At 37.9% G+C, this 144,179-nt stretch overlaps 3 protein-coding genes, 2 long non-coding RNA genes and 2 pseudogenes across 5 annotated transcripts in view; 5 read left to right on the top strand and 2 right to left on the bottom strand.

The window, feature by feature from the left end:
* The first annotated feature begins 35,534 nt into the window (after window positions 1-35,534).
* LOC141607087 (putative LRR receptor-like serine/threonine-protein kinase At3g47570) lies at window positions 35,535-37,133 on the top strand (annotated as a pseudogene).
* Window positions 37,134-44,222: 7,089 nt separating this feature from the next.
* LOC141605074 (uncharacterized) lies at window positions 44,223-47,958 on the top strand (annotated as a pseudogene).
* On the bottom strand, window positions 45,700-56,934 carry LOC141605076 (uncharacterized). Its single transcript, XR_012526290.1, has 6 exons — window positions 56,799-56,934; window positions 55,626-55,865; window positions 50,982-51,202; window positions 48,617-48,734; window positions 47,340-47,585; window positions 45,700-46,253 (listed from the first exon to the last, which is right to left on the bottom strand). It is a non-coding gene; the product is annotated as an uncharacterized LOC141605076 (long non-coding RNA).
* A 19,767-nt stretch (window positions 56,935-76,701) lies between these two features.
* LOC141607086 (uncharacterized) lies at window positions 76,702-84,712 on the top strand. The gene is made up of 3 exons (XM_074426447.1): window positions 76,702-79,363; window positions 79,626-80,027; window positions 84,582-84,712. Exons 1-3 carry the CDS (start codon window positions 76,702-76,704, stop codon window positions 84,710-84,712), a joined length of 3,195 nt encoding a protein of 1,064 aa, XP_074282548.1.
* A 16,836-nt stretch (window positions 84,713-101,548) lies between these two features.
* On the top strand, window positions 101,549-102,877 carry LOC141605069 (putative LRR receptor-like serine/threonine-protein kinase At3g47570). The gene is made up of 3 exons (XM_074423699.1): window positions 101,549-102,171; window positions 102,334-102,735; window positions 102,827-102,877. Exons 1-3 carry the CDS (start codon window positions 101,601-101,603, stop codon window positions 102,847-102,849), a joined length of 996 nt encoding a protein of 331 aa, XP_074279800.1. The 5' UTR covers window positions 101,549-101,600; the 3' UTR covers window positions 102,850-102,877.
* A 10,451-nt stretch (window positions 102,878-113,328) lies between these two features.
* LOC141605077 (uncharacterized) lies at window positions 113,329-115,967 on the bottom strand. Its single transcript, XR_012526291.1, has 4 exons — window positions 115,857-115,967; window positions 115,101-115,260; window positions 114,469-114,495; window positions 113,329-113,915 (listed from the first exon to the last, which is right to left on the bottom strand). It is a non-coding gene; the product is annotated as an uncharacterized LOC141605077 (long non-coding RNA).
* Window positions 115,968-140,825: 24,858 nt separating this feature from the next.
* The window catches only part of LOC141607085 (uncharacterized), a 3,561-nt gene continuing 207 nt past the window's right edge, over window positions 140,826-144,179 (top strand). The window contains exons 1-2 of the mRNA XM_074426445.1: window positions 140,826-143,713; window positions 143,974-144,179. The exon at window positions 143,974-144,179 is cut by the window's right edge and continues 207 nt beyond it. Of these exons, the coding sequence (XP_074282546.1) occupies window positions 141,049-143,713; window positions 143,974-144,179 (2,871 nt within the window). The 5' untranslated portion in view covers window positions 140,826-141,048. The remainder of the gene's footprint in view (window positions 143,714-143,973) is intronic.

The following is a 144,179-nucleotide window of genomic DNA, read 5'->3' as shown; positions in this document are numbered from 1 at the left end:
GGATCAATCCGACAACCTTTCGATTTATTGTATTCCACGCATCTTCCGTTTTATCAACGGGTTTCGTCGAAGATGCGACGACATGGTACATGTCTTTACAATAAAGAATATCCTCCATTCTTGGCTTCCATATTGGATAATTGGTCGCCGTTAATTTTATCATGCCACCAATTGTGACGGTATCCTCCATTTTTATAAATTACACAAAGTATACCGAGAGCTACCAGAGCTCTGATACCACTCTGTTGGGTAACAGGCGTAAATATTGAGCGGAAGCGTGGACCTATTACCCTCTTACGGGAGTGTAATTATAAAATGGACAAGACGATAATAAATACGTCAACAAAATAGAGAATATGAACACCGATTTTCTACGTGGAAAACCCCTTTGAATAAGGGTAAAAACCACGGGACCCTTAGGCCGCTTAATATCTCCACTATAAGCAAAATAATGGGAACACAATGCCTTTCCTAGTACCCACTAGGAGATTACAAATATTATTCTGACTACCCGGATAAACACTCGGACTCTCAGAAATAATATTCTAAATGTGTGGGACTCAGTCGGAGATTTTACGCCTTTCCGACTGGATACCGTACTGACAGGATTATTTGAGCAGTACCACACTAACTCTCAAACTCTCTGTATTTTCCTCAGTAAGTAGATTAATACTTACTTACTGGCTTTTGTGGGATGTTGTGAATGTGGGGATGAATGAAGTGCTCCCGCATGCTTGCTATTTATATTACTCAACACTCCACCTACTATGAGCACTACACCTACTATGAGCACTACACCTAGCACCTACTACGTGCACTACTCCAACAATCCCATTTTTCTTTCTTTTATTTAATGAGTGTGGCTCCCACTTGGAGGGACCTTATTTTTCCAACACATATTGTCACGGCCTAATGGGGTTCTGCTTTGGACGGGAAAATGGGGCTGTCTCGACTTCGCTTTTGGACAAGAATAGCTGGTTGATACACGTTATTCTGGGCAGGCACTCGTCCTGTATTTGCAGGTATTCCCAGTCTGTTTTGGGAATGAAATTATAGTGTTGTGGGAACTGTTTTGGGTCGGGAATGGAGCGTGAGTTAGTGCCGTATTGGGACTGTTTTAAGACAGAAAACGTGCTGTTCTTAGACGTTACACACGGGTTGTTTTAGTGGGTAATTGACGGTTAAGATAAATGGTAAAATCAATGCGTGTCTCCGCCTCAAGCATGCTCAAGAACTCGTCTTGTGGTTTACATATTTATTTATTTGGGCTTGTCATGTTTTAATTGTTGGGCTTGTCAATTTTTATTTATTGGGCCAATTGTCTTGCTTATCCACCTTATTTTCCCTCTTTCTTGTTTTTCCTCTTTTTCTTTCCTTATTGGTTACTTGGTTAGTTATTTGTTAGGCTAAATGCATTATATTTGTTGGGCTTGTTGTGTTGAGATTGTTGGATTTGATATGAGTAAATTGTTGGACCTCACATGACTAATTCTTTGGGCCTCACATAGTTTGCTTGTTGGTCTCATAAATGAGTCTTTGAGTTGGTCACATTTTATCTCGTAAATTTCACCTAACGTAAATTACTCATAACCACTTGTTATATTTTATTTAACCAACATGTTAAATTATGAAATGGAATATTTATTAGTATAATAATACAAGTATGAGATATTTATTATAAGTAGTTACTTGTAGTGAGTCGTCTTCTAGATAATGTCTAGTATTGTTCGGTTGTAAGAGTCTTGGTTCTACCGGAATACTAGGGGTGAGCCAGAGGCCCTCTAGTTGCGGTATGAACGTCGGGAGTGATGTTCCCATCCGTACTTATGGTGATGCAGACCATAAGTATGAATGTGACATTTATAATCCCGACCCTGAGTCTTGGTCCTATCGGATACTAGGGGTGAGCCAGAGGCCCTCTAGTTGCGATATGATTCGGCGGGAGTGATGTTCCCATCCGTACTCATGGTGATGCAGACCATAAGTATGAATGTGACGTTAAGCATCTCGTCCCTGAGTCACGGTCCTATCGGATTCTAGGGGTGAGCCATAGGCCCTCTAGTTGCGGTAAGGTCGTCGGGATTGATGTTCCCATCCGTACCTATGGTGAGATGCAAGCCATAAGTATGAGTGTGACATTAATAATCCCGTTCCATGTGCTTGTTTGTTGTGCTTGTTTGTTGTGCTTGTTTGTTGTATTTGGCCATGTTTTAAAGGTAACCGCTGAGCCAGATACTTGTTTGTTGTGTCTCGAACATGTTTTAAAGGTAACCTCTGAGTCGGACACTTGTTTGTTGTATTTGGCCATGTTTTAAAGGTAACCGCTGAGCCAGATACTTGTTTGTTGTGTCTCGAACATGTTTTAAAGGTAACCTCTGAGTCGGACACTTGTTTGTTGTGTTTGGCCATGTTTTAAAGGTAAACCGCCGAGCGGATACTTGTTTGTTGTGTCTCGGACATGTTTTAAAGGTAACCTCGGAGTCGGACACTTGTTTGTTGTATTTGGCCATGTTTTAAAGGTAACCGTGAGCGGATACTTGTTTGTTGTACCTCGGACATGTTTTAAAGGTAACCTCCGAGTCGGGTACTTGTTTGTAGTATTTGGACATGTTTTAAAGGTAACCGCCGAGCGGATACTTTATGTGTTGTGCTTCGGACATGTTTTAAAGGTAACCTCCGAGTCGGGCACTTGTTTGTAGTATTTGGACATGTTTTAAAGGTAATGAGCCGAGCGATACTTTAGAGGTCGTGCCTTGGACATGTTTTAAAGGTAACCGCTGAGCCAAGGTACTTAAGGATTTGTGTCTCGGACATGCTTTAAAGGTAGCCTCTGAGCCGGATGCTTTGCTTACTATGTGATGTTAGTAGTCCCTTTTCATGTATTGTATGTTGTTTGGTTTTCAAAGTTGGATGTATCATATGCCTTATCTATGATTGACTTAGCCTGTTTTGAATATTAGTCTCATGTCTGAGTGCTTGCATCAAATAGTTTTATTCCTGATGTTCTAATATGTTCTTGTTTATCTGTGTTTCGACATATTGTGGCTGGGAGAACCTTGAGTTACTCCCCACTGACTGTGGCGTTCATGTTTACATGAATGACAGGTTGTGAAGACGCTTACTTGGGGAAGACGTGTGGGCTAGCGAGAACTAAACCCTTGGACCTTAGTTTGCTAGTTTAGAAACCCGTTATATGTTTATTCGTGGGATATCTTTTCCCCGTCTTCTTGACTTGGGTTGTAATAACCTAAGTTCGGCTGTTATTGTATTTGTTTCATTTCATTTTTGGCACCCGCGTATTAATCCTTAACTAGTAATAAAAAGTTTTTAAAATTTCACAAATTTCCGCTTTAATTTATTATTTATATTTTCCGCTTTATCGAGGGGTGTCACAGTTGGTATCAGAGCCTATGTTGCTCCCGACGCACACACGTGTACCCCAAATTTAAATTGGACTTGACCTTGAATAATGAATGAGAGATGGGTAGACTTAAGGACCTAAGTTGGTAGTCTGTAGTGTATTTGCTATTTGTTAGGTTCTAACATGTTTGTTGATTGTCATTTAATAATTGTTGTGCCCTTGGATCAATGACCGTAAACCTACCAACGTGAAGATCAAGATTTGGTGCCTATTGCCAGAAATTGAAGATTTGCTCAACTTTGAAGAATGCTTCTACTTCCTTGAAGATGTTTCTCATTCTTGGTGTACCTTGTCTTATTCCTTATCTCTTGTGTTTATCCTTCTTCTAAACTCTCTTCTATTTTACTTTGGAAGTTACTCTTGTACCCTCTTAACTAGTCCTTTGTTCCTTGCTTATCCTCCTTTAACGCCTGTTGGATAGTACTCCTTCTTTTGAGTAATGTTGACCTTGGTTGGAAAATTTGACTTTTGTGGAGTTTGTTGTGTTTGAGTCTTAGCCCTGGTTGTGAGAGGTTGTGATGTTAGAAATACTTAGGTAGTGGATGAGACATACTTAATGATTCTTATACCTAGACCCTTGATAAAGTGAGTATAATTAATTGGTGGTTTCTGTGTGACAAGTGTGAGTGGCAATTGCTAGTAAGGTTATAGAACTTAGCTTTGTTATTTATGTTTGGGATTTGAAAGGTTTGGGAAGTGTAGTGAGACGTATCTTGGGATTCTAGTGCCTAGTACTTCACTTATAATGGATGAGATTGAATGGTGGATTTAAGGATGTAGGATTGACTAAGTCGAGTTTGTGATTGGCTTTCGTAGTTGCTTTGGATATGAGGGTTTAATGTATATGTCACCATTTATGCTTTAGGTTTCGAGAGTATAACAAGACCTCTTTGGGATGATTGAATGTGCAAAAGAATTTTTGAATTTGTATTTTGATCGAGGGTTGTACCATTTTGAGAAACTCGTAGTTGACACTAGTTGGATATGAGTATAGCTTTGTTGGAACTTTGACCTTGATCTTGTGGAAGTTGTTTGTGGATGTTTGAGGATTTGGAGTGGTGAGATCACACTTATAGTGGAGTACCTTGTTTCATGGAATTGCTTAGGGAGAAGTAACATAAGTAATTTGAGGAAATCCTTGGGAGCGTTGTAGTTATGAGTTTTGGTTGTTAGAAAGTTTTCGGGACCGTTTAGGGTGATGTTGTGGTTTGAGGTTTGAGTGCCTGGCTTTTCCTTGTTGTCTAATTCATCTTCTTCTTTGACCATAAGCGTTACCGTTCACACATCTCTTCCTCGCTTCATCTTGCTCCTCCCTTAAGTTGATGTTACTTTTGAAAAACCTTACCTATTTTAAAGATTTGAAAATGAAAATTTGATTTAACCCCATATTTGTTTCTTGAGTATAGACTTCTTTATCATGATTTTAATTGCTAAACCCGAGATTTCCTTAAGTTTTATCCAATTTCTGTTAACCTTGATCTATTTATGATTTCTTTGTCAAAGTTTGATATTACATTTTCAGGAATTTGACTCCCTTTTGAGTTTAAAGGTGAAACCTTTATCTCTATTTTGGCTTTTGCAAAAGAAAATTTGATTGAATTACCTTTTCTTTTGATTTTAACGTTGATAGGATGTTAGAACTCGTTATTGGAGACGTTTGATAACTTGTTCTACGCTTGTCGGCGAACTGATTTTGTTTTGAATTTGTCTTTGACTTGGAAAGTAAGCGTCCTTGTGTGCACGACAAGAGCAATTTCGTTCCATGAATGAGACTTATACTTTTGAAAACTCTTCGTTAATGTTTGTGAAAGCGTTTTGATTTTGATTTATACAAATGATTTGCCTTTCGACTTGGTTCTGTCGGAAAATTTAGTTGAAACTTTTGAAAGAATTTTAATTCTTACAAGTAACCTTTTTAATGTTTTGGTTACCGATTTTAAAAGTTCAGTTTTATTTTTATAACCTTTCATTTCTACTTTCAAGTTTCGAGGACGAAACTTTTTAAAAGATGGGGTGATTGTAACACCCGCGAATTTTCCATTTTGACATTTTAAATTTATTAAACCGTTTAATTATTTTGTTATATATTTTTGAATTATTTTATTTAATTAATTTTATGTCAAACACGATTTTTATAAACGTATTATATAAAAGCTCATTTTTATAAAAATACGTACGATTAAATTATATTTTTAAGGCACGATTTATATAATAATATATGTATACGTATTTTTGGCCGGATAATAATAATGACTGTAATAGTAATAATTCCCGTCTTAAATCCCGTCTAACATTAGACCGTCACATTTTATTTGAGAATCTTATCTTAACACGGACCAATCGTATGTCGACAACACATATCCTATCCACCCCCACACTCTACTTTTATATTATTATTATTATATATATTATATATATTATTATTATTATTATTATTATTGTATTGTTGTTTTTGGGTGGGCCGTGTCCCTTCCTAAACCATATACTCCTTCCTTCCTTCTTCATTTTTCAAAAAGCTGCAGCAGTCACCAGTAAACAACACTACCAACTGCAAACACCATTTTTTCGATCTTAAAAACTCAGATCCCGTCTCCGTTTCTCAACTAAACTCCATAATTCTGGTACCTATAGCTTCCCCTCTCCTTCCTCCTTCATTCTAGGTGATGGACTCGGCGACCCGTACGGGAATTCCGGACGACTCAATCGAAAATTTGAAAGGCTAAGGTAACGGTGATAGGTTACTCGACAAAGTGTCGAAATTTCGCCCTCTTTAACTCGGTTTTATACTCTTTTATCGTAAAGTTTGGTTCTTTATGCCTTTCTCATATGTGTGGTTGAATATGTTACGAGCATGGAAATGCCGGATTTTGTGCATGATTATTACTATTTGAGCTAGTGTAGCCGATTACTTGCCATATTCCGTGTAGTGTTTTAAGTTGGACACCTCATCATGGATGTACAGAATGTCTAGCATTTGCTATGGATGAATGTCGAATGTTTGTGTCGATGGAGGTTGTTGGTTAAATAAAGTAATTGAATTGCAGGGCAGCCCTTAGATTGGGCGCTTATTTGTGATAGCTTTAGGTTACAGTAGTATTCCATATTGTCACGGCCTAATGGGGTTCTGCTTTGGACGGGAAAATGGGGCTGTCTCGACTTCGCTTTTGGACAAGAATAGCTGGTTGATACACGTTATTCTGGGCAGGCACTCGTCCTGTATTTGCAGGTATTCCCAGTCTGTTTTGGGAATGAAATTATAGTGTTGTGGGAACTGTTTTGGGTCGGGAATGGAGCGTGAGTTAGTGCCGTATTGGGACTGTTTTAAGACAGAAAACGTGCTGTTCTTAGACGTTACACACGGGTTGTTTTAGTGGGTAATTGACGGTTAAGATAAATGGTAAAATCAATGCGTGTCTCCGCCTCAAGCATGCTCAAGAACTCGTCTTGTGGTTTACATATTTATTTATTTGGGCTTGTCATGTTTTAATTGTTGGGCTTGTCAATTTTTATTTATTGGGCCAATTGTCTTGCTTATCCACCTTATTTTCCCTCTTTCTTGTTTTTCCTCTTTTTCTTTCCTTATTGGTTACTTGGTTAGTTATTTGTTAGGCTAAATGCATTATATTTGTTGGGCTTGTTGTGTTGAGATTGTTGGATTTGATATGAGTAAATTGTTGGACCTCACATGACTAATTCTTTGGGCCTCACATAGTTTGCTTGTTGGTCTCATAAATGAGTCTTTGAGTTGGTCACATTTTATCTCGTAAATTTCACCTAACGTAAATTACTCATAACCACTTGTTATATTTTATTTAACCAACATGTTAAATTATGAAATGGAATATTTATTAGTATAATAATACAAGTATGAGATATTTATTATAAGTAGTTACTTGTAGTGAGTCGTCTTCTAGATAATGTCTAGTATTGTTCGGTTGTAAGAGTCTTGGTTCTACCGGAATACTAGGGGTGAGCCAGAGGCCCTCTAGTTGCGGTATGAACGTCGGGAGTGATGTTCCCATCCGTACTTATGGTGATGCAGACCATAAGTATGAATGTGACATTTATAATCCCGACCCTGAGTCTTGGTCCTATCGGATACTAGGGGTGAGCCAGAGGCCCTCTAGTTGCGATATGATTCGGCGGGAGTGATGTTCCCATCCGTACTCATGGTGATGCAGACCATAAGTATGAATGTGACGTTAAGCATCTCGTCCCTGAGTCACGGTCCTATCGGATTCTAGGGGTGAGCCATAGGCCCTCTAGTTGCGGTAAGGTCGTCGGGATTGATGTTCCCATCCGTACCTATGGTGAGATGCAAGCCATAAGTATGAGTGTGACATTAATAATCCCGTTCCATGTGCTTGTTTGTTGTGCTTGTTTGTTGTGCTTGTTTGTTGTATTTGGCCATGTTTTAAAGGTAACCGCCGAGCGGATACTTGTTTGTTGTGTCTCGAACATGTTTTAAAGGTAACCTCTGAGTCGGACACTTGTTTGTTGTATTTGGCCATGTTTTAAAGGTAACCGCCTGAGCGGATACTTGTTTGTTGTGTCTCGAACATGTTTTAAAGGTAACCTCTGAGTCGGACACTTGTTTGTTGTGTTTGGCCATGTTTTAAAGGTAACCGCCTGAGCGGATACTTGTTTGTTGTGTCTCGGACATGTTTTAAAGGTAACCCTCGAGTCGGACACTTGTTTGTTGTATTTGGCCATGTTTTAAAGGTAACCGCCTGAGCGATACTTGTTTGTTGTACCTCGGACATGTTTTAAAGGTAACCCTCGAGTCGGGTACTTGTTTGTAGTATTTGGACATGTTTTAAAGGTAATCCGAGCGGATACTTTATGTGTTGTGCTTCGGACATGTTTTAAAGGTAACATCTGAGTCGGGCACTTGTTTGTAGTATTTGGACATGTTTTAAAGGTAACCGCTGAGCCAGATACTTTAGAGGTCGTGCCTTGGACATGTTTTAAAGGTAACCGCTGAGCCAAGGTACTTAAGGATTTGTGTCTCGGACATGCTTTAAAGGTAGCCTCTGAGCCGGATGCTTTGCTTACTATGTGATGTTAGTAGTCCCTTTTCATGTATTGTATGTTGTTTGGTTTTCAAAGTTGGATGTATCATATGCCTTATCTATGATTGACTTAGCCTGTTTTGAATATTAGTCTCATGTCTGAGTGCTTGCATCAAATAGTTTTATTCCTGATGTTCTAATATGTTCTTGTTTATCTGTGTTTCGACATATTGTGGCCGGGAGAACTTGAGTTACTCCCCACTGACCGTATGCGTTCATGTTTACATGAATGACAGGTTGTGAAGACGCTTACTTGGGGAAGACGTGTGGGCTAGCGAGAACTAAACCCTTGGACCTTAGTTTGCTAGTTTAGAAACCCGTTATATGTTTATTCGTGGGATATCTTTTCCCCGTCTTCTTGACTTGGGTTGTAATAACCTAAGTTCGGCTGTTATTGTATTTGTTTCATTTCATTTTTGGCACCCGCGTATTAATCCTTAACTAGTAATAAAAAGTTTTTAAAATTTCACAAATTTCCGCTTTAATTTATTAGTTATATTTTCCGCTTTATCGAGGGGTGTCACACAAGCCCTCAGTTTGTTCATCGTTTCAGGAGACCGCAAGGAGGATTCAACTAAAGACGTCATTCTACAAGCACGGGTGGTAACATATAACTGCTCTGGAATTACACCCGGAACAATTGGCGCCGTCTGTGGGGAAAGATACTAGAAGCTAGTCACATTCATTCCCAAACAAAACAAAAACCCACCCAAAAAGCTAAGAAGATGTCGAAACAACCAGAGAAGGTGTTGGTGGAAAACAAATTCTACCAAGACGACACATTCCACAACTCAGAAATCGGGCAGTCCCCCACCGGCCGTATCACTGATACGACGAACGGGACGCCAAAGGAACAAGATATGCCGCTGCCCGCCGACCAAGTCACCGTCCTGGGACATGTGGTTGACGCAGCAAAGCTGAAGCTACTCCTGGACATAATTGCTAGTACGCCGGCTCACACTGTCACACCGACAAGAGCGGCGGAACCTGTCCAGGAGACCAGGGCCCAAAATGTGACTCCAAGAGACTTGAATGGAGCACTGGAAGAAGCCGGCCCTGTCAAGACGCCGGGGGAGCCCAGAGCGCTAGTGGTAGACCTTAGTCCTTCCCGCACTCACGGGAGGATGGCGTCGCCGCAGCGCCGACGAGGCACCCCCCAGAGGAGTGAAAGAAGCCCGACTCACCAGAGTCGGAGAAGAAGCCCGACTTACCAGAGTCGGAGAAGAAGCCCTTCCCGCCACGGGGAGAGGAGCCGGACTAGGGATGCGAGGAGCCGATCGCCGCGTGGCATTCGACACGTGGTCGACGGCCCCTCGGCGCCACGTCCTAGATACCCCGGTGCCGACTAAGCTGAAGTTGCCACCTATAGCATACAAAGGAGAAGGCGACCCAACCGACCACGTCGAGGCTTACGAGTCTCACATGTCAGTATGGGAGCAACCCGATGAGGTTTGGTGCCGAATCTTCCCAACGACACTGCATGGGATGGCACAAAGTTGGTACAAGGGGCTACCCGACGGGTCGATATCCGTTACGCCGACCGAAGGACACGTTCCTAGCCCAAAGTATTCCCGCAACAAGAGGAAGGCCGTGGAGACCTCGGACCTCCCGACTATCGACAGAAGGAGGCGAATCTCTCCGAAGTTATGTGAAGAGGTTCGACGCCAAGGTTCAGCAGATTCGTGAGCTGAACAGCGAACTGGCAGCCTTCGCGCTGATGAAAGGCCTCCCGAGGGGAGACCTAAAGAATGAGCTCATCAAGTGCGGCGGCCAAAGATTAGACTCCGCCAGGAAAATGGCCGATCAAGCCATTAAGGTGGAGGACTACCAAAAACCGGGCAGCCCCGCCGAGGCCGAGCACTCGTAAAGAAAAAGCCGCCGGGAGGACAACCCGGATGAAAGACGCCGTGACGATAATAGGTCACGGCCTGACAGGTCCACCAGGAAGCAGAACACGGCGGACGCCGGGTGGAGTTCGGGAACGAACTGCCAGAGGCGGTACAATGATCACACCCCCCTGGCCGTGTCTGCCGCTGAGGTTTTCGCCCTGAGCAAGAACGAGGGTCAGAAGTGGGAGAGGCCACCCAGGCCGAGGAGTGACGGTGACACGAGCCGATCGTGAGTACCACGACCACACCGGTCACCTTACGGACAACTGCCGGCATCTGAAAAATGCCATTGAAGAACTGATCCGGAAGGGGAGCCTCGACAAGTATGTCGCCAAAGGCCAAAAGACTGATGCCGGCGGTTCAGATAAGAAGTCCGTCTTCGAACGGATAGGAGTAATCCATGTTGTCATCGGGGGCAACGAGAACGGTGGGTCCGCTCATGGGCACAAACGACACCTGAACGAGCTGTATCAGGCCATCAACTTTGTGCCCAACACAGCGACTCCCGCTTCCAGCATCCCCGATATAACCATTAGGAAGAGGGACTACGAAGGAGTCATCGCCCCTCACAGCGACCCACTCGTAGTCCACTTGGACATAGCCCACCACCTGGTGAAGAGGTGCCTGGTCGACACAGGCGCCTACACAAACATCATGTACATCGAATGCTTTCTCAACCTCGGTCTGAAGGTTGAAGACTTGAGCCCCTGCACCAACCCGTTGTACAGCTTTTCTGGGGCCGGCCTGGTACCCCTAGGGTCAATCAGGCTGCCGGTGAGGTTCGGCGAGGGAAGTGCGGCCAAGAACGTTATGTCCGAGTTCGTGGTCATTGACGGCTCGTCCGCCTACAACGTTCTCATAGGCCGAGTCACCCCGAGCGAGGCCGATGCGGTGATGTCCGTCCGGCTCGACATTGATGTACGTCTCGGACCGGGGGGAAGCGCATAAGCTCGTTTCAAAGAACGAAAAGGACGAAGTGGTCAATGTCCAAGTATCCGCCAAAGGGTGCAACATGCAATCCTTCAAAGTGGCGAAGAAGTCAGAAAGGGGGAAGAACCCGTCCTTGCAACAGGAGGGCGAGCGCATGGATACCACCGTCGGCATGGTCGAAGGAGCGGAGACCGAAGAGGTAGAGATTGACCCAGGCCGCACCGTAACTATCGGTGTTAACCTGGAGCCAAAATTTGAGCCGCACTCCTAGATCTCGCCGAGAAAGAACAAAGACGTCTTCGCCTACTCAGCGACCGAGATGCCAGGCGTGAGCCGGGAGGTAATTGTTCACAAGCTGAACGTACTCCCCACCGCTCGCTCTGTCAAGCAAAGGATGAGGAACTCCTCAGCCGAGAAGGATGAGGCCATCAAAGCCGAGGTAGATAAAATTGTCGGCGCGGGTTTCATCATGCCTTGTACCTATCCTGAGTGGTTAGCTAATGTTGTAATGGTGAGGAAATCATCGGGGGCATGGAGGATGTGCGTAGATTTTACCAATCTTAATAAAGCGTGCCCCAAAGATTGTTATCCCTTGCCTCGAATAGATAGTTTAATCGACGCGACGGCAGGCTACACTATGCTGAGCCTGCTGGACGCCTTCTCGGGGTACCATCAGGTGTTCATGGCCGAGGAAGACATGCCCAAATGCGCATTCATCACTGCTAACGGCACATACATGTACAAAATGATGTCGTTTGGCTTAAAGAACGCCGGTGCAACATACACAAGACTGGTGGACAAAGTGTTCCAAAATCAAAAAGGGCGAAACATTGAGGCTTACGTCGACGATGCTATTGTAAAAAGCAAGTCCGACAGCGAGCACTTAGCCGATTTGCACGAGACATTTTGTTCACTAAGGAAGTACAAGATGAAGCTCAACCCAATGAAATGCAACTTCGGTGTCCGAGCAGGTAAGTTCCTCGGCGTACTTGTCAGCGCCAGGGGAATTGACGCCAATCCGGACAAAGTCCAGCGATCCTAGACCTGCCGGAGCCGAGGAATCGAAAAGAGGTCATGATGTTGACCGGGAGGATGGCGGCTCTAGCCCGTTTCATCTCTCGGTCGGCCGACAAGAGCACCCCATTCTTCAAGGTGTTGAAGGGAAATAAAGACTTGGTGGGGGGAGGAGAGCGCGGACTTTCAAACAATCGAAAGCTCATCTTCGGACTCTCCCAACCCCGTCCGGCCGATCGGGGGAAACACTATATCGTACATAGCGATTCGTCGGCCACGGTCCGGCCGTGATCGTCGAGAAGAGGACAAGCAACAAGACCCAATCTACTTTGTCACCATACATTGTTGCCCGCCGAGAGAAATTACCCGCCGATTGAAAAAAGCCTTTCTTTGTCGTCGTCGCCGCAAGGAAACCGAAACCCTACTTCGACGCACATCCCGTGACGGTCCTAACCGACCACCGTTGGAGAAAGCATTGGAAAAATTTGAGCAATCCGGCGAGCTCATTAAATGGGCGAGAGCTATCCGCCGGCATTCAAGACAAGCCGAGGCCCTCGATAAAGGGACAGCACCGCGCAGATTTCTGGCCGAATGCACATACCAAGAAGAGCAAAACCCCGGAGTATGGGAGGTATACACCGACGGGTCCTCCACGACGAACAGCTCAGGAGCCGGCATACTTATCATCAGCCCAAACGGGGACGAGTTCGAGTACGCCTTGAAATTTACCTTCTCGGCCTCAAACAACGAATCCGAATACGAGGCGGTGATAACCGGAGTCGAGCTAGCTAGGGCCGCAGGGGCGGAGCACATCATTTTGAAAACAGACTCACTTTTGGTGGCTAATCAAATCAGAGGAGAGTACGAGACTCGAGACGACGGAATGGTAAGATACCTGGAAAGGGTAAAAGCTGACACCTCAAAGTTAAAATCTTTTCGATACAATGCATTCCTGTGTCCGAGAACAACCGAGCCGACGCTCTCTCAAAACTCGCCAGCTCAACCATCAAGAATGTCAGCCGAACCGTGCTGGTGGACATCAGGAATGCCAAGAGCATTGCTGAGGCCGTCGGCATGGTGGGTAACATAGAGACCGAGACAACGTGGATGACTCCGATAATGAAATACAAATTGACAAGTGAACTACTGGGGAGAACCGCAGTCTCTCGCGAGAAAATAAAGAGGATCGCAAAGAAGGTACTTGGTGTTTGAAGGGGAATTGACAGAGGTCCGTGACGAGGCCACTCTTAAAATGCGTCGGTCCAGCCGACGCGGAGCTAATCTCGTGAGAGATCCACGAAGGCATCTGCGGCCATCACATGGGGGCAAGAACACTAGCCCACAAAGCTCTCCGAGCCGGCTACTTCTGGCCCACCATGCTTGCGGATTCCAGAGCTAAGACCAAAAAATGCAACAACTGTCAAATGCATGCTCCGGTGATACATGCGCCTTCCCGAGACTCGCAACGGTACTTAATCCCCTTCCTTTCGCACAGTGGGGGATGGATCTACTAGGGCCATTTCCAACGGCATCCGACGGAAGAAAGTTCTTGATTGTCGCCGTTGACTACTTCACCAAATGGGTTGAAGCTGTAGCAGTACCTGCAAAGACGACGGCAGCCGTAAGAAAGGTAATCTGGGAAAATGTCATAACTCGTTTTGGGCTACCCCAAGTCATGGTATTCGACCACGGCCGAGAGTTTTGGAGTGACACAATAATGAGCTGGCTGGAAGAACTTGGTATCAAATTTGCATACTCCTCCGTCTGCCACCCACAGAGCAACGGACAGGCGGAGGCAGCCAATAAAACAATCCTCAATGGTTTGAAGAAGACAGTTGAAGATCTAAAGGGAAGATGGGCCGATGAACTACCCGACGTCCTATGGTCCCTGCGAACCACGGAGAAGGAAGCAACGGGGTACAGTCCGTTCCACTTAGTCTACGGGTCCGGCGTCCCGCGATTGAAGCAACGGTGCCGACATTCAGAACGGCCACCTTTAACCCGGTTGAAAATGAGGAAGGCTTGAGAACCTCCCTAGACCTAGTTGAAGAAAGCCGAGATACAGCACGCCTCAACTTGGCGGTATACCAAAACCGAATGAGAAGAGCTTACAACCGAAGAGTCCACAAAAGGGACTTGAAAGTAGGGGATCTAGTCCTAAGAAAGTCGGCCGCCACCAACAAGGGAAACGTTCATGGTAAACTAACGGCCAACTGGGAAGGTCCCTACAAAGTGGTTGAAGAGATGAGGCCGGGTACATACCGGCTGACCGACATGGAGGGTATGCCTCTGATGAGCCATTGGAACACTGACAATCTCAGGAAATACTTTGTATAGCGGCGGAGGTGTCCATAATAATTGTTGGCACCCCAACGCATGTTTACATCTAATGAAGAATCACCCAATCTTTCCATCAAAGTGTTTACCCCCCCCCCCCCCCCCCCGCGGTCATATCGAGGTAGACGCCCCGGCCCAAGCCGGGCAGTCACCCCAAGAATGCTGTCGCGTCGTAACCCCTAGTCGCCTCGGTCCGCCGAAGGCCTGGCAGGGGACACAACGATCGATACGCCAACTTACGCTGTCGCGTCGTAACCCCTAGTCACCTCGGTCCGCCGAAGGCCTGGCAGGGGACACAACGATCGATACGCCAACTTACGCTGTCGCGTCGTAACCCCTAGTCACCTCGGTCCGCCGAACGCCTGGCAGGGGACACAACGATCGATACGCCAACTTACGCTGTCGCGTCGTAACCCCTAGTCACCTCGGTCCGCCGAAGGCCTGGCAGGGGACACAACGATCGATACGCCAACTTACGCTGTCGCGTCGTAACCCCTAGTCACCTCGGTCCGCCGAAGGCCTGGCAAGGGACACAATGATCGATACGCCAACTTACGCTATCGCGTCGTAACCCCTAGTCACCTCGGTCCGCCGAAGGCCTGGCAGGGGACACAACGATCGATACGCTAACATGTTCACAACGGCGGTTGGAAAGCACAAATCCGACACCTTGGTCAGACCGAGAGTGAAAGAGGAAGCGGCCAACGCGCTAACATGTTCAAAGAGAAAGACGTTAAACGCAGTTGAGATACGCATTCTAGCCGCTCGGCTAGGTCAAGGTAAAAATGAAAAAGCGCTCAATTAATAACACAAGAAGACAAGAAAAGACCTCGGCCAAGCCAGAGGCAAAACAAGCAAACTTTCATTAATGACAACAGGTTACAAACGAGAAGAATGCAGACGACGGCCGTCCCCATAGGGATAAGCCAAAACGCAACCTACCAAAGTCTTACATAAACAAGGAAAAGAAAAGCAAAAGATTACAGACATGATATTTGAAGCGCCAAAAGATGGCAGGGAGGAAAGGCTCAATAGTTGGCCCCCGAACAGCTAAAGCTATCCGAGATGCCGGGTGAGTCTGGTGACGACCGCCCGTCTCCCTACGCCGGATCCGCCCACCATCGACAAAGAAGCAGCTAGCGTCAACTTCGGTGGCCTGCCCAGAGGAAAGCTTGCCATCTCCACATGCCTTCAGCCTTTCAGCCTCCTCTTCGGCCTCCTTCACCTTTGCATCATAGGCCGCCTTGGCCTCGGCTATCTGAGCCGCCTTCGCCGCCTCCTCTTTTTCCGCAACCGCCTTTTCCGCGGCATCGCCATCTCGTCCCAAAGCTGTTCAAATTTCTCCCACCGGAAAGAAGTCTTCAGGAATGAGCCTCTTGATTGCCTCCCTGGTCGCTTCCTCGGCCTGATCCCGGAATTGAGCGCACGGGTCGGGAGGATCTTATCTTGAAGCACCTCAATGTCCTTCTCCCTTTGGGCAAGAAATGCGACCCTAGTGTCCGCGAGAGCCTCCGATCGAGCCTCATACATCCCCTCCATTCTTCCCTTTTGGCAACAACGGCGTCGTAGCCACCCTTATACCTGTCCCGCTCCTCCAAAGAATCGGGCAGAGGTGGCATCGCGGCCTCAACTTTGGCCTTCTCGGCCGAGGTCGCTTCTCAACTTCCTCCGCACGCTTCCGAGCAGCCAGGAGGTCAAGCTTAGCCTTCCCGGCTTCCCCCTTTGCAGCGGAGAGATCAAGCTTGAGCCGTTGGATCAGTGGCCTAGCCTGGGCCATGGCCTGTTCTTGCTCCATAATGTAGGAGCCGGCCGATTGAGTCCACTTCGCCGACCTCTCGGATATTTTTGTACCCTCCGCCACAAGCTCGTTGGGGGAACCTTCCGGAGTGCGGAGTCAACGGTGACATTCCTATCACCCGCCTTCTCAGTCGCTTCTCTAATTGCCGATCGCAAGAACGGCGGCTGCCGACGGCGGATCTACAAAAAATTTACACAGCGCATCCATGTCAACATTCATCGACACATCAGAGAGTCTGTCATCGGGAATGCATAATGAACCAGCTAAGTCTGGACCACAGGTCATGTCCGTACCAGTCTGGACCCTCTTAGTTGGAGGACCGGGTGAATCGGTCTTTTCCCAGCGGCGGCGAAGCCGTGCAATGGCTCTTTTCTCTTCTTGGGAGAAGGAGGGCCCTTCGCAACGGTCACCATCTCCTCGGAGACATCGATGACCTCCACATGCTCCTTCTGGACCGTTGGGGTTGAAGAGGGAGCTGGGATCGACAACGTCGCAGACCTGGACCTTGCCTTTGATGTTCTCTTCGGCACACCCCCGAGGACCCGTGCTTGAGCCGCCGCCTGATCCAGCGCCTTCAGCTGCTTGTCCATAAGTTCGTTGGGAGCCAATCTACGATCACGCGTGTCGGCCTGAGGGTGCTGCTCAACGACGTTCCCGTCCTTATCAAGCCCCAACCTCTTCAAGGTCTCCTCAGACAGATCCTGGCCAAACCGGTCTGCAAGAAACCAGACAAGAGTTACATAAAAGAAGTAAAACAAAGCTCTAAAAACAGGAGCGTAATAGGCAAAGATGGGCCTCACACCGACCCTACTCACCCTGGTTGAGGGCCGGTATGAGGCCGACGCGGCAAAGCAGCTCATCTGAAGAATAATCCGAGTCGGGGCACCCATCCCTTCTCAAAGCATCAAACAACAGATCGCCCGCTCCTCGTCAAAGCACTAAGAGCAACCTGCCGGCATCCATCTTGTGCTTACTCTGGGAGACCCATTTTTCACGCTCCCTTTTACTCTCGCACCGTAAGTTGACTTGGTGCTGGAAGGACCGGGGCAACGGATAGTCATCCGGCACTTTGACATACACCCACCGCCCCTTCCAGTCCTTGCAAGAAGAAAGCTTATCAACGGAGAGGACGCCCGGCTCCATCTCGCACGCCGTACCACCCCACCTTACCGGGGGTCGATGCCCGAAGATGATGAAGCCGGCGGAATAAATTAACTGTAGGTACCTCCCCCTTGAAAAGACAGAGCCACACGAAGCCAACTATCGTCCTAACAGCCAACGGATGCAGCTGAGCCACGGCAACGTTCATAGCTTTGACGATGGCCGCGACGTATTTATTCAAAGGAAACCGGAGGCCATACTCCAGATGCCTGATATATACGCCGATATGCCCCGGAGGAGGGCAACAGCCGCCCGACCCTTCCGGGGATAACAATTTTGTACCCCTCACCGAAGTAGAAATGACCCTCGAATAGAGTTCCACCGGAACAACTGGCGAATTTATTGGTCCAGCACGGTCGGGACGATCGCGCGCACGCCTCGCCGTGGTCCAGGATATGCGGCCTCTCCTCACCAGAAGGAATCCCTTCCTCACAGCCATCATCAACATCATCATCCTCCCCACCATCCGGAGCTTTTGGATCGACTTCAGGAGACGGAGACCTAGGGCCCCCAAACCTTATCGGGATGGCGTTTAGTATCTCCTCCTCATCAAGACGCGACGGGGAACCCCCCGGCGCAGGCTTACTAGGCCCAGCACCAGCAGAAGACATGTTACAACAAAACTTACGAGTTAAAGAGAGAATTTATTTGTTTACTTTGAAGAAAACTGCCACGCCGGAGTAATGATTCTGAAAGCTAGAAAGAGGTTTCGTCACAAGGGCTAGAAAGAAGAAAATTTTTGAGAAAATGAAATTGGTGGCCAATTTCAGGGACTAAGTACCCTATTTATAGAGGAAAGCCCATGAAGAAGGACCAATCAGGGCACAGCCCATGAAACGTCAGCCAATAAACAATCAGACACGTGTCAGACATGCAGCCACGGAATGTCAATCGTTGCAACAGTTGAATGTCAATCAATGCAACAGTGACCAAGCGTCTTCAACACGCCCCTTCATGTCTCTCTGCCTGTTCATCTTCCTCAACAGATCCCTAAGTACCCGTTTCTCCGCCGGCCACATGATCAACCAAGCCAGAAAGCACCGGCCAGGGGGCAATCAGAAACAACCGGCACTCTCCACCCTGGTCTCAGCCAGCGTCATTGCCTTTTCCACATCGGATGTCCATTACACAACCATGTGGAGGGGGGATATGGTACGGCCTAAGCAGAGTCACGCCGAGGTAGAAGAAGCCGGGGCAGAAAATTTTCACTTACGCAGAATATACGCTTAGCATACATCGGAGCCCATACCACGGCATAGACTACGCTGGGGGCAAATTGATGGGGCATATTCTGCACCCGCTGACCAAGTCAACACATTGAGCAAGGTCAAAGATATCCACAAAGAAGTCAACGGCTTAGACAAACCCTAACCGACGAGGCATGTCGGCCTGTCAGATGGGTCCCGGCCGGGGCAACCAGCCAGCCGGGGCACACATCCGCGAACTCATATCCAAGACCCCTCGGCGGTGGGTCAACAGGGCCCGCCGGCCTGCCATAGGTCCCTCGGCCGAGGGGTAGATCAGTCTTTCCACCTGCTAGCCACTTGGCCACTTGGCCACTACGTGACAAAAGGTGAAAGTCTATAAATACTCCTCAACTATCATTGAGGAAAGGATCCACAATTTAACCTAAGAATCACTATTCATCTGGTAATATCTTCCTTATCTCTCTACAATACGTACTTTGCCAAGTAACAACCACTTACCTCTCTAAGTTACTGACTTGAGCGTCGGAGTGAGTTCGCTCGGTCCAAAGCCGAGCCCTCAGTTTGTTCATCGTTTCAGGAGACCGCAAGGAGGATTCAACTAAAGACGTCATTCTACAAGCACGGGTGGTAACATATAACTGCTCTGGAATTACACCCGGAACAATAACAAAAAAATAATTTCCTATAATCAAGAAAATAATACAAAGGAAAAAAAAAGATACCACTCCTTGACAATTATTATTAGAAAAACTCCTGTATTTTTCAAAATGACCGTACTTCTTACACCTGAGCCTTTATAATGTTTCATTTATTAGATTACCTTTAAAGTATAAGGACGGTTCTCTTGAATAACACAAGAATTTTTCTTATTATTACGCATACTATTCTTTCCAACAAGCAGCTCTTATTTCTGAGTTGGACAACTCACATGCTAGTTACCCACTTAACCCAATTCTTATACCATACACCAGGTGTATGGTACTTCCCACTCCCAATATTAAAAAAAAAAAAAAAAAATTAAATAACAAAAGTCTCCCACTACTTAACAGTTATCACTTTCCATAAACTCTTTCTTTCTCCTGTTTCAAACTACGTCTTCCGTTTCTATCAAAAAAAAATCGTCCATAAAATTTAATTTTTCATCCAACACAGTGGTTTTGTAATCTTGATTCGAGTTTTGATTAATTAAATTCTAACTTATCAGGCATGTGTTAAAATTACTTCGTGTTTTGATTAATTAAATTCTAATTTATCGGGTTTGCGTTGAAATTACATAAACCCTAAAAGTTGTATAATACCGTAAATTAAATTGAGTTTTTATGTTTTGTTTCTCATTATTGATGATTAAATTTGTGGTTTCGAGTGTGATATTCATCATATGACACTATCATATTCACTCAGAATTTAGTGAATATGATAATTTAATTTGATGAATATGTCCTATCAAGTGTGATATTCATCATAAGTCACTATTATATTCATTTTGATTTTAGTGAATATGATAATATAATTTGATGAATATGTAGTATTTAGTGTGATATTCACCTTATGATACAATTATATTCACGTTGAGTTAAATGAATATGATAGTGTAATTTGATGAACGTGTGTTATGTAATGTGATATTCATTTTATGACACTGTTATATTCACTTTGAGTTTAGCGAATATCGGTCTAATTTGATGACTATGAACTGTAAATTTGATAAAACTCGAATACAAATAGATGAAAGAAAACTACGAATTTAATAAATTCAATAGGATTTTAAATTTGATAAATTGAGTAATTTAGAAAACAAAAAAAAAAGGTACTATGAGAGAAGTAGTGGGTAGTTTATTTTTTTTTTAATTTTTTTTTGCCCATAACTACTATGGGTGTATCACTAATTGTTGTATGAGGCGGTCTTATGCTATAAGACCATTCTCTTTAAAGCCCAACCCGTATTATGTAACTGTCCAAAGCCTCTACCCATTTTTTAACAACCAAAAGAATATAACCTCCCATATATCCCCTCTCTCCCTTTTTTTTTCAATCTAATCTACCATGTACGTATCTCATATCTTTTGATTTAAAAATTTCTTCATTTGCTTGCTGCTCCTTCATTTTCTTTCGATCTAGTCTACCTCTCATATCCGTACTCTTTAATTTTCTCTCACCATATTATATCATTGGTGTTCAATTACACGAATCGGTCATATCCGTCTCAAGGTGAGGGTACGTATCATACTATCACATGTACGGAGTAATTTATTATTCAACCATGATTGATGATTATCTATGCGTTTGTGTAAAATTATAACTTTCAAGTTTTGCTTGATTTTTTGGGGTTTCACTCAATGATTTTTGACAATTGATATGTCTTTTCAATATGAAAACTTACTCTTTCAAGTCTAGGTTAAGCAATATTAATTAAGCTTTGAGGTTGATTCATATTTGATGCTTTAAGTTTAGATACGAGAGTTGAGTAGTTGTTTTTTTTTTTTTTTTTTTGTGTGTGTGCAGTATGAGAGTTGAATTGTATGGGTTAGTAAAAATAAATTAAAAGTTCTTTTTTTAAAATTATAGTTTTGAGTTTTTAAGTTTTGGTTTAAAATTAAGAACAAGTAGATTTAACTTCAAGACTATTATGTATATTGTTGTTGGTGCTTATGCCTTTATGAGCGAGATTATAAGAATAGGGAGAATTGGAATTTACTATGTGTATATATCAAAAGCCAATTAGCTTAAATGGAAGAGTATGTGCAGCAATGCATATGGTGTGGGTTCGAGTCCCACATTGGCTATGACAAAACTTGTATATTAACCTTTAAAAAACAAGTATGACTCGAAATCGAAAAATGCTTAAGCCGGTTCGACAATAGCGACGATCCAAATAGCCAATATCGCCATTATGTAACATTCTATTCAAAAGATCGTCTCTCTAAAAACTCGATTATTGTAATGGAAACCTAGATGTTTTAGTTTTCTTTCATAATATTTCGATGTCAAACTTAAAACTTTATTTACTTTGCAAACCTCAAATTTTATGTATAAAACTCAATATCTTATCTCTATAACTCCTTGTTTACAGTGAGTACTACTTAATATAAAATGTTGGGTTAAAATTTGAAAACTTATACTTATATGTTAAATACCTCACTGATTAAGTTAAAAGACTAAAAATTTTAAATTCAAGGTAAAGTATCAATATTCCATTTTTGACTACCTAAATTATCATCCAAGTTGAACAACACGTATTTAGGTTAACAAGCTATCACTTACTAGTATAACATAAAAACAAATTCTCGTAAGTTGAAAACGAAGTCTTTTAAACCCACTTTTACATAGAGGTGTTAATTTTTGTAGGTTAAAAACTAGACGTTTTAGCTTAAAAATTGTTAATTTTAGGGCTGTCATCAAATAAGCAATTCATGGACTATACAACCAGATGTATATGTTGTACGGTGTAGAACTTGAGCTTTGTGTCAAAGTATCCGAGCTTTATATTAAAGAATATGAGCTTTATTATAAAGTATTGAGTTCATTCATTTACACATTAAAAACATGAAATTTAAATTAGCTCAGGAAAAATTACAAGTAAGCTCGAATTCTTATACTTGGATGTACTATGCTTATGGTACAACTGGATGTATAATCCTATTTGTGTCAAATAAGGTGAGGCATCGACCATTAATGAAGTCTATTAATGGTGAGGAATAAAAAACGAAAAACGTGCTAATAATGGAATAACTCTTTGCAAAGAAAGCTGATGGACAACTTAGTAATTGATAGCCTTAAGCCCTTAAGCATGTTTTGGAGGTGTAGTTTTTTCTCTCCCACCTTCTCTGGACAGTTATAAATAATTTTGCTAACTACTGCTTTTTTATCTTAACAAAATTGTTTTGGTTTTTTAAACTATTCACTTTTGCATTGGGCTTCTCTCCTTTTTGGGCCCGTCCTATACTATAGGACGATCTTATAGGAAAGTTGCTGAATTTGCCCACTTACCCTGGCTTACATGCAAGTTCATTCCAAATTAAGTGGTCATTATCCGAATCTCTCAACCTAAGATTATTCCCAAATCCCAATTAATGCATCCTGATTTAGGGACATCGTTAAATTGGGGCACAATTTAGGGATATAACGTGCTGGTGATTTAAGAGTAATTACCGGTTCATTTAGCGTAATTAAGGCCGGTTTATTGATGGGTAATTTCTAAATAAAATAATACGAGTTCGGGAAGTACGGAGTGTACGCTCGTATAATTATTTACGGGATTACGAAATAGTTTTCGTTCGAATAACTATGATGGGGGTCTCGCTGCCCGGTCAGCGAGTCTGGGTCCAGGGGCGCCCTGGTTTAGGGGTTTGGGGGCAACGCCCCCGAAACTTTGGCAGTAATTAAATTCCGCGTAATTTAATTAATTGTATCTGAATTTCTAAAGAGTTGCAACACTTCAGAAATACATCACCATGTTTCCCCTTTTTCCCAAATTCTTCCTATATATATAGATGAAGGATGAGAAGAAAAGATATAACAGAAAACCATAATCTTCTATTTACATCAAAGAACGTATAACATCCTACACAAAATATTTCTATATTACGTCTCTGATTTTTGTTTTTGTGCCAAAAATCAGAGAGCACCGTCTTATCTCAGTAGAAAGTTTGATTATACCCAGACACGGTTAAGGGTCGAATTATTCTATTAGAAAAGCGGAGTCGATTCACTGCGGTGTTATTATTGTCAATTCCTGTTTCATACATACTCAATCTCTAACATAACGTGCATTGACCCAACATAGTCCTTAAATCCTCGAGTCAAGGTATAACACGAACGACGACCGGCAAGCAAGAGATGTACGTAAATATAATACAAACATGAATCTAATCATTTAATCAAGGTCCATATTAGTAAAAAAAGCAGTTATTATAAATATATAGTTTGGATATTATGCATAGCTTAGATATTACACTACGATTATGGTATTGCATTATCTTTGTTATACAGTAGTATTTTTTTTTGGTGCTAATGAGGGGCGAATCCCAATAAAATTAACTACGAGCTATTGCACGGGGAATAGCTACTCCAAAGATGTCCTCCAAAGAATAGGACGCAAACCATTAAAAGGAATATTAAGTGCGTAGGAAATCATAGTATAACTTGAGGCATCATTGAAGCTCTTACAATAATTTGAACGAATAAAGCTTTCTAATTTCCGTGATTAATATCTTAATGTTGTGGGTGATAATAGTTTAGCTAGATATAGAATGCTAGAAGCGTAAACTAAATTCCCCAATACAAAAAAAAAAAAAAAAAAAAAACAATAATCGGGACAATAGCCAATAGGCAGTATTTTAATAGCGCGTGACTAAAACATGTAAAGGAGTATTTATGAATAGTTAAATGATCAAAGCTGAAGAAATGTTGATCAAGAGGTCGGCCAACTATAGGAGAATGAATAACATAGATGGGGCACATTTGGGATGTAAACATGCATTGACCTCAAGTCAACCCCCAACAAACACAACTCATAGGCAAGAAAGTCAAGCTGCCTGCTTCCTATAAAGGCCAAATAAGCTTGTCTTTACTTCCAATAATTTCCGTCGTATGTTAGTGTGTGGCCTAGAAGCTAAGTCGTTAGCGAAATGGTGTCACTTAGGATCGGAATTTATAAGAAGGAAGACACGCCACAAGACATGTTTTCGTAAAACAAACTGCAACCAAAATGGTGTGGTTGCATAGAAAAATAAATAAATAATGATTTCAAAATAAAACTGGAAAATGGCTTACAGAGATCCGAACCTGCGCTGCTGCACTGTGCACAGAATGACGGACCAGTGTGGTATCGAACATTAAAAACAATAGAAAAACAAAAGAATTCAAGGTGCTTGTCAACAGTTGATCAAGTCATTAACACAAGTGCTTTACATAAACACTCTTTCCAGAGTAATTACGGCAGTGATGATGTCTATTCTTCCGGAGAAACAGCAAACACGATCTTTTAAGAGTCACTGGACAAAGTAAAAAAAAACTGGTAAATATTAAACAAAATAGGTAATGCTAGATATTTAAGGTGCGGCACCTTAAAGTGCTGACTACTGACCATCTTCCACAATTTTTCGTGTCATTCAGAATAATGTGTTGACGGTCATCTCCTGCAGACGATGCCTGGCAAGAAGCAGTATCACACCTTAACAATTCAATTCTATTCCACATTGTTGAGCGCTGACTCATTTCTCTTTAGCAAAGCAAAATAGAATCTTTCTTCAACCAATAAATTCCACATTGTTGGGCTGTAATGTGCATTCTATTCAATGCTTTTAACTCATAAATAAATTCACCACAAGCAATAATCATGAATTTGTGTTGAGATTGGAAACTAAAGAAAAGACCAAATTACACATAAAACAACACACAAAATGAAACCAATTTCTCTCAAAATACGAGACGATCATTCAAGTTTCGGGCCTTTCCTGTGTAGCAAACCAATCTTTCTTATCATCTTTGTTCTTATGGTTCAAAGTATTACAGTGACTTTAGCACTGAATAGCATTGACTACCCAGGCAACGAGACCGACCACACTGCATTATTGGCCATCAAGAATCGGCTAGTAGATCATCCTAACAAGGTTGTAAGCTCATGGAATGACTCTATTCACCATTGTTCTTGGGAGGGGGTTACTTGTGGGCGTAAACATAACAGAGTGACTGTATTAGATTTGAGTTCTAGAGGTTTAGCAGGAATCATATCTCCATTCATAGGAAACCTGAGCTTCCTTACAGTTATTGACCTTTACAATAATAGTCTATCTGGCAATATCCCCGCACAATTAAGTTATCTGATCAGGCTTCAAGTATTAGACTTACGTAACAACACACTTGTAGGTGAAATTCCACCCAACATATCTAATTGCGTTAATCTCAGGGTTATTGCTCTTGGCAGGAACAAGCTAGAGGGAAAACTTCCAGCAGGATTAAGGGCATTGACGATGCTAACAATATTTATTGTGAATAATAACAATCTTACTGGCCCTCTTTTTGACATCATTCAAAATCTTACATCCTTAGTAAGCATATCGGCTGCTCAGAACTCATTTACAGGAACTATCCCATACAACATTGGTAAAATGCAGAGCCTAACTAATCTTGAAATTGGAGGTAATGAACTCTCTGGCAAACTTCCCACATCCATTTTCAATCTCTCATATATTCAAACTCTTGATTTGGCAATTAATCAACTACACGGAGAGCTTCCCACGAATATGGGCTTCAATATTCCTCGCCTGAAATGGCTAAACCTTGCAGAAAACAACTTTTCAGGAACAATTCCAATCACCATAAGAAACCTTACAAACCTCGAGTTTATTGGACTGTTGCAGAATGGTTTTACAGGAAGCGTTCCTCGGGATTTTAGCCATTTTCATAATCTAGAACTTTTAGATCTTGGAGAAAACTTCCTGGTGGGTGACATTAGCTTTATAACTACCTTAGTTAACTGTAGCCAATTACAATTTCTATCATTGAAAGATAATGATTTTTCTGGAATATTACCCCAATCCATGGCCAACCTCTCTACCACTTTAACATCGCTGATGATCGGAGAGAATTTGATTAGTGGAACACTTCCTGCTGGGATTACCAATCTCATCAATCTTGAGAGTTTATATATAAATGACAACAAATTGACAGCATCCCTCCCTCATGATCTCGGGAAGCTGCAGATGCTACAAGGTCTTGATTTAAGTTCAAACAGACTAACAGGTACAATTCCCATTTCCATTGGAAATTTATCACTTCTAAATCAGCTTTTTTTATACAACAACATCTTGGAAGGGAGCATACCTGAAAGCATTGGGAACTGTCAAAGCTTACAATACTTGATGCTGCAAGGCAATTACTTCTCAGGAAAAATACCAAGTGAGCTCTTTGCAGGAGATGCTAAATTTATTTTTATATCCTTATCAGAAAATCAGTTGGAAGGGTCACTCCCTCTTGAAATCAGTAAGCAAATAAATTTAGTTGACTTGGAAGTGTCTAGCAATAAGTTGTCAGGAGTATTTCCAGATAGTCTAAGTAAGTGTCTTTCTCTTCAATTGTTATATATGGACGGAAATTCATTTCGTGGTTCAATTCCAGCATCACTCACTTCTTTGGAATCCCTTGAAGAAATTGACATTTCTCATAACAATTTGTCGGGTCAAATACCAGTCTACTGGTCCAAATTACCTTTAAAATATTTAAATTTATCTTACAACAATTTTGAAGGAAGTGTTCCAACAGTAGGAGTTTTTGCAAATGCAACTGGCATCTTTCTTGCTGGTAACAACAGGCTTTGTGGAGGAATACAGGAGCTACATTTGCCCAAATGTGTCAAAAATGAGATAGCTAAGAAAAGACGTTCGTGTAATACCCTTAAGAAGGTGGTAATTATAACTGTGTGCACACTGGTTGGGATGTTGGCCATCTTATTAGCCTTGTATCTGATCAGTAGAAGGAATAAAAGGCAACCCAATGTATCAACTTCAATGATTGGCAAAACATTCACAAAAGTGTCTCACCACATGCTACTCAACGTCACATCTGGGTTTTCTACAGACAACTTGCTTGGCACGGGATCTTTTGGATCAGTATTTAAGGGCGTTTTAGATGGAAAATTTGTTGCTGTCAAAGTTCTAGACATGCAACATCTAGGCGCATCTAAGAGCTTCATTGCAGAGTGTAACGCATTGAGGAATGTCCGTCACCGTAATCTTGTTGGTATTGTAACAGCTTGCTCTAGTATTGATTTTCAGAGAAATGATTTTAAAGCACTAGTGTACGAGTTCATGTCCAATGGAAGTCTAGATAGATGGTTACATGGAGTATATGGAAGTATGAGCCTTGCTCAAAGGGTGGATGTAGCGATTGATGTGGCCCATGCACTCGGCTATCTCCACCATGAGTGTGAAACTCCAATAGTGCATTGTGACTTGAAGCCGAGCAACATATTGCTCGATAATGACATGGTCGCTCATGTTGGGGATTTTGGATTAGCAAGGTTTCTCACTCAACCTTGACATCCGAATCAAAGTAGTACAATTGGAATCAAGGGAACTATAGGCTTTGCTGCTCCAGGTAATAATAGCCTGATTCCTAATTATAATCTGTCTGACAAGCACCATGAAGTACTATTGCCAATATATCTACTACTCGCTAAATATGTAAAGTCAGTGAGATTGCCCAACTTATACATATAGTAAACGAGTGTTTTCAGGCTTTGTCTATTTTTATTAACTACTGAACAATTTTGTGGCTAAGCATTGTAATGGGGTTCACATGGCAGAGTATGGGGTCGGAAGTGAGCCATCCACAGAAGGTGATGTCTACAGCTATGGCATATTACTACTTGAGCTAATGACAGGAAAGAGTCCAACAGACAACATGTTCAAAGAAGGCTACAGCCTTCATCTGCATGCAAGAGGAGCATTACCTGACCAAGTCTTACAAATTGTAGACGCATCACTCGAAGAAGATAATCTCACTGAAGAGGCCAGTGACACGAGGGCAATCCAAGATGAGCTTCAACGAAGACTGGAATGCATTACTACTGTTATCAGTGTTGGGGTGTCGTGTTCCAATCATTTGCCACAAGAGCGAATGAAAATAGTCGACGCAAGAATCAGGCTTCAATCAGCAAAAGACAACCTTCTGAATGCTAGAAACAGGCGTAATCTTCCTGCAAGAGGTATAACATTAGACATATAATGAGTTTACGGTTAACGAATTATTTGTGAAGTTTCAATTTGATTAGAAGTTATGCTAACATAACATTATTTCTTCTTGTAGGGCTGATGGTTACAGGGGATTGACCGCCTAAGGCTGATTTTAATCAGGAATACAAGCATTCGTCAAATGAAGTCTCAGGAATACAAGCATTCGTAGAATGTAAAATGCTACTCCGTATTAAGTTTCAGTCAGTTTACTGTAATTGTATTGTGTTCACAAAATAATACTTCCTCCATTCCGTTCATTTATTTAGCTTCGATAAAATACGCCTCACAAAGATAAGAATAAGAAAAGGTAAACAAATGAATTAGACGGAGGGGGTACTACAGGTCTACAAGTGCTCTGAGAAACTATAACCTCAATTTGTGGTGGTTTCTTGTGTTGAGCATAATAACATCCACATTTTTATTGCTAATTATTCAAATTGCAAATGTAAACCCCAGGAACTTAAAAAAAAAATTGCAGAATTTTTAGTCTTCAAATAAAATTAATATAAAAAGGGAAAAAAAACGCACCTTCAATAATCTTCAATTTCAAACTTCAACGTTGGGTTTGTTTACATATGGTGACACTTGATTCCAATTCCGAGGTTAATCTTGCAATCTTCCATGGTGTTCTTTCTTTCTTTGTTTGTGATCGAGCTTGGATATGTTGGAGATTGGTTCCAAAAATGAACATTTATGATGGGCTTTTCTACCACCTGGCAAACCAAGTTAATGGGTCGGGTTTAGTTCGGGTTGTGTCATTTTTGGGTTTAATATAAATCCGATCGGGTCAGGTCATTTCAGGTTGGGATTATTTCGGGTAGGTTACTAGTTATAACTTATAACCAAGTTATTTAGGGATAACTAGTGAAGATCCCGTGCTAAAGCACGGTATTTTTTAGGTTATTTATTTATATAAATCATTCATCAATCAGAGATGATTTTGTAGTATATAATTTTGTAGTATATTATAGGATATACTTGTTTTTTTTATAGGATATATCGCAATAAAAATATACCAGTATACTTCCTCCATTCAACTCCACTCTACCACTTTCTTTTTTCACGTTTGCCAACGCGTGTTTTACGCGCTAAATATCGTTAGCTACGTATTTGCAAAAATTATAAAAGTTAGATATTTTTAATGTACTCGTAAAGACGAATCAAACAAGACCCTACATGAATATATTGCCACTTACGTATCGAGAGAAAATCGAAATTGAATACACAATCGTGAATAGTGCACAAAAATAAAATAGGTAGAGTGGAGTTGAATGGAGGAAGTATAATTTTGTAACGTAATTTATTTTCGCAGTACACTTTTTACTCATTACAGTACTTTTTATCCTAAATTTTCCATTTGTTTACCCTTGCTAAAAAAACATCAAACCTAATCCTCTAATGTCTTCTCTCTATTGTTGAACAACCTCTTTTAAACTCCTTCAAATTCTTTAATTATGAATGATTATTCGAGTATAGAGAAGTATTAATTCCATTATTACTAATTAATTTGACTTTTTGTTATAATTTTGTACTCCGTATCTTTTAGTTAGGGTTTATGTTAAAATTAATTTATGGTTAATTGGTATGTGATGATGATTGCGAAATCAAAACTGATAACAGAGAAATAAGTAAGAATTCTTTACAATCTTTAGTGATCAATTTGTAATTTGCCTAGAATTAATATGCATACAAATCTTAATTTCGGCAAAATTTAGTAACTGGAACAATCAAGATTGAAAATCCCTTTTATGCTTTTCCAACATGTCCTCTAGTGCTCCCTTCTTCCAAAAAAAAAAAACATGTCCTCTAGTAATGTAGTACAAAAGCACACAGTGAAACCTAGTATTATTAATTTCAACCAATAGTGCGACCATCCCCTTGACTCACCGACTCTACTCCCTGATCCACCAGTTCAACCCACTGCCAGCGACCCACCACTGGCGACATAGTCGTCTACTCGTCTGGCAAACCCCCTCTCTCAATGTCGACTATATAGGGTGACGTGAAATTAGATGAGAATGAGTGGGTAAAATTAGAGAGAAATAAGAGAGAGAAAATGGGAAGGGGGAAATGAGAGGGGTATAATTGTCAACGCTGTACTGCGATAAGTATAATGTGTACTGCGAAAATCAGCACCCTTTTGTAATATATAATCCTTTTTTTTTCTATTTTAAAATATGAAACTATAAGATATTATTGTAAAATAATTTAGGGAGATGCTTAATCTTTTTAACATATCAATCACTATGTTAACTTTTTGATTTTATTTAGTATGACCCACTTTGTGTAAATCAATTGTGTGTGAAAGATTTTATTCACCATTTGACGGAATTGTGTGAATCAATTAAAAGGGGCTACTTTTTTTTATCAATCAACTGAGCGGGAAAAAATTGAGCAATCCTTAATCTTTTAGTTTATTGGGGATGAACTGTGTTGAACAATACCATTCGAGTCAGGTCAAGCTCGGGTCCTTAGTTCGGGTTTTAGGTCAGGTTATTTGAGTCGAGTCATTTTTGTTAAGTATAGGCTTGTATAGAAGCTTGTAGAGCCTAAAAGATTAAAGATGAGATATGACTTCGTAAATATATAGCCCGTGTCAAGAATCTGCAAGGGGCGAGGCCACTATGACCGCTACACCGAAAGCGAAAAATTCGGTTAGAATTTCGTGATTTGCTACACCAATTTTTAACGATTTCACACTAATTATCTATACACTTTACCTTGAGTATATATTTTACTACACCGAAATCAAAATCTTGGACTCGCCTCTGAGAATCTGTGTGTGTAAAAAGCAATATGATGTGCTTCCAATGCCATATGTGCTTCCAATGCCATTGTGGAAGACATTATTGAATTAGGAGGTTGTTTTCATTGTATTAATCTTTGTTATATCTCTAGGAATGGTAATTATGTAGCTCATAAACTAGAGAGAAAGAGGCCTCTTGTATGTCGTATCCTCCAGTCCAATTGTCGAAAAAAAAAAAAAAAAAAAAAAAGTAAATTCGACTAAAAATCACAGTTATTGCTCCATGTTGCAACGCCATTCTTTTAACCGAGTTCTACCGCTTTCGCTTTTGTAATTTCAGGAGACTACTCTTGATTAAACTACTGAACTACTGTTAGTACTGTATTATAACCCGCGCATCCTTCCTCGTCTGTATAACCACCCTGAAACCACCACTCATCCCGCTAAGGGTAGCTACATCCACATTAACCTTCCATTTCCCTGACAGGAGGCTAGCATTTATTGGGGAGATGATTTCGTTGGCAGTAGGACTCTCGAGAATGCTATTAGCCTCACTCGCTGCATGCTTGCCCCTAGCCCCCTGCGCAACACATCAATTCATTCGGTAAACTTGAATTACCACCACCTGTAAAGCTTATTATAATACCCTCACCCATTTCCAGAGCATTATTTCATTGGCATAGCTTAGCCCGAACCACGCTATACCAGTCCTTCACAGTATCAACATTTGCCCATTGATAATAATTACCATAATACAGATGAACCTTATTTAAAAAAAAAAAAAAAAAAAAAATTGCTGCCTTAAACAATCAATCCGACTCAAGTTCGGACTAAAATGGATGGTGTAATTTAAAAGTATATTGTGATTGTCCTGATATTGGTGGGATAAGCGACTCTATTACTGAGACGAGAGTTCACATCACGACTGTCGAAGAAATGCATGATATCGCAAATGCAAGATACGCTGGCAAATCTAAACTCTAAAAGACAGTGAAATAAGTGATGGGTTGATTATCTACAGACATGTAGATATCAAAATTCAGTACGTAAACTTTCACCCAAAGTCGAGGAGAGAATAAATTCCTATGTTATTTCGACCTTTCAGTTGACAACGTCACATGATGTGTTAACAGGATACAACACTGCAACACCAATTTAGGCCACAAGGAGGGAATATATATTCACAATACACACAGGATACATACAACACTGCAACACCATTCCATTGAGTAAAAGGCATCATTGACAATTTGAAGCTCTTAATATAAGTCGAACTAATAAAGCTTTCTAATTTCCGTGATTAATGTCGTGCGTAATATCTATATCATATTGATTTAATATATCCACTAGGATAATATCTACAAAATTGAAGAATTATAATAACCATAACAACAAAAAGATAATAATTCCAATAATAATCAAGATTATTCTGCATACTCTTCTTTCCAACAAGCACCTCTTATTTCTGAGGTAGACAACTCACATACTAGTAGTACCCTGGCTTGCATGCAATTGAACCCATTCCAAAACAGCAAAACCTGTGGTTATTACATATATATAACCAAATTAAGTGGTCATTATCTCTGAACCAACCGAAGATTATTCCAACTTGGGATGTAACGTGCATTGACCCAAGCCCAAGGTAGTCCTTAAATCCTCAAGTCAAGTGATAACAAGAATGACTGGCAGACATAACTTATCCTAAAGACAAGCTCACGGCAGTATAACCTCATACTCCTAAGACGGTTTTACATAAATATATTATAAACATGGATCTAACCATTTAATCAAGGTCCATATTAGTGAAAAAGTAGTTATTATAAATATAGAGTTTGGATATTATTATGCATAGTTCTTACAATACGAATATACGATTATGGTATTGCACTATCATTGTTATATTTTAGCTAGAAGCGTAAACTAAATTCCCCATACAATAAAGGAACAATCAAAGAAACACAATTGATCGGGACTAAAGGAGAACGACTCAAACATGTAAGAAGTATTTATGAAAAGTTGAATGATCAAAGCTGAAGAGATTTTAATCAAGAGGTCGGCTAACGATAGGAGAACGACATAGATGGGGCACATTTGGGATGTAAACATGCATTGACCTCTAAGAGACAGAGACCAGTTAATAAAACATGATGATGTAAGTGCCTATATAAATCAAAGAGTGAACAAGATCAAGAGCATCTCACACAAAAAAACTGCTGACAACTACACACAACTAACAATGAAACCAATCCACCACCAGACCCAAAATGAAAGTCCAAGTAATATTCCTCTACTTTGTCGCAAACCGGCCTTTCTTCTCGTCTTTGTTTTTGTTATGCAAAATATTACAGTAACTTTTTCACTGCGTAGCATTGACTACCCAGGCAACGAGACCGACCACACTGCGTTGCTGGCCATCAAGAGCAAACTACTGGATGCTTCCAACCGGGTTTTAAGCTCATGGAACGATTCTATTCACCACTGTTCTTGGGAGGGGGTTAATTGTGGACGTAAACATAAAAGAGTGACTATATTAGATCTGAGTTCTAGAGGATTGGCAGGAACCATATCTCCTTTCATAGGAAATCTGAGCTTCCTTAAGATCCTTGACCTTTACAATAATAGCCTATATGGCGAAATCCCTAGACAATTAGGTCATCTAGTAAGACTTCACATACTACAGCTATATAACAACACACTTGTAGGTGAAATTCCAAAAAACATATCAGGTTGTGTTAACCTCAGAGTACTTTTCTTAGCCAACAACAAGCTAGAGGGAAAACTCCCAACAGGATTAGGATTATTGTCGAAGCTAAAAGACATTCGTGTACAAACTAACCATCTTATGGGGGCTCTTTTTGACAACATACAAAACCTTACTTCTTTAGTATTTATAGCGGCTACTTACAACTCATTTACAGGAACTATCCCAAACAACATTGGTAAGATGCAAAATCTAACCTTCCTTGGGGTTGGAGAAAATCAACTCTCGGGTACACTTCCCACATCCCTTTTTAATATCTCCTCCCTTCAAATTCTTGATTTTGCTCACAACAAACTACGTGGAGAACTTCCAGCAGATGTTGGCGTCAATGTTCCTCGTCTGACATGGCTAAGCCTCATGGAAAACAACTTTACAAGATTAATTCCAATCACAGTCCAAAACCTCACAGCTCTTGAACTTATTGCAATCGGTTATAATAATTTTATAGGAAATGTTCCTTTTTATTTTGGGAATTTTCATAAGCTAAATTTTTTATTTCTTGGAGGGAATTTCCTAGAGGGTAACATAAATTTTATAGATACACTGGTTAACTGCAGCCAATTACAAATCCTCATTTTGGGACCGAATCATTTTTCAGGAATATTACCCAAATATGTTGCCAATCTCTCCACCTCTTTGCAAATACTCGATATACGAAATACTCTAATAGGTGGAAAAATTCCAGAAGGTATTACCAATTTCAACAATCTTGAGGAGTTGGAGATGAACAACTGTAAATTAACGGGATCTATCCCTCAAGATTTCGGGAAGCTCTACAAATTGGAAAAACTTTATCTGCACTCCAACAATTTAAAAGGTAAAATTCCCAATTCCATGGCCAATTTATCATACTTGAGTTGGCTTTATTTACATGACAACATATTGGAAGGGAGTATACCTCCAAACCTCGGGAATTGCCAAAGCTTGTTGTACCTGCATTTATCAAACAATGAACTTAATGGAACATTGATCCGAGCTATTTGAAGGATCCGCTTCATTTATTGAATTACATTTGTCTCACAATCATTTGGAAGGCACCCTTCCTTTGGAAATGAGTAAACAAAGCAACCTACAAATCTTAGAACTAGCTAACAATAAGTTTTCGGGTTTCATTCCACATAGTCTTGGTGAATGTTCTGACCTTCAATACCTCTTCATGGATGGAAATTCTTTCCAGGGAAATATTCCATCATCTTTTGCTTCTTTGACTAGCTTCAAACATATTGACTTTTCTCGAAACAATTTATCTGGCCCAATTCCAACATTCTTTTCTAAATTTCCTACATTATATTACCTTAACTTATCTTATAACGACTTTGAGGGAAGGGTTCCAACGAACTCAAAGATTTGCAAATGCTAGTGCGGTCTTTTTGTCGGCAATAACAGACTCGTGGAGGAATTAAATGACTTCATTTACCTAAGTGCATTGAGAAGATCAAAAGCCCGGAAAGACGAAAAGAATAATGTCTCATGCCCTTAAATTGATAGTCCCAATTGTTGGCGCACTAATTGGGATGGTGGCCATAGCATCAGGGCTGTATCTGGCATGTATCAAAAAGAAAAAGACACCTCTTTCATCAGGTTCAATGATGGGGATTGTAACCATGAAAGTGTCTTACGACATGTTACTCAAAGCAACGGTGGTTTTTCTTCGAGAGAATCTACTTGGGATGGGATCATTTGGATCCGTGTTTAAGGGGATTTTGGATGGAAATACGGTTGCAGTGAAAGTTCTCAACTTGCAACACCGTTTTGCATCTAAGAGTTTCATGGCAGAGTGCAACACGTTAAGGAATGTCCGTCACCGGAATCTAATAGGCATCATAACAGCTTGTTCTAGTATTGACTTTCAGAGAAATGATTTTAGAGCCCTAGTATACGAGTTCATGCCCAATGGAAGCCTAGACAGATGGTTACATGGAGTCGACAGAAACATGAGCCTTGCACAAAGGGTGGATGTAGCGATTGATGTGGCCCATGCACTCATCTATCTCCACCATGAGTGTGAAACTCCAATTGTGCATTGCGACTTGAAACCAAGCAACATATTGCTTGACAATGACATGGTTGCTCATGTTGGAGATTTTGGATTAGCAAGGTTTCTTACTCAACCTCGACATCCGAATCAAAGTAGTACAATTGGAATTAAGGGAACTATAGGCTATGCTGCTCCAGGTAATAATCGTGTATTCGTGTTATTCCTATTTATATTTAGTCTGACAAAAATCATATAACTATATTATCATCGAAAGACTTAGATGCACAAACTCAAAGAATCTTTGGACTTATTATCTATTTACGACCCATTTATGTGTCTAAGCCTTGTCCTTGGGTTCACATGTCAGAGTATGGGCTCGGAAGTGAGCCATCTACGGAGGGTGATGTTTACTGACTATGGCATATTGCTACTCGAGCTAATGACAGGAAAGAGTCCAACAGACAACATGTTCAAGGAAGGCTACAACCTTCATATGCATGCAGAAGCAGCATTACCTCACCAAGTCTTGGAAATTGTGAAACCATCGCTTGAAGAAGATAACCTCACTGAAGAAGCCGAAGACCCAAGGGCAGTCCAAGGTGAGCTTCAAAGAAGAGTGGAATGCATTACTACTGTGATCACTGTAGGAGTGTCGTGCTCAAATCATTTGCCACAACAGCGAATGAAAATAGTCGACGCGAGAAGCAGGCTTCAATCAGCAAGAGACAACCTTCTTGGTGCTAGAAACAGGCGTAATCTTCCTGCAAGAGGTATATCATTAGACATATTATGACTTTACAGTTAATGAATCATTCGTGAAGTTTCAATTTGATTAGAAGTTATGCTAACATAACATTATTTCTTCTTGTAGCGCTGATGGTTAAAGGGGCCTGACCGCCTAAGGCTGATTTTAATCAGGAATACAAGCATTCGTCAAATGAAGTCTCAGAATAGAATTATTAAGACTACGAATATACCATATTGTTGAATGTAAAATGCTACTCCGTATTAAGTTTCAGACAGTCTGTTGTATACATGACTAATAAATTATTAAATTGTTAAGTATTGTTCGGGTCCGTTGTAATCATGTACTGTAATTGTGTATTGTTCTCCCTCAATGCTAGCTGGTTTCGTGTATTAAGCTGAACATCCTTCACAAAATAATACTCTCTCAGTTCCATTCATTTATTTAGCTTCGATATAAAAAAAAAAAAAAAAACCTCACGAAGATAAGAATAAGAAAAGGTAAACAAATGAATGAGACGGAGGGTCTACCCGCGGGCCCGAGTTTCAGCCACTTTAGTAACAAGATTAATAGTTATGGGGTCTATAATATTAAAAAAAAAATTCATACTACTTTAACATTATGAGTTTATTAATCTGCCGTTAATGGTGGTTGTCGGTCGCCGCCTATTAGAGAGGTGGTTGCCACTCGCGTATAAGTGTTGTGGTGGTGGTTTTCTTGTGTCAGTGGTGGAGTGGTGGTATTGTCAGAAGGGTTTGGTTGAGTTTTATCACTTTTATGGGATGAGGGAAAAGAAAGAGACTTTAGTTGGATTTCTACAGTCTGCCAGTATGAATTCAGAAAAGTTGTGATTTTGATTTTTTTTTTTCTTTAATAAAGGGTCTAAGGGTCGGGTATGGGTCTCATAACTTAGACCCGGACCCGAAATATTTTCTTAAGATCCATACCCGACCCATACCCATTGGGTCTGAAAAAATGAGACCCATACCCGACCCATTAGGGTCCGACCCTCAGGGTCTGGGTCGGGTCCCCGACCCACTGCCATCCCTACCTACGAGTGCTCTGAGAAGCTATAACCTCAATTTTAGGAGGTTTCTTGTGTTGAGCATAATAACAAAATAACACACTTGTAGGTGAATTTCCACCAAACATATCTAATTGTGTTCACCTCAAAGTTACATCGTTAAACCACAACAGACTCGAGGAAAACCTCTCAAAGGGGTTATAAGAGCATTGTCAAATTAACATTACCTATCTGTGAAACATAACAATATTAGGGGTCCTTCTGTTAATAGATCATGATTACTATCAAAACACTGAGTAAGTGTCACGGTCCGCTACTTTTGCCGGACCGTGGCGCGCACCCTTGCCCGTCTCAAGGCAAGATGCAAGCGACAAGGATCTTCGTACTAGTGAGGGATCGCCCACTAGCACGATACTCGGGTCTCGGGTCGGTGTGTGTCGGGAATCCTAGTCACGATTATCAAGTCCGACACACGAAAGCAATAAAAGTAAGCAATACGATTATTGAAAGCAAGCAACAAGCAACAACAAGCTTTTGGATGAGAAGCGGTTTTTCATTGACTAGCACCTCTCATAGAGGCAAATTTGATTATTTGGTCCTGGTAGCAGGATACATTGAATTTACAAGTTTAGTTCAGAATAGCGATATACCTATTTATGGAAACCTATTCTAAAACTACTAAGAAAATACTTACTACAAATGTACAATGGAAATGAAAATACATAAGCATAAATAAATCTAAGGGCTCAAGTGTGCGGATCGTCACACTCTCCCCCACCTAATCTGTTGCCGCCCTCGGCAACACAAAAATCTTGAATGGTGCTTCAGTGAGACATCCTCGGTGAGCTCTGACTGTCCATGCAGTGTTGGGGATGGTCTTGTACAACTCGGCTTGAATCTGCGCTTCGTCCCAAACAATGACTGGCATCTTCGTCCCTTCAAGGATAGGCTGGAGGTCCTTGACATAGAAGTTGCCGAACATCATGTTCTTCAAGTCCACCTCGTGCTCCTTGCCTCTCGGGAAAGTCCACTTTGCCGCTGCTTGGAAAGACCTCTCTCCGGCTTCCTGCAAGTACTGGCCCCAACGGACTTTCATCTTGTCTCTCGTCACTTCAGCACCTGCATTCAAGGGAACGTGAGATCTCCAGGACGCCGAATCAGCATTTCGGCGCGGCCCCCTGATGGTACGAGGCCTTATCTCTTGGGTCGACCGACCCGAAACCACCAGACGTCGATTCAAGCACATCGACGCGGCCCCCGATGGTATGAGGCCTACTTCTTTGGGCATCTCGGCCCTCATTGTCTACTCCTCGGTGAGGGGGTAGACTCTTCTTTCGTCCCCCAGGCCACTTAGCATCGTAGTTAGCCTGGGTCTTGTTCGCCCTCGGCTCCACCGAACCTTTAGGCATTCTCCAAGGTTGCATCCCTTGTTTCGGCGTCGGTATCACCCTCATAGCCGAAATTCGATGCTGCCCCTTGTATTCGTCGCCGTCTACCGTATTCACTACGATAGACCCCATTAGTAGCATCGATCCGTCACTTGGTTTCAATACTACCAATGCTTTTTCGAAAGAACCGCATCCCGAGTACTAACTTGAAGTCATCCAATGAACGGTGGTGAAGTCGAGCTCCCCTGCCCACTCACCCACTTGGACCGCGACCTTCTTAGCCACTCCTTGGACGCGTCTCATTTTCCCATTGACCGGCTTCAGGCAGCTGTTAGCATCCCGCAGAACTAGCCCCAACCGATCCGCTTCCTCTTTCGTAACAAAGTTATGGGAGGCGCCCGAGTCGATCAAGGCCCGTGCTTGCTTCCCATTCACCATCAAGTCCACGTACATGAGCCCGTTGGATTTCTTGGCGGAGGAATCTTCGTATTTCCCCATCGCGCTGATCCGTTGGAGTGAGCCCATCCGTGGTTGGTCTTCACCATCACTCGAGTCTTCGTTACACTCTTGGTGATAGTCGGCCAACGCCCCATCAAGACGTTCTTGAGCCCCTTTCGGCATCTCCTTGAACATGGCATTGAACTCCGCTTTGTTCGGACAATCGGCCATCTTGTGAGGACCCTTGCACACAAAACACGCGAACGGTCTCTTCGTTGTGGAAGCAAAGAGAGTTTCCCGCCTTAGAAGACGAGCTTGAGGGCGAGTTTGTAGTGCTCGCCGATTGGGCTTGACTTCCTTGTGAGCGGAACCGACTGTTCCCAATCGAAATGCGCTGTTTTGTGGCCTTTGTCCATTGTACCCACTTTGTGATGCACCCATATTCCCCGTTGGTGCCACAACTCTTGGTGCCTCTCGCTCTCCGTGAAAGTCGAGTAGGCGCTCCGCAGCCGATATGGCCGAAGACAGAGTTTTGGGATTCTGCCTCATGACCTCTTGTTGTGCCCACCTCTTCAACCCGTCAATGAACTCGAATGTCCTATCCGTCTCGGACATTTCGCTAATCTCGAGCATGCACGCTGAGAATTCCCTCACATATTCCCGGATTGATTTGGTGTGCTTGATTTCCTTCAACTTCTTCCGAGCAACAAACTCCGTGTTCTCGGGGTAGAAGTGATCCTTCAAGATCCTCTTGAAGTCGGCCCACGATGTCACCGTAATCGTGCCCGCATCAATTTCCTTGTACCTAGCCCTCCACCACATCTTGGCATCGTCGACTAGATACATGCTTGCCGTGACAACTTCCGCGTCTTCGTCGAGCCCACTTACTCGGAAGTATTGCTCCATATCGAAGATAAAGTTATCGACCGCTTTCGAATCCCTCGCCCCATCGTAGGCACGAGGTGGGGGTGCCTTCACCTTATGGCTCCCCATAGATTTCCCGTCATTGCCCACCGCTTTCACGAGCGTGGCACAAGTGTTCTCTAACATCTCGACCTTTCGGTGCAGATGATTGATCTCTTCCTCCCGATCGTCGGGGATCGCACCACTGATCGCTTGGATGCGAATGTCCATCCCGTCTACCTTCGTCTCAAGGTCACAAACCGTCTTTTGCAACTCCTCGAGGCTCGCGGCCATCCGCATCACGATGTCCTCGAGTTTGGGAAGCTTAACGTCGATTGTGTCCTCTAAGGCATCCACTCGGTCCTCGATTGTTTCGCCCATTTTCTCGATCACGATGAACAAATGCGGCTTGCAGACGCCCGTCCGAAGACCGGGCTCTGATACCAAATGTCACGGTCCGCTACTTTTGCCGGACCGTGGCGCGCACCCTCGCCCGTCTCAAGGCAAGATGCAAGCGACAAGGATCTTCGTACTAGTGAGGGATCGCCCACTAGCACGATACTCGGGTCTCGGGTCGGTGTGTGTCGGGAATCCTAGTCACGATTATCAAGTCCGACACACGAAAGCAATAAAAGTAAGCAATACGATTATTGAAAGCAAGCAACAAGCAACAACAAGCTTTTGGATGAGAAGCGGTTTTTCATTGACTAGCACCTCTCATAGAGGCAAATTTGATTATTTGGTCCTGGTAGCAGGATACATTGAATTTACAAGTTTAGTTCAGAATAGCGATATACCTATTTATGGAAACCTATTCTAAAACTACTAAGAAAATACTTACTACAAATGTACAATGGAAATGAAAATACATAAGCATAAATAAATCTAAGGGCTCAAGTGTGCGGATCGTCACAGTAAGCTTCTCGACTTAATGCTAACTTGGTTCCCTATATTTTAATCAACTGATATGTAGATCATTAATGGTCAGTGAGCTTCTCTATCTATCATAATCTCTGATTCTCTGATTTGAAAAGAAATCAAAATGGGAAAAATGAGTATTTAATTAAGAGAATATGACTATATGAAATACTTCGTATTCTACAGATTTTTTTTTTTTTTTTTTCAATCTTATATACTCCCTTCGACCCAGACGAAAGGTAACATGGTGAAAAATGAGTTATTTAAGAAAAGGGGTAAAAAGGAGGGGCAAAGAGTGAAAGATCATAAGAAGGCCGAACCTAATCCTTAATTTGAGACGCCTTTGTTATATCGAATCTCTACGACTTTTGACTAATATATGCTTCCTAATCTTCTAATAATATCTAAGAAGATATAAGCAGGTAAACTTAGGACGCGCCTATCTTTACCACGAGCACCATGCCTAGGCAAAACAAGTTGCCATTGTTATTCACTAAAGAGTACGTAGCAATCATGGATTTAAAGTTATCATAGAAAAAACAGTGTCATTACATTATTGACTGGAAACTTCTGATGTGACGAGTTTCCCGTGAGAGATGGTGTAGACGTGTAGTTTTGGTTGAATTACCTGCATATGGAAATCAGAGAACAAGGCATCATTGAAGCTCTTAATATACAAGTACAATGGATAAAGCTTTCTAATTTCGTGATTAGTGTCCGAATGTCATGGGTGATAACAGATTAGCTAAAAATTGAAGTGTAAACTAAATTCCGTCACAATAAAGCATAAAACAAAGAAAAATAATTGATCGGGACAAAGACATTAGACAGTATATTAATAGTGTAACATGCATAATAATTTTATTGAATCAAGATAGTCCATGAATCGTGAAATTTGGGGCACGTTGACCGTAAGTCAAGCTCTAACAAGCACGGCTGACGCGCAAGAGTGCAAGACTCAAGAGTCATTTAGGATGTAACTTCTTGTCCTAAAGGCAAGCTGCCTGCTTAAGGCAAAATAAGCTTGTCTTTACTTCAACAACTTCTGTAGTGTGTCACTGTGTGGCCCAGAAACCTACTTTTTTTTAAAAAAAAAATACGGACCAAAAATTTAGCGAAATAGTGTCTCTTAGAATCGGAAATATATGAGAAGGAAGACACATTATTATTCCCATTCCCGGATTAAACCAAACAACTTTAAACATGTATGGGGTTCTAACTCCATACCTCCTTGGAGTTAGAATCCATTCTATTCTATACCTAATGTTTGAACCTAACGCCCCCTAAATAGTAGTCTTATCATTTCGACAATTCGTCATCATTTTAACAATACCTCATGTCATATGCATGCTTTAGTCAGTCAGCAAGATGCAACCTTGTCAATGCTATATTTGTGGACTTAACCTTCCTTCCGCGAGGTATCCGTTTTTGCTTTCAAATACTGCCCAAACATAAAAAGTTAACGACACATATACGAGGTACATTACTTGCCTCATTAGATCGTAGAGAAAAACGTGTCCAAGTACCATACTCATTTTTAAAAAGCGTATGCAACATAATACGAAGAATCTACCCACCTTGAAAAAACATAAAAAAGAATTATGTTCTTTATCAGTTACAGTGCTACTCCGAACATCGGAACATTCATACTTAAATGAAAACATAAAGAGCATCCAGTCCCACACATAAATATATGTATACTACAACAGCATATACAATAAAAATTCACATGTAGGCTTTAATTATTTTGTAGTTCAAAGGATCTTATTATTCTCACCTATAGCGAGGCATAATATCGAGGTACTTGTCTATGTGCGATTGGTCCGACTCGTCTCTCTTAACAAATAATACCGATGTTTTAAGTCAAAAGATGAGGTTTTCAAGGATACACGATAAGATATGAAAAAACCTATATGGCAAAACATAAAAAGACGACTATTATGTTCCTATGCTTCAAGAATTCCACAAAGCTGGGAAGTAGAGCGCATTCCATTAATAAACCAGTTCATAGAAAATTAGCAGTACAATTCATATGTTAGTACGGTCTCAGTAGTAAAGCATCTACAGATGTCGATGTTTACATTTATGACATATTGGCACTCAAGCGCATGACAGGAAAACACCAAAAGACAACATTTTCAAGGAAGACTATAACCTTCATATACATGCAAAAGTAGGAGTACCTGATCAAATAACCGACGTCACAAGCAGGCTTCAATCAGCAAGAAAGGACCTTCTAAATGCTAGAAAAAATCACAATCTTCCTGCAAGAGGCATATCACTAGACATATCAAATGTTTCCAAGTACAAAATTAATGACAGTTCTAATTTGATAAGAATTTTATGCTGACAGTACAGTATTTACGCTTGTGACATTATCGAATCTGCCAAAGTTTGATGTAAAATCTTTCAAGTTCTGTAAATTCAGGAAACACTTGACTAATACCCCATACATACCAATCATTTGTCTACCTTTGATTAAAATAGCCCTCATAAATAATAAAAAGGTAAACCAAGAATGATTAAAATTGTTCTCTACTTTACTTGCTAGTTGCTACCGAATAATATTCCGCTGCTCTGATTTCTACTAACTTTTTAAGGTTCACTGAATGTTGTATCATTCTCCAGAAGTCTACAAGACCAGAGAATAAATTATGGTTTAATTCACCATAAAGCCAAACAATCTATAAAGCTCGTCTGATTGCTGAAAAAGTTATTCATTGTTTAAATGCCTACAAAAATGAAAGAGGGGTAAAGTTCAAGAGCATCTCACAAAAAAAAAAAAAAAAATACAATATGAAACCCATCCACCTAATCATCTTTGTTTTTGTAATACTCAATATTACAGTAACCATAGCATTGCGTAGTATTGACTACTCAGGCAACGAGACCGACCACACTGCGTTGTTGGCCATCAAAAGCCAACTATTGGTTCCTTCCAACAGCATTTTAAGCTCATGGAACGAATCAATTCACCATTGTTCTTGGGAGGGGGTTACTTGTGGGCGTAAACATAGCAGAGTGACTGCACTAGATTTAAATTCTAGAGGTTTGGCAGGAACCATATCTCCTTTTATAGGAAATCTAAGCTTCCTCAAGTTCATTAGCCTTAGCAATAATAGCCTATAAGGAGAAATCCCCAGTCAATTAGGTCATCTATTTAGGCTTCATGTACTAGGGCTAGAAAACAACACACTTGTAGGTGAAATTCCAGCCAACATATCTCGCTGTGTTAACCTCAGACAGTTTTTCTTATCCAACAACAAGCTAGAGGGAAAAATCCCAACAGGACTAGGAGCACTGTCAAAACTTAAAGACTTTCATGTAGAAAGTAACCATCTTCAAGGGGCTTTTTTTGAGAGCATACAAAACCTTACGTCTTTGGAATCAATAAATGCTAATTTCAACTCCTTTATAGGAACTATCCCAAACAGCATTGGTAGGATGCAAAATCTAATCTTCCTTGAAGTGGTACAAAATGAACTCACAGGAGTACTTCCCATGTCACTTTTTAATATCTCCTCCCTTCAAATTCTTGATTTGGATTCCAACCAATTACACGGAGAACTTCCTGCAGATGTTGGTGTCAATATTCCTCGTCTGAGATCGTTCATCCTCCGCAAAAACAACTTCACAGGACTGATACCAATCACGATCCAAAATCTCACAGCTCTTGAATTTTTTGGACTCAGTTCTAACAATTTTATAGGAAATGTTCCTTCTTATTTTGGGAATTTTCATAACCTATATTATTTATCTCTTGGAGGGAACTTCCTAGAGGGTGACATTAATTTTATAGATACACTTGTTAACTGCAGCCAATTACGTTTCCTCATTTTAGGACCGAATCATTTTTCTGGAATATTACCCAAATCTGTTGCCAATCTCTCCACCTCTTTGATATGTCTTGGTATGGAAGATATTCTGATAAGTGGAAAAATTCCAGAAGGTATTACCAATCTCAACAATCTTGAGCTGTTATGGATGGACAACTGCAAATTAACAGGATCTATCCCTCAAGATTTCGGCAAGCTCCAAAAATTAGAACACCTTGTTTTGAGCTCCAACAGATTAGAAGGTAGAATTCCCAGTTCCTTAGGCAATATATCACACTTAAGTAGGCTTTATTTAGATGACAACGTGTTGAAAGGGAGTATACCACCACATTTGGGGAATTGCGAAAGCTTGTTGTACCTCCGTTTGTCAAACAATGAACTCAATGGAACCTTGGTCAATGAGCTATTTGAAGGGTCTGCTACATTTATTGAACTATATCTGTCTCATAATCATTTGGAAGGTTCCCTACCTTCGACAATGAGTAAACAAGGCAACTTAGTAATCTTAGAAGTGTCTAACAATAAGTTTTCAGGTGTCATTCCCGATAGTTTACGGCTCTGTTCTGACCTTCAACACTTGTACATGGATGGAAATTCCTTCCATGGAGATATTCCTTCATCTTTCGCTTCTTTGTCTAGCCTCCAAGAAATTGACTTTTCTCGAAACAATTTATCTGGCCCGTTTCCATCCTTCTTCTCTGAATTAACAAAATTATATTACCTTAACTTATCTTACAACGATTTTGAGGGAAGGGTTCCAACAAATTCAGTATTTGCAAATGCAACTGCGATATTTGTTGCTGGCAATAGCATGCTTTGTGGCGGAATTAAACAGCTGCATTTACCTAGATGCATTGAAAAACAAAGCATGAAAAGGAGTAAGGTGATCATTCCGATCATCAGTGCACTTGTTGGGGTGATCGCCATAGCGGTAGGGGCCGTAGGGCTGTACCTGGCATGTATCAAAAAGAAAAAAACACCTCTTTTATTAAATTCAGTGATGGGGAAAGCAACTATGAAAGTGTCTTATGACATGCTACTCAAAGCAACGGCTGGTTTTTCTTTGGAGAATCTACTTGGGACGGGTTCCTTTGGATCCGTGTTTAAGGGGATTTTAGATGGAAATTTGGTTGCAGTTAAAGTTCTCAACTTGGAACATCGCAGTGCATCTAAGAGCTTCATGGTAGAGTGTAACACGTTGAGGAATGTCCGTCATCGGAATCTAGTAGGCGTTATAACAGCTTGTTCCAGCATTGACTTTCAGAGAAATGATTTTAAAGCACTAGTATATGAGTTCATGCCCAATGGAAGTCTAGACACATGGTTATATGTCGATGGAAACCTGAGCCTTTCGCAAAGGGTGGATGTAGCGATTGATGTTGCCCATGCACTCATCTATCTCCACCATGAGTGTGAAACTCCAATAGTGCATTGCGACTTGAAACCAAGCAACATATTGCTCGATAATGACATGGTCGCTCATGTTGGGGATTTTGGATTAGCAAGGTTTCTTACTCAACCTCGCCATCCAAATCAAAGTAGTACAATTGGAATCAACGGCACTATAGGGTATGCTGCTCCAGGTAATAATAGCCTGATTCCTATTTATAATTAGTCTGACAAAAATCATTTATATGCGGAGGGTCTGACAACTATATTATCATCAAAAGACTAAGATGCAAAAACTCAGCAATCTGGTGGACTTAATGCATGTAGTAGCTGTAATATTAATTCACCTAAAATAGACCTCTTCATACATGCACAGTTAGTGACTTTACCTAACTAACATATATTATTATATTAATAGTAAATGAAGGTTGTAAGGCTGCCTATCCATCTATCTACTACCTATTTTATGTGTCTAAGCCTTGTCCTTGGGTTCACATGTCAGAGTACGGCCTCGGGAGTGAGCCATCTACAGAGGGCGATGTTTACAGCTATGGCATATTGTTACTTGAGCTAATGACAGGAAAGAGTCCAACAAACAGCATGTTCAAGGAAGGCTACAGCCTTCATCTGCATGCAAGAGGAGCATTACCTGACCAAGTCTTGCAAATTGTGGATCCATCGCTTGAAGAAGATAATCTCACTGAAGAAGCCAAAGACCCAAGGGTAATCCAAGATGAACTTCAACGAAGAGTGGAATGCATTACTGCTGTGATCAGCATTGGAATGTCGTGCTCAAATCATTTGCCGCAACAGCGAATGAAAATAGACGACGCGAGAAGCAGGCTTCAATCAGCAAGAGACAACCTTCTCGGTGCTAGAAACAGGCGTAATCTTCCTGCAAGAGGTATATCATTAAATATATCATGAGTTTACTGTTAACTAATTACTCGTGAAGTTTTAATTTTCTTAGAAGCTAAGTTCTGCTAACATAACATTATTTCAACTTGTAGCGCTGATGATTACAAAGGCTTGACCGCCTAAGGTTGATTAGAAAAACAAGCGTCCGAGAGAATTAATAAGACTACAAACGTACCATAGTTGAATGTAAAATGCTTTTAAGTTCCTGTCATTTTGCTGTAACCTACTACTACTCATGTTTATCCTGTAACAATAGTTGTTTTTCAAGGTAGCTGGTTTCTTTTGTTAAGCATCTTTGTGACCAAATTTTGCATCTGGTACCAATATCAATACTAAGATTATCAACAACATATGGCTTGGTTTTTTCAGTCGAATTATATTCATGATAAAGTTAAATCAAATTTGAACTGCAGGAATTAAAAATAAAAATAAAAGTAAAATTACACCTTTCTAAAATCGTCAATTTATTTTGACCCTCGAAATATTTGCAGCTTTCTTAGTCTTTAACTTTCATTCTTCTTCGTCTTTCTTCTTTGTTTCATTATTAGCACCAGTGCTAGTGATTAGTCAAGGCCTATTAAATGATGAGTTAAGCTAGTACGATTAATTTACCAAAATGTTATCTAGAGCGTATTCCATTAAATAAACCAGTTCATAGAAAATTAACAGTACGATTAATTTACCAAAATGTTATCTAGGCCAAAGAAACAGATCGACAGAATATGCCTTGCTCAATTATAACCACTACGGGTGTGAAACTCTAATTGTTCACTGTGTTCTGAAACCGAGCAACATATTACTCGATAATGACATGATTGTCTTATTATGCTGGAGGATTTTGGATTAACAAATGTCAAAGAATTCACATATTAAGAGTACGGTCTAGGAAGTGAAGCATCTACTGATGTCCACATTTAAAGTTATGACATACTGTTACTCAAAGCTCATGACGGAAAAAGATCCAAACGACAACATTTTCAAGGAACACTATATTTGCAAAAGGAGTACCTGATCACAGCTTACAAATTGTAGACCCATAGCTTGAATAAGATATCTTCAGTGAAGAAGTCCACGACAGGTTGTCAATCAGACGAGCTTCAACGAAGACTGGAATAATGTATTATTTCTGTGATTAGTGTTGGACAGTAAGTCAGTAATGCACTATCTTATTTAATAAAATAATTCACAGAAAATTCAATTCAATCATCAAAAAGTTTTCTATGCTAATTATAACTACTCATATGCCTCGAAAAGTCCTTATTTGAGCTTACCGTGCTAGACGGAGTATTTTTAGGGTGACTAGTGATTGATGGGTTGGGCAACGGCCTTTAGACCTTAAGCATCAATCTTACTCCAAAAAATAATTAAAGGCTAATAGTGACATCGAATATAGAATGCTAAAATACGTTTCTGTCTATGACAAATTTTAACACTGTCAATCTCCCCACTATCCATTCGATCTTTTGGTCGAAAGTCTTGGGAGCACCTTCACACACAAGATGGTGATATATTGTGAAATCGAGTCATCGCCAACGCGCCGCGTAAGTTATACGGTTGGAGAACAATTACCATTCACCAGAACTGAAATAGTCTTTGCACGCGTAAACTAACAGTCAAAAAGCAACCAAAATGACATTTCTAACCTACTTGTTATTCTTCTCTTTGTCAAGTACAATAGCATTGGCTAACAATACTTCTAGACTTGTAAAGTTCACCAACAATTCCCCTTTGGTGGCCGTAGTAGTGTAGTACTCACCCTATTCAATAAAGTAACACAGATTCTTATTAAAAACGGATATATCCGTTTTAAGATTAAGACGGGTCAAGTAGTGTGAATAACACAAAAGCAGAATGCATAGGAAAAAACAATGGATTGGTCTTTTATGCACAAGTGGGATGATGCTTGACCCGTTTTATTGTTAAGACGATGTATCCGTCAACAGATAAAGTAATCATAGACAATACAATTAATTAACTGACCGAATCGTATTACTGGCCATCAATTGCTCATGCTGAAGGAGATTAAGCTGATCACATGAGTGATATATATATATATATCTCTGCATCTTCATTCCTAGATGACCATAAAAACAATGAGATTTGCAATATTGATGGTTATGATTTTTGCCGTTATTGACTAGATCAACGAACCAAAGAGAATTTAAAATACTTGAAACTATATGATGCTCATAAATATAACAAGCTGTGTTTAATCTTTCCAATGGCTAAGTTTACAGCTACCAGATTCTCCTCTATCCAATAGTAGCGCATGTTATTACAACCCGTGCATTTTTTTTGCACGGGTTTAAAACTAATTTCATTAAAACTTGTTTATAAAAGTTCAATTGATAAAACTCTTTAATTTATGTATAAGTTTCGAAATGTCGTCCTCCAAGCATTAACTATAATACATATGCATGCTTTAGTCAGCAAGATGCAACATTGACTTAATTTTCCTGCAAGGTTTCAGTTTTTGCTTTCAAATACTGCACGAAAATAAAGACACGTTATATATGAGGTACGCTGCACGCCTCATTAGAACTTGGAGAAACTCGTGTCCAAGTACCGTACTCGTTTTTAATAAGCGTATGCAACATAATACGAAGAATCTAGTCACTTAGGAAAAACATAAAAAAAAATTCTTATCAATTACATTAGTACTGACTATAATACAATGTTTCTAGAAATAAAAAAATGGAAATCTTTCTTTAACCACAAATTCTTGTTTAAGACGATAATATCCATTTTACCGGTAAAACGGATCCAAATAGGTATCATGTAATAGGAGTAGTTCTATAGTTTTGTCCAAGTAATAGCAACAAATATGTCTTAATTACATCACGTGATAGTATTTGAATCTGTTTTACCATTAAAATGTAGTATATTGTCGTTTTAAGCAAGATTAGTTATTTTTTAACAAGCGTACAGACTAATCTCTTTTCTCTTTTGCAAATTTACAATCATCACATTGATAGTGCGAGGAAGCCACTTAATCACCAGCAACACAAGACTCTTAATTAAAGTGCTACCAAAAATTCCACATTGTTGGCCAAAAGTATCAACTTTGCATTCTATTCAATCAAGTACTCCATAATTCATATTTTATAGCAAACATAATTAAGTTCACCCAAAAAGGTTTCGATGCCAATGAAAACTTGTAAATGTGCCTAGAAAAATCTTCAGAGATTGCCATTTTTTGTAAAGCAGGGAGTAAGTCATGATTTAATTCACTATTCTGATCTGAAACCGAGCAACATACTGCTTGATGATGACATGATTGCCTATCAAAGTTTCATAGTTAATGAATTCACCAACATACAACATATTCAAGGAAGACAATAACCTTCATATATTTATGCAAAAGTAGGAGTACCTGATCACGGCTTACAAGTTGTATTTTTGTCCTCAGTAAAGAAGTCCGTGATAGAAGGGCAATCAAGCTTCAACGACGACTGGAATGTATTTTTGTGAATAGTGTTCAGAGTGTCATGCTCCAACCCATTGCCACATGATCAAATGAATATATCCGACGCCACAAGCAGGCTTCAATCAGCAAGATAGGCCTTCTAAATGCTAGAAAAAAGCGTAATCTTCCTGCAAGAGGCACATCACTAGACATATCAAATGTTCCTTAGTAACAAAATTAATGACGGTTTTAATTTGATTAGAAATTTATGCTGACAGTACACTAATTCTGCTTGTGACATTAACGAATCTGTCAAAGTTTGATGTAAAATCTTTCAAGTTCTGTAAATTCACGAAAAACTTGATTAACAGTTTAATACTCCCTACGACACAATCATTTGTCTACCTTTGAATAATATACTTGTTATCTACTTAGCTGCGCTGATTTTTACTAACTATCTAAGGTTCACTAAGTCAAGACCCTCTCCATTTCCTAAAAGAAATAGTTGGTCCATTCCAAATTGTATTCTGGCGTCATCCAACGGCTCTAAGTTTATGCATGAAAATAAAGAAATAATGACTATAGAATAGAAACCATTATTATACGATTCTTAGAGAGGAAATGGAGAGGATCCTTTTATTCATTGCGGTTTCCATGTTGGACTATGATAAGCCAAAGACCAAATCTACAATACAACAACAACATCAGAGCCTTAATCCCAAAATGATTTGGGGTCAGCTGAAAATACTAGAGAATAAATTATGTTTCTAAACATGGAAGTCTTTCTGAGGGCACTGACCTCATTTCTCTAAGAAAAATCAGTACACTGCAAAGAAGCCACTTAATCAATCAGGTAGTAATTCATGTAGAATTTCAGAGAGGAGGAATTTCATAAAGACAATTGTATTTTATTGATAGTTCGATGTCTACGATTACAATAAGAGACACATTATATAGTGTCTAAAACCTAGACCTAAAATCGTCTAGAAGATATTCTTCATATCATAATTATATTATTATGATTATGGTATAATACCGTAATATTCTTGAACATCCCCCCCTCAAACCCATGATAATTTGTCGAAATTGCCATGGGTTTGCACAACATTAATAAGAAAAACAGAGATAGAAAATAATGAAACTTATTCGGTCTTCGGTGGATCGGAACGTCGTAACTTTTCGAACCCGTCAAAATTAAATTCAAACGATCAATATTTTTGAATTCGTTGAAATTTCATGGTCAAGAACGCAGCAATTTTTCGAACTTACTTTATTATTCATACAAAACTGCATAAGTATGCATTTTGTTGCATCTAAGTATTTCATATTTTATAGTAAACACAATTAATTAACAACATCAACAACAACAACAGAGCCTTAATCCCAAAATGATTTGGAATCGGCTCTTTAAAACTGTCCAAGGGTGATCGCACAACTCAAAATGCGAAAACATAGAAAAAGAAAAGTGAAAAGCAAATGGGAGTGAAACATCATACAAAAAGAAATTCATATAATAACATTAAACTCTTATAGAGGAATAGAATAAATTGTAGTTTAACTGCCTATATAAATGAAAGAGTGATCAAGTTCAAGAGCATCTCACATACAAACCAAACTACTGACAACTACACAATATGAAACCAATCCACCTCCAAACGCAAATTGAAAGTCCAGCCTTTCTAATCATCTTTGTTTTTGTAATACTCAATATTACAGGAACTTCAGCACTGCATAGTATTGACTACACAGGCAACGTGACTGACCACATCGCGTTGTTGGCCATCAAAAGCCAACTATTGGTTCCTTCCAACCGGGTTTTAAGCTCGTGGAATGACTCTATTCACCACTGTTATTGGGAGGGGGTTACTTGTGGGCGTAAACATAAAAGAGTGACTGTACTAGATTTGAGTTCTAGAGGTTTGGCAGGAACCATATCTCCTTTCATTGGAAACCTGAGCTTCCTTGAGATCATTAGCCTTTCCAATAATAGCCTATATGGAGAAATCCCCAGTCAACTAGGTCATCTTTTTAGGCTATATGAACTACTGCTGTATAACAACATACTTGTAGGTGAAATTCCAGCCAACATATCTCGTTGTGTTAACCTTAGAGTGTTTTACGTAGCCAGCAACAACCTAGAGGGAAAACTCCCAACAGGACTAGGAGCATTGTCAATGCTAACAGACTTTCGTGTACATACGAACCATCTTAATGGGGCTCTTTTTGACATCATACAAAATCTTACTTCTTTAGAAACAATAGTTGCTCCTTACAACTCATTTACAGGAACTATCCCAAACAGCATTGGTAGGATGCAAAATCTAATCATCCTTGAAGTCGGAAAAAATCAACTCTCAGGCACACTCCCCACGTCACTTTTTAATCACTCCTCCCTTCAATTTCTTGATTTTTCTGAGAACCAACTACATGGCGAACTTCTATCAGACGTTAATATTCCTCGTCTGACATGGTTCAGCCTCGAGGGAAACAACTTCACAGGACAAATACCAATCACGATCCAAAACCACACAGCTCTTGAAGTTATTGGACTCGGTTATAATAATTTTAGAGGAAATGTACCTTTTTATTTTGGGAATTTTCATAAGCTAAATTATTTACTTCTTGGAGGAAACTTCCTAGAGGGTGACATTAACTTGATAGATACACTTGTTAACTGCAGCCAATTACTTGTCCTCACTTTGGGACCGAATCATTTTTCAGGAATATTACCCAAATCTGTTGCCAATCTCTCCACCTCTTTGGAAGTGCTCGCTATTTCAAATACTTTGATAAGTGGAACAATTCCAGAAGGTATTACAAATCTCAACAATCTTGAACATTTATGGATGGACAACTGCAAATTAACGGGATCTATCCCTCAGGATTTGGGGAAGCTCTACAGATTGGAACTAGTTTATCTGGACTCCAACAATTTAAAAGGTAAAATTCCCAATTCCATGGCCAATTTATCATACTTGAGTTTGCTTTATTTATATGACAACATATTGGAAGGGAGTATACCTCCAAACCTTGGAACTTGCCAAAGCTTATTGTACTTGGATGTATCAAACAATGAACTCAATGGAACCTTGGGTGATGAGCTATTTGAAGGATCTGCTACATTTATTGAACTATTTTTGGATCATAACCATTTGGAAGGCTCTCTACCTTTGGAAATGAGTAAACAAAGTAAGCTACAAATCTTAGCACTAGAAACCAACAAGTTTTCGGGTATCATTCCAGATAGTCTTGGTGAGTGTTCTGACCTTCAATACCTCTACATGGATGGAAATTCTTTCCAGGGAAATATTCCGTCATCTTTCGCTTCTTTGACAGGCCTCCAAAAAATTGACTTTTCTCGAAACTATTTATCTGGCCCAATTCCAGCATTCTTTTCTAAACTTCCTACATTATATTACCTTAACTTATCCTATAACGACTTTGAGGGAAGGGTTCCAACGAACTCAGTATTTGCAAATGCAAGTGGGGTCTTTCTTGCTGGCAATAACAGACTCTGTGGAGGAATTAAACAGCTTCATTTACCTAAGTGCATTGAGAAGATCAAAAGATCGGGAAAGAAGAAAAGTTTAATGTCTCATGCCCTTAAATTGATAATCCCAATTATCGGTTCACTTGTTGGGGTGGTGGCCATAGCGGCTGGGTTGTATCTGGCATGTATCAAAAAGAAAAAGACACCTCTTATATCAGGTACACTGATCGGGAATGTAACCATGAAAGTGTCTTACGATATGTTACTCAAAGCAACGGCTGGTTTTTCTTCAGAGAATCTACTTGGGATGGGATCTTTTGGATCCGTGTTTAAGGGGATTTTGGATGGAAATACGGTAGCTGTGAAAGTCCTCAACTTGCAACGCCATGGTGCATCTAAGAGCTTCATGGTAGAGTGCAATGCGTTGAGGAATGTCCGTCACCGGAATCTGATAGGCATCATAACAGCTTGTTCAAGTATTGACTTTCAGAGAAATGATTTTAGAGCACTGGTATACGAGTTCATGCCTAATGGAAGCCTAGACAAATGGTTACATGGAGGCGACAGAAACATGAGCCTTGCTCAAAGGGTGGATGTAGCGATTGATGTGGCCCATGCAATCAGTTATCTCCACCATGAGTGTGAAAGTCCAATAGTGCATTGTGACTTGAAACCTAGCAACATATTGCTTGACGATGACATGGTCGCTCATGTTGGAGATTTTGGATTAGCAAGGTTTCTTACTCAACCTCGACATCCGAATCAAAGTAGTACAATTGGAATCAAGGGCACTGTAGGCTATGCTGCTCCAGGTAAGAATACTGTGATTCCTATTTATAATTAGTCTGACAAAAATCATATAACTATATTATCATCAAAAGACTAAGATGCACAAACTCAGTAATCTGCTGGACTTGTTATCTATTTACTTCCCATTTATGCGTCTAAGCTTTTGCATTTGGTTCACATGTCAGAGTATGGGCTCGGAAGTGAGCCATCTACAGAGGGTGATGTTTACAGCTATGGCATATTGCTACTTGAGCTAATGACAGGGAAGAGTCCAACAGACAACATGTTCAAGGAAGGCTACAGCCTTCATATACATGCAGAAGCAGCATTACCTGTCTTGCAAATTGTGGACCCATCGCTTGAAGAAGATAATCTCACTGAAGAAGCTGAAGACCCAAGGGCAATCCAAGGTGAGCTGCAAAGAAGAGTGGAATGCATTACTACTGTGTTCAGTGTCGGAGTATCGTGCTCAAATCATTTTCCACAAGAACGAATGAAAATAGTCGATGCTAGAAGCAGGCTTCAATCGGCAAAAGACGGCCTTCTCAGCACTAGAAACAGGCGTAATCTTCCTGCAAGAGGTATATCATTAGACATATATATCATGAGTTTACAGTTAACAAATGATTCTGAGAGTTTCAATTTGCTTAGAAATTCCGCTAACATAACATTATTTCTACTTGTAGCGCTGATGGTTACAGAGGCCTGACCGCCTAAGGTTGATTACAATCAGAAAAACGAGAGTCCGCCAAATGAAGCTCCAAATGTACCATAATTGAATGTTGAACTTTTAAGTTCCTGTCAGTTTGCTGTGAACATGAGTAATAAATTGTTATGTATGTACCCTACTACTTATCATCAAGTAATTACGTTTGTGTTTTCTCAAAGCTAGCCGGTTTGTTCAGATTGTGACTATTCAATTCCGTGGTTAATATTCCATACTTCATCTTTATTCATTGTTCGTGTCAGCTAGTATGAGCTTAATGATTAGTTAAGGCCTAAACGTGATGAGTTAAGCTTCATCTTTATTCATTGTTCGTGTGGTTGAGCTTTGATATGTTCAAGATTGATTTCTACTTATAGCGCTGATGGTTACAGGGGCCTGACCGACTCGACTGAGGTTGATTTAAATCAGGAATACAATCGTCCGAAAATGAAGGATCAAAATAGAATTAAATCAGGAATACAATCATCCGCAGGTTTCTTGTCTTAACCATAACATCCACATAGTTATGGACTATGGTTAATGCACGCTGATCTCCACAAAAAATACTTCCTCCGTCTCAATCATTTGTTTACCTTTGATTAAAATTCCCCTCACAGAATAAAACTGTAAACAAATGAATGGAACGGAGGGAGTATTACGATTTACGAGTGCTCTAAGAGGCTAACGGTCAATTTGTCAAATTGGTGGCTTAATTACGATTTACGAATTATTAGTAAAATTATATGAACAATAGCATTAACCAAATTTGAATTAAAAAAGATTGAACAAAAGATTGTACCTTTCTAAATCTTCAACTCCAAACTTGAAAAGATTAGGGTTTGCTACATTCCATTAACACTTGAATGATTCAATTCCGTGTTTAAGTTTACATAAAATGTTGAAGCTTTTCTTTTCCTCGATGTTTTAGCTTCCATGGTGTTGGTTCAATTGTTGATCCGACTTGGGAACGCGAAATAAACCCGAGACGAAATTAACGAGTTCGGGCTAGTGGTTAAGACTTAAGACATTGCAATTAAACCTGGCAAACGGGTTATTCAGTTTGGTTGCTATTGGTTCGATTTAAATAGGGTAACTTCAGTTTTAGTTTCAGTTTGATTTCGATCGGGTTTATTTCGGTTAACCACTTTAATTGATTTGTGTTATTTCGAGTCGGGTGCAGTTTGACTCGGGTAAATATCAGTTCAGTTGAGTTTTAGGTCATGATTTTCTCGAGTTAAAGGTATAAAAATGAGTTTAAGGTTGAAAAGGTTGTGTTGGGTTATAGAAATTTTAAATGGATACGTTTATGGTTGAGACTCATTTATGTAAATGGGCCGAATTTAGATTGAAAGATAAAAATCCATTTAACTTAGACACGAACTCGACACGACATATTATTTGTTTATCAGGTCTAGTTGTCTCGGTTGTGTGCGCTTAGTGGGTTTAATGCATGAAGGTAGGGCAGAGCACGGATCGGGTATCCGATCCAAAGTGTTAGTTCGGATCGGATATCCATATTAGAAATCCTGAAGTTAGATATCCAATATCCAAACCAAATATTTCGGATATCCAATGTTCGGGTATCCAAAATAATCGGATCGGATGCGGATATCCATACTTTTGAATTTACTTTATTAAGTTTGAAACACGATTATATTCATAGTCTTCCATGATGATTTTCTTTATTATTCTTACTCTAATGTTCTCGACATAAAATTTAAGTACCACTTAGATATTTCTCTAACAGCTAGTCTCCTATAGGACCGTCCTATAACATAGGACGGGCCCAATAAGAGATATTAGCCCAAAACTAACCTTTTGATAACAATTACTCCGTAGATTAGGTAGACCATATACACATTGAATACAAAACCGTATACACTTTGAAGACAAAAGCAGTTTTCTTCATTTCTTTTTAGCAATAATCGTGGGAGAGGGATGGAGAAACAATTTTCTTCAAAATTTGTGTTTTTCATCATCTTCTTGCAGCAAACGACTTATTCAATAATCAAATTTCTAGATCAGAAGCTTATAAAAGGAAGAGTAATCATATTTGTGGAAACAACAAATTGGGAAAAAAGAAAATTGATTAATCAATGGCCATGAAGAATGATGAAAGGCAAGCTGGAGTTGAAGCATGCGGCACACAATCCAAAGGGGAAGGTAACAATTATCTTTGTGATCCATGTTGTTTAATTGCTTGATTATTGGTAACATTGAAGTGAAAACACCCTGTTTTATTTTAGAAACTTGACATTATTCTTAGGCCCCGTTCTTTTGGACTGAAACTTATAGGATCTCGAATCGAATCGAACTTATAAGATCCGAATCGAATCGAACTTATAGGATCCGAACTTAATCGAACTTATAGGATCCGAACTTAATCGAACTTATAGGATCCGAACTTAATCGAACTTATAGGATCGAACTTAACTTATAGGATCGAATCGAATCGAATCGAACTTATAGGATCTCGAATCGAACTTAAATTAAGTGACGTATAGGATCCGAATCGAACTTATAGGATCTCGAATCGAATCGAATCGAACTTATAGGATCTCGAATCGAACTTATAGGATCTGAATCGAATCGAAATTATAGGATCTCGAATCGAATCGAACTTATAGGATCTCGAATCGAATCGAACTTATAGGATCTGAACTGAACTTATAGGATCTGATCTGAACTGAACTTATAGGATCTGAAGTTAACTTAAATTAAGTGACTTTAAGTCCAAAAGAACATGACCTTAGTTTCCTAATTGTTGGGTGAATTTAGAACCATTAAAGTTGAGAACTTGTATTTTTGTTTACTGTTATTTTTTACTGTCAGATCTTAAAACTTAGTTGTTTATGTTGAAAACTTGTCAATTGTTAATTTTAGTACTTTCTAATTTTGTGTGAGAAGCTAATGTTTTAGGGTTGAAACTAATGTAATATCTTAAATCAACTTTACAGTAGGTGGAACAATTTTATTGTAAAAACTCTAACTTTTACTTTAGAAACTTAATATTTTTATATTAGTCTCCTAACATAGCTAAGCAAGTGCTAGTGTTATGATATTTTTATGGTCAAAACTAATGTAAATAAATTTACATTGAAAACCTATATTTGTAGTTTAAAAACTCGATGTTGCAGCTAACATAAGTTAAGATTGACTAATTTTATGTACAAAACTTACCTTTTTTACTTATATAAAGTCCATGTCAATTTACATATCTATACTATTAACTATATGGTGAACGCAGAACATTTAAATTTGAGAACATGGCCACTTTTTTAGACTAGTTTTAAAATTTTGAGTGCTATAAACCTAGAGTTTTACAATTGTAGTGTAAAAACTTCAACTTTTACTTAAGAAACTTAATGTTGTAAAATTGGCCCCATCTAAGTAATTGATAGTTTTATGTACAAAACTAATGGTTTTAAGTTCTAAACTTAACAATATAACACTCCGTATGTCATTTGGGAATACTTTTATTTTGAGACCCTATACTTATACGTTAAAAACATGACTTGTTAGTCATTATCTTTGTAATACTCCGTATTTATATGTCTTGGGGTACTCTATCGAGTAGCCCTTACTCTGTCGAGTAAGGGTATGTTGCGAAGTTAAATAGTTTCTGACCTGTTGGGCACTCGATCGAGTAGCTGGGGCACTCGATCGAGTAGGGGGGTACTCGATCGAGTACCTTGGGTACTCGATCGAGTGTCCGGTTTTACGGGGGAGTTTTCTCGGGTTTTGTTAATTACGCGATTAAGGTATTTAAACATATTCGTCATTGTTCTAAATCACTTTTTACAAAACCTAAAACCTGTTTAAGAGAGAAAGCAACTGGTTCTTCTTCCTAATCGCGTTCTTGACAATTCCCGGAGTTCAGACGGTCAGTTCGTATCGTAGTTCGTGTCGTTGGATTCCTTGCGTCGAGGGTAAGCTTTTAACATAAGTTTTATAATGTTTTGTTAAGATTGGTGAAACCCTAATTTAGGAATTGGGGGTTTTTATGAGTAGTATTTGAATGGTAGCATCTATGTGTTGTATGATAGGAGGAGAATTCGTAGAGGAGCCGTTTTGATACAAATTTGTAGATACCGTCTGCGTGTTGTGCTTTCCGGGTAGGATTTTCTACTCGCATTATTAGTCCCATAATGGGATATTGGTGATGTCTTGTAGTTAGTTGTTTGATATGATGATTGTGATTGTGATTGTGATTGTGATTGATTGTCTATGGCTCTCGAGATGCGTTCTCGGCTGAGTGGGGTCACTTGCGGGAGTGACTTCACGCCCTAGTTTCGCCCTTCGTGGAACCCGCCACGGAAGGGGATGTGCACATTAATGGACAGGGTTATCGCTCGTACGATGAGCGGGGCTTAGGTGGGAACGGCTGCGGTCCCCCATGGCGGGCGGGTCCGGTGGACGGTCAAGTATTGAGATGATGGGAGTTGGTGGTGTGTGTGTGTGTGTGTGTGGTTCAAATTGTCTGTTTGTCTTATCATTGTTATCTATATTGATTGTGTGATTAGTGCGACCCGGTGTTGTTTTGTAAACTGCGGTGATCCATTCGGGGATGTGAGCGAGATATTGAGCGGTATTGAGATGTGTACTGGAATAGCTGGGATGCCACGACATGATGATAGGAGTCTTCCGCTGTAGCCTTTAGTTTATTTACATTTCAGTTGATAATAGATAGTTTGGAATAATGTATCGTACTTTGGTTTGGTTTGAGGATTGTATTTATTCATTAAACTATTTATATTAAACGTTGTTTCTGTTTTGTCTATTTGATTATCATACCTCGGGCGACCGAGATGGTAATGTCTTCATACCTGAGTGGTCCTGGTAAGGCACTTGGAGTATGGGGGTGTTACAAATGGTATCAGAGCGACGATCCTGAAACCTGTAACCAATGAATCTAATGAATCTAGGGAGTCAATTAAAATGAACCCGGGGTAAAGGTTGTAGGAGCTAATGCAAAGACTTGGGAGACGTCCTAAAGTCGCGAACTCGCCCTACAATTTTGAACCGGTCACCATGGGATATGTGTCGGGATCGTTATGTGCTTATTGTGTGCTGTGTGTATCTATGTAGTAGTATGTTGTATGAATTGATGGATGTATGTATGTGGAGAATGGGGAATGTGTAGAAAAGATAATGATAATGTGATTTCGTATGTTGTTGATTGAAAGCATGTTGCATGATAGTTGGTTTACAATGTTGGTTGGAATTGTTAGAAAAGTATATGAGAATGATGAGTAATGTGTTGGAAATGGATGAATTGATTGGAAAAGATGGAGTAGCAATTGCATGAGAATATGAATTTTGTGATTGTGAATATGTTTAGGTGACGAAGTGTATTTGTATTGTTGTTGTATTAGTAACATGGAAATAGGATTTGTAATGTATGAGAATGTTGTGTTACGAAAAGTTATAAAATTTAAAGTATGCGGTTAGTACATGACTAATGAGTTAGATAAATTATGTGCATGATTAATGTTGTTGCTTGGCTTTTGAAAATAGTAACATATGATTATGAATACTGGTTTCATGAGTTTTGGACTGGTTTTGTTTGCTTGGTTGTTGTTTAAGTCGTTTGGAAGTAAAATCAAGTAGTTGTGTTTTTCGATTATAAAGAGGTTGTCTTTAAACTGTTATAACTTGAGATGCATAAATGATTTTGATGTGATTCCAATTGGAGGTGATAGCTTGTCCTTTTACGATTCTAACGATAGGTCACACGTCCAAAGCGACCAAGAAATGAGTGAGTTATGACTGTTTTACGAAAACTGGACAGTGCTGAGAATTGGGGTACTCGATCGAGTATCCTTGGTACTCGATCGAGTAGGGGGGCACTCGATCGAGTACCTCAGTTACTCGATCGAGTAGCCCTGGTGATTTATTTTACGTGCGTCTGATCTTCACCTACTCGATCGAGTAAGTCCCTTACTCGATCGAGTGGCCTGTACTCGATCTAGTGACCCCTATTTTGGGTCATATGCTTATCTTTTGACTTCGTTGCATATTATGTTTAATTCAAAGGCGTTATTTTGCTTCTTTATGCATTGTTTTACATGTAAGTTGGTCTTGATACGTAAGTTACCCAATCTTATGGGGTGGTGAGTGGCACCTTATGGTGAGTATGAGTTTGGTGGGAGGAGATGAGCTATATGTGGTTGTGCTGAGAAGTGGAAAAAGAAAAAGGATATTGATGAACTTAATTGAGGCATAGAGCATGTTGTGTGAGACGAGATGAGAGACATGATTGTATGTTGAGTAATGAAAATGTAAGTGAATGTGGGCAAGGCGTGATGTAAGTTTAAGGAACGTGAGAATGAAAAGATTGAAAGAAAGGATGTGGATAGTAGCAACCTGAGAGGTATAATAAATTATGGAGGGAGATGGTTAGGAATGGTGTTGATTAAGAATATATAATGAAAGGTTGTTTTAGAGGGATTGAGAAGAGTGGTATATAGCGAACTTAATGGGACTTGTCGCGACGTGGATTTGCAGATAGTGACTGAGTTTGGAAATTTGTGTTATCGAGAGACGAAACTAATGTGTGATTTCCTTGGGCAATTAACGGTATAAAAGAATGTTGATTTCTAGAGATGTAAAAAGGTAGATGTAATTGTTTGAACTTTAAACGTTGGTTTTTATGGACAAATTAGTGACAAGTGTGAGTGAGTGGAGTGATGAGAGAGGACCCATGGTAAGGAAGAGTGAGATAATATCGATAAGAGATAATGGGATTGGAATTTTGGAGCAATAAGAAGGTGATCGGAGCACTAAAGAGTTAGGAAGAAGTAATAAGGAGTTGAATGGTTAATTGTTTTAGTCGAGTGTAAAAAGAAAAGAATGAGGGGAATAAAACTAAGAAAATGTTGACCGGAGTTATGTGATATAAAAGTAAGGAATCGTCAAGATGCATGATACTATCATGAGGAATTGAATTAATGGTTATATAGGAGTTTCAGGACAACATGATTGATAATGAGTTTCGAGGAATTAAGGGAGCAAGAAGTTGGTGGAGTATTGGCACGATACGAGATATTTGGAGGAGAGTTGGATGACAATACAAATAAGATAGTATTGGGAATAATGTTGAGGTAATTTTGTTGATGGGTTTGATGTTCGTTGTTTGGGATGTTAACCAAAGATAGGAAAGAAATCGTGATGTTTAGAGATGAGTGAAGAGGTTTGATGTCCGGACAGTGGTAGTGTTATGGTTTTTGACTAGTGGTTAAGAGTGACGGTATGTTAGAGAGATGGTAATTCTAAAGAGGTTGATGTTGTAAAGACTGAATTGATAATTATGGTTGTAAGGAAGTATAAGACATAGTCTTGGGAGGCGGTTTCTCATAATGAGTGTTAGCTATATGGTTATGTATGGCAGAAGGTGTTGGGTATGCGAATGGAAGAATGTGATGAGGGGCATGCGAGTTAAGCTCGGGTGACAGGTAACCTTTGTTGAGTGGTAACTTACGTGATCAGGATTGATTGGTTGGATGTGATTATGGGTCTATGTTATATATAAATGTATGTGTGAGGTTGTGACCTCACAAGAAATGGTATGGTGTGATAATTGTAAGTTGTTATCTGAATTTTATGTAATACATGTTGGATACGAGAACGTAATGGAAGGATGTTTAAAAAGGTAATAATTTGACTGTTTTGGCATGACTAGTTATGCCTGTCTATATTCATGGTACATATCAATCTGTGATATGGTAAGGGGATGATATTCACGAGGTTATTATCTGTTTAATTCATAAAATATGTGGTGTTATGATTTGGTAAAGTGGATTTGAGTAAGTTTTTCTTGTCTGAGAAATCATTCTGAGTCAGTATTTATGGGGGTTGTATGCAGTCGTGATGACTATCGATGTGGTTGTGGTACCTCGGGTGGTGATCCGGGCACGATATTTAGTGTTGTGATGCGGGTATTTTCGCACTGCGGTGTGGCTGTGGGTGGCGGTGTTGTGATGCCGTCACCGGTTGTGGTGGAGTAAGCGGGATGATTATGATTCGAGTTTCGAAAGTACATAGCAGTTATACATAGATTGTTGTTTTGTTTGATATTGTTCCCTGCGAGTTTCAGTTTGTGCAGATAGACAGTTGTCTTGTTTATTGATGTTTTCTTTACCAGGTTAAGTTGGGAATGAGGGTGGAGTATGATATACATAGAGTTGTATATGTTTTCGTTGTTGTCATAGTATAGTGATATTCTGTTGATGGGACACGGTTGTGAGAGGTTGTTACAGTAATTTTGATCTTGTTCTAAATAAGGCTTTAGTGGACATGATAATGGCAAGTGATTCGTAGAACATGTGTGGTAATGATCTGATATATGCAGGTGGTTCATAATCTTTTGTTGGGACAGTGAGTGTAGGGTGTTGGGGGAATTAGTGTCATATTAGCTTATGTATGAGTCTGGCGGTAATGAATGAAAGAACTTGAGGATCTAGTGTGAGTGTACGTAACGAGTGGGGATCGTGAGTTATGCGTTTGGGAGGTAGGTGCTTTACATAGAGAGGTATGTTGTTTTGCAGTAATAATGGAGAGTTAGTATGGTGATTTTGCTACGAGTTTATGGTATAGGTTAGGTGCTATGCCGAATGAGTTGAGGAATGAAAAATGTTTATGTATGGGAGCCTTGAATATAAGAATGGTGAGTGTTTGGTTTATAAACGGTTATCTTGCACATGTGATGGTAAAGAGGGTAATGAGATATATCTAGGATTTAGTATTAGTGAGTTACGAGGACGTAACATTTATCTTAAGAGGAGTAGGATGTGATAAAAGAGATTTTGATGGGTGTGCATATGGTAATATATTTGGAAGTTTGAGTCTTGATGTCGAATAAAAGGTTGATTCGTGTTGTGGTTAATTTTGTTAAAGGTCATGACCGTACTGGTAGTAGTTCGATGTTTAGGAGTGTGAGAATATTTGGATAGTGTTGACAGTTGGATGATGATGGTTATGAGTTCGATAGTCTTAGCAGTTGGATGAGGATGTTTATGAGTGTGAGTAAACTTCGAGGACGAAGTTCCTTTTAAGGGTGGTAGAATGTAACATTCCGTTTGATGTCTAGGAGTGTCTTGATATGGGATTTGGTAGTGGATGATATATTATGGAGCTAGCAGTGTTAGTGGATGGTGGTTGGTTATGTACGAAGTTGGTGTCGTGAGAGATATATATGTGGTGGATACGATATCGTGAGTCATGTTAAGGAAGTAAACATAGTTGGTGGAGTGGGTGTTAAGAGTTCATGTTTTATGTTTGGTCGAGTTTTTGAGTTCTTAGTTATGTTGTTGTGTCTTGATCGAGTTAGTATGTTTGTTTCCATGTATGGGTTGAACTTCGGGGACGAAGTTCTTTTTAAGGAGGGAAGACTGTAATACTCCGTATTTATATGTCTTGGGGTACTCTATCGAGTAGCCCTTACTCTGTCGAGTAAGGGTATGTTGCGAAGTTAAATAGTTTCTGACCTGTTGGGCACTCGATCGAGTAGCTGGGGCACTCGATCGAGTAGGGGGGTACTCGATCGAGTACCTTGGGTACTCGATCGAGTGTCCGGTTTTACGGGGGAGTTTTCTCGGGTTTTGTTAATTACGCGATTAAGGTATTTAAACATATTCGTCATTGTTCTAAATCACTTTTTACAAAACCTAAAACCTGTTTAAGAGAGAAAGCAACTGGTTCTTCTTCCTAATCGCGTTCTTGACAATTCCCGGAGTTCAGACGGTCAGTTCGTATCGTAGTTCGTGTCGTTGGATTCCTTGCGTCGAGGGTAAGCTTTTAACATAAGTTTTATAATGTTTTGTTAAGATTGGTGAAACCCTAATTTAGGAATTGGGGGTTTTTATGAGTAGTATTTGAATGGTAGCATCTATGTGTTGTATGATAGGAGGAGAATTCGTAGAGGAGCCGTTTTGATACAGCTGTAGATACCGTCTGCGTGTTGTGCTTTCCAGGTAGGATTTCCTACTCAGTATTAGTCCCATAATGGGATATTGGTGATGTGCTGTAGTTAGTTGTTTGATATGATGATTGTGATTGTGATTGTGATTGTGATTGATTGTCTATGGCTCTCGAGATGCGTTCTCGGCTGAGTGGGGTCACTTGCGGGAGTGACTTCACGCCCTAGTTTCGCCCTTCGTGGAACCCGCCACGGAAGGGGATGTGCACATTAATGGACATGGTTATCGCTCGTACGATGAGCGGGGCTTAGGTGGGAACGGGCTGCGGTCCCCATCGGCGTGGTGGTCCAGTGGACGATCAAGTATTGAGATGATGGGAGTTGGTGGTGTGTGTGTGTGTGTGTGTGAGTTCAAATTTGTCTGTTTGTCTTATCATTGTTATCTATATTGATTGTGTGATTAGTACTGACCCCGGTGTTGTTTTGTAAACCTGCGGTGATCCATTCGGGGATGGTGAGCAGATATTGAGCAGGTATTGAGATGTGTACTGGAATAGCTGGGATGCCACGACATGATGATAGGAGTCTTCCGCTGTAGCCTTTAGTTTATTTACATTTCAGTTGATAATAGATAGTTTGGAATAATGTATCGTACTTTGGTTTGGTTTGAGGATTGTATTTATTCATTAAACTATTTATATTAAACGTTGTTTCTGTTTTGTCTATTTGATTATCATACCTCGGGCGACCGAGATGGTAATGTCTTCATACCTGAGTGGTCCTGGTAAGGCACTTGGAGTATGGGGGTGTTACAATCTTAATTTGATATTTGCAAGCTAACATAACTTAAAATTGTCTAGTTTTATCTACAAAACTAACTTTTTAAAGGTCCGATGTCCAATTCAAAGTACATGTTTTGATACCCTTAATTATAGGGTGAATACAGAACAATTAAAGTTGAGATCATGGGCAATTTTTTAGCCTAGTTTTAAAATATTGACTGCTATAAATCTAGCGCTTCTCATTTTGAGTGTAAAAACTTCAACTTTTACTTGAGTAACTTAATGTTGTAATATTGGTCTGCTTGTTTGGTTACCCCTTAAAATTCATGGGAGTTGAAAAATCCCATGAATTAGAAAAGAGGGACTTGTTTGGTTGCCCACTTTTTGGCAAAATGTGGGAATTTAATTTTCCAAGGAGTTGGAAACTCCTCCACAATGGAGGAGTTCAATTACCTAGCTCCCCCTAGGTAATTGCAAACTCCTGTGGAATTAAATTCCCGTATAGGCAACCAAACGGAATTGCTAAAATCACATGAATTTCATGTGGGAACTTAATTCCCATGATTTCTATATTCCTGTGGAGTTAGATTCCAACGGGCAACCAAACGAGCACTACGTAATTGATAGTTTTATGTATGGTTTTGTGTTTTAAACTGGTCAATAATTTTACTTTGATAACCTAGTGTTTTATGTAAAAAACATGGTAAGGAACGTAAATTTTGAATTTTCTAGTTTTATGTGAAAAAAGAACCTTTTAGGTATAAAACTCAACGTTATATAATAAATAAATTTTTCATTATGGTAAAATACTTTTACTAATAAGACTTAAAAGCACATTTACATGTTATGCAAGTCTTTATTATAAGCTCTCTTTATTATAAGCTGAATACACAACAAATAAAGGTGAGAACTTGTAAGTTTATTTGATTGATTACCGACACCAATAAAACTTGTTTATTACTAATTGTAAACCTCACTATTTTAGTTGGGAACATGCAATAAACTGTCACTGCTATTGACAATTACAGATTTTATAATGGGTATACATATTTAGCAATTGGGGATAATATTATTAAATGAGTTTGTGAGAGGAAATGGAGAGAAAAGAAATGGGGAGGATCCTAATTGCTATATTAAACAACCACCCAAATGTTTTAATTTTACAGCAACTCTCCTATAGGACCGTCCTATAGCATAAGACGAGCCCAATAGAAGAGAATGGCCCAATAGAACACAAAATAAGAGAGAAAAATGAAAACCCCTTGTTTCCTCTATACACTTCCTGTTATACATATACTCTCCGTCAGTCTCCCACAACTGTCAACTACAACCCACGTCCATATGCCGCCAAGCCGCCAACTCGTCCACCACATCTACAACCCACGTTCTAACCATGGCCGCCTACTCTACCTCCTCTATAATTTGCTCCTCCACGTTCGCAATTGTTGTTTCATCACTATTTTTCGACCTTTCTCTCATTCCTCCATTTTTTAAGACTAAAGTTGAAGAATGGTGTCTATGCCAACTACCTAGATTTGGAACTTGATTTTGTAAATCTCAGGTTTGAAACTAAAAGTCAATATCTTCAATTTTAAATTAAAAACTTTCAATTTTAAGTTAAAACACTCATGTTTTTAGATTTTGACTAATTGTTTTTAAAGTTAAATACTTGTGCTTTTAGATTGAAAAATTTGAATTTTAAGTTGAAAATTATGGGTTTAACACAAAATCTTGGATCCTAAAATCTTTACATAGTTAACTCTCAATTTTAACTTACTCATATGCAGAGTTAAACTTCTAATAAATTTAGTTTCAAATTCACAATCTTATCTTGAAAACTTCATGTTTAGAATATTGCTTACAACAACTCTCTTATAGGACCGTCCTATAGCATAGGACGGGCCCAATAGAAGAAATTAAGCCGATAAACAACTAGAATAAAATACTCCGTAGAATGTTTGAGGACTATCTCCATAGTCCAATGAATAAAAGCGTCGTCCATGTCTTCTACTCTGGTCCTGGCCACAAAACCGACGATCCTCATCCCTAGTCGCCACCACCTCCGTTGTCCTCGCCTCACCACCAAGCCTACCATTAACTACTAAAGTTAATCAACCCAAAAAGAAGAACGTCGAAAACTATGGCCGAAATCAACAAAAAAGTTTGGATTTCTATTTTACAAATACTAGATTTCAAGATGAAAATTTAATTTTTTAATTTTTGATAACTACTTGTTTTAACTTGAGTATTTTGGTTTTTGTATTGAAAACTTTTAGTTTTAGAAATTATTAGCTTTAAATATTCATGTTTTATTTGCTAGTTATAACTTCAAAGCTTTGCAATTTTAATTTGAAAATTCCATATTTTGTGATAAAAACTAAGCCTTAATTGTTTCGCTACAATCTTTGAGTTGTCCTATATTTTCTTTTAGCTTTAAACATTCATGTTTTATTTACCAATAAATTTAGTTTGATAATTTAGTGTTTTAAGAGTTAGCATATTTAGTTTGATTACTTGGTATTTTAAGTTAAAAACACATTACTTTCAGAAGAATATCTAGGGGAAAGAACTGTGAGGAATGCGATCAACATTCATGGCGAAGCGGCGAGTCAGGCGGTCGGCAATGAATGATTTTGGGGTGTTGTTCTGACTTTGGGGTGGGGGTGTTCCAATTTGGATCCTCTCCATTTCTTTCTCTCCATTTCCTCTCTTAAACTCATTTAATAATTTTTTTCCTACAAAACCTCATTATCCCTTTATTTTTACCCATAAATTTTGAGCCGTTCGATGATGCCAAAATTCGATCTGGACCACCGAAAGGAAATGGCCTCTCCATTTCTTTTTAGGAAATGGAGAGAAACTCTCCTCGGGGTGTTCCAAGGCTTGGGTGATTCTATGGAAGTAGCAAAAGCCAAAGGGAGCAAACCGTGGGAAGGGTGAGAGACGTGGGTGGATGCAGTTTGGTTTTAATTGGGCCTAATTTTAGTTAATAAACTGGTCTTATGGTAAGAGACTGTCTCATACAACAATTTGTGTATTGCTTATTATTTACAATAAGGTTAGTTTTTACTTTTTACATTAATGACTACTAATTTCAGATTAAAAACCAAGTGTTTTATTTACAAGATCATGGGCGTTTGATAAAATTTTGATATGAATGATAAATATTTATGAAATTGGAATAGAGGTTGCCATTTATAACAGACATCAATGGCTGAGAGAGATGAATAGGTGCGCTGAAGGTCATGGGATGGAGTTGCCAGTTGGTTTCTCTAATTTTTTTGGTACTGTGGTGTTTTTTTTTTATTTTTTGCTTATTTAATTATTGGGCTTGTTTATTAATGGACCGGTCTCATACTAAAAGACCGTCCTATTAAACAATTAGTGTTAATTTTAATATCCATATCCAAACCAAACCCAAAGATTTCGGATCAGATATCCAAATCAAACTTAACTTTCGGATCAAATATCCAAAATTTCAGATCGAATTCGAATCGGATATCGAATCGGTTTGGATAATCGGATTTTTTGCTCAGCCTGATAGGCTATCGCACACTTATACAAAAATAAATACCCTAGACACAAATGAATGTAGTACGTATGGGTCGAATCCACAGAGAGACGGGAGTTGTTATTTAATTGTTATGGATTGAATTTTACCTTGGTAGATTATCGATTGATTGATTGGGTTGAAGCGATAAAACAATAATAAATAAAATATCTAGGGAGGTCGGGTCAGACATGCTAATTATGTAAATGCTCATGTCAAGTTAGGAAGTTGCTTTTACGATAAATGTTTAGGCTTAAAGACACCCACTTTACGATATTAGTGTCAACCATAGACCGAGTCCTAGAGAAACTCTCGTTTATGCCTAGGTCGTCCTACTACACATGCTTAGTCTAATCCGATTCCGTGCCTCTCGACTTATAGAATGAATTAACACAAGTAATCTACGATTACGGCCAATAACCAAAGATTAAACGTTGTGGCGCAAACATGTGATAGAAACAATATTAACTTATCCTCATTTTGACATTAACATATTACTTAAACATGCATGGCTCCCATTTATCCTTAAACAAATGCAACTACTCTAACATGGTGGAAATGTAAATTAAACTAATGATAAATGAAAAAGGCAAACATAATGAAAATATGGATAAGAAATTACCTTGCAATTGGAAATGGAAATGGAAGAACAATACTTGTAATATAAATAACTTGTAAATGTAAATTGGAAATGTAAATAACATAAAGTAAATCTAAACTAAACTAAACTAAGAGCTAACCTAAACTAACTACAAAATTTAGAGAGAATTTCTATGTAAAAGTGTGTAGAAAGATGGTGTGTAATGCTTGTGTCGAGGTTCCTTTATATAGGAGTAGGGTGTGTAACGTAAACAAGCGAGAAACACACGTCTCCGATCGGGGACACCCAACCCCGATCGGGATTACCATTGCCCGGGTATTTTCTTTTCAATTCTTGGTTTAATGCTCAAAGAATCCTATGGTCATGTTTTAATGCTCCTTTAATCACCCGGTTGAATGCAATGTTTGACATCTTAGAAATGATCTCTCGAGACTTTAGCATCCTAGGCATTTGTTTTTTTTTTTTGGCAACAAGAAAGAAAGGTTCCTTACATAGCACCTACCCGACTCTCCGAGTCGGACTTTATTATTACTCCCTCCTATTCAGGGTTTTCTTCCCTATTTCCATATTCGGTTATTCGGGTTTTCTTCCCTATTTCCTTTTTTGGGTTGATTTGTGTGGTCCAAATTCAATGGCATGTGGGGTAGTGTGTTTTGTGTGGTGCAAATTGATTTCCTTATTTTTTGGGTAAAAAGTAAAGGGGAAGAATATAGTGAATAGGAGGGAGTACATTATTTGAACATGCAATTAAACTAATCATGGGGTTGGCAAATAGAAAAGGCTTCTTGAGGGGACGATCTGAGTTTGCCAAATGAGTGAAAACTTCTTTTCTCTTCTTTGTCAATTAGGCTTCGTAGGAGTACCTGCAACAAGACACACTTACGCCTCGAGGACGTAGAAATTTACGGAAGAAAGACCTACTTGTAGAACAAGTAGATACATTGTGTCTCGCAGATTCATCCCCTTGGCTATGATTCTTCTTGGAGTTAGTAATACTCTTTTTCCCACTCACTTGACAAATAGAAGGCGACCTGCAAAACCTACGTGGAGTCGAGGCACGTGACAGTTTACCAAAAGAAGAAACCTTACACTTCTTAGGACCAGCAGAAAAGAGAAATGGCTAGTGTTCATTTGAATTTGAATCATTTTGAGGTTGGAAATTTGAAGAATTACAAATGCAAAGTCAAGCCCATAATTCACAAGTCAACAAAGATGCCATTTGTTGACTTGTGAATTATGGGCTTGACTTTGCATTTGTAATTCTTCAAATTAATCCATCATTTTATCCATGCAAGTCCATGTACATCTTCCATATTGGTCCATTATCTCTTCTTTAGCTTAACTCATGCTTTTAATATTTGTACTTGAGTAGAATTGGGCTCATTTTAGCTCATTTTCCTACAAAACATGAGAAAACATACAAATGGAACTAAAAAGCAAATATTAGCTCATAAACACTAAAGGCAGTGCATAATACATATAAAATGAAGCTAATCTAAGGGGTAAAAGTATGTAAATTATGCACTTATCACAGCCCTATCTAAAGGTGATGATTTAAGCTAGCTTACAAGCAATTAGGAGCCAAATGAGCCCAATTGTGATCGAGCTTGGATATGCTAGAGATCAGTTTGTAAATTGGAGTTTTGCGTTGGGCTTGTCTAGAAGCTTGTTGAGCTTAGATTTTACAATTAGTCTTACTATAGACGGATATATCCGTATAAAGTGAAAGACGGGTTAAATATGCTTAAAATGGTGACATTTTTGGGCCCCAGCATGCAACTTGTTGCTTGTCTTATGCTTAAAGTGGGTGGATATTTGGTCCGTCTATAACTGTAGACGAATATCTCCCGTCTATAATGAGAATTTGTGTAGATTTTATCGGCTCTGAAAACATATACTCTCTCCTAGTCAGTGTTTTGTTCCCTCTTATTTATTTCATGTTAGTCGGGTTTTGTTCCCTCTTTCCTTATTTGGAAACCTTTATGTGTCCAAATTCAATTTCATGTGGGTAGAGTGTTTTAATTTGTGTGGTCCAAATTTATTTCCTTAATTCTTGTGTGAAAAAGAAGGGGAACAAAACAGCTACTAGGAGGAACTCTTGTTGAGATAATTCATTTTTTTAATCGATGGGTGTCGGTGAAGAAGGTGTTGGTGATTGAGTAATAAGGAAAGATAATTGCATTGGAGAAAGAAGGAATGGATTTGGGTAGTTCATGGAAATTTGATGAGAAAATGTATGATATTAATAAGTAAAATGTGTATTTGAAAAGCTAATTACGTAAACTAATAAAATGTTCTGAACTCGGAACTTTAGAGCTTAGAAGTCTATCATCATTGGGTGTCACTCAGATCCCTAACTACTACTTTTGTTTTTCATATTATCCGTCCTAAGCAAGACTAATTGTTTTTGTTTTGCAAAGCGGAGTAATAGATAAAACTCTTTAATTTATGTATTTTTCAAGGTTTTAGTTAGACCTGGCAAAAGTATACCGAACCCGAAAAACCGATCGAAAATACCTGAATCGACACCTGACCGTACACCCGAAAGGTATAACTGAACTTCACCCCGAAACCTGAATCGACCTGAATTGATTCGAAATCGAACCGAATTTGTAATATCCGAAATAGACCCAAAATCGAATGAACCTGAACTGTTTCAACCTGAATTGTTTTAATCCGAACCGATATACACCTGAACCGATTTTAACCCGTACATTGATGATAGAAACCCAACATTGAAACCCGAAATGACCCGAATATACACCCGAATATACCTAGGCGTCACATCTAGGGTGTCTTTTTGTACATGAGTGTCACCCATTTGACGTCAATGAATTAATATTATATCGTAGTTATACAAAAAAAATTATTTGTTACTTTTTTAAAAAAAATTATTCGTATTATATCCAATGTTTTGAATAAAAACCTAATTCCTTGGCATCCGATCCGATTATGACCTGACTCGATTCTCATCTGCTCTGATATTAACCCGACTCGAACTTTATTTGCACCGATATTGACCCAACTCGAACCTGAACCGATCCGAAATATCTAAAACCGATTAAAAGTGAAAATTGAATCCAACCTGAGTTGAACCGAACTGAAATCGAAAAAAAAGATAAACCGAAAGAACCCGATCCGAAAGAACCCGAACCGAAACTGATCCGATTGACCCGTTTACCACCTCTAGTTTTAGTGATTACTACTTCACCATCTCACTATTTGGATCATAGTTTACTTTCTGAACCTCACGATCGTTTATAAGAGTGTATAAAAATTCAATGGATAAAGTCATAAAACTCTTTAATTTATGCGGTAAGTCTCCAAATGCCGTGTTCAAAAATCAAAAGTACCTCATGTCATATGCACCCTTGTGACGCTTCAATCAGCAAAGATGCAACATCCTCAATACTATACATCGACTTAATCCTCTGGCAAGGTTTCAATTTTTACTTCCAAATATTTTTTTTTTTTTTTTTTTTTTTTTTGGTGACGAGGGAACCCGCAGCCGCTACCTTTGGTGCGCACTGGGTAAACCCTCGGGTGTACGTGATAGCCTGCAAACCACGTATACCAGGTAAGCCACCCGGGGGTGACAGGCTCGAAGTCTATTAGGCATGGACTCAGGCCAAGAATGCTCCACAAGATTTTGCTCTTGGGGAGGCTTGAACCTGGGTCTCCTGGGAACTTCCAAATATTGCACGAACATAAACACACATTGTAGAATGTTTCTAGAATTCGGAAATAGAAGTATTTCGTTAACAAGCGTAAGCAAGGATCTCTTTTCTCTTTTGCAAATATAATCATCACATTGATGTGTTCAATTGCCTTCAGTACCTCGAACGATATTGCCCCAGCTGTCGGTAGGGGATACTCCTGGTCAATAACAAAAACATTGATTTGTTGGTGGAAGCCACTTTATCACCCGCAACACAAAACTCTTAATTAAAGTGCTACCAAAAATTCCACATTGTTTGCATATTTTAATAGAAAACACAATTAAATTCAAGCAAAAAGCTTTCGACACCAATGAAAACATCTAAATGTGCTTAAGAAAAATCTTCAGAGATTGCCAGTTTTTGTAAAGCAGGGAGTAAGTCATGATTTAATTCACTATTCTGCTGAATAAATGAAAACATAAAGAGCATCCAATCCCGCACATACAAGTATACTACAACCGCATATATAATGAAAATTCACGCGTAGGCTTTAATTATCTCGTAGCTCTAAGGATCTCACCTATTGCGAGGCATAATATCGAGGTACTCGTCTACGTGTGATTGGTCGGACTACTTGTGTTTGAGGTTAAAACATCAAGTTCTCAAGGATACACGATAAGATATGAAAACCCTATTTTGCGAACAAAAAAAGACTACTATTATGTTCCTTCGCTTCCAGAATAGCACAGAATTGGGAAGCCGAGCGCATTCCATTCAATAAACCAGTTCATAGAAAATTAGCAGTACAATTAATTAATTTACCGAAATGTTATCTACACCAAAGAAACAGATCAATGAATATGCATGCCTTGTTCAATTATCTCCACTACGAGTGTGAAACTCTAATTATTCATTGAGAGATGAAACCGAGCAAACATATTGGTCGACACTCGACAATGACATGATTTGCCTATGTTCGGGATTTTGGATTAATTGTTGTCATTGAATTTATATGTTAGTACGGTCTAGGAAGTGAAGCATCTACAAACATAAACGATACATTAATACATTATAAAGTGTCTAAAAGTACCATACTCGTATATAACAAGCGTATGCAGCCACATTGAAAAAACATAAAAAGAATTCTGTACTGACTTATAATACACAAAATCTCATTGAAGACGGGCGATATCCGTCACAAGCTTGTGACGGATACTGTTTCCTCTCACAAAATACTCATTAAGAGGTGAGTGGGAAGCACATGGGGGTGCCCCACCTTGTCCTCTCTCCCTTTTTGTGAGAGGTCTTCAGCTTGTGACGAGATTAGTCCGTCACAAGCAAGACGCTTTGCTTATAATAATAGAATGTTTCTAGAAATCAGAAATGGAAGTCTTTCTTTAACAAACGTACGCACTGATCTCTTTTCTCTTTTGCAAATTTACAATCATCACATCAACACAAGATTCTTAATTAAAGTGCTACCAAACATTCCACATTGTTAAGCAGAAGTATGCATTTTATTCAATCAAGTAATTTATATTTTATAGTAAACACAATTAATTAACCAAAAAAGTTTTCGACACCAATAAAAACATCTAGACGTGCCTAGAAAAATCTTCAGAGATTGCAGTTTTTTGGTGACTAGCTTAAAGATGTAAACGAGATAGAAAGTCATGGTTTAACTCACTATTCTGATGAATTAGATGAAAATATAAAAAGCATCCCATGCATACATTGATACAAGTATACTACAACAGCAATATATAATGAAAATTCACGCGTTGGCTTTAATTATCTTATAGCTCAAAGGATCTTATAATTGTGAGGCACAATCTCGAGGAACTCGTCTAAGTGTGATTTGTCCTACTCGACTATCTTACAAATAATACATTTTAAGCTAAGAAATTAAGATTTTAAGTGTCAAGGATACACGATAAAATATGAAAAATCCTACAGTATTTGATAAAAAGACTAGTATTATGTTCCTAGGGAATTCCACAATATTGGGAAGTAGTACGCATTTCATACCATGGTAACTAATAACATAAATTTCATATGTAAGAGAAATGATGGCTAAGCTTACCATGGTAAATAATGCAATTACCCTTATTAACTAAGAGACGTACACCATAGAATAAAATATGATTTAAATGCCTATATAAATGAAAGAGTGATCAAGCTGACAACATACAAAATGAAACACATCCACCTCCAAACCCAAAATGAAAGTCCAAGTAAAATTTCTCTTATCATCTTTGTTTTTGTAATACTCAATATTACAGTAACTTCAGCACTCCATAGTATTGATTACTCAGGCAATGAGACCGACCACATCGCGTTGTTGGCCATCAAAAGCCAACTATTGGTTCCTTCCAACTGGGTTTTAAACTCTTGGAATGACTCTATTTACCACTGTTATTGGGAGGGGGTCAGATGTGGGCGTAAACATAGAAGAGTGACTGTACTAGATTTGAGTTCTAGAGGTTTGGCAGGAACCATATCTCCTTTCATAGGAAACCTCAGCTTCCTTAAGATCCTTGACCTTTACAATAATAGTCTATATGGAGAAATCCCTAATCAATTAGGTCATCTAATTAGGCTTCATGTACTACAACTATATAACAACACACTTGTAGGTGAAATTCCTGCCAACATATCTCGTTGTGTTAACCTCAGACACTTTTGCTTAGACAAGAACAAGCTAGAGGGAAAACTCCCAACAGGACTAGGAGCATTGTCAAAGCTAACGGAATTTAATGTGGAAAATAACCATCTTACCGGCCCCCTTTTTGACATCATACAAAATCTTACTTCTTTAGTAACACTATATGCTGGTTACAACACATTTACAGGAACTGTCCCAAAAAGCATTGGTAGGATGCACTTTCTAGCCTTCCTTGCACTTGGGTCAAATGAACTCTCAGGCACACTTCCCACATCCCTTTTTAATATCTCCTCCCTTCAAATTCTTGATTTTTCTTTCAACCAACTACATGGAGAACTTCCACCAGATGTTGGCATCAATATTCCCCGTCTGACATGGTTCAACCTAGAGGATAACGACTTCACAGGATTAATTCCAATCACGATCCAAAACCACACAGCTATTGAACTTATTGAACTCGGTTTTAATAATTTTATAGGAAATTTTCCTTCTTATTTTGTGAATTTTCATAAACTAAATTATTTATCCCTTGTGGAGAACCACCTACACGGTGATATTAATTTTATAGATAGACTAGTTAACTGCAGCCAATTAAATACCCTAGATTTGGGATCAAATTATTATTCTGGAATATTACCCAAATCTATTGCCAATCTCTCCACCTCTTTGGAGTACCTCAGTATTGAAGATACTCTGATAAGTGGAAAAATTCCAGAAGGTATTACCAATCTCAACAATCTTGATCATTTAGAGATGGACAACTGCAAATTAACGGGATCTATCCCTCAAGATCTCGGGAAGCTCTACAAATTGGAAGTAATTTATCTGGACTCCAACAATTTAAATGGTAAAATTCCCGATTCCTTGAGCAATTTATCATACTTGAGTGTGCTTTATTTAACTAACAACATATTGGAAGGGAGTATACCTCCAAACCTTGGGACTTGCCAAAGCTTGTTGTACCTGAATTTATCATACAATGAACTCAATGGAACCTTGAGTAATGAGCTATTTGACGGATCTGCTAGATTTGTCAGTGTAGATTTGTCCCATAATCATTTGGAAGGCTCCCTACCTTTGGAAATGAGTAAACAAGCTAACCTAAAAGAATTAGGATTGTCTAACAATAAGTTTTTAGGTGTCATTCCAAATGGTTTAGGCGATTGTTCTGAACTTCAATACCTGGTTTTGGACGGAAACTCCTTCCATGGAAATATTCCTCCATCCCTGGCTTCTTTGGCTAGCCTCCAAGAAATTGACTTTTCTCGAAACAATTTGTCTGGCCTAATTCCATCCTTCTTCACTAAATTTTACCAATTGTATTACCTTAACTTATCTTACAATGATTTTGAGGGAAGGGTTCCAACGAATTCAGTATTTGCAAATGCAAGTGCGGTCTTTGTTGCTGGCAATAGCAGACTTTGTGGAGGAATTAAACAGCTGCAATTACCTAAATGCATTGAGAATCAGCGCACGAAAAGGAGTAAGTTGATCATTCCAATCATCAGTGCACTTGTTGGGGTGGTCGCCATGGTGGTAGGGGCTGTAGGGCTGTACCTGGCATGTTTCAAAAAGAAAAAAACACCTCTTTTATTAGATTCAATGATGGGGAAAGCAACTATGAAAGTGTCTTATGACATGCTACTCAAAGCAACGGCTGGTTTTTCTTTAGAGAATCTACTTGGGACGGGTTCTTTTGGATCCGTGTTTAAGGGCATTTTGGATGGAAAATTGGTTGCAGTTAAAGTTCTCAACTTGGAACACCGCAGTGCATCTAAGAGCTTCATGGCAGAGTGTAATACATTGAGGAATGTCCGTCATCGGAATCTGGTAGGCGTTATAACAGCTTGTTCCAGCATTGACTTTCAGAGAAACGACTTTAAAGCACTAGTATACGAGTTCATGCCAAATGGGAGTCTAGACAGATGGTTACATGGAGTCGAACGAAACATGAGCGTTGCACAAAGGGTGGAGGTAGCGATTGATGTGGCCCATGCACTCGGCTATCTCCACCATGAATGTGAAACTTCAATAATGCATTGCGACTTGAAACCAAGCAATATATTGCTTGACAATGACATGGTTGCTCATGTTGGAGATTTTGGATTAGCAAGGTTTCTTACTCAACCCCGACATCCGAATCAAAGTAGCACTATTGGGATCAAGGGCACTGTAGGGTATGCTGCTCCAGGTAATTTATAATTAGTTTTACAAAGATTATATAACTATATTATCATCAAAAGACTAAGATGAACAAACTCGGTAATCCGCTGGACTTAATGCTAAAATAGTAGGCTCTAATTTATTTTAACAAAAATAGACCCCTTCATACATGTACAGTTAGTGAGCTTACCTAGCTAACATAATTCATAATAAGTGAATGTTATAAGACTTGCCTAACTATTTACTACCCATTTATGTGTCTAAGCCTTTGCACTGGATTCCCATGTCAGAGTACGGGCTTGGAAGTGAGACATCTACAGAGGGGGATGTTTACAGCTATGGCATATTGCTAATTGAGCTGATGACAGGAAAGAGTCCAACCGATAGCATGTTCAAGGAAGGCTACAGCCTTCATAACCATGCAAAAGCAGCATTACCTGACCAAGTCCTACAAATTGTAGACGCATCACTCGAAGAAGATAATCTCACTGAAGAGGCCGATGACACAAGGGCAATCCAAGATGAGCTTCAACGAAGACTGGAATGCATTACTACTGTCATCAGTGTCGGAGTGTCGTGCTCGAATCATTTGCCACAAGAACGAATGAAAATAGTCGATGCTAGAAGCAGGCTTCAAGCAGCAAGAGACAACCTTCTCAGTGCTAGAAACAGGCGTAATCTTCCTGCAAGAGGTACATCATTAGACATACCATGAGGTTTACAACTTAATAGTAACTAATTCTACAGAATGTTTACTTTAATTAGAGGTTATGCTGATATATCATTTCTACTTGTACCGTTGATGGTTACAGGGGGCCCGAGAGGTTGATCTTACTCAAGAATACAAGTATCCGTAATTGAAGGCTCAAGATAGATCAGAATGATTGAAAACTATAAATCTAGTAAAATGCTTTTAAGTTTCCGTCAGTCTGCTGTGCACAATGACTGATAAATTGTTATATAATCAATCGACTAGTTATCATGTGTTAAGGCTAGCTGGTTTCTTGTGTTAAGCGCAACATCCACATTGAATGTAAATTGCAATTGATGGTTAAACTTCAGCAAACAGGTGCTTTGAGAGGCTCAACTCAATTTTGCAAATTGATGGCTTATTTTTTTCGGTCGAATTTATGGCTGATGATCAAATTATATGCATGATAACAAAAAAAATAAAAAATTGTACCTTTCTAAATCTTCAATTTATTTGACCCTCACTAAGAGTCATGCAGTCATGCTCCGACCATTTGGCAAATTATCGAATGAAAATAATCAAAATCGCCACTATCTCCCTGCAAGAGAAAGTATATCACTATACATATCATATGTTTCTCAGTCACGATTTTTTTTAACACGGACAAGTTGATTACAAGTGACGCTGACATGCCTGACAATACTCTTATTCTGCTTATCAGATTATTGATTGCAGGGGCCTAAGGTATAAACAATTGAATCTCAGTTATAATTAAGAAGACTCCAAAATCCAAATATAGCATAGTTGAATGTAAAATGGTTTTAAGTTACTGTCTATTTATTTGCTGTAAACTGTGTCGTACTTCTATAGATTTTTTCTGGGAACTAATATTCGGTTGTCTTCATATACGCTCTTTTTATAGGGGCTAACGCATTAGTTTTGCTCCGAAAAATAATCGAAGGTAAACCTAAATACTTAATAGGCTATGCAACTATGGTGACATCCAATATAGATGCTGAAATACGGTTCTATCCTGTGATACTTAATAGGCATTTTGATAGGAGTCCAGCACTCAGGAAACAGCCCTGCTTTTTTTTTCCATTACTATAACAAATGATTCTACGAATGCTGAGGGGATCTATGACAAATTTTGACACCGTCAGTCAATCTCCACATTATCTGCTCCATCTTTTTTGTCAAAAGTCTTTAGAGCACCTTTGTTAGAACACACTTGGTTGATGATGCCAAGTTTCATTGTTATTTAATTGTTTGCTTCTTAGTTATAAGGTTTAGCATTTGAAGCACTCAATGAATTTCCAAAGATGGTTCAAGAATGATCAAGATGAAGTTATGACAAGAAATCCCTTAGCCTTAGTCAAATGTTGTAAACGATTACAAATGCTTAGTGATTGAAGCAATCAAATGGACTCTCAAAGACCGCTTAACATGATCATCAAGATGAAGTCAACAAGAAGTCAAGACAATGATATGATCCTAGCATTAGTCGAAAAATGTAAGAGTAAGTGTAACATTCTCATTTACGTCAAGTGGCTGCAAAACCATGCAACAGTGCACTGCACTGTGGTTTCTGATACTACCATATGGAGGAACTTTTATTCGAAAAGTTTAAGTGTGAAAATCTTTACAACTTTCAGATTTTTAAAGCTTTAACATTTGAATCATCATAGTTTGAAAACAAATCTGAAATTTTAAGGCACTAATCTCTATTGATAAAACCTCTAGATTTGTGCATTTGCTTTTTACCAAAATGGTAAGTTGAACCTGTCAAACTTTTAAAACTAGAAAAGTTTTTTGCCAATTTGGTAAAGTGTCACATGTTCAGTGTTTTGGAAAGAGTTTTCTGATTTTGATCAATGACTTGTGCTCCAAGCCTATAGCCTAACATTTACCATCACTCAAAGGCTATCTATTTAATATTTGATTTAATTAACCTAAGTTGTACTACTTAGATGATCAAATCCACTATAAATAGGGTGCCTTTGCTTCATTTATTTCTCAAGACTTTTCTGAGCATTAATTGTTAAAACACTTTGCAAAACATCAGCTCTTGTTCTTCAACTTATTTGCAAAACTGTTTTCTATTTTAAAAGTCTTCAATCGTTTTTCAAAAGAGCTGTAAATCTCCATGTATCAGTTCGTTGCACTATGACATCTGAGTTTGTTCCATGATTCTCGTGTTTAGGTCTTAATTGTGATCTTCATGTTCATTAAGTGAACGATTGAGATTCAAAGACTCTGTAAACCTGTAAGATGAAACTTAAGCAAGTGCAACCGGAGTAGGTTGACGAGTTATTTTCATTGTAAGGGGTTTAGTTGTTTGAGTAAATTTCTAAACAAGCAATAAACTAACGGTTGGACGTAGGCCTCGGAGTAGAGGCTGAACCAATTTTTTAAACATCGTCTTGTTTGTTCATTTACTTTTACGTTTGTTCTCATTATTTATATATTGTTTATCTCGCAATCTGTTTGTGTCACAGTGTTCAATACTGTGTCTCAGACCTGCTGATTGATTCAATCTTGTGAACTTAAAACGATTAAGTATCTTTTAAGTTTTCAACTTAAAAGGGATTCACTTATTGCTAAGAGTATTCAACTTAAAAAGTATTCACTTTATATCTTCATTGGTAAGTTGAAGAAAAATACTCTTTCATTCATACTTTTCTGATCTGTGCAACAATCGACTTTACTGTGACATATACTAAGCTGAATTCGTGTGTATATACTTCTAACTCAAATAGTTCTAAGTATAAACACCTTTACCATTCAAAGTAGTGTCCATATCAGTTTAGTCTATTGTCCTAGATTTCAAAGAAGCTTAATTCAAGCTTAAAAATTTTAATTGGACACCTAATTCACCCCCTCCCCCTCTTAGGTGTTCTCGTCCTTGACTCTTGAACCTTCACACACAAGATATAATGTGAAATCGAGTCACCGCCAAAGAGCGGCCTAAATAATACAGCTGGAGAACAAAAACCATTCACCAAATTTGAAATTTCGTCTTTGCACGCGTAAACCAACGGTAAAAAAGCAACCAAAATGACATTTCTAAACTGTGGCCCTAGGTTGCACCAAAACGGACACGGACACGACACGGACACGTGACACGACATCCCATGAAATTTAGGACACGGGACACGGCATTTAAATTTAATAAAATATATATTCTATAGTTATATATGTGTGATTTTATTTTTGAAAAAGTATTGAATATTAAATTTAAATAAGTGAAAGTAAAACTTACGTTAATTATAACTCATTCTCATTTCCAAAACCAAAACCAACTTATAATCAATCTATTTCGACATCTCATTACTAGTCTAAATAACATCATTTGTCTCCAATTTAACTTATTTCCCCACCAAATTTAACCATATAACAATTCTCGCCATTTAACTTAAATTCAACTTGATTCCGTTTGGAGGCCAGGTATGTCCAAATACGATGGACACGGCTCAAAATACCATGGACACGTGTCGGACACGTGCCGAAATAAAAGATGAAAGTTAGACATGGCTTTACAAGTGTCCGACACGTTTTGACGTGTGTCCGATGAGTGTCGTGTCCGACACGGGTGTCCGACACGGGAACGCCGATTAGGAGGAGTGTCCGTGCAACCTAGCTGTGGCCTACTTGGGATTCTTCTCTTTGTAAAGTACAATAGCATCGGCTAATAATACTTCTAGACTTAAAAAGGTTTACCAACAATTCCCTTTTGATGGCCGTAGTACTCATTCTATTCAATAAAGTAAACATAGAAAATACAATTAATTAACTGACCGAATCGTATTACTGGCCATCAATTGCTCATGCTGGAGGAGATCAAGCTGATCACATGAGTGATTAAGTAATAAACTTAAGTCTCTGCATCTTCATTCCTAGATGACCATAAAAACAATGAGGTTTGTCATGTGAACTGGATGGTTATAATCTGTGCCACTATTGATTAGATCGACGACCCAAAGAGAATTTAAAATACTTGAAAAAGTAGAAACTATATGATGATAAATATAACAATCTGTGTTTAACTATTCCAATGGCTAAGTTCCAGCTACAAGACTTTGTAGAGAGAACAATGTGAAGGACCATATTATTTTGGTTCATATAAACAAATGGGACCTTATATAAAAATATGTTATACTCCCATCCGTCTTCAAGTATCTGACACAACACAGTGTTGGGTATCTGACGTATCAAATACGGCTACTTTGTGTGAAGTTTTCAATTTTTGGTCTAAAAATGTACGGTTGAAGTGGCGTGTCATACCGGAAATGATACAAATGCCTTCAACATAACTCAAGTATGATAGGATGAAGGTATATGGCTGTTTAGCCACAACATGTAATCCTACAAGGTAAAGATAAGATTCAGCTGTGTTCCATGGAGATCCTCAAGGTCAGAAGGGCCATAAACTCTCCAGCTTGACCACTAGAAATGTTTTGTATCCACAGATGTAAGAATTCATGAATCAGTGTATATCAACAATTCACCGTCGAAGGAAATTCAGAATCTGTTACACTACCGATGCTCATCACAGATGCACGTGACAAGAAACAAGTTCCAGTTGACATCTCTGAATGTAGTCCAGCAACTTCAGAACCTGTTATAGGGGACACTTATACTTCTACATGTCAGGACTATAAGGATGCACTTAAATCTACATATTGATCACAGAATCAAAGTCGACTAGTTAGAGAACGAAAAGCACAAGCATGGAGCAAAGGCTACACTGTCTAAAATTGAGTTACGCCCGCTAATTTTGAGGCCCTACATAATCGTACGGCCTACATAATACTCCCTCCATAGCGGCCATTTCTTTACTTATTTCATTTTTGGGTTTTTCAGTCATTTATACGTCATTTTATTTAAAAATGCTTTTAGTGTTTAACATGAGCATTCACTTAAGTACAATCTACCCCACTTGTCACAGAAAAACTATAATCTAAAGAATGTGTGTCAAAAGTAAATGTAAACAAATGTCGGTAACAGAGGAAGTGTCGTCTTAGTAAATAATATTTAATACTAAAACCTTGAATGGATCACTGACATCATTTCTCTTTAGCCAAGGAAATCATTACATCGCATGCGCACTGAAACCACAAAATCAACAGCAAACCACACTCTTTCTCCTACCAATTATACCACATTGTTAATTACCTTAATAAGTACTTGCCTGTCTATATTTATGAAGAGATTGGATTTTAAAGAGCATCTAACACATAAAACAGCAACACACAAAATAAAACAAATTTACCTCAAAATCCATTACGATCTCGTTTAAGAGTAATGTCTTCCTTGTGTAGCAAACCAGTCTTTCCTATCATCTTTCTTATCATCGTTATAATTGCTATTCAAAAAGTCACAGCAACTGAGTCTCTGCATAGTGTTAAATTACCAGGAAATGAAACTGACCGAGTCGCATTGTTGGCTATCAAAAACCAACTGGTGAAATATCCCGACTGGGTTTTAAGCTCATGGAATAACACTATGCACCATTGTAGCTGGCAGGGGGTTACTTGTGGGCGCAAACATAACAGAGTGACTGTACTAGATTTGAGTTCAAGGGGATTGGCAGGAACCATATCTCCTTTCATAGGAAACCTGAGCTTCCTTCAAAGCATTAGGCTTTATAATAATAGCATCTATGGTGAAATCCCCAAGCAATTAGGTCGCCTATTTAGGCTATATGAACTAGGGCTACAAAATAACACACTTGCAGGTTCAATTCCAAATAATATATCACATTGTATTAACCTTGGATTTCTTAGTTTAGGCAACAACAAGCTAGAGGGAAAACTACCAGCAGGATTACGAGCATTGATTAAGCTAGAATACCTTAGCATTTCCCAAAACTATTTTACAGGCTCTCTTTTTGACATCATACCAAACCTTACCTCCTTAGTAACAATATCTGCTGCTTATAATTCGTTTACAGGAACTATCCCAATCAACATTGGTAAGGTGCAAAACCTAACTAACCTTGAAGTTGGAGAAAATTTACTCTCAGGCACACTTCCCACATCCATTTTCAATCTCTCCTATCTTCACTTTCTTGATTTGCCTGTCAATCAACTACATGGAGAGCTTCCCGCAAATATGGGCTTCACTATTCCTCGTCTGAAATGGCTAAACCTATTTGAAAATAACTTTTCAGGATCAATTCCAATCACCATAAGAAACCTTACGAGCCTCGAGTTTATTGGATTGTCGCTGAATAGTTTTACAGGAAGTGTTCCTCAGGATTTCAGCCATTTTCATAATCTAGTTCATTTAGATCTTGAAGAAAACTTCCTGATGGGTGACATTAGCTTTATAAATACATTAGTTAACTGTAGCCAATTACAATTCCTATCATTGGGAGATAATGATTTTTCAGGAATATTACCCCAATCCATGGCTAATCTCTCCACCACTTTAACATGGCTGACTTTCGGAGATAGTTTGATTAGTGGAACAATTCCTGCTGGGATTACCAATCTCATCAATCTTGAGGTTTTAAGTTTATACAATATCAATTTGACAGCATCCCTTCCTCATGATCTCGGGAAGCTGCAGAAGTTACAAGGTCTTGATTTAAATTCAAACAGACTAACAGGTACAATTCCCATTTCCATTGGAAATTTATCACTTCTAAATCAGCTTTTTTTATACAACAACATCTTGGAAGGGAGCATACCTGCAAGCATTGGGAACTGTCAAAACTTACAACAGTTGGACCTGAGTAACAATTTCTTCTCTGGAAACATATCGAGTGAGCTCTTTCAAGGAGAGGCCAAATTTATTTTATTAAACTTATCAGGAAATCAGTTTGAAGGGCCACTCCCTCTTGAAATCGGTAAGCAAATAAATTTAGTTGACTTGGAAGTGTCTAACAATAAGTTGTCAGGAGAATTTCCAGATAGTCTGAGTGAGTGCCTTTTTCTTCAATTCTTATATATGCACGGAAATTCATTCAGTGGTTCAATTCCACCATCACTCACTTCTTTGAAATCCCTTGTAAAAATAGACATTTCTCAAAACCATTTGTCGGGTCCAATACCAGTCTACTGGTCCAAATTACCCTTGATATATCTAAATTTATCTTACAACAATTTTGAGGGAAGGGTTCCAACAGTAGGAGTTTTTGCAAATGCAACTGGATTCTTTCTTGCTGGTAACAGCAGGCTTTGTGGAGGAATACAGAAGCTACATTTGCCCAAATGTATCGAAAATGAAATACCTAGAAAGAAAAAACGTTTGTCTAACACCCTCAAGAAGGTGGTAATTTCAACGATGTGCACACTGGGGGTGATGGCCATGTTACTAGCCTTGTATTTCATCTATCGAAGGAATAAAAGGCAACCCATCTTGTCAACTTCAATGACTGGCAAAACACTAACGAAAATGTCTTACCACACGCTACTCAAAATCACATCTGGGTTTTCTTCAGACAACCTGCTTGGCACAGGCTCTTTTGGATCAGTATTTAAAGGGGTTTTAGATGGTCAAGTGTTCGCTGTCAAAGTTCTTAACCTGGAACATCTAGGTGCATCTAAGAGCTTCATTGTAGAGTGTAAGGCTTTGAGAAATGTCCGTCACCGTAACCTGGTTGGTATTGTAACAGCTTGCTCTAGTATTGATTTTCAGAGAAATGATTTTAGAGCCCTAGTATACGAGTTCATGCCCAATGGAAGTCTAGACAGATGGTTACATGGAGTAGATGGAAACATGAGCCTTTCTCAAAGGGTGGATGTAACGATTGATGTGGCCCATGCACTCATCTATCTCCACCATGAGTGTGAAACTCCAATAGTGCATTGCGACTTGAAACCGAGCAACATATTGCTCGATAATGACATGGTCGCTCATGTTGGGGATTTTGGATTAGCAAGGTTTCTTACTCAACCTCGACATCCGAATCAAACTAGTACAATCGGAATCAAGGGAACTGTAGGCTATGCTGCTCCAGGTAATAATCGTGTTATTCCTATTTATATTTAGTCTGACAAAAATAATATAACTATGTTATCATCAAAAGACTTAGATGCACAAACTCAGCAATCTACTGGACTTCTTATCTATTTACAACCCATTTATGCGTCTAAGCGTTTGCATTGGGTTCACATGTCAGAGTATGGGCTCGGAAATGAGCCATCTACTGAGGGTGATGTTTGACTATGGCATATTGCTACTCGAGCTAATGACAGGAAAGAGTCCAACAGACAACATGTTCAAGGAAGGCTACAGCCTTCATATGCATGCAGAAGCAGTATTACCTGACCAAGTCCTACAAATTGTAGACCCATCACTCGAAGAAGATAATCTCACTGAAGAGGCCGATGACACAAGGGCAATCCAAGATGAGCTTCAACGAAGACTGGAATGCATTACTACTGTTATCAGTGTCGGGGTGTCGTGCTCCAATCATTTGCCACAAGAGCGAATGAAAATAGTCGATGCCAGAAGCAGGCTTCAATCAGCAAAAGACAACCTTCTGAATGCTAGAAACAGGCGTAATATTCCTGCAAGAGGTATATCATGAGACATACTATAGGTTTACACCTCGATCCACGAATTATGCTCAAAGTTTCAATTTAATTAGAAGTTTCGCTAACATAACATTATTTTCTACTTGCTTACGCTGATGGCTACAGAGGAATGACCGACTGAGGTTGATTTCAATCAGGAATACAATAATCCGCAAATGAAGGCTCAAGATAGGATATTAAGACTATGAATCTACCTTAGTTGAATGTAAACTGCTTTCAAGTTCTTGTTACTTCGCTGTAAACTTGACTAATAAATTGTTATGTAATCTATTATGTAAAATACTCAGTAGTGTTTTTTCATGGGTAGCTGGTTTCTTGTCATAAGCATAACATCCACATAGTTACGGTTAATCCGACGTTGACCTCTACAAAGTATACTCCGTCCGTCCTAATCATTTGATTATATAAACGATAAAATTTAGGCTAAAGATAAAGCTCTCAATTTCATTAAGCTTGTTTAAAAGTTGAATGAATAAAACTTTTTAAATTTATGCAACCATCGTTTAAAACTTCCTCACGCCATAAATAATCCATATGCATGCTTTAGTCAGCAAGATGCAATGTCGCTACGCCAATTTAATCTTCGAGACAGGTTATATATGAGGTACGCTGCAAGCCTCATTAGAACTTCGAGAAAATCGTGTCCAAGTACCATACTCGTTTTCAATAAGCAAATGCAACACAGTACGAAGAATCTAGTCACTTTGGAAAAACATAAAAAAGAATTCTTATCAATAACATAATATTTCTAGAAATTAGAAATGGAAATCTTTCTTTAACCACAAATCCTTGAAGACGACAATATTAAGTTTACTGGTAAAACGGATCCAAATAGGTATCATATGATAAGACTTAAGAGTAGTTGTCTAAGTTATAGCAAAAAGTTTGTCTTATTATCATCACGTATTCACGTGGTAATATTTGAATCTGTTTTACCATTAAAATGGATCTTGCCGTCTTAAGCAACAATAGTTGTTCTTCAACAAGCGCACGCACTAATCTCTGTTCTCTTTTGCAAATTTACAATCATCACATTGATAGTGCGAGGATGCCACTTAATCACCAGCAATACAAAACTCTTAATTAAAGTGCTACCAAAAATTCCACATTGTTGGCCAGAAGTATCAACTTTGCACTCTATTCAATCAAGTAATTTTATTATATTCTATAGCAAACACAATTAAATTCAATCAAAAAAGTTTTCGACACCAATAAAAACATCTAAATGTGCTTTAGTCATGATTTTAATTCACTATTCTGATGAATAAATGAAAACATAAAGAGCATCCAATCCCGCTCATACAAGTATACTACAACAGCATATATAATGAAAATTCACGGGTAGGCTTTAATTATCTCGTAGCTCAAAGGATCTCTATTGCGAGGCATAATATCGAGGTATTCGTCTATGTGTGATTACGTCGGACTCAACTATCTTACACTTAATACTTCTGTTTTGAGTTAAAACATGAAGTTCACAAGGATACACGATAAGATATGAAAAACCTACACGGCCGACATAAAAAGATTACTATTATGTTCCTATGGTTCAAAGAATTTCACAAATTTAAATTTGGGAAGTAGAGCGTATACCAATTCAATAAACCAGTTCATAGAAAATTAACAGTACAATTAATTTACCAAAATGTTATCGAGGCCAAAGAAACAGATCAATAGAATATGCCTTGCTCAATTATAACCACTACGCGTGTGAAATTCTAATTGTTCACTATGTTCTGAAACCGAACAACATATTGCTCAATAATGACATGATTGCCTTATTCGCCTATGCTGGGGATTTTGGATCAACCGATGTCCATATTTACAGTTATGACATACTGTTACTCAAAGCTCATGACCGGAAAAGATCCAAACGACAACATTTTTAAGGAACACTATATTTGCAAAAGGAGTACCTGATCACAGCTTACAAATTGTAGACCCATAGCTTGAATAAGATATCCTCAGTGAAGAAGTCCACGACAGGTTGTCAATCAGACGAGCTTCAACGAAGACTGGAATAATGTATTATTTCTGTGATTAGTGTTGGACAGTAAGTCAGTAATGCACTATCTTATTTAATAAAATAATTCACAGAAAATTCAATTCAATCATCAAAAAGTTTTCTATGCTAATTATTACTACTCATATGCCTCGAAAAATCCTTATTTGAGCTTACCGTGTTAGACGGAGTATTTATAGGTTGACTATTATAATTATTCCTATTACAGTTCACTTCTTATCATCTAAAAAGAACAGGTCAGCAAGATGCAACCTTCTCAATGCCATACATCGACTTAATCTTCCTGCAAGGTTTCAATTTTTGCTTTCAAATACTACACGAACATAAAGTCATATTATATACGAGGTACTTTATTCGACTCATTAGAACTTAGAAAATAATGTGTCCAAGTACCATACTCGTTTTTAATAAGCATTCACAACATAATACGAATAATCTAGGCACCTTGAAAAAAACATAAAAAGAATTCTGTTGTTTATCAATTAGACAATTATATTAGTACTGACTGTAAAAATAGAACGTTTCTAGATCGGAAATGGAAGTCTTTCTTTAATTTAACAAGCGTACAGAACTACACACTGATCTCTTTTCTGTTTTGCAAAACTACAATCATCACACTGATAGTGCGAGGAAGGCACTTAGTCACCAGCAACACAAGACTCTTGATTAAAGTGCTACCAAAAATTCCACATTGTTGGCAAAAAGTATCAACTTTGCATTCTATTCAATCAAGTAATTTTATATTATATAGTAAACACAATTAAATTCACTCAAAAAAGTTTTCGGCACCAATGAAAACATCTAAATGTGCCTCAGAAAAATCTTCAGAGATTGCCATTTTATGTAAAGCAGGGAGCAAGTCATGATTTAATTCACTATTCGTCTATTCCTGACAAATCGATGAAAATATAAAGAGCATCCAATCCCACACATACAAGTATACTACAACAACATTATATAATGAAAATTCACGCGTAATATCTCAAAGGATCTCACCTATTGCGAGCCATAAAATCGAGGTACTCGTCTATGTGTGATTGGTCGGACTCGGCTATCTTACAATTAATACTTCTATTTTAAGTTAAAACATGAAGTTCTCAAGGATACGCGATAAGATATGAAAAACCTATTTCATCAGCATAAAAAGGCTACTATTATGTTCCTATGCTTCAAGAATTCCACAGAATTGGGAAGCCGAGCGCATTCCATTCAATAAACCAGTTCATAGAAAATTAGCAGTACAATTAATTTACAGAAATGTTATCTACTCCAAAGAAACAGATCAATGAATATGCCTTGTTCAATTATCTCCACTACAAGTGTGAAACTCTAATTATTCATTGTGAGATGAAACCGAGCAAACATATTGGTCGACAATGAACATGATTGCCTATGTTCGGGATTTTGGATGAATTGTTGTCAATGAATTCATATGTTAGTACGGTCTAGGAAGTGAAGCGTCTACAAATGTCGATATTTACAGTTATGATATATTGGTACTCTAGCTCACAACATGAAAAAGTCCAAAAGACAGCATTTTCAAGAAAGATTATAACCTTCATATACATGCAAAAGTACGAGTACCTGATCACGTTCGTGGCTTACAAATTGTAGACCGATAACTTGAATAAGATAACCTCAGTGAAGAAGTCCAGGACAGAAGGACAATCGGACAAGCTTCAACAAAGACTGGAATGTGTTATTTCTGCTCCAACCATTTGCCACATGATCGAATGAAAATAACCGATGCCACAAGTTATTCCTGCAAGAGGCATATCATTAGACATATCAAATGTTCCTTAGTAACAAAATTAATGACAGAATTTTTTATTAGAATTTTATGCTGACAGTACACTAATTCTGCTTTTGACATTAACGAATCTGCCAAAGTTCGATGTAAAATCTTTCAAGTTCTGTAAATTCACGAGAAACTTGACTAATACTCCCTACGTCGCAATCATTTGTCCACCTTTGAATAATGTACTTGTTATCTACTCCGCTCCGCTGATTTTTTACTAACTTTCTAAGGTTCACTGAATACCGTATGATTTAATTCACCATAAAGTTAAACACAACTTCTAGCGTGCCTGAAAAAGTTATTCATTGCGCTTTCCATGTTCGACTATTATAAGCCAAAGACCACAATCTACAATACCAGAGAATAAATTATGGTTTCAATGCCTATATATAAATGAAAGAGTGTTAAAGTTAAAGAGCATCTCATACACACCAAAAAAAAAAAAAATTTTTGACAATTACACAATAAGAAACCAATCTACCTCCAAACCCGAAATGAAAGTCCAGCCTTTCTACTCATCTTTGTTTTCGTGATACTTAATGTTACAGTAACTTTAGCATTGCGTAGTATTGACTACTCAGGCAACGAGACAGATCACCACTGTTATTGGGAGGGGGTTACTTGTGGGCGTAAACATAATAGAGTGACTGTACTACAATTGAGTTCTAGAGGTTTGGCAGGTACCATATCTCCATTCATAGGAAACCTGAGCTTCCTTAAGATCCTCTACCTTTACAATAATAGTCTATATGGAGAAATCCCCAATCAATTAAGTCATATATTTAGGTTACGTGAACTGCATCTCTCTATAAATACACTTGTAGGTGAAATTCCATCCAACATATCAAATTGCATTTACCTCAGGCATATTTCCCTTGGCTACAACAAGCTAGAGGGAAAACTTCCAACAGGATTAAGGGCATTGTCAATGCTAACAACATTTATTGTGGACAATAACAATCTTACGGGCCCGTTTTTTGACATCATACAAAACCTTACATCCTTGGTAACCATATCTGCTCTTGGGAACTCATTTACAGGAACTATCCCAAACAACATTGGTAAGATGCAAAACCTAACTAATCTTGAAGTTGGACTTAATGAACTCTCTGGCACACTTCCCACATCCATTTTCAATCTCTCATATATTCAAATTGTTGATTTGGCAATTAATCAACTACATGGAGAGCTTCCCGCGAATATGGGCGTCGGTTTGTCTCGTCTGGAATGGCTAAACCTTCAATGGAACAAATTTTCAGGATCAATTCCAATCACCATAAGAAACCTTACAAACCTCGAGTTTATTGGACTGGTCCATAATGGTTTTACAGGAAGTGTTCCTCGGGATTTTAGCCATTTTCATAATCTACAACATTTAGATATTGGAGAAAACTTCCTAGTAGGTGACATTAGCTTTATAACTACCTTAGTTAACTGTAGCCAATTACAAGTTCTATCATTGGGAGATAATGATTTTTCTGGAATACTACCCCAATCCATGGCTAATCTCTCCACCACTTTAACATGGCTGACTTTCGGAGATAGTTTGATTAGTGGAACAATTCCTGCTGGGATTACCAATCTCATCAATCTTGAGGTTTTAAGTTTATACAATATCAAATTGACAGCATCCCTTCCTCATGATCTCGGGAAGCTGCAGAAGTTACAAGGTCTTGATTTAAAAGAGAGGCCAAATTTATTTTTTTAAACTTATCAGGAAATCAGTTTGAAGGGTCACTCCCTCTTGAAATCAGTAAGCAAATAAATTTAGTTGACTTGGAAGTGTCTAACAATAAGTTGTCAGGAGAATTTCCAGATAGTCTGAGTGAGTGCCTTTTTCTTCAATTCTTATATATGCACGGAAATTCATTCAGTGGTTCAATTCCACCATCACTCACTTCTTTGAAATCCCTTGTAAAAATTGACATTTCTCAAAACCATTTGTCGGGTCCAATACCAGTCTACTGGTCCAAATTACCCTTAGAATATCTAAATTTATCTTACAACAATTTTGAGGGAAGAGTTCCAACAGTAGGAGTTTTTGCAAATGCAATCTGGATTCTTTCTTCTTTGGTAACAAAGAGGCTTTGTGGAGGAATACGAAGCTACATTTGCCCAAATGTATCGAAAATGAAATACCTAGAAAGAAAAAACGTTTGTCTAATACCCTCAAGAAGGTGGTAATTTCAATGGTGTGCACACTGGTTGGGGTGATGGCCATGTTACTAGCCTTGTATTTCATCTATCGAAGGAATAAAAGGCAACCCATCTTGTCAACTTCAATGACTGGCAAAACACTAACGAAAATGTCTTACCACATGCTACTCAAAATCACATCCGGGTTTTCTTCTTGACAACTGCTTGGAGCGAGCTCTTTTGGATCGTATTTAAGGGGGTTTTAGATGGCCAAGTGTTTCTTTGTCAAAGTTCTTAACCTGGAACATCTAGATGCATCTAAGAGTTTCATTGCAGAGTGTAAGGCTTTGAGAAATGTCCGTCACCGTAACCTGGTTGGTATTGTAATGTGACTTGCTCTAGTATTGATTTTCGAGAGAAATGATTTTAGAGCCCTAGTATACGAGTTCATGCCCAATGGAAGTCTAGACAGATGGTTACATGGAGTAGATGGAAACATGAGCCTTTCTCAAAGGGTGGATGTAGCGATTGATGTGGCCCATGCACTCATCTATCTCCACCGTGAGTGTGAAACTCCAATAGTGCATTGCGACTTGAAACCGAGCAACATATTGCTCGATAATGACATGGTCGCTCATGTTGGGGATTTTGGATTAGCAAGGTTTCTTACTCAACCTCGACATCCGAATCAAACTAGTACAATCGGAATCAAGGGAACTGTAGGCTATGCTGCTCCAGGTAATAATCGTGTTATTCCTATTTATATTTAGTCTGACAAAAATAATATAACTATGTACCTTATGACATTTTGGCTTTAGCTGAGAAGGATGTGAATGAAATAGTATAAACCCTTTTTGGGTTTTTTAAAAAAAAAAAAAAAAAAAAAAAAAAAAAAAAAAAAAAAAAAAAAAAAAAAAAAAGACTTAGATGCACAAACTCAGCAATCTGCTGGACTTATTATCTATTTACAACCCATTTATGCGTCTAAGCCTTTGCATTGGGTTCACATGTCAGAGTATGGGCTCGGAAATGAGCCATCTACTGAGGGTGATGTTTACAGCTATGGCATATTGCTACTCGAGCTAATGACAGGAAAGAGTCCAACAGACAACATGTTCAAGGAAGGCTACAGCCTTCGTATGCATGCAGAAGCAGTATTACCTGACCAAGTCGTACAAATTGTAGACCCATCACTCGAAGAAGATAATCTCACTGAAGAGGCCGATGACACAAGGGCAATCCAAGATGAGCTTCAACGAAGACTGGAATGCATTACTACTGTTATCAGTGTCGGGGTGTCGTGCTCCAATCATTTGCCACAAGAGCGAATGAAAATAGTCGATGCCAGAAGCAGGCTTCAATCAGCAAAAGACAACCTTCTGAATGCTAGAAACAGGCGTAATATTCCTGCAATAGGTATATCATGAGACATACTATAGGTTTACACCTTAGTCACGAATTATGCTCAAAGTTTCAATTTAATTAGAAGTTCTGCTAACATAACATTATTTTCTACTTGCAGCGCTGATGGCTACAGAGGCATGACCGACTGAGGTTGATTTCAATCAGGAATACAATAATCCGCAAATGAAGGCTCAAGATAGGATAAAATTTAGGCTAAAGATAAAGCTCTCAATTTCATTAAGCTTGTTTAAAAGTTGAATGAATAAAACTTTTTAAATTTATGCAACCATCGTTTAAAACTTCCTCACGCCATAAATAATCCATATGCATGCTTTAGTCAGCAAGATGCAACGCCGCTACGCCAATTTAATCTTCGAGACAGGTTATATATGAGGTACGCTGCAAGCCTCATTAGAACTTCGAGAAATCGTGTCCAAGTACCATACTCGTTTTCAATAAATGTATGCAACACAGTACGAAGAATCTAGTCACTTTGGAAAAACATAAAAAAGAATTCTTATCAATTTACATAATGTTTCTAGAAATTAGAAATGGAAATCTTTCTTTAACCACAAATCCTTGAAGACGACAATATTAAGTTTACTTGTAAAACGGATCCAAATAGGTATCATATGATAACACTTGAGTAGTTGTCTAAGTTATAGCAAAAAGTTTGTCTTATTATCATCACGTGGTAATATTTGAATCCGTTTTACCATTAAAATGGACCTTGCCGTCTTAAGCATCTCTTTTCTCTTTTGCAAATTTACAATCATCACATTGATAGTGCGAGGAAGCCACTTAATCACCAGCAATACAAAACTATTAATTAAAGTGCTACCAAAAATTCCACATTGTTGGCCAGAAGTATCAACTTTGCACTCTATTCAATCAAGTAATTTTATTATATTCTATAGCAAACACAATTAAATTCAATCAAAAAAGTTTTCAACGCCAATGAAAACATCTAAATGTGCTTAAGAAAAATCTTCAGAGATTGCCATTTTTTGTAAAGCAGGGAGTAAGTCATGATTTTAATTCACTATTCTGATGAATAAATGAAAACATAAAGAGCATCCGATCCCGCTCATACAAGTATACTACAACAGCATATATAATGAAAATTCACAGGTAGGCTTCAATTATCTCGTAGCTCAAAGGATCTCACCTATTGCGAGGTATTCGTCTATGTGTGATTGAGTCGGACTCGCTATCTTACAGTTAATACTTCTGTTTGAGTTAAAACATGAAGTTCACAAGGATACACGATAAGATATGAAGAACCTACACGATCGACATAAAAAGATTACTATTATGTTCCTATGGTTCAAAGAATTTCACAAATTTAAATTTCGGTAGTAGAGCGTATACCAATTCAATAAATCAGTTCATAGAAAATTAACAGTACGATTAATTTACCAAAATGTTATCTAGGCCAAAGAAACAGATCAATAGAATATGCCTTGCTCAATTATAACCACTACGCGTGTGAAACTCTAATTGTTCACTGTGTTCTGAAACCGATTAACATATTGCTCGATAATGACATGATTGCCTTATTCGCCTATGCTGGGGATTTTGGATCAACCGATGTACATATTTACCGTTATGACATACTGTTACTCAAAGCTCATGACCGGAAAAGATCCAAACGACAACATTTTCAAGGAACACTATATTTGCAAAAGGAGTACCTGATCACAGCTTACAAATTGTAAACCCATAGCTTGAAAAAGATATCCTCGGTAAAGAAGTCCACGACAGGTAGTCAATCAGACGAGCTTCAACGAAGACTGGAATGTATTTTTGTGAATTCACATGTTAAGAGTACGGTTCAACATACAACATATTTAAGGAAGACAATAACCTTCATATATATATATGCAAAAGTAGGAGTACCTGATCACGGCTTACAAGTTGTATTTTTGTCCTCAGTAAAGAAGTCCGTGATAGAAGGGCAATCAAGCTTCAACGACGACTGGAATGTATTTTTGTGAATAGTGTTCAGAGTGTCATGCTCCAACCCATTGCCACATGATCAAATGAATATATCCGACGCCACAAGCAGGCTTCAATCAGCAAGATAGGCCTTCTAAATGCTAGAAAAAAGCGTAATCTTCCTGCAAGAGGCACATCACTAGACATATCAAATGTTCCTTAGTAACAAAATTAATGACAGTTTTAATTTGATTAGAAATTTATGCTGACAGTACACTAATTCTGCTTGACATTAACGAATCTGCCAAAGTTTGATGTAAAATCTTTCAAGTTCTGTAAATTCACGAAAAACATTATTAACAGTTTAATACTCCCTACGACACAATCATTTGTCTACCTTTGAATAATATACTTGTTATCTACTTAGCTGCGCTGATTTTTACTAACTATCTAAGGTTCACTAAGTCAAGACCCTCTCCATTTCCTAAAAGAAATAGTTGGTCCATTTCAAATTGTATTCTGGCGTCATCCAACGACTCTAAGTTTATGCATGAAAATAAACAAATAATGACTATAGAATAGAAACCATTATTATACGATTCTTAGAGAGGAAATGGAGAGGATCCTTTTATTCATTGCGGTTTCCATGTTGGACCAAATCTACAATACAACAACAACAACAACAACAACAACAACAACATCAGAGCCTTAATCCCAAAATGATTTGGGGTCGGCTGAAAATACTAGAGAATAAATTATGTTTCTAAACATGGAAGTCTTTCTGAGGGCACTGACCTCATTTCTCTAAGAAAAATCAGTACACTGCAAAGAAGCCACTTAATCAATCACGTAGTAATTCATGTAGAATTTCAGAGAGGAGGAATTTCATAAAGACAATTGTATTTTATTGATAGTTCGATGTCTACGATTACAATAAGAGACACATTATCAAGTGTCTAAAACCTAGACCTAGAATCGTCTAGAAGATATTATTCATATCATAATTATATTATTATGATTACGGTATAATACCGTAATATTCTCGAACATCCCCCTCAAACCCATGATAATTTGTCGAAATTGCCATGGGTTTGCACAACATTAATAAGAAGGAAAACAGAGATAGAAAAAAATGAAACTTATTCGGTCTTCAGTGGATGGGAACGTCGTAACTTTTCGGACCCGTCAAAATTAAATTCAAACGATCAATATTTTCGAATTCGTTGAAATTTCATGGTCAAGAACGCAGCGATTTTTCGAACTTACTTTATTATTCATACAGAACTGCACAAGTATGCATTTTGTTGCATCTAAGTATTTCATATTTTATAGTAAACACAATTAATTAACAACATCAACAACAACAACAGAGCCTTAATCCCAAAATGATTTGGAATCGGCTCTTTAAAACTGTCCAAGGGTGATCGCACAACTCAAAATGCGAAAACATAGAAAAAGAAAAGTTAAAAGCAAATGGGAGTGAAACATCATACAAAAAGAAATTCATATAATAACATTAAACTCTTATAGTGGAATAGAATAAATTGTGGTTTAACTGCCTATATAAATGAAAGAGTGATCAAATTCAAGAGCATCTCACATACAAACCAAACTACTGACAACTACACAATATGAAACCAATCCACCTCCAAACCCAAATTGAAAGTCCAGCCTTTCTAATCATCTTTGTTTTTGTAATACTCAATATTACAGGAACTTCAGCACTGCATAGTATTGACTACACAGGCAACGTGACTGACCACATCGCGTTGTTGGCCATCAGAAGCCAACTATTGGTTCCTTCCAACCGGGTTTTAAGCTCGTGGAATGACTCTATTCACCATTGTTATTGGGAGGGGGTTACTTGTGGGCGTAAACATAAAAGAGTGACTGTACTAGATTTGAGTTCTAGAGGTTTGGCAGGAACCATATCTCCTTTCATTGGAAACCTCAGCTTCCTTCAGCGAAATTAGCCTTTCCAATAATAGCTTATATGGAGAAATCCCCAGTCAACTAGGTCATCTTTTTAGGCTATATGAACTACTGCTGTATAACAACATACTTGTAGGTGAAATTCCAGCCAACATATCTCGTTGTGTTAACCTTAGAGTGTTTTACGTAGCCAACAACAACCTAGAGGGAAAACTCCCAACAGGACTAGGAGCACTGTCAAAGCTAACAGACTTTCGTGTACATACGAACCATCTTAATGGGGCTCTTTTTGACACCATACAAAATCTTACTTCTTTAGTAACAATAGTTGCTCCTTACAACTCATTTACAGGAACTATCCCAAACAGCATTGGTAGGATGCAAAATCTAACCATCCTTGAAGTTGGAAAAAATCAACTCTCAGGCACACTCCCCACGTCACTTTTTAATCACTCCTCCCTTCAACTTCTTGATTTTGCTGAGAACCAACTACATGGCGAACTTCTATCAGACGTTAATATTCCTCGTCTGACATGGTTCGACCTCCAGGGAAACAACTTCACAGGACAAATACCAATCACGATCCAAAACCACACAGCTCTTGAACTTATTGGACTCGGTTATAATAATTTTATAGGAAATGTACCTTTTTATTTTGGGAATTTTCATAAGCTAAATTATTTATTTCTTGGAGGAAACTTCCTAGAGGGTGACATTAACTTTATAGATACACTTGTTAACAGCAGCCAATTACGTGTCCTCACTTTGGGACCGAATCATTTTTCAGGAATATTACCCAAATCTGTTGCCAATCTCTCCACCTCTTTGGAAGTGCTCGGTATTTCAAATACTTTGATAAGTGGAACAATTCCAGAAGGTATTACAAATCTCAACAATCTTGAACATTTATGGATGGACAACTGCAAATTAACGGGATCTATCCCTCAAGATTTGGGGAAGCTCTACAGATTGGAACTAGTTTATCTAGACTCCAACAATTTAAAAGGTAAAATTCCCAATTCCATGGCCAATTTATCATACTTGAGTTTGCTTTATTTATATGACAACATATTGGAAGGGAGTATACCTCCAAACCTTGGAACTTGCCAAAGCTTATTGTACTTGGATGTATCAAACAATGAACTCAATGGAACCTTGGGTGATGAGCTATTTGAAGGATCTGCTACATTTATTGAACTATTTTTGGATCATAACCATTTGGAAGGCTCTCTACCTTTGGAAATGAGTAAACAGAGTAAGCTACAAATCTTAGCACTAGAAACCAACAAGTTTTCGGGTATCATTCCAGATAGTCTTGGTGAGTGTTATGACCTTCAATACCTCTACATGGATGGAAATTCTTTCCAGGGAAATATTCCGTCATCTTTCGCTTCTTTGACAGGCCTCCAACAAATTGACTTTTCTCGAAACCATTTATCTGGCCCAATTCCAGCATTCTTTTCTAAACTTCCTACATTATATTACCTTAACTTATCCTATAACGACTTTGAGGGAAGGGTTCCAACGAACTCAGTATTTGCAAATGCAAGTGGGGTCTTTGTTGCTGGCAATAACAGACTCTGTGGAGGAATTAAACAGCTTCATTTACCTAAGTGCATTGAGAAGATCAAAAGATCGGGAAAGAAGAAAAGTTTAATGTCTCATGCCCTTAAATTGATAATCCCAATTATCGGTTCACTTGTTGGGGTGGTGGCCATAGCGGCGGGGTTGTATCTGGCATGTATCAAAAAGAAAAAGACACCTCTTATATCAGGTACACTGATCGGGAATGTAACCATGAAAGTGTCTTACGATATGTTACTCAAAGCAACGGCTAGTTTTTCTTCAGAGAATCTACTTGGGATGGGATCTTTTGGATCCGTGTTTAAGGGGATTTTGGATGGAAATACGGTAGCTGTGAAAGTCCTCAACTTGCAACGCCATGGTGCATCTAAGAGCTTCATGGTAGAGTGCAATGCGTTGAGGAATGTCCGTCACCGGAATCTGATAGGCATCATAACAGCTTGTTCAAGTATTGACTTTCAGAGAAATGATTTTAGAGCACTAGTATACGAGTTCATGCCTAATGGAAGCCTAGACAAATGGTTACATGGAGGCGACAGAAACATGAGCCTTGCTCAAAGGGTGGATGTAGCGATTGATGTGGCCCATGCACTCAGCTATCTCCACCATGAGTGTGAAACTCCAATAGTGCATTGCGACTTGAAACCAAGCAACATTTTGCTCGATAATGACATGGTTGCTCATGTTGGGGATTTTGGATTAGCAAGGTTTCTTACTCAACCCCGGCATCCAAATCAAAGTAGTACAATTGGAATCAAGGGTACGGTAGGCTATGCTGCTCCAGGTAAGAATAGTGTTATTCCTATTTATAATTAGTCTGACAAAAATCATATAACTATATTATCATCAAAAGACTAAGATGCACAAACTCAGTAATCTGCTGGACTTGTTATCTATTTACTTCCCATTTATGCGTCTAAGCTTTTGCATTTGGTTCACATGTCAGAGTATGGGCTCGGAAGTGAGCCATCTACAGAGGGTGATGTTTATAGCTATGGCATATTGCTACTTGAGCTAATGACAGGGAAGAGTCCAACAGACAACATGTTCAAGGAAGGCTACAGCCTTCATATGCATGCAGAAGCAGCATTACCTGACCAAGTCTTGCAAATTGTGGACCCATCGCTTGAAGAAGATAATCTCACTGAAGAAGCTGAAGACCCAAGGGCAATCCAAGGTGAGCTTCAAAGAAGAGTGGAATGCATTACTACTGTGATCAGTGTCGGAGTATCGTGCTCAAATCATTTTCCACAAGAACGAATGAAAATAGTCGATGCTAGAAGCAGGCTTCAATCGGCAAAAGACGGCCTTCTCAGCACTAGAAACAGGCGTAATCTTCCTGCAAGAGGTATATCATGAGTTTACAGTTAACAAATGATTCTGAGAGTTTCAATTTGCTTAGAAATTCCGCTAACATAACATTATTTCTCTACTTATAGCGCTGATGGTTACAGAGGCCTGACCGCCTAAGGTTGATTACAATCAGAAAAACGAGAGTCCGCCAAATGAAGCTCCAAATGTACCATAATTGAATGTTGAACTTTTAAGTTTCTGTCAGTTTGCTGTGAACATGAGTAATAAATTGTTATGTATGTACCCTACTACTTATCATCAAGTAATTACGTTTGTGTTTTCTCAAAGCTAGTATGAGCTTAATGATTAGTTAAGGCCTAAACGTGATGAGTTAAGCTTCATCTTTATTCATTGTTCGTGTGGTTGAGCTTGGATATGTTCAAGATTGATTGATGGTTACAGGGGCCTGACCTACTCGACTGAGGTTGATTTAAAATAGAATTAAATCAGGAATACAATCATCCGCAGGTTTCTTGTCTTAACCATAACATCCACATAGTTATGGACTATGGTTAATGCACGCTGACCTCCACAAAAAAATACCTCCTCCGTCTCAATCACTTGTTTACCTTTGATTAAAATTCCCCTCACACAATAAAACTGTAAACAAATGAATGGAACGGAGGGAGTATTACGATTTACGAGTGCTCTAAGAAGCTAACGGTCAATTTGTCAAATTGATGGCTTAATTACGATTTACGAATTATTAGTAAAATTATATGAACAATAGCATTAACCAAATTTGAATTAAAAAAGATTGTACCTTTCTAAATCTTCAACTCCAAACTTTAAGGGGGCGTTTGGTTCACATGAAGGTATCGGTATGGAATCAGGAATCAAACCAGGGTGGTATGGGTTTGGAACTCCATTCCTGATACCTTGTGTTTGGTTCAACCCCGGAATGAGGAATGAACTTTTTTTTTTGTATGTCTATATTATTGATTGTACCATTTACTTATGTATTTTTCACCTTTAAATTTTCATATATTAATTAGTTAAAAACTTGAATATAGTTTTTTTTTTTTACATATTTTAATTTTTTTTAATATCTTATTATTTCTATTCTTAAATATTATTAAAAATGTTCAAGAAAAATCATCGTTTGTATTTTTCACGGAAAAGAAAGAATTCGGGAAAAAAATAATTATGTATATATTTAGTTTTGTGAGGAAAAAATAATTTTTTTTTAATGCTAATTTTTTTCCAATACTCATCTTTGATATGATACCCAAGGTATCATTCTCATACCCACCTCCTCCCTTGGGTATGAGAAACCCATACCTCATGGGTTTGAGGTATGGGTATCAAATTACAAAAACAGTGAACCAAACACAAGGTATGGGTTTAGCTCATTCCAAACCCATACCTTATACCTACAATGCTTGAACCAAACACCCCATAAAAGATTAGGGTTTGCTACATTCCATTAACACTTGATTGATTCAATTCCGTGGTTAAGTTTACATAAAATGTTGAAGCTTTTCTTTTCCTCGATGTTTTAGCTTCCATGGTGTTGCTTCACCTTTCTCCTTTGATAGGTTCAATTGTTGATCCGATTTGGCAACGCCAAATAAACCCGAGACGAAATTAACGAGTTCGGGCTAGGGGTTAAGACATTGCAGTTAAACCTGACAAATGGGTTATTCAGTTTGGTTGTTATTGGTTCGATTTAAATCGGGTAACTTCAGTTTTCGTTTTAGTTTGATTTCGATCGAGTTTATTTCGGTTAACCACTTTGATTGATTTGTGTTATTTCGAGTCGGGTGCAGTTTGACTCAGGTAAATATCAGTTCAATTGAGTTTCAGGTCATGATTTCCTCGAGTTAAAGGTAAAAAAAACGAGTTTAATTGTATCCTATACTTTTCATTTTGAATATAATAATAATAATAATAATAATAATAATAATAATAATAATAATAATAATAATAATAATAATAATAATAATAATAATAATAATAATAATAATAATAATAATAATAATAATTCATAATATTATTAATAAATAATGAATTAATGAAAAAACATCTAAATATGTTATCATGAGAAAATAAATATTTTTAATTTTAGCTTATCGGTTCAGTTCTTATTGGGTTGGATATATTCAGGTTCGGATATCATCCAGTTATTATTGAATTCGGTTCAGTTTAGGTTCGATTCAGATTGAGTCGGGTTTCAGGTACCATTCATGTTACTCATATCGGGTGTTTGATCGGTTAACAATTCAAATATTTTCGATCGGTTTTTCGGGTCAGGTTATTTTGCTAGGTCTAGTTGTAACATATCTAAGTGATTGACTCGACATAAAAATAACACAAAACTTATTCGGGTCTACTAAGGGTTGAGATCTTCTGACACAAACTCAAAACGAGTATCCCACTTATCTAAATAGATTATAACTAGGTTAGATCTCGTGCTACAATACGGCATTTTATAGATTTTATTATATAGAGCCGTTCTAAATTAAATTATTTACATAAATTAACAACAGTTTTAATTTAATGTTATAATCTGCTAAATTTAAAATATGTATATAGTATTAAGAGGTCAAAAAAAGGATGTTTACTACCATTAGTTGATACTTAAATTATCTTTGTCTTAACCTCTATTATATTTTTATTATTAAAAATAATAATCTCATTACATGTAACTACAAATTATCAATATTGCTAAAAGTAGTAGTCATTGTACCAAAAATAAAAATAAAAATAAAAGAATTACTCACACTACACACTCCAATACACTGACAACCATTGCAAATCACCACCCCATATTAAGTACATAACCCATCACCAAATTTTTTAATAATAAAAACACAATTAAATGATCCTCAATTCAATTCCGACCAAAACACCAACAAACCCAACTAAAATCATCTATTATTGCCTTACTGCCATCAAACCTAAATTTCTTCAATCTCTTTGTTTACTATAGGAGATAAGTTGCAGAATAATATATGCAAAATATCGAGATTTCGAGATTTAGAATATATGAACCTCCCAACTAAATTTTCCAACTTTACATGTTTATTAGTCAAGTTAATTTTGGCAGTGAATTTTCTATAATTTTGTTTAATATATGGAGAAAAGTTGTAGACATACGATTTGCAAAATATTGAGATTTTGAGATTTGGAATATATATATGAAACCATATAAGATCACTGAAAGGTGGTCTTATGAGATTTAGTAAATTTGAAGATATTAATGGGAATGTTTATTATTCAAGTTAGTTTTGGCAATGATTGAGGAATTAATCCTTGTTAATATATTATGAATTAATGAGATAATTTAATTATAGCGATGATTGATGATTGTTCCGGTTTAGTACGTTACTAGTTTTAAACCCGTGCAAATTTGCACGGGTATGCTAGTTTAAAATTTGTTATCATAAAAATGTAAATAATTAAGGTGAAGTTTGATTGATTAATTACTTCAGCTAAAAATTGATATTCAAGCTTTTAGATCTTATTTATAAATTTCATTAGTACTTAGCGTAAGTGAACGCCAGGGTCAACTTGTCTAGTAATAATTATTGTGATACAATATATCCATTTTTAGCTAAAATTAAGTTTCTACTTTGTTTTTACTTGGGTGACTTACAAAAATTCGATTTACATAAGATAAAACAAAATTATTAAGATGAAAATTAATACAAAATTTAGTCAAATTGCATGGGTACGAATAGTTCAGACTTACAAATTGTTAAACCCGTTTTTCATTTAGTTAAACTTGTGTCTGTTTAAAATGAAAATTTTGGCCCATTTTTCCATGTTTGAAATGAAATTTTGACTTATTTTTCATTTAATGCTTATTATTAATTAGTGAAACAATATAAATGAAACTTTCAACCCGTGCCCGTTTAGAACAATTTGATCAAATTGTTTAATATTCAGACACATTAAATAATTATATAAATATATAATAATTGACACGAAATAATACTACCTAAATGCCAAATAATACTACCAATTTGTATCTTCAAGTAGCCCATCTAAAATAATTAAGGACAAAAACCCAATCATGTTGAGTAAGCCTATAATGTAATTGGTTAATAAACCCAAGTTAAATATATACTTGGAGGAAATTAAATTGGAAGAGAAAAGAAGTCTTCCATTGCAAAATAAACAAAAACTCCGGAGAGACGGTCTCTCAATATTGTTATTGAGAGACCTCTCACATGATGGTGTGGGGGACTCACTGAATTTCTTTTTTCCCTATTATGTCTCCCACTAAATTAGTGAGAATATTACCCTAATAACTTCACCTAGTCACCTTAGTGTCTCACCGGCCACCGCCCCTCTCATTCTCCCTCTCCATTTTTTTTTTCATTTTGTAGTTATTCAAAATTTGTCTTTTACTGATATTTCAATCTCTAAGTTAAATCTCTATATATTGTGAAATGATTCCAAGACCTTTTACACAAAATATCCGATTTGATGATGTTACTTATTTTATTTTTTTTTGTTGTGTTTGATAAACTCGTCAATAAGGTGAGTATATGCATTTATGCGAACTTATAAGATTTATTGAGCTTAATTATTTTTATGTCGGAATTACCGTTTTTGAGTAAATTTTCACTTCTTTTAAATTATTTGTGAAGTTATCCCTAATTTTTTTTTCCAAACAAATATTCTTATTTTAAATTAATTTATGTTCTTCAAGTATTTTTCATTCTTTATTGCATTTTTAATATTCAGATTTTTTATATTGATGAGTTATTTTTAGTAAATTTTCAGTTTAAATATATAGGCTGAATTAATCTATATTATAAATGTATATATATTATACTCTGTAGATTTATTAAATACTGTTAAAATTGAAAATATACTAATCAATATATTAACAAATTAATGTATAAACACGTAAAGCACAAAGAAATTAATTACTTTTTTTGTACTTGTAAAAGGGCCCACCACTACTTCTTTTTTGGAAAATAGAAAATTTAAAAATAAACTTGTTTGTCATGACGTGGATGCACAAAATTGCTTGGAATGTTCTTGTATTTATATAGATAAGATTAGTATTGCTCCTTATTGTTATAGTGTAATGAGACGATGATTGAATGAAATGTTCTTCTATTTTACCTTAAAATTTTGAGTTAATACTTAAGTTTCAAGGATGCCTCTTATTTATATTTATAGAATTACCTTACCGTATGCTATTATTTCAATGTGAGATACATAATTTAATTATTTAGACGTATTATGTTCATCATGCCTACATTATTTTTCAATGTGAAAGATATAACATACCAAGAAATACATGTCTCTTCTTAAAAAAACCATTATTGTATACATATTATTGTAAAACCACTTAATCTCGATCATTAGATAGAAATCTCTACATCGTACATATAACGACTCATTAACGCTCTATTACTGCATTCAGAAGACAACCATTAGTAAAATTTTTAGTTTTATTTTTTATATCATATCGTAGATAATGATAGAAAATCTTAAGAGTTCTTTAAAACAATATTTATGAGACTCAAAAAATTTTGGGTTGATACATAAGTTCCAAATATGCCTCCTATTTATAATCATAGCACTACTACAAATTTAGGCAACTACAACGCCCCTTTAACAACGATTATTCACGAAAATCACAATAGACGTTGTAGAATGTATGGCGCGAATTTTACTAAAATCAATTACAACGGGTATAGTTATAAAAACCGTTGTTATTATTTTTAACAACGGGTCACACATGCGGAACCGTTGTTAATAATTTGGCGCAAAATTGGCGCAAAGTTAGTGAAAAGTAATCACAACGGTTACTTTTTAAACCCGTTGTTAAAACTTATTTAACAACGGGTGTTTTGTACAACCGTTGTTAAAACATATTTCACAACGGTTGTTGTTTAATAACCGTTGTCAATACCTTCCATACTATAAACCACACAAACAAGTCTGCTGCGAGCCCACAAAACACAACCCTTAATACACAAACACAAACACAGCAGACAAACAAACACAAAACACATACACACTCTCTTTCTCTATTTCTCTCTTTCTCATCGTCGCTTTATCTTCTCGCCGTCATTGTGATTTCATCGTCTATTACGTTCTGTATTTATCAGGTAAATCTCGCCAAATCTTTGTCATCGTCATTATTTTCTTTTTCTATTTATTTCTTTTGCATATATGTGTTTTTATCGACCATTATGTTATTTGTTTAAGTATTGTTCGCATAATTAGTTACTAAAACAATGAAGAAGCAAGATGAAGAAGTAAGATAAACATAATTAATATATATATATATATATTTATAAATACATAAATTAAAAAAAAAAATTACATATGTAAAAATGCAATTCTTATATTTTCATGGAGGATCTTATTGTGCTCTATCGTATCCATCCTCTCCTCCTTGGCTATTTGGAGGTTCCGTTCAGCAGTTGCTATATCGTCATATAGCCGCAATCTCGCCGCTTTCCGTCAAGCCATCTTCTTTGGCGTGCTTGATGCGGATCGAGCTTCCGCAAGGTAGCTCTGAAACTTTCCTCAATATGGAGGAACAGGCGGATGAAGTTGTTGTTGTTCTCGATCATGGTAAGAGTCTTTAGGATGAAATCATTCATTTTCTTAGAGTTTTTTGAGTTTGATTTGAAAGATTAAGTAGAGTTTGTTTTAAGAGTTAGAGTTTGGAGATGAATATATGAGATAATGGAAATGTTAGTTGAGATATGCAATGTATTTATACTAAGCAATGTGTGGGTTGAGTTAATTGCTTTTTAATTAATATATATGTTAGGAAGTTGTGCCATAATCATCATCATCTCTCTCAATAATGCTGCTTCAAATCCTATTACTAACCCTTCTCATTCCATATTATCCGTTCATATGTACGGTGAATGTCGGTAATAATGCATGCATTGGAATTCTAACAGCCGTAATTATGCATGCATCTAGTAATATTTAATTTTTTTTTTTTTATTTTTTAAGAACAAACAACAACGGTTATTTTAAAACAACCCGTTGTCTTTAGTTATAACAACGGTTTTGTATATTACAACCCGTTGTTATAACTTTCCCCCCAAAATTGAGTCACACTTTCCACAACGGGTTTTTATACATAAAACCGTGGTTAATATTTTTAACAACGGTTTCCTTAAGTAAACCAACCGTTGTTAAAACCTTCTACAACGGACGCTTTAACAACGTCCGCTTTTTTATATAACAACGGTTTTTGACCGTTGTTATAGCCTGTATCTGTAGTAGTGTAGGATCACATCAACTTATACTAATCTTTTGATGTGGGACAATTCTACTATTTATATGTAGTATATTCACCACACCTACGTTATTTTTCAATGTGGGACAAAACATACTAAAAAGTACACAATTTTACTTATTAAGAAGTACACAATCTTTAATATGTGCAAATAATATGAAATTTATACTCTAATAATAGCATTTTTTACCACAAAGCTAATTATATTATTTTCATAATTTTTTTAACGATATTTTTTTGTCAAATGAAATCTAAAAGTTTGATATAAAAATTGGAAATATCACTTGAATATAATTTAGGAAATATACATATTATAATAATTAAAAGATTTTCCACTTTATTTTTTACATCAAAAATTATACTTTCCTAAAAATTGGAAATATCACTTGAATATAATTTAGGAAATATACATATTATAATAATTAAAAGATTTTCCACTTTATTTTTTACATCAAAAATTATACTTTCCTAAATTGATTTTTGATGATGTGGACGCTCTCAGATCGCTCGAAAAACTCTCTTTTATATATATATAGATAGATTATACTTATTTTTTATGTTATATTATTTAAGCTTGCAGATTTGGCCCATGGTATGTTTAGTAGAATGCAAAATTAAAGACCCAATTAGAAGTTAATATAATTAGGAGGGAGAAAACGTACAATCACCTATTCATTTAGTAAATAGGGAATTATGATGCATTGACATTTGACATAGAAATCTAACTAACATCTTTAAGAAATAGAGCATAATATTTGTCATTTTTGGTTGGTGGGATAAATATGTTAGTTGGTTTACGGGTGTAGATGGGTTATACATGTTAAGTTGGTTTGAAAATAATCTACTTAAAAAATAAAAATGAATAGGTTGAAAAGGTTGTGTTGGGTTATAGAAATTTTAAATGGATACGTTTAAGGTTGAGACTCATTTATGTAAATGGGCTGAGTTTAGATTAAAATATAAAAATCCATTTAACTTAGACACGAACTCGACACGACATATTTGTTTATCAGGTCTAGTTGTCTCGGTTGTGTGCGCTTAGTGGTTTTAATGCCTGAAGGTGATGATTTAAGCTAGCTTACAAGCAATTAGGAGCCAAATGAGCCCAATTCTGATCGAGCTTGGATATGTTAGAGATCAGTTTGTAAATTGGAGTTTTGCGTTGGGCTTGTCTAGAAGCTTGTTGAGCTTAGATTTTACAATTAGTCTCACTATAGACGAATATATCCGTATAAAGTGAAAGACGGGTTAAATATGCTTAAATGGGTGACATTTTTGAACCCACCATGCAACTTGTTACTTGTCTTATGCTTAAAGTGGGTGGATATTTGGCCTGACTATAACTATAGACGGATATCTCCCGTCTATAATGAGAATTTATGTAGATTTTATCGGCTTTGAAAACATGTACTTTCTCCTAGTCTGTGTTTTGTTCCCTCTTATTTATTTCATGTTAGTCGGGTTTTGTTCCCTCTTTCCTTTATGTGTCCAAATTCAATTTCATGTTAGTAGGATGTTTTAATTTGTGTGGTCCAAATTCATTTCCTTAATTCTTGTGTGAAAAAGAAAGGGGAACAAAACAGCGACTAGTAGGGAGTAACTCTTGTTGAGATAATTCAATTTTTTAATCGACGGGTGTCGGTGAATAAGGTGTTGATGATCGAGTAAAAAGGAAAGATAATTGCATTGGAGAAAGAAGGAATGGATTTGGGTAGTTCATGGAAATTTGATGAAAAAATGTATGTTATTAATAAGTAAAATGCGTATTTGAAAAGCTAATTACGTAAATTAATAAAATGTTCTGAAATCGGAACTTTAGAATTTAGAAGTCTATCATTGGGTGTCACTCAGATCCCTAACTACTACTTTTGTTTTTCATATTATCCGTCCTAAGCAAGACTAATTACTTTTGTTTTGCAAAGGGAATCATTATAAGAAGTAGCAAAGTAATAGATAAAACTCTTTAATTTATGTATTTTTCAAGGTTTTAGTGATTACTGCTTCACCATCTCACTCTTTGGATCATAGTTACTTTCTGAACCTCACGATAGTTTATAAGGGCATTAGCAATAGATGAACCTCTAAGAGATCTGTTCTCATACCACATAAGCTAATATATAAACTCATTTATTTACAAAACTCATTCCAATAATAGATAACCCTTTCGAGGTTTATAACATGGCCCACACTATTATTCCTTCTCTCACACACTCTCTTTCTACAAACAATCTATTAACCCTTCTTAACTACAAACCTCAACATCTATATCTAGCAATAAAAGATTTATAGACAAACCTCAAAAATAGAGGACATGTCATCTTACAAACGCTTGACAAACCACATATATCCCACCGTCGTTCAAAAATCAAAAGTACCCCATGTGATATGCACCCTTGTGACGCTTCAATTAGCAAAGAAGCAACATCCTCAATACTATATATCGACTTAATCCTCTTGCAAGGTTTCAATTTTTACTTGCAAATATTGCACGAACATAAACACACATTGTAGGCGAGGTATGTTACTCGCCTAATTGGATTACAAAAGAAATTACACTGAGACTCGAAAATAAAGTGTCAGTACCATACTCATATTTACCAAGCGTATGCAATATAATACGCAGAATCTAGCCACATTGAGAAAAAAACATGAATAGAATTATGTTATTTATCAACTACCGAGTATGTTAGTACTGACTATAATAATAGAATGTTTCTAGAATTCGGAAATAGAAGTATTTCGTTAACAAGGATCTCTAATCATCACATTGATTTGTTAAATTGCCTTCAGTGCCTCGAAGGATATTGCCCCAGCTATCGGTAGAGAATACTCCTGGTCAATACCAAAAACATTGATTTGTTCGTGGAAGCCACTTTATCACCAGCAACACAAAACTCTTAATTAAAGTGCTACCAAATATTCCACATTGTTTGCATATTTTAATAGAAAACACAATTAAATTCAAGCAAAAAGCTTTCGACACCAATGAAAACATCTAAATGTGCCTAAGAAAAATCTTCAGAGATTGCCATTTTACGTTAAGCAGGGAGCAAGTCATGATTCAATTCACTATTCACGACGAATCGATGAAAATACAAAAAGCATCCAATCCCTCACATACAAGTATACTACAACAGCAAGTATAATGAAAATTCACGCGTAGGCTTTAATTATCTCATAGCTCTAAGGATCTCACCTATTGCGAGGCATAATATCGAGGTACTCGTCTATGTGTGATTGGTCGGACTACTTGTGTTTGAGGCTAAAACATTAAGTTCTCAAGGATACACAATAAGATATGAAAACCCTATTTTGCCAGCAAAAAAAGACTACTATTATGTTCCTTCGCTTCAAGAATACCACAGAATTGGGAAGCCCAGCTGCCCAGCGCATTCCATTCAATAAACCAGTACATAGAAAATTAGCAGTACAACTAATTTACCGAAATGTTATGTACATAATTAAGTTCACCCAAAAAGGTTTCGATGCCAATGAAAACTTGTAAATGTGCCTAGAAAAATCTTCAGAGATTGCCATTTTTTGTAAAGCAGGGAGTAAGTCATGATTTAATTCACTATTCTGATCTGAAACCGAGCAACATACTGCTTGATGATGACATGATTGCCTATCAAAGTTTCATAGTTAATGAATTCACCAACATACAACATATTCAAGGAAGACAATAACCTTCATATATATTTATGCAAAAGTAGGAGTACCTGATCACGGCTTACAAGTTGTATTTTTGTCCTCAGTAAACAAGTCCGTGATAGAAGGGCAATCAAGCTTCAACGACGACTGGAATGTATTTTTGTGAATAGTGTTCAGAGTGTCATGCTCCAACCCATTGCCACATGATCAAATGAATATATCCGACGCCACAAGCAGGCTTCAATCAGCAAGATAAATAGGCCTTCTAAATGCTAGAAAAAAGCGTAATCTTCCTGCAAGAGGCACATGATCACTAGACATATCAAATGTTCCTTAGTAACAAAATTAATGACGGTTTTAATTTGATTAGAAATTTATGCTGACAGTACACTAATTCTGCTTGTGACATTAACGAATCTGCCAAAGTTTGATGTAAAATCTTTCAAGTTCGTAAATTCACGAAAAACATTATTAACGAGTTTAATACTCCCTACGACACAATCATTTGTCTACCTTTGAATAATATACTTGTTATCTACTTAGCTGCGCTGATTTTTACTAACTATCTAAGGTTCACTAAGTCAAGACCCTCTCCATTTCCTAAAAGAAATAGTTGGTCCATTCCAAATTGTATTCTGGCGTCATCCAACGGCTCTAAGTTTATGCATGAAAATAAACAAATAATGACTATAGAATAGGATCCTTTTATTCATTGCGGTTTCCATGTTGGACTATGATAAGCCAAAGACAACAGAGCCTTAATTCCAAAATGATTTGGGGTAAATTTGAAAATACTAGAGAATAAATTATGTTTCTAAACATGGAAGTCTTTCTGAGGGCACTGACCTCATTTCTCGAAGAAAAATCAGTACACTGCAAAGAAGCCACTTAATCAATCAGGTAGTAATTCATGTAGAATTTCAGAGGGAGGAATTTCATAAAGACAATTGTATTTTATTGATAGTTCGATGTCTACGATTACAATAAGAGACACATTATATAGAGTCTAAAACCTAGACCTAGAATCGTCAAGAAGATATTATTACTATAACAAATGTTTCTACGCATCTTTGAGGGGATCTATGACAAATTTTGACACTTTGTCAATCTCCGCATTATCCACTCCATCTTTTTGTCAAAAGTCTTGAGAGCACCTTCACACACAAGATGAAGATATAATGTGAAATCGAGTCACCGCCAAAGAGCGGCCTAAGTAATCTGATTAGAAAACAAATACCATTCACAGATTTGAAATTTTGTCTTTGCACGCGTAAACCAACGGTCAAAAAGCAACCAAAATGACATTTCTAAACTGTGGCCTACTTGGGATTCTTCTCTTTGTAAAGTACAATAGCATCGGCTAATAATAATTCTAGACTTAAAAAGGTTTACCAACAATTCCCTTTTGATGGCCGTAGTACTCAATTACTCATTCTATTCAATAAAGTAAACATAGAAAATACAATTAATTAACTGACCGAATCGTATTACTGGCCATCAATTGCTCATGCTGAAGGAGATCAAGCTGATCACATGAGTGATATATGTCTCTGCATCTTCATTCCTAGATGACCGTACAAACAATGATGTTTGCCATGTGAACTGGATGGTTATAATCTGTGCCACTATTGATTAGATCTACACATTGGTCACAGAATCAAAGTCGACTAGTTAGAGAACGAAAAGCACAAGGATGGAGCAAAGGCTACCTTTGTCTAAAATTGAGTTACGCCCGCTAATTTTGAGGCCCTACATAATCGCACGGCCTACATAATACTCCCTCCGTAGCGGCCATTTCTTTACTTATTTCATTTTTGGGTTTTTCAGTCATGTGTGTCAAAAGTAAATGTAAACAAATGTCGGAAACAGAGGAAGTATCATCTTAGTAAATAATATTTTTTACTAGAATAATTTTCCTTGAGTGGATCACTGACATCATTTCTCTTTAGCAAAGGAAATCATTACATCGCATGTGCAGTGAAACCACAAAATCAACAACAGAAACCACTCTTTCTCCTACCAATTATACAACATTGTTAATTACCTTAATAAGTACTCCCTCCGGCTTGTTGTTTTCTTCCCATTTCATTATAATACTCCTCACATATATTAGAGAATCGGGAAGAAAAATAAAAGCCAGAGGGAGTACTTGACTGTCTATATTTATGAAGAGAGTGGATTTTAAAGAGCATCTAACACATAAAACAGCAACACACAAAATAAAACAAATTTACCTCAAAATCCATCACGATCGTTAAGTGTAATGTCTTCCTGGTGTAGCAAACCAGTCTTTCCTATCATCTTTCTTATCATCGTTATAATTGCTATTAAAAAAGTCACAGCAAGAATCGAGTCTCTGCACAGTGTTAAATTACCAGAAATGAAACCGACCGAGTGGCATTGTTGGCTATCAAAAACCAATGGTGAAATATCCCGACCGGGTTTTAAGCTCATGGAATAACACTATGCACCATTGTAGTGGCGGGGGTTACTTGTGGGCGCAAACATAACAGAGTGACTGTACTAGATTTGAGTTCAAGGGGATTGGCAGGAACCATATCTCCCTTCATAGGAAATCTGAGCTTCCTTCAAAGCATTAGGCTTTATAATAATAGCCTGTATGGTGAAATCCCCAAGCAATTAGGTCGCCTATTTAGGCTACGTGAACTAGGGCTACAAAATAACACACTTGCAGGTTCAATTCCAAAGAATATATCACATTGTATTAACCTTGGATTTCTTAGTTTAGGCAACAACAAGCTAGAGGGAAAACTACCAGCAGGATTACGAGCATTGATTAAGCTAGAATACCTTAGCATTTCCCAAAACTATTTTACAGGCTCTCTTTTTGACATCATACCAAACCTTACCTCCTTAGTAACAATATCTCTTGCTTATAATTCCTTTACGGGAACTATCCCAATCAACATTGGTAAGGTGCAAAACCTAACTAACCTTGAAGTTGGAGAAAATTTACTCTCAGGCACACTTCCCACATCCATTTTCAATCTCTCCTATCTTCACTTTCTTGATTTGCCTGCCAATCAGCTACATGGAGAGCTTCCCGCAAATATGGGCTTCACTATTCCTCGTCTGAAATGGCTAAACCTATTTGAAAATAACTTTTCAGGATCAATTCCAATCACCATAAGAAACCTTACGAGCCTCGAGTTTATTGGATTGTCGCTGAATGGTTTTACAGGAAGTGTTCCTCAGGATTTCAGCCATTTTCATAATCTAGTTCATTTAGATCTTGAAAAAAACTTTCTGGTGGGGGACATTAGCTTTATAGCTACCTTAGTTAACTGTAGTCAATTACAATTCCTCTCATTGACATATAATGATTTTTCTGGAATATTACCCCAATCCATAGCCAATCTCTCCACCACTTTAAAATGGCTGACAATCGGAAACAGTTTGATTAGTGGAACACTTCCTGCTGGGATTACCAATCTCATCAACCTTGAGAAGTTAGCCATGTTCGAAAGCATATTGTCAGCATCCCTTCCTCATGATCTTGGGAAGCTGCAGAAGTTACAAGCTCTTGCTTTAAACTCAAACAGACTAACAGGTACAATTCCCATTTCCATTGGAAATTTATCACGTCTCAGTGAGCTTTTTTTATCAGACAACATACTGGAAGGGAGCATACCTGAAAGCCTTGGGAACTGTCAAAATTTACTATACATGGACCTGCATAACAATTACTTCTCTGGAAACATATCGAGTGAGCTCTTTCAAGCAGGTGCTAAGTTTATTTTCATATCCTTATCAGAAAATCAGTTGGAAGGGTCACTGCCTCCGGAAATCAGTAAGCAAATAAATATAATTGACTTAGAAATGTCTAACAATAAGTTGTCAGGAGTGCTTCCAGATAGTTTGAGTGAGTGCCTTTCTCTTCAATTTATATATGTGGACGGAAATTCATTCTGTGGAGCAATTCCAACATCATTTACTTCTTTGGCATCCCTTCTGGAAATTGACATTTCTCGAAACCATTTGTCAGGTCAAATACCAATATACTTGTCCAAATTACCCTTAAAATATCTAAATTTATCTTACAACAATTTTGAGGGAACGGTTCCAACAATAGGAATTTTTGCAAATGCAACTGGATTCTTTCTTGCTGGTAACAGCAGGGTTTGTGGAGGAATACAGGAGCTACATTTGCCCAAATGTATCGAAAATGAAATACCTAGAAAGAAAAAACGTTTGTCTAATACCCTCAAGAAGGTGGTAATTTCAACGATGTGCACACTGGGGGTGATGGCCATGTTACTAGCCTTGTATTTCATCTATCGAAGGAATAAAAGGCAACCCATCTTGTCAACTTCAATGACTGGCAAAACACTAACGAAAATGTCTTACCACACGCTACTCAAAATCACATCTGGGTTTTCTTCAGACAACCTGCTTGGCACAGGCTCTTTTGGATCAGTATTTAAAGGGGTTTTAGATGGTCAAGTGTTCGCTGTCAAAGTTCTTAACCTGGAACATCTAGGTGCATCTAAGAGCTTCATTGTAGAGTGTAAGGCTTTGAGAAATGTCCGTCACCGTAACCTGGTTGGTATTGTAACAGCTTGCTCTAGTATTGATTTTCAGAGAAATGATTTTAGAGCCCTAGTATACGAGTTCATGCCCAATGGAAGTCTAGACAGATGGTTACATGGAGTAGATGGAAACATGAGCCTTTCTCAAAGGGTGGATGTAACGATTGATGTGGCCCATGCACTCATCTATCTCCACCATGAGTGTGAAACTCCAATAGTGCATTGCGACTTGAAACCGAGCAACATATTGCTCGATAATGACATGGTCGCTCATGTTGGGGATTTTGGATTAGCAAGGTTTCTTACTCAACCTCGACATCCGAATCAAACTAGTACAATCGGAATCAAGGGAACTGTAGGCTATGCTGCTCCAGGTAATAATCGTGTTATTCCTATTTATATTTAGTCTGACAAAAATAATATAACTATGTTATCATCAAAAGACTTAGATGCACAAACTCAGCAATCTACTGGACTTATTATCTATTTACAACCCATTTATGCGTCTAAGCCTTTGCATTGGGTTCACATGTCAGAGTATGGGCTCGGAAATGAGCCATCTACTGAGGGTGATGTTTACAGCTATGGCATATTGCTACTCGAGCTAATGACAGGAAAGAGTCCAACAGACAACATGTTCAAGGAAGGCTACAGCCTTCATATGCATGCAGAAGCAGTATTACCTGACCAAGTCCTACAAATTGTAGACCCATCACTCGAAGAAGATAATCTCACTGAAGAGGCCGATGACACAAGGGCAATCCAAGATGAGCTTCAACGAAGACTGGAATGCATTACTACTGTTATCAGTGTCGGGGTGTCGTGCTCCAATCATTTGCCACAAGAGCGAATGAAAATAGTCGATGCCAGAAGCAGGCTTCAATCAGCAAAAGACAACCTTCTGAATGCTAGAAACAGGCGTAATATTCCTGCAAGAGGTATATCATGAGACATACTATAGGTTTACACCTCAGTCACGAATTATGCTCAAAGTTTCAATTTAATTAGAAGTTCTGCTAACATAACATTATTTTCTACTTGCAGCGCTGATGGCTACAGAGGCATGACCGACTGAGGTTGATTTCAATCAGGAATACAATAATCCGCAAATGAAGGCTCAAGATAGGATATTAAGACTATGAATCTACCTTAGTTGAATGTAAACTGCTTTCAAGTTCTTGTTACTTCGCTGTAAACTTGACTAATAAATTGTTATGTAATCTATTATGTAAAATACTCAGTAGTGTTTTTTCATGGGTAGCTGGTTTCTTGTCATAAGCATAACATCCACATAGTTACGGTTAATCCGACGTTGACCTCTACAAAGTATACTCCGTCCGTCCTAATCATTTGATTATATAAACGATAAAATTTAGGCTAAAGATAAAGCTCTCAATTTCATTAAGCTTGTTTAAAAGTTGAATGAATAAAACTTTTTAAATTTATGCAACCATCGTTTAAAACTTCCTCACGCCATAAATAATCCATATGCATGCTTTAGTCAGCAAGATGCAACGTCGCTACGCCAATTTAATCTTCGAGAGACGGGTTATATATGAGGTACGCGCAAGCCTCATTAGAACTTCGAGAAAATCGTGTCCAAGTACCATACTCGTTTTCAATAAGCAAATGCAACACAAGACGAAGAATCTAGTCACTTTGGAAAAACATAAAAAAGAATTCTTATCAATAACATAATATTTCTAGAAATTAGAAATGGAAATCTTTCTTTAACCACAAATCCTTGAAGACGACAATATTAAGTTTACTGGTAAAACGGATCCAAATAGGTATCATATGATAAGACTTAAGAGTAGTTGTCTAAGTTATAGCAAAAAGTTTGTCTTATTATCATCACGTATTCACGTGGTAATATTTGAATCTGTTTTACCATTAAAATGGATCTTGCCGTCTTAAGCAACAATAGTTGTTCTTCAACAAGCGCACGCACTAATCTCTGTTCTCTTTTGCAAATTTACAATCATCACATTGATAGTGCGAGGAAGCCACTTAATCACCAGCAATACAAAACTCTTAATTAAAGTGCTACCAAAAATTCCACATTGTTGGCCAGAAGTATCAACTTTGCACTCTATTCAATCAAGTAATTTTATTATATTCTATAGCAAACACAATTAAATTCAATCAAAAAAGTTTTCGACACCAATAAAAACATCTAAATGTGCTTTAGTCATGATTTTAATTCACTATTCTGATGAATAAATGAAAACATAAAGAGCATCCAATCCCGCTCATACAAGTATACTACAACAGCATATATAATGAAAATTCACGGGTAGGCTTTAATTATCTCGTAGCTCAAAGGATCTCTATTGCGAGGCATAATATCGAGGTATTCGTCTATGTGTGATTACGTCGGACTCAACTATCTTACACTTAATACTTCTGTTTTGAGTTAAAACATGAAGTTCACAAGGATACACGATAAGATATGAAAAACCTACACGGCCGACATAAAAAGATTACTATTATGTTCCTATGGTTCAAAGAATTTCACAAATTTAAATTTGGGAAGTAGAGCGTATACCAATTCAATAAACCAGTTCATAGAAAATTAAAAAGTACAATTAATTTACCAAAATGTTATCGAGGCCAAAAAACAGATCAATAGAATATGCCTTGCTCAATTATAACCACTACGCGTGTGAAATTCTAATTGTTCACTATGTTTCAAACCGAACAACATATTGCTCAATAATGACATGATTGCCTTATTCGCCTATCTTTGGGGATTTTGGATCAACCGATGTCCATATTTCTGATTATGACATCTTTGTTACTCAAAGCTCATGACCGGAAAAGATCCAAACGACAACATTTTTAAGGAACACTATATTTGCAAAAGGAGTACCGATCACGACTTACAAATTGTAGACCCATAGCTTGAATAAGATATCCTCAGTGAAGAAGTCCACGACAGGTTGTCAATCAGACGAGCTTCAACGAAGACTGGAATAATGTATTATTTCTGTGATTAGTGTTGACGAGAAGTCAAGTAATGCACTATCTTATTTAATAAAATAATTCACAGAAAATTCAATTCAATCATCAAAAAGTTTTCTATGCTAATTATTACTACTCATATGCCTCGAAAAATCCTTATTTGAGCTTACCGTGTTAGACGGAGTATTTATAGGTTGACTATTATAATTATTCCTATTACAGTTCACTTCTTATCTGTTGTAGGATCAGGAAGTTTATTATAAGAATCAGTTGTAGAGTTTGTTAAGTCGGTTAGAAGTCTGTTAGTTATCAATGAGCTGGCAGTTAGTTGTCATTAGTTGGCAATTTGTTATAAAATACCAGAAAAGCTGTAACAAACTATTCATTCAATCAATACATCATTTGTTTTTACAGTTTCATTTCTTCTTATTTCTCTCTCTACTTCTTCCTAACAACAATCACAAGTTGAGCAAGGCTCCTTGACGCCATTGTTGTAGTTGCAGGAAGCTTAACTCTACCATTGTTAAGCATACTGTAACATTGGTATCAGCTGTTTACGATCCTGGCGCCAAAAACAAGGACAAAGAAGACCGCCATGGAGGACCAAATTAAGGGTTTACAATCACAGTTAGCTGCACAATCGCAACATACTCAGAAATTGGAGGCGCAAATTGGGCAAATGATGACATTGATGCAGGGTATTCAAGCCAATTTGGGGGAGGCGAATTCCTACTCGGAAAGACAACCAAATGCAGAAAATCCAACTCCACGGCAGTTAGGGTATATTCCTAAACTCGAATTCCCTGTTTTTGATGGTAGTAATTCATCAATCTGGGTTAAGAAATGTGTTCGATATTTTTCCTTGTGTCGTATAATTGATGAACAAAAGGTTGATTTGGCTGCATTAAACATGATTGGTAAAGCTGAAACTTGGGTTATGAGTTATCTTGTGGTTCATAAAGGAGTATTGTGGGATGAATTTGTTGTGGATTTGCTTGCACGATTTAGGGATGAATCTTCTCATAATGTCACTGAAAAGTTTAATAGATTGCATCAATTAGGAGCAATTGACTCATATATTGATGATTTTGAGGCATTAAAAGGTTTAATGATGCAACGAAACCCAGGTTTAAGTGATGATTATTTCTTGGACTGTTTTGTTGGAGGTTTGAAAGCTTCTTTGAAATCCTTTGTCAAAGCTTTTAAGCCCAAGACAATGGCTGAGGCCATCGAGTATGCTCGATTGCAGGAGGAGAACCTTGCTGCAACTGTTAAACCTTCGCCACATTACCCCAAAACAAGTGTTGCATCCTCTTTTGTCTCAAATATTCCATTAAAAACACCTATGTCTACTGAGGGTACCAAGTATAATCCAAGAACCTATATTCCTGCCTCTGTTAGAGCTGAAAAACGTGCAAAAGGAGAATGCTACTACTGTAACAAACCTTATGATAAAAACCATAACTGTCAGTTCAAGAAAACTCAGTTGTTTACAGTAGAGATTCTTGGGGAGGATTGTTTAGAGGATGAGTTGGTACATTTAGAAGATGAGGAGGAAACAGTGGATGAGCAGTCCTTGCTTGAACCATGTATTTCAATGAATGCTTTGTCTGGCAGCCAAAGCTATCAGACTATGAGAGTGGTGGGAACCTATGGTAGAAAACCATTACATATTCTAATAGATTCTGGTAGTACTCACAACTTTATGGATTTAGACCTAGCTCAAAAGTTGGGTTGTCAGCTGGAAAAAATACCACCTCAGGCTGTGGCAGTGGCTGATGGGAATCATTTAGCCTGTCAATACATTTGTAAAAATTTCTCTTGGGATCTGCAGGGTCAAAAATTCATCACTGATGTTTTGTTGATTCCCTTGGGAAGTTGTGATATGGTGTTGGGTGTACAGTGGTTGAGCATCTTAGGACCTGTCCAATGGGATTTCAAAAGACTGGTTATGGAGTTTAAGTGGAAGGGCAACTCAGTTCGCCTGCAAGGAGTGCCAGCCAGTCAGTTTAAGGTCCATAAGGGAGAAATCACTCACAAGCTAATGTCTCAGGCATCTCAGCTGTGTCTCCTGCAACTGGTAACACCTGCAACCAGTCCAAGAATGGAGTTCAGTCACCTGTCTATGGCAGCAGGAAAGCAATCAACTTCACATCCTGAACTGCAGACTCTTTTGGGAAAGTATGAAGACATTTTCAACGAACCCAAGAGTCTACCCCCTTCTAGAGACTTATTTGATCACAAGATACCACTAGAACCAGGGGCAGGCCCAGTAAGCATCAGACCTTATAGGTATCCATTGAAGCAAAGGGATATAATTGAGAAACTGGTTGAAGAGATGCTAAGCCATGGAATTATTCAAAATAGCAGTAGCCCATTTGCATCACCAGTGGTATTAGTTGGGAAGAAGGATGGGACATGGAGACTTTGCATTGATTATAGAGACCTCAATAAGAAGACTGTAAAAGATAAGTTCCCAATCCCAGTGATTGATGAGCTCATTGATGAGTTGTCAGGAGCAAATATCTTCAGTAAGTTGGATTTAAGAGCAGGATACCACCAACTTAGGATGCATAAGGATGATGTCTATAAAACTGCTTTTAAGACTCATGAGGGCCATTATGAATTCTTAGTAATGCCCTTTGGATTGACAAATGCACCAGCTTCCTTTCAGGCTTGGATGAATTCGGTCTTTAAAAGATTATTAAGGAAGTGCGTATTAGTCTTCTTTGATGATATACTTGTGTACAGCAATTCTCCAGATGAGCATTGGAAGCATTTAGAAGAAGTATTTCAGATAATGCAGCACCACCAGATGTCAGCTAAGGCATCCAAATGCTCTTTTGCAATGGAAAAGGTGGAATATTTAGGGCATTTTATCTCTGGAAGAGGAGTTGAAACTGACCCAAGGAAGATTGAAGCTGTTGCAAATTGGCCTACACCCAAGTCAGTTAAAGAGTTGAGAAGTTTTTTGGGCTTGGCAGGGTATTATAGGAAATTTGTTAAGAATTATGCAGTGCTCAGCAGGCCACTTACTGACTTGTTAAGGAAAGGGGCATTTAATTGGACTAATGAAGCTACTGTTGCTCTTGACAAATTAAAAGGAGCCTTGACAACTGCACCAGTCCTAGCTTTACCAGATTTTTCTAAGCAATTTCTTGTTGAAACAGATGCTTCAAATGAAGGGATAGGGGCAGTATTGATGCAGGATAGCCACCCCTTAGCCTATATCAGCAGGACATTGGGACCTAAATGGCAAAAACTGTCTGTGTATGAGAAGGAGTTATTGGCAATTGTGTTTGCAGTTCAGAAATGGGAACAATACTTATCCGGGCAGCATTTTGTCATAAAGACAGACCAAAGAAGCCTTAAGTGGTTACTTCAACAGAAAATTTCCACTCCATTCCAGCAGTTTTGGTTATCTAAACTCATGGGGTTTAGCTATGAAATCCAATACAGGAGTGGCAAAGAAAATCTTGCAGCTGATGCCTTATCTAGAGTTCAGGGGTCAGAAATTTTGGCTATATCCGTAGTTTCTTCTGACTTACAGCAGCAAATTAAGGACAGCTATATTTCAGACCAGTATTTGTCTGATACAATCCAGAAACTTACTCTGCAAAACCATATCACTCACTACTCGTTAAGGGATGGTTTGTTAAGGAGGAAAGGAAAGATTGTGGTGGGACATACTGAAGAATTAAGGAAGCAAATTCTGAGTTGGCTTCATTCTTCAGGAGCAGCTGGTCATTCTGGAAGAGACATTACCTTAAAAAGGGTAAAAGCTATTTTCTATTGGAAAGGCTTAACAAAGGATGTAGCAAGGTGGGTTAGGAACTGTGTGACTTGTCAGGCGACCAAAGGCGATTGTGCAAAGATACCAGGGCTACTGCAACCCTTACCTATACCCGAGGAAGTGTGGGTGGACATTTCAATGGACTTCATTACTGGTTTACCCAAGTCCAATGGGAAAGAAGTGATTTTTGTGGTAGTTGACAGGCTAAGCAAGGGAGCCCATTTTATGGCCTTGAGTCACCCATTTACAGCTGTCCAAGTGGCTCAGGCTTACATGGATAACGTTTTTAAACTCCATGGATGGCCTAGAAGTATTGTGAGTGACAGGGATTCAGTATTCCTTAGTCAATTCTGGCAAGGCTTATTCACTGTTGCTGGTACTGAATTCAAGCTTTCTTCAGCCTATCATCCCCAAACCGATGGCCAAACTGAAGTGGTGAATAGATGTTTGGAAGCATACTTAAGGTGTGTGTGTGGAGATTCACCTAAGGAATGGAGTATGTGGCTGCCACTGGCTGAATGGTGGTTTAACACTCACTACTGCACTGCAACAGGGAAGACCCCTTATGAGGTGATATATAATCAACCTCCCCCTCTACACCTTCCTTACCTTCCAGGAGAGTCTGATGTTGAGGCTGTGGATAGGTCATTACAAAAGAGAGAACAAATGATCTCAATGTTGAAAGAAAAGCTGTTGAGGACACAGAATAGAATGAGGCAGATGGCTAATAGACATAGATCTGAAAGAGAGTTTCAGATGGGGGATTGGGTTTGGCTTAAACTTCATCCTTATAGACAAATATCTGTACAGGAGAGGAGTAATCAGAAATTGGCTCATAAATATTTTGGCCCTTTCCAGGTTGAAGCTAAAATTGGTATTGTGGCTTATAAGTTGAAAGTACCAAGTGAGGCCAGAATACACAATGTCTTTCATGTGTCACAATTGAAGAAATTCGTGGGTGTCTTACCTATAGCTATACACATTCCTACTTGGCTGCAAGGACAGAGGTCAGATGAAGTGTTACAGCCAGCGGCAATTATTGAGAGAAGAACTGTCAAATTTCAGAATGGAGCTCAAGTCCAATACTTGGTCCAGTGGCAGGACTTTGCAGATCATGAAGCTACTTGGGAGCCTGCTTTGGCATTTGAGGAGAAGTATCCTAACTTTGCAATTCCAGGAGTTAATGCTTGACTTGAGGACAAGTCAATTTTTGATGGGGGAAAGTATGTTGTAGGATCAGGAAGTTTATTATAAGAATCAGTTGTAGAGTTTGTTAAGTCGGTTAGAAGTCTGTTAGTTATCAATGAGCTGGCAGTTAGTTGTCATTAGTTGGCAATTTGTTATAAAATACCAGAAAAGCTGTAACAAACTATTCATTCAATCAATACATCATTTGTTTTTACAGTTTCATTTCTTCTTATTTCTCTCTCTACTTCTTCCTAACAACAATCACAAGTTGAGCAAGGCTCCTTGACGCCATTGTTGTAGTTGCAGGAAGCTTAACTCTACCATTGTTAAGCATACTGTAACATTATCATCTAAAAAGAACAGGTCAGCAAGATGCAACCTTCTCAATGCCATACATCGACTTAATCTTCCTGCAAGGTTTCAATTTTTGCTTTCAAATACTACACGAACATAAAGTCATATTATATACGAGGTACTTTATTCGACTCATTAGAACTTAGAAAATAATGTGTCCAAGTACCATACTCGTTTTTAATAAGCATTCACAACATAATACGAATAATCTAGGCACCTTGAAAAAAACATAAAAAGAATTCTGTTGTTTATCAATTAGACAATTATATTAGTACTGACTGTAAAAATAGAACGTTTCTAGATCGGAAATGGAAGTCTTTCTTTAATTTAACAAGCGTACAGAACTACACACTGATCTCTTTTCTGTTTTGCAAAACTACAATCATCACACTGATAGTGCGAGGAAGGCACTTAGTCACCAGCAACACAAGACTCTTGATTAAAGTGCTACCAAAAATTCCACATTGTTGGCAAAAAGTATCAACTTTGCATTCTATTCAATCAAGTAATTTTATATTATATAGTAAACACAATTAAATTCACTCAAAAAAGTTTTCGGCACCAATGAAAACATCTAAATGTGCCTCAGAAAAATCTTCAGAGATTGCCATTTTATGTAAAGCAGGGAGCAAGTCATGATTTAATTCACTATTCGTCTATTCCTGACAAATCGATGAAAATATAAAGAGCATCCAATCCCACACATACAAGTATACTACAACAACATTATATAATGAAAATTCACGCGTAATATCTCAAAGGATCTCACCTATTGCGAGCCATAAAATCGAGGTACTCGTCTATGTGTGATTGGTCGGACTCGGCTATCTTACAATTAATACTTCTGTTTTAAGTTAAAACATGAAGTTCTCAAGGATACGCGATAAGATATGAAAAACCTATTTCATCAGCATAAAAAGGCTACTATTATGTTCCTATGCTTCAAGAATTCCACAGAATTGGGAAGCCGAGCGCATTCCATTCAATAAACCAGTTCATAGAAAATTAGCAGTACAATTAATTTACAGAAATGTTATCTACTCCAAAGAAACAGATCAATGAATATGCCTTGTTCAATTATCTCCACTACAAGTGTGAAACTCTAATTATTCATTGTGAGATGAAACCGAGCAAACATATTGGTCGACAATGAACATGATTGCCTATGTTCGGGATTTTGGATGAATTGTTGTCAATGAATTCATATGTTAGTACGGTCTAGGAAGTGAAGCGTCTACAAATGTCGATATTTACAGTTATGATATATTGGTACTCTAGCTCACAACATGAAAAAGTCCAAAAGACAGCATTTTCAAGAAAGATTATAACCTTCATATACATGCAAAAGTACGAGTACCTGATCACGTTCGTGGCTTACAAATTGTAGACCGATAACTTGAATAAGATAACCTCAGTGAAGAAGTCCAGGACAGAAGGACAATCGGACAAGCTTCAACAAAGACTGGAATGTGTTATTTCTGCTCCAACCATTTGCCACATGATCGAATGAAAATAACCGATGCCACAAGTTATTCCTGCAAGAGGCATATCATTAGACATATCAAATGTTCCTTAGTAACAAAATTAATGACAGAATTTTTTATTAGAATTTTATGCTGACAGTACACTAATTCTGCTTTTGACATTAACGAATCTGCCAAAGTTCTATGTAAAATCTTTCAAGTTCTGTAAATTCACGAGAAACTTGACTAATACTCCCTACGTCGCAATCATTTGTCCACCTTTGAATAATGTACTTGTTATCTACTCCGCTCCGCTGATTTTTTACTAACTTTCTAAGGTTCACTGAATACCGTATGATTTAATTCACAATAAAGTTAAACACAACTTCTAGCGTGCCTGAAAAAGTTATTCATTGCGCTTTCCATGTTCGACTATTATAAGCCAAAGACCACAATCTACAATACCAGAGAATAAATTATGGTTTCAATGCCTATATATAAATGAAAGAGTGATAAAGTTAAAGAGCATCTCATACACACCAAAAAAAAAAAAAAAATTACTGACAACTACACAATATGAAACCAATCTACCTCCAAACCCGAAATGAAAGTCCAGCCTTTCTACTCATCTTTGTTTTCGTGATACTTAATATTACAGTAACTTTAGCATTGCGTAGTATTGACTACTCAGGCAACGAGACAGATCACACCGCGCTGTTGGCCATCAAAAGCCAACTATTGGTTCCTTCCAACCGGGTTTTAAGCTCGTGGAATGAGACTATTCACCACTGTTATTGGGAGGGGGTTACTTGTGGGCGTAAACATAATAGAGTGACTGTACTACAATTGAGTTCTAGAGGTTTGGCAGGTACCATATCTCCATTCATAGGAAACCTGAGCTTCCTTAAGATCCTTTACCTTTACAATAATAGTCTATATGGAGAAATCCCCAATCAATTAAGTCATATATTTAGGTTACGTGAACTGCATCTCTCTAGAAATACACTTGTAGGTGAAATTCCATCCAACATATCAAATTGCATTTACCTCAGGCATATTTCCCTTGGCTACAACAAGCTAGAGGGAAAACTTCCAACAGGATTAAGGGCATTGTCAATGCTAACAACATTTATTGTGGACAATAACAATCTTACGGGCCCGTTTTTTGACATCATACAAAACCTTACATCCTTAGTAACCATATCTGCTATTGGGAACTCATTTACAGGAACTGTCCCAAACAACATTGGTAAGATGCAAAACCTAACTAATCTTGAAGTTGGACTTAATGAACTCTCTGGCACACTTCCCACATCCATTTTCAATCTCTCATATATTCAAATTGTTGATTTGGCAATTAATCAACTACATGGAGAGCTTCCCACGAATATGGGCGTCGGTTTGTCTCGTCTGGAATGGCTAAACCTTCAATGGAACAAATTTTCAGGATCAATTCCCATCACCATAAGAAACCTTACAAACCTCGAGTTTATTGGACTGGTCCATAATGGTTTTACAGGAAGTGTTCCTCGGGATTTTAGCCATTTTCATAATCTACAACATTTAGATATTGGAGAAAACTTCCTAGTAGGTGACATTAGCTTTATAACTACCTTAGTTAACTGTAGCCAATTACAACTTCTATCATTGGGAGATAATGATTTTTCAGGAATATTACCCCAATCCATGGCTAATCTCTCCACATCTTTAACATGGCTGACTTTCGGAGATAGTTTGATTAGTGGAACAATTCCTGCTGGGATTACCAATCTCATCAATCTTGAGGTTTTCAGTTTATACAATATCAAATTGACAGCATCCCTTCCTCATGATCTCGGGAAGCTGCAGAAGTTACAAGGTCTTGATTTAAATTCAAACAGACTAACAGGTACAATTCCCATTTCCATTGGAAATTTATCACTTCTAAATCAGCTTTTTTTATACAACAACATCTTGGAAGGGAGCATACCTGAAAGCATTGGGAACTGTCAAAACTTACAACAGTTGGACCTGAGTAACAATTTCTTCTCTGGAAACATATCGAGTGAGCTCTTTCAAGGAGAGGCCAAATTTATTTTTTAAAACTTATCAGGAAATCAGTTTGAAGGGCCACTCCCTCTTGAAATCGGTAAGCAAATAAATTTAGTTGACTTGAAAGTGTCTAACAATAAGTTGTCAGGAGAATTTCCAGATAGTCTGAGTGAGTGCCTTTTTCTTCAATTCTTATATATGCACGGAAATTCATTCAGTGGTTCAATTCCACCATCACTCACTTCTTTGAAATCCCTTGTAAAAATTGACATTTCTCAAAACCATTTACATAATGTTTCTAGAAATTAGAAATGGAAATCTTTCTTTAACCACAAATCCTTGAAGACGACAATATTAAGTTTACTTGTAAAACGGATCCAAATAGGTATCATATGATAACACTTAAGAGTAGTTGTCCAAGTTATAGCAAAACGTTTGTCTTATTATCATCACGTGGTAATATTTGAATCCGTTTTACCATTAAAATGGACCTTGCCGTCTTAAGCATCTCTTTTCTCTTTTGCAAATTTACAATCATCACATTGATAGTGCGAGGAAGCCACTTAATCACCAGCAATACAAAACTATTAATTAAAGTGCTACCAAAAATTCCACATTGTTGGCCAGAAGTATCAACTTTGCACTCTATTCAATCAAGTAATTTTATTATATTCTATAGCAAACACAATTAAATTCAATCAAAAAAGTTTTCGACACCAATAAAAACATCTAAATGTGCTTAAGAAAAATCTTCAGAGATTGCCATTTTTTGTAAAGCAGGGAGTAAGTCATGATTTTAATTCACTATTCTGATGAATAAATGAAAACATAAAGAGCATCCAATCCCGCTCATACAAGTATACTACAACAGCATATATAATGAAAATTCACGGGTAGGCTTTAATTATCTCGTAGCTCAAAGGATCTCACCTATTGCGAGGCATAAAATCGAGGTATTCGTCTATGTGTCATTGGTCGGACTCAACTATCTTACAGTTAATACTTCTGTTTTGAGTTAAAACATGAAGTTCACAAGGATACGCGATAAGATATGAAAACCCTACACGACCAATATAAAAAGACTACTATCATGTTCCTATGGTTCAAGAATTTCACAAATTTGGGAAGTAGAGCGTATACCAATTCAATAAACCAGTTTATAGAAAATTAACAGTACGATTACTTTACCAAAATCTTATCTAGGCCAAAGAAACAGATCAATAGAATATGCCTTGCTCAATTATAACCACTACGCGTGTGAAACTCTAATTGTTCACTATGTTCTGAAACCGAACAACATATTGCTCAATAATGACATGATTGCCTTATTCGCCTATGTAGCGAATCAGAGTGTATTTTATACGGAAGCGTAATGAAAAATATTATGTGAAAAGAGTAAGACGATAATAATAAATTGCACTCTTACAATAATTTTATTATCACTCAAATAAATTGGAAATATACCAATTATAAATAAACACTCACACTCTTAACTCACTAATATTTCTACAACTCACAAACTCTTACAAACTCTCTTATTGTTTGTTTTGTTTTTGTGTGTACATTACTCACACAAATGCTAGCTATTTATACTACACAACACACTATTGAAATAATGGCTTGATTTGCTTCTACACACAAAGTCTTACACACATGTGTAAAATGAGTAAGGTAGGTGAATGCTATTCACTTCTTTGACTTACCTACCACACTTTGATGCTACTTTGATTTCATACTTGCCATGGTTGGTGGAATAGGTAAGCTAGTGAGTAGGAGTTGGTGAATTTTAACACTCCCCCTCAACGACTACTCTCTCATATCAGAGTTAGTCTAGAAGTCATACCAAGTTGCATTCGGAACTTCTCAAACTTTGGTCCACTCAGACCCTTGGTAAAGATATCTGCCACTTGATCATCGGTCTTGACATAGTCCAGATGAATCTCACCCCTTAGAACCTTTTCTCGTACAAAATGGTAATGTACTTCAACATGTTTTGTTCTAGCATGAAAACTGGATTTTTCGCTAATCTCATTCATTTGACATGTTGTCACAATAAACCTTCACTCCAGAATCAATCTGGTTGATATAGATCCTTCAAGAGTTGTGTTAGCCACACACACTCTTGTCTGCCATCATTCTTTGCCCTATACTCTGCCTCTGTACTCGACAATGATACAGTAGGTTGCCTCTTACTACACCACGAAACAGCACCGGAACCAAGACTAAATGCATACCCGGTAGTTGATCGACGTGTGTCATGATCACCGGCATAATCAGCATCACAATACCCGTGAATTTCAGATAATTCACCACTTGGGTACAATATTCCATAGTCAATTGTTCCTTTAATGTACCTCAATATACGTCGTATTGCTTCCAAATGAGACTTCTTTGGATTTTGCATGAAACGACTAACCACGCTTACCGCGTAAGCGATATCCGGTCGAGTCAATGTGAGATATATAAGACTTCCCACGAGTTGTCTATACATCGTCACATCCTCTAAATCTTTTCCCTCTGTAGAACATAGTCTAACATTAATCTCGGTTGGAGTCGACACTGGTTTGCAATCGAGCATCCCGTACTTCTCCAAAATATCCTGGGCGTATTTCTGTTGACAAAGAAATATCCCACCTTTGGTTCTGTCTATCTCTAGACCAAGAAAATGCTTTAACTCTCCAAGCTCTTTCATATGAAACCTTATCGAGAGATTTGATCTTATTTGATGAATCTCTCTTTCATCATCTCCAGTGATGATAAGATCATCCACATAAACAAGGACCACTGATAACTTTCCATCTCGAACTTTCAGAAACAAGCTCGAATCTGCAGGAGCAACTGAATAACCACTTTGTAGTAAGAATTCAGCTATCTTACCATACCATGCTCGTGGCGCCTGCTTCAATCCATAAAGAGCTTTCTTCAACTTACATACATAATGTTGATCAGAACTCTCAAACCCTTTTGGTTGATCCATGTATATGTCTCTATCAAGCTCGCCATGAAGAAATGCGTTCTTCACGTCCATCTGCCACAATTTCCATGAGTTACTAGCTGCAAGTGCTAGTAAAACACGTACAGTCGTAATCTTTGCAACCGGACTAAATGTTTCATCATAATCTAGCCCATATTGTTGAGAGAATCCTCGAGCTACTAGTCGTGCCTTGTACCTTTCAATAGATTCATCTGGCTTGGTCTTCACTTTATACACCCACTTGCATGAAATGGGTTTAACCTCACTTGGCTTTTGCACTAACTCCCAAGTTTCATTTTGATGAAGTGCTTGGATTTCCTCTTCCATAGCCTTCATCCAATCTTTGCTACGGGCAGCCTCATCGTAACTACTTGGCTCTTTCACGGTGTTCTCCACCACTGCTGCATTTGCATATTTAGGATTTGGCTTGTGTGGCCGGCTAGTTCTCCTTACTTGTTGCTGACTATCCTTATCTTGGATAATGACATCTTCAACCTGACTCGGTCTTAATTCCTCAGGAGTCCTGTGGTGTACCCCTGTTGTCCAAGGACTTTTCTCTTTTGATGGTGAAGAGTGAGATTCTTCACTTTCTGATTCACCATCACTCTCGCTTAACTGATCATCTATCTTATCCTTGAGTTTTTCCTCAATCTCCTTTGAGTCTGGCAGTAACACGGGTTGTGGTGACCACCAAGATGATGCTTCATCAAACACCACATTTCTTGACACATGATACTTGTCAGTAGTTGGATCACAACATTTCCATCCTTTTCTTTGATCATCGTACCCAAGAAAGATACAACGAATTGCCTTCTTGTCAAATTTGGTACGAAGATGATCTGGAACGAAGACATAACATACACACCCGAAAACTCGGAAATGACTCACAGCAGGTTTTAGCTTCCACAACTTCTGAAATGGAGAGACATATTCTAGTCTCGCTTGTGGTAGCCTATTTATCACATGTGTGTTGTCTTCATGCATTCATTTTAAAGAACGTGGAGTACACGGTTTTGGCATGTACCATACTTCGGCATGTTTCAGCGAGATGTCGATTCTTCCTCTCTGCCACTCCATTCTGTTGTGGAGTGTTTGGACACGTCAACTGACGTTTGATCTTACAATCTTGTAGATATCGTGTGAATTCTGTGGATGTGAACTCTCCCCCATTGTCTGTACGTAGACATTGAATCTTGCTGCCAACTTCTTTTTCCACTTTTTCTTTGAAAGTTTTGAACTTGTCAAAAGCTTCTGATTTTTCCTTCAAAAAATCAACCCACACATATCTTGAGAAATCATCAATGAAAGTGATCATGTAACGATAACCACTAACTGATGGTTGTTTCACCGGACCAAATAGGTCAGAGTGAATTAACTCCAGAGGTGTCTCCGCCTTGAACTTTGACTCCTCATATGGTAGCTGATGTGCTTTGCCAAATTGACACCCAAAGACAAACTACATCTTCTTTCACATCAAGTTGAGGAAGGCCATTGAGCATTGATTTACTCATCATGACTTTCAGTTTGGTGTAGCTTACATGCCCTGGGCGTGCATGCCACAAATCAGCCCGTCTCATTTTTTTCTAGCTTTGTCTACATATGCCGTTTGAGCGGACATTACGTAGACAGATTCCAAACGTCGCCCTTCCATGATAGGAGATGAATTTCCCTCCAAACTTGGATACACTTTCACATCATTAGGCCCAAAAATCACATGGTTTCCGAAGTCGCTAGTTGTGACACCGATATTAGATTTTTCGTCATACACGATACATGATAAACATTATCAAGATGAACTTGCTTGTTACTATATCTTGGGATAACCATGGCCTTGCCAATATGAGTGATTGGCAACTCCGAGTTATTTGCGATCCACAACAACTCGTCCACGCTTGTACTCGACATGCTTAGAAACTTCTCTTTGTCTCCGTCATGTGATTCGAACAACCTGAATCAATTATCCAATCATCTTTATAATTGATTAAGTTATCACTTTCCGCGACTAATGCCATTGCTTCGTGCACTGTCGACTTCTTGCTTGAACCTTCTTGTTCAACTGAATATGAAGCTTGAACATCCCATTCAACTTCATCATTTTTGTGCTCGTTTGATGTTGCGACATTTCCTTCTGCCGATTTTGACCAACAATTTCGAGCATAATGTCCCTTTTTACTACACTTGTAGCAAACAACATCTGGGCGCACCTGACCTCCTTGATGGTCTGGTTGTCGATCTTGACGAGTTCCCCCTTGTTGGAAGCCTCTTCTTCCTTGGCCTTTTTCGAATCCTCCGGCTTTCTATTTGAACCGCCTTGAGAACTCGACTCGAGAATTTCTCTTGTCACCTCCTTGGTATGACTTTTTATTACCAAAGAGAGCCTTTTCTTCTTCCTTGATGGATGCTCCAGACATTTGCTTATCTAGAGCTTCTTGGTTGGCTAACATATTTTCAAACTCAATAAGAGTTGGTTGTGTAGCCCAACCTCGAATTGCCGCAACAAGAATCTTGAAACCTGGCCTTAAACCGAAGATAATAATTCTTCGCATCCTGGTATCCGTGATTGGATTTTCAGGATCCAACTTTGTGATTTGCTCACACAAAGTTTTGACTTTGGTAAACCACTCGTTTACCGACATGGTATTCTGTCGAACCGACATTAGCTCATTCTCGAGCAAGCGGAGTTGAGAATCATTCTTTTTGAGAACAACTCTTTTAAAATGTCCCATGCCTCCTTTGGTGTTTCTGCATCTTTGATGCGGCATAAAGATATCGTCCCCGACGGTTGCCGCTAACACGTACATAGCCTTTCCGGCTTTGACCTTCCACTTCTTAAGCTCTTCTTCTTTAGCTGGTTTGGCGGTTTCACCACCGCCAACAATGCTCCAAAGATCTTGTCCCAACAGATAGAATTGCATACGTGTGCTCCACGTACTGTAATTTCCATTGTTTAACTTCTCAATACCACTAGTTGAAAAGTTGATATCTCCCATGGTGACTTGATGACGCCCGGCTCAATCAAGTAAGCTTGATCCCCGACCAATTTGCTTCACGGTCCCGGGTTTGTGCACACTAAGATAATATTGATCCCGGATCAATATTTGGACAAGATAAATAACACTCCGCCTTCATCGGCTCGATGCCAAATGTAGCGAATCGAGTGTATTTTATACGGAAGCGTAATGAAAAATATTATGTGAAAAGAGTAAGACGATAATAATAAATTGCACTCTTACAATAATTTTATTATCACTCAAATAAATTGGAAATATACCAATTATAAATAAACACTCACACTCTTAACTCACTAATATTTCTACAACTCACAAACTCTTACAAACTCTCTTATTGTTTGTTTTGTTTTTGTGTGTACATTACTCACACAAATGCTAGCTATTTATACTACACAACACACTATTGAAATAATGGCTTGATTTGCTTCTACACACAAAGTCTTACACACATGTGTAAAATGAGTAAGGTAGGTGAATGCTATTCACTTCTTTGACTTACCTACCACACTTTGATGCTACTTTGATTTCATACTTGCCATGGTTGGTGGAATAGGTAAGCTAGTGAGTAGGAGTTGGTGAATTTTAACAATGCTGGGGATTTTGGATCAACCGATGTCCATATTTACAGTTATGACATACTGTTACTCAAAGCTCATGACGGGAAAAGATCCAAACGACATTTTCAAGGAACACTATATTTGCAAAAGGAGTACCTGATCACAGCTTACAAATTGTAGACCCATAGCTTGAATAAGATATCCTCAGTGAAGAAGTCCACGACAGGTTGTCAATCAGACGAGCTTCAACGAAGACTGGAATAATGTATTATTTCTGTGATTAGTGTTGGACAGTAAGTCAGTAATGCACTATCTTATTTAATAAAATACAACAACAACAACATCAGAGCCTTAATCCCAAAATGATTTGGGGTCGGCTGACATGAATCATCCTTTCGAACCGTCCATGGGTGCACGCACGCCTCAAAATGCAATTCAATCATCAAAAAGTTTTCTATGCTAATTATAACTACTCATATGCCTCGAAAAGTCCTTATTTGAGCTTACCCTGCTAGACGGAGTATTTTTAGGTTGACTAGTGATCGATGGGTTGGGCAACGGCCTTCCGACCTTAAGCATCAATCTTACTCCAAAAAATAATTAAAGGCTAATAGTGACATCGAATATAGAATGCTAAAATACGTTTCTGTCTATGACAAATACTATCCATTCGATCTTTTGGTCGAAAGTCTTGGGAGCACCTTCACACACAAGATGGTGATATATTGTGAAATCGAGTCACCGCTAAAGCGCCGCGTAAGTTATACGGTTGGAGAACAATTACCATTCACCAGAACTGAAATTTTGTCTTTGCACGCGTAAACTAACAGTCAAAAAGCAACCAAAATGACATTTCTAACCTACTTGTTATTCTTCTCTTTGTAAAGTACAATAGCATTGGCTAACAATACTTCTAGACTTGTAAAGTTCACCAACAATTCCCCTTTGGTGGCCGTAGTAGTGTAGTACTCACCCTATTCAATAAAGTAACACAGATTTTTATTAAAAACGGATATATCCGTTTTAAGATTAAGACGGGTCAAGTAGTGTGAATAACACAAAAGCAGAATGCATAGGAAAAAACAATGGATTGGTCTTTTATGCACAAGTGGGATGATGCTTGACCCGTTTTATTGTTAAGACGGATGTATCCGTCAACAGATAAAGTAATCATAGACAATACAATTAATTAACTGACCGAATTGTATTACTGGCCATCAATTGCTCATGCTTAAGGAGATTAAGCTGATCACATGAGTGATATATATATATATATATCTGCATCTTCATTCCTAGATGACCATAAAAACAATGAGATTTGCAATATTGATGGTTATGAGATGCTCATAAATATAACAAGCTGTGTTTAATCTTTCCAATGGCTAAGTTTACAGCTACCCGATTCTCCTCTATCCAATAGTAGCGCATGTTATTACAACCCGTGCATTTTTTTGCACGGGTTTAAAACTAATTTCATTAAAACTTGTTTATAAAAGTTCAATTGATAAAAAAAAATCTTATCAATTACATTAGTACTGACTATAATACTCCCTCCATTCAACTCTACATGGCCACTATACCATTTTGATCCATTCAACTCCACATGACCACTTTCCTTTATTGGCAAATTACTTCCCTATTCTATCCTAATACAAACTATACTAAAAAAATGGAAATCTTTCTTTAACCACAAATTCTTGTTTAAGACGATAATATCCATTTTATCGGTAAAACGGATCCAAATAGGTATCATGTAATAGGAGTAGTTCTATAGTTTTGTCCAAGTAATAGCAACAAATATGTCTTAATTACATCACGTGATAGTATTTGAATCTGTTTTACCATTAAAATGTAGTATATTGTCGTTTTAAGCAAGATTAGTTATTTTTTAACAAGCGTACACACTAATCTCTTTTCTCTTTTGCAAATTTACAATCATCACACTGATAGTGCGAGGAAGCCACTTAATCACCATCAACACAAGACTCTTAATTAAAGTGCTACCAAAAATTCCACATTGTTGGCCAAAAGTATCAACTTTGCATTCTATTCAATCAAGTACTCCATAATTCATATTTTATAGCAAACATAATTAAGTTCACCCAAAAAGGTTTCGATGCCAATGAAAACTTGTAAATGTGCCTAGAAAAATCTTCAGAGATTGCCATTTTTTGTAAAGCAGGGAGTAAGTCATGATTTAATTCACTATTCTGATCTGAAACCGAGCAACATACTGCTTGATGATGACATGATTGCCTATCAAAGTTTCATAGTTAATGAATTCACCAACATACAACATATTCAAGGAAGACAATAACCTTCATATATTTATGCAAAAGTAGGAGTACCTGATCACGGCTTACAAGTTGTATTTTTGTCCTCAGTAAACAAGTCCGTGATAGAAGGGCAATCAAGCTTCAACGACGACTGGAATGTATTTTTGTGAATAGTGTTCAGAGTGTCATGCTCCAACCCATTGCCACATGATCAAATGAATATATCCGACGCCACAAGCAGGCTTCAATCAGCAAGATAAATAGGCCTTCTAAATGCTAGAAAAAAGCGTAATCTTCCTGCAAGAGGCACATGATCACTAGACATATCAAATGTTCCTTAGTAACAAAATTAATGACGGTTTTAATTTGATTAGAAATTTATGCTGACAGTACACTAATTCTGCTTGTGACATTAACGAATCTGCCAAAGTTTGATGTAAAATCTTTCAAGTTCTGTAAATTCACGAAAAACATTATTAACAGTTTAATACTCCCTACGACACAATCATTTGTCTACCTTTGAATAATATACTTGTTATCTACTTAGCTGCGCTGATTTTTACTAACTATCTAAGGTTCACTAAGTCAAGACCCTCTCCATTTCCTAAAAGAAATAGTTGGTCCATTCCAAATTGTATTCCGGCGTCATCCAACGGCTCTAAGTTTATGCATGAAAATAAACAAATAATGACTATAGAATAGGATCCTTTTATTCATTGCGGTTTCCATGTTGGACTATGATAAGCCAAAGACAACAGAGCCTTAATTCCAAAATGATTTGGGGTCGGCTGAAAATACTAGAGAATAAATTATGTTTCTAAACATGGAAGTCTTTCTGAGGGCACTGACCTCATTTCTCGAAGAAAAATCAGTACACTGCAAAGAAGCCACTTAATCAATCAGGTAGTAATTCATGTAGAATTTCAGAGGGAGGAATTTCATAAAGACAATTGTATTTTATTGATAGTTCGATGTCTACGATTACAATAAGAGACACATTATATAGAGTCTAAAACCTAGACCTAGAATCGTCAAGAAGATATTATTACTATAACAAATGTTTCTACGCATGCTGAGGGGATCTATGACAAATTTTGACACTGTCAATCTCCGCATTATCCACTCCATCTTTTTGTCAAAAGTCTTGAGAGCACCTTCACACACAAGATGAAGATATAATGTGAAATCGAGTCACCGCCAAAGAGCGGCCTAAGTAATACAGTTAGAAAACAAATACCATTCACCAGATTTGAAATTTTGTCTTTGCACGCGTAAACCAACGGTCAAAAAGCAACCAAAATGACATTTCTAAACTGTGGCCTACTTGGGATTCTTCTCTTTGTAAAGTACAATAGCATCGGCTAATAATAATTCTAGACTTAAAAAGGTTTACCAACAATTCCCTTTTGATGGCCGTAGTACTCAATTACTCATTCTATTCAATAAAGTAAACATAGAAAATACAATTAATTAACTGACCGAATCGTATTACTGGCCATCAATTGCTCATGCTGAAGGAGATCAAGCTGATCACATGAGTGATATATGTCTCTGCATCTTCATTCCTAGATGACCGTACAAACAATGATGTTTGCCATGTGAACTGGATGGTTATAATCTGTGCCACTATTGATTAGATCTACACATTGGTCACAGAATCAAAGTCGACTAGTTAGAGAACGAAAAGCACAAGGATGGAGCAAAGGCTACCTTTGTCTAAAATTGAGTTACGCCCGCTAATTTTGAGGCCCTACATAATCGCACGGCCTACATAATACTCCCTCCGTAGCGGCCATTTCTTTACTTATTTCATTTTTGGGTTTTTCAGTCATGTGTGTCAAAAGTAAATGTAAACAAATGTCGGAAACAGAGGAAGTATCATCTTAGTAAATAATATTTTTTACTAGAATAATTTTCCTTGAGTGGATCAACGACATCATTTCTCTTTAGCAAAGGAAATCATTACATCGCATGTGCAGTGAAACCACAAAATCAACGACAAACCACTCTTTCTCCTACCAATTATACAACATTGTTAATTACCTTAATAAGTACTCCCTCCGGCTTGTTGTTTTCTTCCCATTTCATTATAATACTCCTCACATATATTAGAGAATCGGGAAGAAAAATAAAAGCCAGAGGGAGTACTTGACTGTCTATATTTATGAAGAGAGTGGATTTTAAAGAGCATCTAACACATAAAACAGCAACACACAAAATAAAACAAATTTACCTCAAAATCCATTACGATCTCGTTTAAGAGTAATGTCTTCCTTGTGTAGCAAACCAGTCTTTCCTATCATCTTTCTTATCATCGTTATAATTGCTATTCAAAAAGTCACAGCAACTGAGTCTCTGCATAGTGTTAAATTACCAGGAAATGAAACTGACCGAGTGGCATTGTTGGCTATCAAAAACCAACTGGTGAAATATCCCGACTGGGTTTTAAGCTCATGGAATAACACTATGCACCATTGTAGCTGGCAGGGGGTTACTTGCGGGCGCAAACATAACAGAGTGACTGTACTAGATTTGAGTTCAAGGGGATTGGCAGGAACCATATCTCCCTTCATAGGAAACCTGAGCTTCCTTCAAAGCATTAGGCTTTATAATAATAGCCTGTATGGTGAAATCCCCAAGCAATTAGGTCGCCTATTTAGGCTACGTGAACTAGGGCTACAAAATAACACACTTGCAGGTTCAATTCCAAAGAATATATCACATTGTATTAACCTTGGATTTCTTAGTTTAGGCAACAACAAGCTAGAGGGAAAACTACCAGCAGGATTACGAGCATTGATTAAGCTAGAATACCTTAGCATTTCCCAAAACTATTTTACAGGCTCTCTTTTTGACATCATACCAAACCTTACCTCCTTAGTAACAATATCTGCTGCTTATAATTCCTTTACAGGAACTATCCCAATCAACATTGGTAAGGTGCAAAACCTAACTAACCTTGAAGTTGGAGAAAATTTACTCTCAGGCACACTTCCCACATCCATTTTCAATCTCTCCTATCTTCACTTTCTTGATTTGCCTGCCAATCAGCTACATGGAGAGCTTCCCGCAAATATGGGCTTCACTATTCCTCGTCTGAAATGGCTAAACCTATTTGAAAATAACTTTTCAGGATCAATTCCAATCACCATAAGAAACCTTACGAGCCTCGAGTTTATTGGATTGTCGCTGAATGGTTTTACAGGAAGTGTTCCTCAGGATTTCAGCCATTTTCATAATCTAGTTCATTTAGATCTTGAAAAAAACTTTCTGGTGGGGGACATTAGCTTTATAGCTACCTTAGTTAACTGTAGTCAATTACAATTCCTCTCATTGACATATAATGATTTTTCTGGAATATTACCCCAATCCATAGCCAATCTCTCCACCACTTTAAAATGGCTGACAATCGGAAACAGTTTGATTAGTGGAACACTTCCTGCTGGGATTACCAATCTCATCAACCTTGAGAAGTTAGCCATGTTCGAAAGCATATTGTCAGCATCCCTTCCTCATGATCTTGGGAAGCTGCAGAAGTTACAAGCTCTTGCTTTAAACTCAAACAGACTAACAGGTACAATTCCCATTTCCATTGGAAATTTATCACGTCTCAGTGAGCTTTTTTTATCAGACAACATACTGGAAGGGAGCATACCTGAAAGCCTTGGGAACTGTCAAAATTTACTATACATGGACCTGCATAACAATTACTTCTCTGGAAACATATCGAGTGAGCTCTTTCAAGGAGGTGCTAAGTTTATTTTCATATCCTTATCAGAAAATCAGTTGGAAGGGTCACTGCCTCCGGAAATCAGTAAGCAAATAAATATAATTGACTTAGAAATGTCTAACAATAAGTTGTCAGGAGTGCTTCCAGATAGTTTGAGTGAGTGCCTTTCTCTTCAATTTATATATGTGGACGGAAATTCATTCTGTGGAGCAATTCCAACATCATTTACTTCTTTGGCATCCCTTCTGGAAATTGACATTTCTCGAAACCATTTGTCAGGTCAAATACCAATATACTTGTCCAAATTACCCTTAAAATATCTAAATTTATCTTACAACAATTTTGAGGGAACGGTTCCAACAATAGGAATTTTTGCAAATGCAACTGGATTCTTTCTTGCTGGTAACAGCAGGGTTTGTGGAGGAATACAGGAGCTACATTTGCCCAAATGTATCGAAAATGAAATACCTAGAAAGAAAAAACGTTTGTCTAATACCCTCAAGAAGGTGGTAATTTCAACGGTGTGCACACTGGTTGGGGTGATGGCCATGTTACTACCCTTGTATTTCATCTATCGAAGGAATAAAAGGCAACCCATCTTGTCAACTTCAATGACCGGCAAAACACTAACGAAAATGTCTTACCACATGCTACTCAAAATCACATCTGGGTTTTCTTCAGACAACCTGCTTGGAGCAGGCTCTTTTGGATCAGTATTTAAGGGGGTTTTAGATGGCCAAGTGTTTGCTGTCAAAGTTCTTAACCTGGAACATCTAGATGCATCTAAGAGTTTCATTGCAGAGTGTAAGGCTTTGAGAAATGTCCGTCACCGTAACCTGGTTGGTATTGTAACAGCTTGCTCTAGTATTGATTTTCAGAGAAATGATTTTAGAGCCCTAGTATACGAGTTCATGCCCAATGGAAGTCTAGACAGATGGTTACATGGAGTAGATGGAAACATGAGCCTTTCTCAAAGGGTGGATGTAGCGATTGATGTGGCCCATGCACTCATCTATCTCCACCATGAGTGTGAAACTCCAATAGTGCATTGCGACTTGAAACCGAGCAACATATTGCTCGATAATGACATGGTCGCTCATGTTGGGGATTTTGGATTAGCTAGGTTTCTTACTCAACCTCGACATCCGAATCAAACTAGTACAATCGGAATCAAGGGCACTATAGGCTATTCTGCACCAGGTAATAATAGTGTGATTCCTAATCTTAATTAGTCGGAAAAACACCACGAAATAAATTTATCATCAAAAGACAAAAATGCATAAATTCGGCAAATCCCAGGACCTTGATGCTAAAATAAGCCACTTCATACATGTACCCATTAGTAAGATTAGCTAGCTAATAAATTATTAAAGTAAATGAATATTCTAAGGCTTGCCTATTTATCTATCTATCTACTCCTCATTTATGTGTCTAAGTTCTGTCATTGTTTCACATGTTAGAGTACGGGCTTGGAAGTCAGCCATCTACAGAGGGCGATGTTTACAGCTATGGCATACTCCTACTTGAGCTACTGACAGGAAAGAGTCCAACAGATAGCATGTTCAAGGAAGGCTACAGCCTTCATCTGCATGCAAGAGGAGCATTACCTGACCAAGTGCTACAAATTGTAGACCCATCACTCGAAGAAGATAATCTCACTGAAGAG

This window comes from Silene latifolia, chromosome 10 (assembly GCF_048544455.1).
Source record: "Silene latifolia isolate original U9 population chromosome 10, ASM4854445v1, whole genome shotgun sequence".
In the NCBI taxonomy this organism is placed as follows: Eukaryota; Viridiplantae; Streptophyta; class Magnoliopsida; order Caryophyllales; family Caryophyllaceae; genus Silene; species Silene latifolia.
This window is presented reverse-complemented; position numbering and strand designations above follow the sequence as displayed.

Coding starts and splice junctions, on each gene's coding strand:
- LOC141607086 (XM_074426447.1), top strand. CDS start 76,702: ATGAAACACATCCACCTCCAAACCCAAAATGAAAGTCCAAGTAAAATT. Junction 79,364..79,625: donor TGTAGGGTATGCTGCTCCAG/GTAATTTATAAT, acceptor TTCCCATGTCAG/AGTACGGGCTTGGAAGTGAG. Junction 80,028..84,581: donor GCGTAATCTTCCTGCAAGAG/GTACATCATTAG, acceptor TGCTCATCACAG/ATGCACGTGACAAGAAACAA.
- LOC141605069 (XM_074423699.1), top strand. CDS start 101,601: ATGAAAGTGTCTTACGATATGTTACTCAAAGCAACGGCTAGTTTTTCT. Junction 102,172..102,333: donor GGTAGGCTATGCTGCTCCAG/GTAAGAATAGTG, acceptor TTCACATGTCAG/AGTATGGGCTCGGAAGTGAG. Junction 102,736..102,826: donor GCGTAATCTTCCTGCAAGAG/GTATATCATGAG, acceptor CTCTACTTATAG/CGCTGATGGTTACAGAGGCC.